Genomic DNA, 105,302 nt, shown 5'->3' with positions numbered 1-105,302 from the left:
AGTGTGGGGTTGGGGATTTAGCTCAGTGGTAGAGCGCTTGCCTAGAAAGCGCAAGGCCAGGGTTCGGTCCCCAGCTCCGGAAAAAAAAAAAAAAAGAACCAAAAAAAAAAAAAAAAGAGAGAGAGAGAGAGAGAATAAGTGTGCGTGTGTGTCTGTGTTAGTGGTGCTGTGGTGTCTAACATAAGGTAGTCCCTGACTTGAGGGCTTGGGCATTCTTCTGGAAGGCCTGTCTCTATGAGGAGAGGATGCCCCACTGTAGCATCCCTCACAACATCCTTCAAATACTGAGGCTGGAACTCAAAGTTTGCGCATGCTAGGCAAAGGCTCTCCAACCGACACATCACCCCAGTCCTTTTTGGTTTGTTTGTTTGTTTGCCTTTTTCGTTTTCGAGGCAGAGTTTCTCTGTGTAGCCCTGGCTGTCCTGGAACTTAGTCTGCAGACCAGGTTGGCCTCAAACTCAGAGATCTCCTTTTCCTCTGGAGTGCTGGGATTAAAGGGGTGCACCACCCGGCTCCTTTTTGTATTTTTTTTATTTTGAAACTAAATTGCACATGATGGCCATGAACTCCTGTAGTGCAGGCAGACCTTGAATTTGCCATTCTCCTACCTCAGTATCTGAGTAGCTGGGACTGCTGCCCCTCATAAACGGCCCAATTAAGATGTTATCACCTGGGGCTGGGGATTTAGCTCAGTGGTAGAGCGCTCACCTAGGAGCGAGGCCCTGGGTTCGGTCCCCAGCTCCGGGGGGGGGGGGGGAGATGTTATCACCTTTACCCGGGGTGTGTGTGGCCCTGACTTGCCTTTATCACTTTGGCCATTGCTTCAGTGATGACCTGACCCTGCCCACTGCCCTCTCCTACTTCCCCCAGAAGGTAAGGGTGGCAGGGCCACAAAAGAACCCAGAGGAAGTTACGTTCCCATCATGGCCAGAACCTGGTATGTAGGACACCCTCCTCCCACACCTGCTGTCAGTACCACACCCACACATTTCACCAAGAGATAGGTATCACTCTCAGACGAGCATTTCCCAATCAGCCCTTGTCGGTCCAGCCTGTCCTGGAGTCCCACTGAAATCTAACCTGAATTTCCCTGCCCCGTCCTGCTGAGCGGCAGTTAGAGCTACTGATAGATTCCAGGCAAGTCTGTGAACACACAATGGCTGCCTGTCACACAGGGCCTGGCTTCCTTTCATCCCTGTTGGGCAAGGAGGCTATGGTTGGCATGGTAACCTTCCCTGTACAAGTTGCAGCTTTCAAGGATGTCTTTCGATTCCACCAGGGACACAGCTCCTTCTGTGGGCCACAGAGTGACATGTAGCTGTGTCATCCAGGTCTCCCTGGTAGCAGGAAGGAAGAACTGGTTCCCAGGGAGCCAGAGACTCGAGGGAGATGCAGATTGGATCTCCTTCCTATGTCAGGCCTCATCCACCCAGAGAAACCAGTTCTGAAGCCTTTTCGGGATGTCACTTGTGGCTGGTAAACATCTCACCACACAGCCCGGCACCTAGCAAACTGAGCCACACTTAACATCTTCCGTCACTGTAGAATAAAAGGGATAAAAGTCACAAAGCCTCCTGAATTCAGTGGTTTTTCTCCTCAAATATCTGTGGAATAAATATGAATATTAACTCTGTCCTACATTTTGATCTCCCATACACTGTTTCAACTAATTCCCCGCTTGGTTCCATGAGATCTTTGTATACTTGTTTTAGAAAAGGGGGGAGGGGTGTTAGAATTCGGGCAAACATCTTAAAAAGTGTGACCAAAAATCATACGGTTCTAGCACCTGCTTTAGGACTTTGGCCTTCAGAGCTGCTGCAGAAAGTCTTCCCTGGGAGGTTCTTTCTCATGCTCCATTCTGTCTGCTTTCGCTCCTCTATTATTTTTAATTTGTATTTGCTTCTGTGCTTGGAGCAAGCCAACCTTCCCCCAAAGCGTTATCTCTCAAGGGATTGCTCAAGAAAGAATGGCGGGCCCCAGCATCTCTCTCTGGCCTGAATGTTCCTGTGTGGCCCTTTTTGGCTCCAAAGCAGCCCCAGCAGCCTCAAGCCAGCTGTCTCGTCATGGAGTTTTCCCAGCAGAGGGCAAGCCGAGGGAAAGTGGTTCCCAGCTGCCAGCTCCATCTAGGCAAAATCACATTAGAGCCAGCCCGGCTTCCCTCGGTCCCTCCAGAGAGCAGTCAGCTCCCCCGCAAAAGGGAGGGGAAGATAGACGCAGAGAAATGAGGAAACTTCCACTTCTCTCGCTGGCTGGGGAGAATTTGGCGTCAAGTGCTACCACTGTATGTGGGAAGATTGATGTGGATCCTCACGGGATTTCACAAGTCTCTAAAATGAACCCTGGGCAGAGCTCGGCAGCAGGTCCTGGGTGGAAGGGTGGGGAGGCTGCTCTCAGGAAGCAGCCCCCCCCCTTCTCCTCCTCCTTCCCTCTCCTGCCCTTTTCCTGATGTCATTCAACTGTCAGTATGTCTTCCTCCAAAAGTGACAAGCCTGCTCCTGTGCCTGAGAACCCGAGTTTGATCCCCAGAACTCTCCTGACAGAACTGGTTCCCATAAGTTGATCTGCCTATGTACACTGAGGTACACCTGCCCACACTAAATAAAATAAATAAATAAATGTAACTTTTCAAACTTTTTAAGATTAGGCTCAGGGGTGGGGGTGTTGCATGGTGTAAGAGAACTTAGTTTTCTGTGCAGGTCTCAGGGAATATGCCTGCCATCAACTAATCCAGAAGTGTCAGAGTAAAGGGTTAGAATTCAGATTTGCAACTCTGTATCTGCGTGTGACCACTCTGCCTTACTACCTCCTGATCTAATAAGGCTTCCCCACCTCCCCTTGAGGCACCTGCTTGGAAAGGCTGAGACCACAACAATCTGTTTATGGTGTTTATCACATCGATACATAGCTAGCCAGCAAACACTTGGCTTCACTCAGAAGGACCACCAGAATCCTTACTGAACACGTGAGCCTGAAGGGGAAAGGGAAGACCTTGGGTCTTAAGAGGTGCCTTCAGCTGGCCTCTCTTCTGCATCTAGTCACTGATTCCTGAGGCAGGAAGGAGGGTTCCATTACCTCGGCCACCCTTGAGAGTTCCCTGAGAGACAAGATGTCTAAACTGAACAGAGGTGTTTCTTGGGGGAGGATGGAAAGCCTGGTGGGTTTAGTCAGACAGACAAGCTACCATCCCTGCTAGTTAACACACCTTTCTCTCTGCCACAGGTCTCCAGTGGATTGGCTCCCAGAACTCTTTGCAGCAGCCTGTGGGGGTGGGAAACACTTGAAACTCTGAGTCAGAGGAAAGGTTCCACTCTTCTGAAACAGAGAGCCAAGGATGCTGAGTCTGTGGAGAGCCTGGAAAGAGAGGGGAGCACAGAACTTCCTTCCTGGCTGACTCTTGTTTAGTTTTTAAACACATTTTATTGCATTGTGGGTAACGCGTGTTCACTGCAGACAATGCAGGTATCGGAAATAAGTTTCATTAATGTTTCTCTATTAAAAAAACAAACAAGCAAACAAAAACAAAACATACCAAAAACTCTCAGGGCTGGAGAGATGGCTCAGCGGTTAAGAGCACTGACTGCTCTTCCAGAGATCCTGAGTTCAAATCCCAGCAACCACATGGTGGCCCATAACCATCTGTAATGAAATACAACACCCTCATATTCATATACATTAAACACACAAACACATAATTAATAAAAATGCTTTTAAAAATTCTCTCATTTATTCACAAAAGATGTCCAGCTTAGACTCCACGCCCACTCACCCACCTGAGTCCGGCTTTTGGGACCCCAGTCCTAGGTCTTTTCTAGTGCAGAATAAGGTGTTTAAGGTGTACTTGGAAAGAATGGTTGTGGAGCCTGAGAGGTTGGAAAGAAGGAGGCTTTAGCAGAGAAACAGAAGATGCAGAAGGATGGAGAAAAGAAAGGAGGACTTGTTCTTTCCTTTCTCTTTTAAGATTTTTTTTTTTTTTTGGTTCTTTTTTTCGGAGCTGGGGACCGAACCCAGGGCCTTGCGCTTCCTAGGTAAGCGCTCTACCACTGAGCTAAATCCCCAGCCCCAAGATTTTATTTTTAATTAAGTGTGTGCATGTATGTGTTTAATTAAGTGTCTGTATGTATATGTGTGTATTCAAGGCCAGATGCCCACACATGGGCAGAGATGTGAGATCCTGCTATAGCTGGAGTTACAGTGGTTGTGAGCCACCTGATGTGGGTGCTGGGAACCAAATTCAGGTTCTCTGCAAAGGAGCTGTTGAGACATCTCAAGGAGGAGGAGTTTTTTGCTTCAGGTGTTAAGCAGCTACGCTTTCATTCCCCCATACTTTTTTTTTTTTTTTTTTTGAAAACAGGTTTAGCCCAGCATGGTGACACTTGCCTGCATTTGGAGGCAGAAGCAAGCAGATCTTTGTGAATTCAAGGCCAGTCTGGTCTACAGAGCAAGTCCCAGGACAGCCAGGACTACAGAAAAATGCTGTCTCAGAAAATCAAAATCAAAACAAAACAAAAAAAAAAAAAAAACAGGTTTATGGAGTCCACTACAGGAGATGGTAAGCTGAGGAACAACCAGAATTCTACCAACAACAGCCCATAACTTTTTATTTCCCCATGAAGAGCCTTGACCATTTAAGCACCTAAAAGTTATCGCTATTTGATAAATTAAAAAAAAAAGTCAGATATTTGTCTTCCTGAGGATCATCCGGCTTGCTTGTAATCCAAACACTTGAGATGCTGAGGCAGGAGAATCAGGAATTCAAGGCTAACTTCGGCTAAACAAGTCCAAAGCCAGCCTGGGCTATAGGATACCCTGTCCTGTCTTTAAAAGAAGTAAGATGCAGAGGACCCCGGAGGAACTCAAAGGGGGTGCACATGATCAGATTCCACCGTGTGCAATTAACCCAATTCTCAAAGAACAAATGAAAATATACTCACACGCTAAGTATAAGAGAAAGTCAGGAATGTTTCAAAAGCATTCAGTTTACCTTTTTCTCACATCTATGATTCAGTCTAGAAAAATCTCGACCAATTAATGCAAATGAAGCGGTAGAATTACAAACATCATTGCAACACCTAATGAGATCATGGTTAGACAGGAATCGTCAATAATGCGAAGGCAGCAACTGCGCCTGGGCGACTGAGGTGGAGTATCACTGCAGTCCCGATGTTTAAGACCAGACGATGCAACACAGGAAGAGCCAACCTTCAAAACAAAACAGGCGCAGGGGCGGAGGGGAGGTTCCTATAACCGGAGAGCAGAAGGGCTCCTTATATCTCTATGGTATGGTGAGGCTTGAACCCAACAACTGTAACAGCAGGCAGCCAGCAAGGGAACTGGAAGCATGTGCTCGTGAGAAAGCGTGGACACGCTGTTCACAGTGCCAGCATTATTCAAGGCAGCCCGAGGCGCAACAAGGCAAATGCCCACCAACCGGCAACCGGATAAATCCACGCCGCAGGGTCATTTACCGGAGTGTTGTTACTCACGCACGCGAAGGAACTGAAGTACAGATGGATGCTACGACGTGAGTGTGCCTTAAACATCTCACGATAAGTAAACAAAGCCAGACACAAAAGATGACATGCTAGATGATTCCTCTTGTAGGAAATCCCCCCAGAGCGAGGAAATCTAGAGAGACCGAAAGCGAGGTTAGCCGTTGGCAGGTGCTGGCAGGCGATAAGCAATGAGTGACAGCTAACTGGTACAAGGCTTCATCCGGGAATTAGATAAGAGCAATGACTTTACAACACTGGGAATGTTCTGAAAACCATTAGAGTGGTGTTCTTTATTTACACAGTTTAGGCTTTTTTTTTTTTTTTTTTTTTTTTTTTTTTTTTTTTTTTTGAGACAGTCTCTTATAGCATAGACGGGCCTTGAACTCACTATTGAATATGTCCTTGAACTTCTCAGCCCATTCTACTCCCAAGGGCCAGGTTCTGACAGGTGTGCATGGCCACACATGGTTTATGCATCACTCAGACCAACTCAGGACTTCCTGTGCTCGCAAGCAGGCGCTCTGCCAAGTCCGCTCATCAGCAGCCTCCAATAGGACAATTCAAACTGAAACGTGCCTGCAAAGTTAATAGCTCTTGTTGCTCCTGCGGACAACGTGGGTTAAGTACTCAGCACCCAAACGATGGCTTACAACAACCTGTAACCCCAGGTCCAGGAGGTCTGATACTATCTACTGACATGAGCACCAAGCACACATGGTACATAGACATACAGACATACATACAGGTAAACACTCACACAGAAAGAAAATAAATAAACTCTTTACAAAAATGTTTTATGAATTATTTTGGATTTTTTGGGGGAATCTTTTTTATTTTAATACACATGACAATATTTTACACCAATAGTCAGTTATATAGTATAAATTTACAATCAGGAGAAATGTCAAAAAATTTTATTTTGTAATATTTAGGAATTATATCTAGGAAATTAAAGAGGGCTTGGTAAGAACGGAGAAGAAATGGAAAGTGTGTACCCCTTATGCTGCTCCACAAAGCATGTAGCATCACCTAGAAATTGAGTCCGACCCAGCCTTTGGTCTTGCAGCCAGTTCGTAGGGAAGTTATGAGATTAAAAGACAGATGAGGCAAAAATTAGGAACAAAGGCAGTCTGTCAAATTCTAAAAATGGGAAATTCTTTCACCATGTGTTAAAATATCAGTACTTCAAAACGTTGACAAAGGCGTCCACTGAGGCATTTACTGATTGGAATTATGTAATGTGTAGGATTTGCTTCAGTGGGGGTCTTGTGGATGAGGAGAGGGAAGGGGTGCTAGGAAACTGAGGCTGGCTGTGAACTGGCTTAAACCGCTTGATACACAGAGATGGATTTATTATGGTGTTCCCTCCTGCTCCTGGGAATATTTGGAAATTTCCATATTAAAAAGTAGGAAGTTTGGGCTGACGTGAAGCATTTGGTGTTTCTATCCCCAGCACTAAGGAGAACTGTGTGTGTGTGTGTGTGTGTGTGTCTGTCTGTCTGTCTGTCTATCTGTCTGTGTATGTGTCCATGTTTCTGTGTGTGTTATGAATCTTGACCTATCCATGAAATCAGAGTGATATCATATACATAGATATTCTTCTTGTTTTTGTTTTGTTTTATTTTTGTTTTTGTTTTTTTAAATAAATTCTACTTATTCTGCCTTCTACATATGTTTTTTTAAGATTTATTTATTTATTTCAAGTATATGAGTACACTGTAGCTGTCTTCAGACACACCAGAAGAGGGCATTGGATCCCATTACAGATGGTTGTGAGCCACCATGTGGTTGCTGGGAACTGAACTCAGGACCTCTGGAAGAGCAGTCAGTGCTCTTAACCGCTGAGCCATCTTTCCAGCCCCTATTTTTGTTTTGAGACAGGGTCTATATACCCTGGCTGTCCTGGAACTCATTCTGTAGACCAGGCTGACTTCTAACTCACAGAGATCCTCCTGCCTCTGCCTCCAGAGTGCTGGGATAAAAGGCATGTGCCTGACTTGTTAGATATACAATTGTTCTAACTTAGAGAAAATTAAGTTAAAGCTGAGTAACTCCGTCAAAGTGACACTTAATTCACTGAAACTTAATATTAAAAGGGCTGAAAAAGGCAGACCTGGGGACTGTCCTGGTTCGTTTTTTATCAACTGTATACAAGGCAGACCTATTTGCAAAAAGGAACTTCAATTGGGAAAATGGCTCCATCAGATTGACCTGAAGGGAAATCTACAGAGCATTTTCTTGATGAATGATTGACGTGGGAGGTCCCAGCACAGTGTGATGGTGTCACCCCTGGGCAGAGGTTCCTGAATGCCTTAAGACAGCTGGCCGAGCAAGTCAGAAGAAGCAAGCCAGTGAACTTCCATGGCCTCTGCTTCAGTTCTTGCCTCCAAGTTCCTGTCTTTAGCTACTGCCCTGACTTCTCTGGAAATGGACTACAGGCAGTAAGATGAAATAGTCCTCCCCTGTTGCTTTCCGTCATGGTGTTTTGTCATAGCGATAGAAAGCAAACTAAGGTCTGCGCCCATACCACCCTGAACGCGCCCGATCTCGTCTGATCTCGGAAGCTAAGCAGGGTTGGGCCTGGTTAGTACTTGGATGGGAGACCGCCTGGGAATACCGGGTGCTGGGTGCTGTAGGCTTTAAAAGAAAAGAAAAGAAAAAAAAGGGGGGGGGAGGGTTGGGGATTTAGCTCAGTGGTAGAGCGCTTACCTAGCAAGCGCAAGGCCCTGGGTTCGGTCCCCAACTCCGAAAAAAAAGAAAAGAAAAAAAAAAAAGAAAGAAAGAAAGAAAGAAAGCTAAAACAGTGGCTCCCACTGAAATCCGAGCACTTGAGACACTAAGGCGGGAGGACTCTTGTGTGTTTAGGACCAGTTGGCTGGCCTGGAACTCATAACATAAAAGGCATGCATGAAACCTGAAGTGATTAGCCTAAATTATTGTCATTACTGTAATAGTCGGGCCAAGGCGGGCACTTGAGCTCTTCTGAGAAGGCCAAAAGCACGCAGCCTTTCACACCAAGTGCCTGCTCCCAGTTGGCCATTAGGCCATCGCTGAAGGCTCCTCCAAATGTGGCCCCAACCTGCTTTTCCAGCCGCATTCCCTGCCCCTCCTCTTGTTTCTTGGCCACACTGCCATTCACTTACTGGTTTCCGAACACCACAGTCTAAGGCACCTCTGCTGTGTGCTTACTGTTCCCCCGGCCTGGAACCTTCTCCTGCAACTTGCCAGGCTTCCTTCTCCACCCTGTTTCTGCATCCCTCCTGAACAGGGTTAGTCACTCCTTGTCCTGTATACACCTTCTGTGTACATACCATCTGGTAATTATTTCTTACCAAATGTCCCCCCCACCCAAGTCTGCATCTTCTTCCCAGACCACTTGTTCCGTTTCTGTTTCTGTGCTCCAGGTTGGGCATGAAACTGGTATCTGCTACATGTTTGGGAATAGACTTTGATCGAAGAGCTAAAAGAGCCAACAGATTCTAGATGGCCCGGTACTCTCAGGATTGTCACATTTGGGATCTTTCTTTAACAACCACTAAACTAGGGTGTGCTGAAGCCATCAGTCTGACCTGTGAATCACTGAGACCACCAACTCAGAAAGTACAGAGAGGGCTTCTGACCTTCTGACCTGGTGTTACACCTGACATGGCTGGAAGTGAGGATGGAAACATGATTCAGCAGCTGGCAAGGCCTCACCAGTTTTCTAAGGACTAGGTGAAGAAGGACTAGTGACATTCAACAGGCACCCTTACCCACTGAGCCACCTTGCCAGTCCCTGAACAAGATTTGTAATAACTGCCCTGTAGACAACCATAGACAATAGCAATTTATTCCACCTGTCACCTGCTGGATTTTTATGTGCATTTTCCTCCACTACAAATAATACTATGACTAACGGCATTCCGGAAGAACTGCTAAGAGAAAGGGCATGAGCTTTAAGTATCCCTTTATGTATCCCTGGCTGTCCTAGAACTCACTCTGTAGGCCAAGCTGGCCTCGAACACAGAGATATGCCTGCCTCCAAATGCTGGGATTAAAGGTGTGTGCCACCTCTGCCCAGCTAAGGTTTCTTTCTTTCTTTCTTTCTTTCTTTCTTTCTTCCTTCCTTCCTTCCTTCCTTCCTTCCCTCCTTTTTCACTTTCACGTATGTGGAAAGGGTAGGATACTGTCATAGTAACTGTTCTATTGCTGTGAAAGACATCACAATCAAGGCAATTCATAAAGGAAGCATTACATTGGGGGCTTGGGCTTATAATTTCAGAGCTTAGCCCACCATCATCATAGCAGGGAGCATGGCGGGATGCAGGTATGGCACTGGAGCAATAGCTAAGAGCTAGATCTAACTGGTAAGCATGTGACAGAAAGAGCATGAGACTGAGCCTGACGTGAGCTTTTAAAACCTCAAAGCCAATGACATTCCTCCTCAGGCAAGGCCACACTGTGTGTCTGTGTCTGTGTCTGTGTCTGTGTCTGTGTCTGTGTCTGTGTCTGTGTCTGTGTCTGTGTGTGAGAGAGAGAGACAGAGACAGAGACAGAGAGACAGAGACATGGATAGAGAGACAGAGAAAGACAGAAAGAGAGACTATGCACTATGTCACCATGTAGCTGAGCCAACCCAGACCAGAGTTTTCTCTCTCTCTCTCTCTCTCTCTCTCTCTCTCTCTCTCTCTCTCTCTCTCTTCCCCCACCCACTTACCTCAGTCTTCTAAGTGCTAGGCTGGGATTATAGGCATGTACCACCAACCTCAGCCCTATTATATTTTATAATACAAAAAGTAATGTCTTGTTCTTTTTTTTTTTTTTTTTTCCGGAGCTGGGGACCGAACCCAGGGCCTTGCGCTTGCTAGGCAAGCGCTCTACCGCTGAGCTAAATCCCCAATCCCGTCTTGTTCTGTTTTTGCAATATTCTCACTCTATCCTGGGTTGACTCAGAACTCATTACAGAGTCCCACATGGCCTTGATTTTGAGTGCTGAGATTACAAGTATGAGACAGCATGCCCAGATGATGCTATCTTTTTAAGAAGAAAGTTAAATTATTTAACCCATTAAAGCAAGTGGGGAAATTGAAACCTATGGATGGATGTCACAGGATTTAATGTTTTGATCCAAAAAGGCTAACCGTGGGACCTGAGGTGGTTTTGAGCAGAACTAAGATACACCTGAGAAGAAAGTTCTAGAACCTTAACTATTGATTAGCAGAAAACAAAATGTGACTCTGAAGAGAGGGAAAGATGGCTCTGAGGAAACAATTTTAAAAACCATCTCAAATCTGAGGTGACGAAGCCTCTGAAGTATGCAGTGGGACCGGAAGCAGCCACCATCACTAATTATTCTTTTTTAATTTGATGTGTGTGTGTGTGTGTGTGTGTGTGTGTGTGTGTGTGTGTGTGTGTGTGATGCCACAGTCTGCATGTAGAACTCAGATTGGTTGATTGATTTGATTTGATGTGTATGGGGATTTGTTCTGTGTACTACATGAATACCTGGGGTCCACAGAGACCAAAACAGGGTCTCTGATGCCCTGGGATGGGAGCTATGGACACTTGTGGCCCCCCATGTGGGTGCTGGGAACGAAGCCTGAGACCCCTGCTAGTGCAGCCTGTTCTCTGAACCGCCGAGCACAGGTCGGCTGGCTGGATGCAGACCTTAGGTTGTATATACTCATCCTGGAATGGCACAGAAATGTGATAACTAGCTAGTGACTGGGAAAAGAATTCTAGAAAATGCACACAGTATAGAAGTGCCTCTCAAGTCCAGGCTCCTGGGCCACTTCCTGGGTCATCGTGCTGGTCTGAATGGTGTTACTCCACAGGCTCATACTTGAGTGTTGTGTCAGCAGCTGGTGGAAATGAGCATCTCTTTGGGAAGGATCAGTAGGTGTGGCCCTAGTAGAGGTTGTGTGTCACTGGAGTGAACTTTTAAAAGCCCAACAGAAGCCCAGAAGGTCAAGAGAATGAATGGGGGGCTGGGGATTTAGCTCAGTGGTAGAGCGCTTACCTAGGAAGCACAAGGCCCTGGGTTCGGTCCCCAGCTCCGAAAAAAAGAACCAAAAAAAAAAAAAAAAAGAAAAGAAAGAAAGAAGAAAGAAGAAAAGAGAATGAATGGGAATATGCAGCTATGGGGGTTGGGGGAGGAGGACCTCTAGAAAGTCCCAGAGATCTGGGATGTGAGAGGCTCCCAGGATTCAATGTGGGTGACCTTAGTTGAAATACTCAACAGTGGGGAGAAGGAACCTGAAGAGACCACCTCCAGTAGACAGACAGGGTCTCCAGGAGAAAGATGGGGTCATCAACCCACCTTAAAATTTTTTGACCCAGTATTGCTCCTGTCTAAAAAAAAATGCAGGGATGAAATGAAGCAGAGATTGAAGGAAAGGCCATCCAGTGACGGGCCCAACTTGGGATCCATTCCACAGGCAGGCACCAAACCCTGACGCTATTACTGAGGCCATGTTGTGCATGCAGACAAGAGCCTAGCATGACTGTCCTCTGAGAGGCTCTACCAGCAGCTGACTGAGACAGATACAGATACTTATAGCCAAGCACTGGACCTCCATGGAAGGGTTAGGGGAAGGATTGAAGGAGCTGAAGGGGACTGCAACCACATAGGAAGAACAACTAACCCAGACCCCTGGGAGCACAGAGAAACTAAGTCACCAACCAAAGAGCATCCATGGGCTGGTGTGGGGCCCCTGGCACATCTGTAGCAGAGGACTGCCTTGTCTGCCTCAGTGGGAGAAGATGCACTCCTGTAGAGAATTGATGTCCCAGAAAAGGGGCGTGGGGGAGTGTGAAGTGGGGGTGGGTAGGTGGGTGGGGGAGCACCCTCACAGAGGCAAAGGGGATGGGGGATGAAGAACTCTTGGAGGGGGGGAATGGGAAGAGGGCAACATTTGGAGTGTAAATAAACAAAACAATTTATAAAAGAAAATAGAGGCAAAATTAATTAATTAAAAGTCCATCAGATGTGAGCTCAGCTACTGCTCCAGCACCATGCCTGACTGCCTGCTCCATGCTCCCCATAATGATGATCGGGGACTCACCCTCTGAAACTGTAAAGCCCCCAAATAAATGCTTTCTTTAATATGCTGCCTTGGTCATGGTGTCCTATCACAGCAATAGAAAATTAAATAAGACAATCATCTAATCCTTAGCTTTTTCCTCTTTAGAAATAGGAATGTTTCATGGATCTTTGGTCCACACTCTGCCGTGTAATTTTTCCTCCATGCAGAACATTTCCAAGGACTTCTGCGTACTTGCTGAACTGGCTAGATGATGACTATAAACCTTGCTTAGCCCAGACATCTCATTACCAGGAAGATATAAACCAATGGGAGTAAGTGTGGAATTCAGCAATAAAAATGAAGAGGTTGGTGCTGTCTACTCTAGGAAAGGTCAAAAGAAAAAATACTTTAGGAGGCCAAATCCTGACCCTGTGATCATAGGAAGGGATGGAAGGGAGGAGCTTGAGAGTTTGAGGGAGATTCTGGATTAAAAGGGACGCATCTCCCCAAGCATTTGTAGTCGAATGTACACTGGTTTCCTTCACTGTGGTTCCAAAGGAGCCAATCCAAATTCATCCTTAGACAAGAGGATAAACACACCGTGGTATAGTCATGTAGAAGAATACTACGCAGCAGGGAAAAGGAAGTCAGATTGGTACCTCCGACACGAATGACTCAAAATAATGATGCAGGTTCAGAAAGCAGCTCAGAAATTGCGTCCTGCGAGCATGAGGCCTTGAGCTCCCGCCTTAGCACCACAAAGTGAAACTTAAAAATAAATTAAATGATAATGCTAATATAAGAAGCATGTACTGAATAACTCTAGAAAATACCAACTGATTGACAGCAGCAGAAAGAGAACTACAGTGGTTGCCTGAGAAGCAAAGGTAGCCAAGGGTCATGAGGAACCTTTGGAAGGGGATGAACATGCTTATCACCTTGTGGTGACAGTCTTGCCCGTGTACATATATGTTGGCACTCATTAAACGCAGCACCTTGTGCATTGTGGTCAAGCACTCTATGGCTGAGCTACATCCTCCAGCTCTAAATTATAGCATATAGCCTTCCGAACAGCCCTATGGAGGCAGGCAGAAGTGGGACACACTTTTAACCCCAGCACTCTGGAGGCAGAGGCAGGTGGATATCTGACTTAGAGGTCAGCCTGGTCTACAGAACAAGTTCCCAGGAAGGCCAGGGCTACACAGAGAGACCCCGTCTCAAACAAAACAAAACAAACAAAAAGAAATCATATGGAAACCTACTACTTCTGTAGATGCTTTCTAAGTGTGTGTAAGGAATTTAAACAGTCACCATATATAGGGGAGACTATGCCCCTATTAAACATCTTAAGCCAAAGAAAGCCAAGAATGGGTGATATCTTGTTCAGTTGTTATCTCATTGACTACCTCCCCACAAAAAAAAAAAAACAAAAACAAAAACAAAAACAAAACAAAAAACGAAAAACCGTATACTGTTCCCAAGGCTGTTGACTACTCTTCATAGCCTGTTGACAGGGCCTATTGTTGAAGACATCACTTACTTATGTCATCAAACATGGAGAAACTTCTGGTGCCCAGTTGGAAACTTCACCCCCTACTGACTAGTAGGTGCTAGACGGCACTCTTCATACTTACTACCAGGGAAGAAAAGTAATCATAAATTAACCCAGATACAAACTCCGCAATCTGCGACAGGGACCAGCCTGACAGACACGCTGGCGCAATATTGGCACAAAGGTCATGAGAAAAACCAACCACTTCTTGATCGGATTTACATTACAGTCCACTGTGTGAGGTGGAACCCACACCCGATGCTGCAAAAGTGGTCGAGAGCCTGAGCTAGGGGGAAACTTACTACTACTGTTCTGCTAAAGAATACGCATTTGTTCCTTTGACATAGCGCTAACCTTACAGATTGGTGCGTCACTCTGCCCTCCTCAGAGATGCTCCTCCTTGCGGTAGACGGAATTGACAGAGACCCACAACTAGACAATGACAAGAGACACTGGAACAGTCAGCCCTAAACGAGATGTCAAACCCTCCCGTCAAGGCTCAGGGGTCTGTGAAGGAGAGGAGGCCGAAAGATTAAAGGAGCCAGAGGTGGTGGCTGCCTCCAAGACAGGAGCGTCTTCCAGACACAACAGGGCTGATGCCCACGTGAACATGCAGAGACCGACAGCACACACAAGACCTGCACAGGCTCAAACCAGACAAAGCTTCGGCTCTGAGAGAGGGGAGAGGTGAACACAAAGTTCCACTCGTAACCGAGGGAGAAGCTATTTGCAAGTGGCAGCTGCAGGGAAAGGAAAATCAATATTTTCCAATGGAGACTCCCTGTGTTTATCATCCACACTCCAGGGCAGGGCACTTTTCCACCCCCACACATTTTGTTTTGGTTTGGTATTTTTAATTTATTGAATTTTTTTTAAGTTTATGTGTTTTGGTTTCGTATTTTGTTGGTCGTTATTTCCCCTGGTTTTTGTTTGTTGCTCTTGTTTGCTTTCAGAGACATTAGAAAGAGATAGAAAACATGAACTTTGGTGCGTACGATATGGGGAAAATTTGTGAGGAGTTGGTGGAAAGAGGACATTATATAAAACTTTTTAATCAAACATTAAAAATATACATTTAGGGGGTTGGGGATTTAGCTCAGTGGTAGAGCGCTTACCTAGGAAGCGCAAGGCCCTGGGTTCGGTCCCCAGCTCCGAAAAAAAGAACCAAAAAAAAAAAAAAAACATTTATATATATATATATATATCACTGTATAAATACATGTGCCATTTATTATTTATCAGCTATATTTCAATAAAGTTGTCATAAGTTTGTTGTTTTTTTTTTTCTTTTTTTTCAGAGCTGGGGACTGAACTCAGGGCCTTGCGCTTGCTAGGCAAGCGCTCTACCACTGAGCTAAATCCCCAACCCCTAAGTTTGTTGGTTTTTTGAGGCAGGGTCTGGCTATTTAGCCTTTGCTGGCCTGGTCACTATATAGACTGGGCTGGCTTCAAACTCAGAGATCTGTCTGCCTTTGCCTCCTAGGTGTTGAGATCCAAGTCCATGTACCTTCAAGCCTACTTGAATGGTTTCTAAAAACTCCTTGATGGGTTGGGGATTTAGCTCAGTGGTAGAGCGCTTGCCTAGCAAGTGCAAGGCCCTGGGTTCCGTCCTCAGCTCCGGAAAAAAAAAAAATTGAAAAAAAAAAAAAGAAAGAAAAACTCCTTGATGACAGCCAGAGCTACAAACCTCATACAAAACAGAACAGAACAAGCTTTAGTACTAGCCAGATGTGGTTGCTCACATCTGTAACCTGGACACTTGGGAAGTGGGTTAAGAGGGTTGCCCTGAATGTATGGCCAGCATGGTCTGCATAGTAAAATCCAGGCTAGGCAGACCTTGTCTCAAAATAATTAATCAATTGAAACATACATGGGAAAACTAAGGCCACTGAGATGGCTCAATGGGTAAAAGTTTGCCGTTAAGCCTGACAGCCTGAGTCAGTCCCAGAACCCACAGTAAAAGAAAAAAGCCATCCTTTAAAAGCTGGCCTCTGGGGATTAGGGATTTAGCTCAGTGGTAGAGCGCTTGCCCAGGAAGCACAAGGCCCTGGGTTCGGTCCCCAGCTCCGGAAAAAAAAAAAAGAACCAAAAAAAAAAAAAAAAAACAAGCTGGCCTCTGACCACACATGCACACTCTCACGTACTCGTACATACACAATCACTGATAACAAATAAAATGTAGAAAAATGTATAAATTAACAAAATCAGACCTCTCTAGTACTGAGGAGACCGAGTCTAGTGGAGAGAGCCCACAACCAGAAAAAAACGAGATAGCCTCATCAGGCCCGCGCCATCTTCCGCAGTCACGTGATCATCTCACCAAAACTTAATCAGAAAGGGTTCCCCTGAGTCTCCTGACTGGGAAAGGGAGACTGGGGGAAGAAACCAGCTCAAACATGGGTCTGATTTGCTGTAAGCGTGAATTGTTTTATGGATCTGTTTTGTTTGCATGTGTGTCTGAGCACCGCATGCATGCCTGGACAAAAAACCTGTGTCTGGTTCCCTGGGATTAGAGCTGTGGTTGGCTGTGGTATGCGGTGTGGATGCTGAATCGTGCCGGGGTCCTCTGTGAGAACAAGTGCTCTTAACTGCAGAACCATCTCTCTAGTCCCTGAATGCAAAAAACCTTACTAGCGTTTGCTGCATGAACTTTTCTGGCAGTGACCTGAACACGTGGCTACTCGCCCACATAGGGCGCTGGCGACAGATCAAAGTAACGGTCCCACAAAGTCCAGCTTTGTGAGCCAATGAGTTCACTGGAGTTACTTGCAGGAATATGGGTAAGGGGTTACTTACAGGAACTTGAGTGGCTCAAAGCCTACCCCTGGCGTGGGTCAGGCTTCATGAGAACTGTGTCCCTGTATCTGCCGGCACAACGTGTAGGCAGCTGGCGGGTCAGACTGTCCTCTGAACTCTAGTATGATGGGAGCTGGCCTCCTCTTCCTAGCTTTTGTTTACGCGTCTATAACCTTAGGGCGGGGCCTTGTGAGGCTTGGGAGTTTGCTTCAGCATTCTCAAACCTGGGAAGCTTGTTGACTTTCCTGAATCTAGGACCTCCTTCCTCCCTCCAGGAAGGAATGTTTCAATTGGAGGAAATCACCACACCATGGTATCCAAAGGTTTCTGGATAAAATGTTGAAATCGAATGGTTTTGACATCTGATTCTTTGAGAATCAATCTCAATCACTTTCCTTAGGACACTGCGGTCTCCATTTGCAGGAGAGGTCTTGCCCCCGCTCTCAAACGGTACTCATGTTAGCATGTTAGCACGAAGCTAGGAGAACACTCAGGGTGGGGATGGGGACCTGGCAGAAAATACCCACCCTATGCTATTCTGACCTGATTCCATTTCTTTTGTGAGTCAGGAGAGGTAGAAGGAAGCTTACAGAGAAAAACTGAACATGACAGGGAGGCCAACTTCTTTCCTTCTGAGTGGAACCTTTCCAAATGCATGGGGCTGAACATTCCTGAAATTCAAGAGGAAAAGGTCTATTGAGAACTTCAAGGGAGCCAGGCCGTGGTGGTACACACCTTTAGACCCAGCACTAGCAGAGGCGGGAGGATTTCTTTGAGTTCGAGACCAGCCTGGACAGCTAGAGAAACCCTGCCTTGAAAAGGGCCCAGAGGACCCCTGGAAGGCCAGGGTGTTTCACCTCAGATCTACATGTTTCTCTCCCTTTACTTGTTTCTTTCATGCTGTGGTCATAGTCTTTCTCACATTTCTGAGAGGCTAAACAATATCCCCAGGTAGCATTCCATTGTTCAACACTCTTTCCCAATGTCAGCTTTTACTGGGGTCACAGCTTTTATCAGCACTGTCCTGAGTCTTTGGTTGCAGATGTCCCTCCTAGGAGAAAGCGATGACATTAATACTGCCATCATTCTGGCTGCTGCTTCTGGAACCCAGGTTTTGTGCATGTTGTGGAAGAGCCCTGTGGAGGAGCCCCATCTACAGACCCTGCCCACACACCTCTGTTCTTGGTCTATAAAACAGGGCAGTTTTTTGAGTGGTGCCCTATTTCAATCATACAAAAGAACTTGAGTTTGGAGTGTTAGAATTTAACAAAACCTTGGTGCCAAGACTGGTAAAAATTGGCTAGCAACCTTGGCAGAACTTCTCAGCCAGCCATCTGCCCAGGAATGGCCTTGTTATCAAGGACAGTACCAAAAGCCACCCCGGATGCAAGACAGCAATGGGACTCTCTGGGAAAGAAGGCCAGTTACTTCATCCTAGAGCTCGCAAGCTCCACTGTACAGGGACTGTCTTTGCTTCTTCCTTCCCACACAACTGGACTTCCGATGCACTTTGTTTCTTGGGAATTGGGGTGAGGAAGGCTAAGGAATGCATAGCAGGTACAGACCTGTGTTCCTGAGCACAGAGGGAGATGGAGGAGGGTGGGCGGGGCTAGGAAGAGGTCTGCCAACACAAATGTCCTATGGGGACTTGGCAGTTTTGCCAGGAGGTTGGCAGGGATGTGCCCTTGCCTAGAAAAGGTGCCTGGTTCCCCTGCTCGGGGCTGAGGAATCTGGAGTCATGAGAAAGGGCAGGGAAGGTCTAGAATGTAAAAGAACTAAGTGGATGCCTAGAGACTCCTGGAATTTCCCAAGACAGAGGCGGCAAGGGTTGAGAACCCGAACGGCCCTCAGAGGAAAGGGAGTGGGCGGAGGCGAGCTTACCCTAAGTCCAGTTAGTTTCTGATGCCCATACTAGGTAGAAGGAATAGCCTGGTGTCTGGGGTCAAAGGGTGACTGGGGAACCAAGGCTTGAGAATTACAACACACCAAATTCACTCTACCGTCTACCCAGAGGTAATTGGTATCTGATCAATTCACAGAAGACTTAAGGCACATTATGGTGGCAGGGAAGCACTTGTACAGTACTCCATTCTAGTGATAACTCCACACTATTGGCCGCCACCTTCCCTGTCTTGGCACATCACAGTTATTGAGGTCCACTCTTACTTAGGCATCAGTTTCACTTTCTCACCTTTTGTATGTCCCCAGCTGGATTGGGTGAGTGTCTGTGTGCTTCCCAAGAGGGCCGCATGCTTGCCTTTATTGTGCAACATACCATTATGCTGAGATTTTTGGCTCAACGTCTCCATCTCTCCAAACATCTGCAATCCTGGAGCAGGAACTGTTCTTGCTCTGTCATGGCCAGGTCAAAGGTTCTGAGGAGACAGATGCTCACATATCCGCAAGGATCAAGCAGGGAGTAGGCCCTTAGGCACCGGGGTCAAGAGAGCCTCGTACTGTGCATCTCCTGCCCAGTGGGAACACACTTTGCCACCTTCCTACCCACTCTGCCCTGTCTCCCAGGAAGCTGCCAAGAATGGCCGTTCCAACTGGCAAAGGGATGCGCTCCTTCCTGAAAGGATTCTTGGCTGGACAACTAGCCCTTGTTTCTAAGTTGCTGAGCACATTCGAGGAGGGAAAAGTTGAGTCAGCCTTAGCCTTGTAACTGTTTCCCAAACCTGTGTTGTCTACCTCTTATCTCCCACAAGCAAGTCTGGCAGGGAGCAGATTTCTCCAATCCTGGGTAGAGGTAAGGGGCTGGATCGGCTACTGCCTCTGGCCACATGGCCTTTGGCTCCAGCTCATCAACAAAGCTATAGTTCACCAGCCTGAAGCAGAACAAATGCAGGCCCAGGCCCGATATGAAGGGGAAGGCGTGCTTAACATGTGCACGGCCAGTTCCCAGAACCAACACTCATAAGTAAGGACCCAGTCTGAAAAACCCTTCAGCCCCCCTTTTAGGCAGGAACGGCTACTGCATAGTCGTCCCCACGCCCCACCAGCTTAGGAGAAACAGAACCAGTTAGTTTCTTTATTTTCCTTTTAATTTTTCTGAAGGATACACACCACATATCCCATGGGCAGTAAAGCGCATTCAATGTGTTTATAAGCCAAACAAGTCACTTTGTTTAAGCAAACACAAGTACGAAGTAAAATAAAACCACAAAATAATGAACTTCATGTTCATAGCATACAAAAGTCACCGCCTACTCAGTAGGTAACCGCAGCATTCCAACTCCCGAACATGGATAAATCTACATTTTCAGTTAAAAAAATAGACTTTTGAGAGTTCAGATTTTTGTTTTAAATTTTTTCTTCTTACATTCTGGAGAACCAAAGCTCAGCTCAGCCCTCTTCCTCATCGTGCTCTAAAGCCTCCCCTGAAACATCACTCCTACCCCCTTAAGGCTAGAGGTGAGCGTGTCCCCTCACGATTGCACATGTCCAGCCATCGGCAAGGTGTGTCACACAAAGGCACCAAGACGTGAAACTTTTGAAACCAAAGGGACGGGCAAAAAAAAAATTTTTTTTTCAAAAACAACAAAAAACCCAACCAAACAAACCGTATTTTGTCACATGTGAGAGTTACAGTCGAGCAGTATTTACAAAATTAACGGAACAACACTCTGACACATGCTCCAGTTAATACCTAGGACTGCTGCTTCAAAAAAAAAAAAAAGTTTCAAACCTAATGTCACAGCAGGATCATCACAAAATAGAGGATCACCATTGGTTTGCTTGGCTTTGCTCCCCCTCCCCCAAAGTGAGAATTTAACTCCAAATAGTACAATAGAGTATGCAAATTATCTTCACATCAAGAATACCCCAAGGAAAACAAAATCCATGGCACAGATGCTGTACAAAGATACAGGGCAGGGTTCTGAGGGCCCAGACCCATTTTTTTTTTTCAGCCAACTTGATGTTCTAGTGCTGAAGGGAGCAAGGGCCAGGCATGTGGTGGAGATGATGCTGAAATGGTTTATCCAATACCATGCAAATCAAGTCCTTTGGATAGAGGTGAAGAACTTGGACGTGGCTGTTTCAGGCAGCTGAAGTCAAAAGGACCGGGACTGGGGAGGGCAGGGACGCTAAGTGAAAGGGCTGGTGGCCAACGGGCCTTCTACTGACTAGAAGGACTTGGCTCTGAGATCTTCCATCTGACCTAAGAGGCAGCCCCTCTTGCGGGCCATTTCTTCCCTCCTGTCCTTTATTGTCTCTCGCGCTCCCCTCCCTTTGCTCTCTTTCATTCCCTTTAGCAAATTTCAATTGTCCTAGGAGAAAAGGTTGCTGTCATGTCTGAAAGACCCGTTGAGGTGCTGAAGGAGTTGCTGACCCCTGCAGACTGGAAGGTGCTGACCTGGGCAGGGAAAGCAGGTGGGACGGAGGCATAGGTGGTGGCCACCGAGGGCGATGGGAAGCCACTGTGTGCAGGAGACGGGTAGGTAGAGGAGCCCGGAGAGGAGTAAGAGGTGGGCACTGGGGATGGAAATGAGGTGGTGGCGGGGGATGGGTAGGAGGTAGCCACTGGGGATGGGTAGGAAGAGAGGGAAGAGGCAGCTGAGGAGGCCACGACACTTTTGTCTGCTTTCTTGTCCTTCTGTCTTAAGTGGATTTTGGTATGCCTCTTGCGTTCATCACTCCTGGCAAACTTTCTCCCACAAATGTCACAGGCAAAAGGCTTCTCGCCTGTGTGGGTGCGGATGTGGGTGGTAAGGTGGTCACTACGACTGAAATTACGCATGCAGATTCGACACTGGAAGGGCTTCTGGCCTGTATGGATGCGGATGTGGCGTGTAAGCTCATCCGAGCGAGAAAAGCGGCGATCGCAGGACTCAACAGGGCAAGCATACGGGCGTTCATGGGGGGGTGTCTTGCTGGGCCGGTTGGGGTACTTGCGCATGCGGCTGGGTTTGATGAGTTGGGACTGGTAGGTGTTATTAAGAGCCTTTAAGTCCTGGGAGCCCGACTGAGTGGCGAAGGCTTTGATAGTGGATAGTGGAGTGAGCGAAGGCTGCTGGGTACGGTTCTCCAGACCCTGGAAGGGCTTCTGGTCTGGGGTGCCCAGGCTCAGGTCTCCCTGTTGTTGTGGAAACAGATAGTCAGGGATCATGGGAACCTGGAAACCACCCTTGGTGGCAGGGTAGGCAGGAGGCGGGTACTGCAAGGCTGTGCCTGCAGAGCCAGGAAAGGCCTGGCTTTGGGGCTCAGGAAAAATGTCAGTGTTGGGAGTAGGAAAGGTGGGTGCAGCTGAGTAAATGGGACTGCTGTCGTTGGACGGCACGGCACAGCTCAGGGGTGGGCTCTGGGAGGCAGAGGAAGACGATGAAGCAGCTGGAGAAGGCGCTGAGGATGAAGAGGTTGGAGGGTTGGTCATGCTCACAAGGCCACTGACTAGGCTGAAAAGGGGTTCAGGCCACAAAGTGTTGCCACTGTTGGGTGCAGGCTCCAGGGAGAAGCGGCCAGTATAGGTGATGGGAGGCAACCGGGTAGTTTGGCTGGGATAACTTGTCTCCACCAGCGCCTTCTCGTTATTCAGAGCGATGTCAGAAAAGGACTCTGGCAGGAAAGAGAACAGAGAGGCCTGGTTACTGGAGAGCAATCACTGGACGATGAGAGCCGAAGCGGCCAGGCAAGAGGTCGCCCGGCTACCACTGACTCTCGATGTGGTTAATAATTGATAGCAGCAGATTGCAATGTTCCTGGACCTGCTCCAGTGGCAGAGCCCATTTCGACAGCTGACGCAAACAGAGAATCCCCCCTCTACTGCAGCTCTGAGAGCGCTCCGCAGCGAGGCTGCGCGGGTGAGGGAATCCCGCCAGCACCCTAGTGGCCACAGCTAATGCGCGCCCCTACCCTGGGCGGCGGGACATCCCTGGTGACAGATTTCAGCCCTTCCTTGGGAACAAGCTGCAAACAAGGCTCGCGACAACGCGCGCGCGCGGGGGAGGGGGCAACCCTGCTCATCAAAACAAACCCTCCCCCACTCCAGCCACCCACGCAACTTGAGTTCTCCATCCAAAACAAACGGTCTGCCCTCCGCGCACCCGCAAGGATGGAGGGTTGGGGGTGTCCCCAGACATCCCTCTAACACAAGTCCCTGGAGCTGTGTGGAATAGAGGGAAATCCCAATCCCGTCCCTAAGATCTAGATGCAGGTCCGTGCTGCAAAGGACTGGACGTTAGGGTAGTCACGAAGGGGGATTCAGCCTCGGCGCAGACCACCGCTTACCTGTGGTCAGGTGCTCGTAGGGTTGTTCGCTCGGCTCCCCTTGAGGATTGAAAGCGCTGCTGCCGCTGTTGCTGCCGCCCCCACCACCGCCCCCGCTGCTGCTGCTGCTGCTGCTGCTGCTGTTATTGCCGCCGCTGCCCTCTGGGGTTCCGGCAGCACCGAGGAACTGGGGAGCCCCGTTGCTCAGCAGCATCATCTCCTCCAGTTTGGGGTAGTTGTCCATGGTGGGTGAGTGAGGAAAGGAGCCGAACGGGTCAGAGATCTGCAGCGGAGACATCAATTGCATCTCGGCCTTGGCCGCTGCCATCCCGGACGTGCGAGCTGGAGAGCTGATGTTGGGTGGTGGGCGCAGCCCGGGGCCGAAGCTACTGAGGGCACACTCGCCGGATGTTGGCCGGGTTACATGCGGGGTGCAGGGGCACACTGCGGGGAGTGTAGGTGGGCCCCCAGGCTGGCGGTGGCCGCGGCCCGTGGTGGACGCAGGGCTGCCGCGGAGGCTGGGGCAGGGGCCGATCTTGCGGCGGCGGAAGCTGGCGGCGGCGGCGAATCGCGGCGGCGGCTCCCCAAGTTCTGCGCGCTGGGATCTCTCGCGACTCCCCGAATCGGCCTCTATTTCAAGGGTCTGAAACAGCACGGGCCCGCCTCCGCCGTGACGTACATGGCCATATATGGGAAGCAGGAAGCCCTAATATGGAAGGACCGACCGGGAGGACCCGGAGTGACGTGAAGACCTCCCATCCAAGAGCGGTGGGCGCTTCCACCCTGCGACCGGCTCCGGCACCCTGAGCGCTCAGGCTCCTGGAAAGCCTAGTATTGGAACAGCGGCAGTGGCCTCCCGGGCTAGGCTCCTGGAGTTCCCAGCTTGCCCCCGCCCCAACCCCCGTTCGCCCCTCCTCCCAGAGCCGGAAGCGGCAGGGCCATATTGGGCCACTCCATATAAGGCGCTGCCCAAATAAGGTCTGTTCCGGCGGGGGATCCTTCCTGCTCCTTATATGGTGTTTCCGGGTCGGCGCACCCACCCTCCCCCTCCTTGGTTCCCAACCCGGAGCCTGAACGCGCGCGGGAGTCGGGGACGCCCGCGTAGGGAGGGCGCCAGGCGCGTAGAGCTGAGCGCTCCGCGGCTCCGACGGCCCCCGGGTGCGAGCTGGGCTGGGGAAGCCCAGGCCCGGCGCGGGGGCGAGGGCGAGTCAGGCCGGGGTTCTACAGCCGTCATCCTGGGCTCGCCCGCCCACCTCGGGGACCGTGGGAGCGAGCCTGCGGAGAGGAGGAGCGGCTGGGCGGGCTGGGGCAGAGGCCGCCCAGGAGAGGCGGGGCCCTGACCCGAGCCTCTATTAATGACAGGGTCACTTTCCAGGTGTCACCGGGAAAACTGAGGCCAAGACTTTTGGCTACTAGTTCTTGGGACACTGCCTAGCGAGCAGTCGGGCGCATACTCGGCCACCAGTCAGTAGGTTGCGGGTGTTAGAGTCTGGGGCTCCCAGTGCGCCACCCAGAATCGAAAGACTATTCCCTCCGCCCTGCGGTTGAGGAACCCACCTTTGGGGACCTGGATTGCGGAACCCTGATTGCCCTAGGACAGTCCTGAGTCCCCGCCAGGCTCTGTTGGTTCTTGTGATGGTTGGGCACTTCCTGGCTTTCATCCAGTCCAGGGACTGGTCGGGCGGACCCTGCCCTGTCCTAAAGAGGGGGACTTTGCTTTGGCCAGTCTGGTGACCCCAGGCTTGCGATGCGGAGGGCGCGCTTACAGCTCGGTGCTGCCCTCTGGAGGTCTCGGGTTGTATTCCGGGGGCCCCAGGCGCGGCGGGCTCTTCCGTCGCCTCCACGTCCCCCCTCCCTTTCTGGGCTGGGCGCGGAGCCAGGCCAGGAGAGCCTTAGACGCAGTGAGGGAGAACTGAGCAGGCGCGGCGGCCTGGGCCTTCCCCGCAGTCCCGAGGGAACCGCCACTGCCAAGGCGCCCCGAATTCAGGGTAACACTTCCTTCACAGAGCCAGGCCAAGGGCAGGGAACGGAGCTGGGGTGGGGTGGGGTGATGGCGGAGCGATCCCGCTAGTCTCCCGGGACCCTGACGCAAGCAGTGAATGAAACCCTATCTCGGAAGCAACCCAAAGGGAGAAGGGATTCCAGGAAGGGAAGGCTCTTGTTTCCAACTTTGAATCCGAGGAAGGTGCTGTTATTTTAATTTAATTTTTTATTTAAAAAGTAAGCAAATAGTGCCCTGTGGAAGGAGAGTGAGAGACAGAAAAAGGAAGATCAGGGTCGTCAGAGTTAGCGGGGGTGGGGGGGTGGGGGAGGGGGGCTGGGAGGAAGATTTCTCTTGTGCTTCCCTCCCCCCCTCCACCACCCTTTTATTTAAAAAGGAGAAAAGAAAAAAGCTTAAAGGAATCCAGAAATGAACCAGGGTTCCCTTATATTTGAGTTCAGCATTCTAAGTTCTTTGAGTGTTACTAATTTAGGAGATATTAATGTGCCTTTCCATAGCCCCCTAGCCAGGACAGGCAGGGCCAGGTGCTTCCTGTGTGAGAATGCCCATTTGCCACTCTGGTGGATTCTCTACCAAACCTTCTGTGTCTCACCTACTGTACTTGACAACTAAGGCTACTGTCACCTGTTTTAATGAGGAAGGGTCCTTAGTTCAGATGGACATTTACAAAGCCTGTTACCTGTGACTACCAAATGCAGAGTTTGTGTTGCAGTTACTAAGCACTGACTAAACAAGGTGGGGGTATCGATACTTTTGCCCACCCAACCTCCACTCAGCCTTCAAGAAAACCCAAATGGGGCTGGGAAACTCAGCTGACAGCTTTGTGAACCATCCCTGTGTTGGTAATACCAATACTTAGGAAGTTCAGGTAAGAGGTTCAAGGCCATCCTTGGCCACTTAGCACTTTTGAAGGCAGCCTGGGCTATGTGAAATACCATCCTTTTTAAAAAGAGAAAAGGAAACAACAAACTCCAAAACAACAAAAAGGTTGGGGTTGGGGATTTAGCTCAGTGGTAGAGCGCTTGCCTAGCAAGCACAGGGCCCTGGGTTCAGTCCCCAGCTCCGAAAAAAAAAGTTGTGCAGAGAGAGACAGCAACCCAGCTCTAACACAAAAGACACTGTCCCTAACAGCCCATCCGTATCCCTTTAAAAAGAAAATCATTCTTTTCTGTGTATAAGAGTTTATGTGTATGCATGTGCCCATGGAGTCTAAAAGCAGGCATCAGATCTCCTGAATCTGTGCTTACAGAAGGTTGTGAGGCTTTCTGTGGTTGCTGGGAACCAAACCAGGGTCCTCTCTGCAGGGCAGCCTGTGCTCTTAACCACTAAGCCACCTGTCTCCCCAGCCCTAATCTGTATCCTACTCCGTTGCAGTAGAACATTTTTTCTTTTGCCTAGAGCAGAACATTTTCTTTCCTTTTTAAAATTTATTTATTTTATGAATATGAGTACACTGTAGCTGTCTTCAGACACACCAGAAAAGGGCATACAGATCCCATTACAGATGGTTGTGAGCCACCATGTGGTTGCTGGGAATTGAACTCAGGACCTCTGGAAGAGCAGATGGCTCTAACTGCTGAGCCATCTCTCCAGCTTGAGTAGAGCATTTTCAGCCTCGATGCACAGCGGAATCACCTGTCGCGATCTGGCCCAGAGAACTGTTACGGAGCAATAGACTCATGGACGCAAAAAAAGCAACTCAGTCAAGGGTCCTTGTCCTAGCCCTATATGCCTTTCTTAGACTCTGAAAGACCAGCACCATGCCTCCTCATTGGGGGTTGGTCTGGTGATGCTATGTATTCAACTGCTGAATTCTGTACCCCAAGATCTGGTTGCTCAAGAGGAGCCCGACCCCAGCTTTTGTCGTGCAAATCTTGCTCCCCAATTTAAAACTATTTGACAAAGTTGCTGATGGCCTTTACTGGGTAGAGTAAAGGTAGGCTGGGCTTCAGAGGTCGGGAGGTGTGAGGGGTCTGCAGGTAGGGAACACAGGTAAGAGGAGGGAGAAGCAGGGCGTGGCCGATGATGAGGATCCAGCACAGACAGGACCACTGATAGGCAAGTGACTTGGGGAATGCAGAATAGTTTAGGGGTAATTGCCCCGTAACTGCTAAAGTGGTTCAAATAAATCCATAGGTCTCTGTCTCAATTACTGGGGGCTGGCCAGGTCCTATTAAGAACTAATAGAGTTATTAATATCATATTCATACCCCTGTGCCAGGATGAAGAAGCTGCCCCATGAATCTAAGGCATCCATGAACTCAGTGCACAAAGTCCACTTGAGGTACCTGAGGTGTCTGCGTGCGTGCATCGTCTGTGTACCCAGCACCTGTTATTTTTTAATATTCCTCAGTTAGCAATTTCTTTCGAGGCGCTACCGTCACTCCTGATGTTGTGGGGAAGATAACCCCACCCTAAAACCTAAGTGTAGATCTGTAACCCAGGCCTGGCCATCCATATAGGACCCTCTGAGCTAGGAGCATTCTGTTTCCTGTAGTGACTACTTTGGGGTGGGCACATGACCCAAACCAAGTCAATAAAGACTACTTCTGGGACTTCCTCTTGAGCTCTTGAGAAAGTTCCAAAGCCACTGGAGCGTGATCCCGGTGTCTGCTTTGCTCTCAGGATTGGCGATTGAAGCCAGTGGAAGGAAATCAGAGAAGAGAGATTTTCATACCCAGAGTTGGCTTTGGGATTCAGTCTGGGCTCCTCATTTATGCAAGTCAGTGGCTCCGCTTCTCAGCCTTCCTGTTACTGGTGACACAAGAGATTCCGATTAGCACCCCCTTCTCAACCAAGTTCCACGCTTCTGTGAGGAGCTGCTGTGGTCAGGTCTATGGTGGAGGTTCCCCACCCCCTCTAAGGAGCTCACTGTTGGGTAGAAACGAGCCTGGATTGTTTTTTATAAGCAAATTAAGAACAAGAAGAAAGCAGTCCCTTAGCTGCCTATGGCGGTGGCGGCAGCAGTGGCAGCAGGGGAGTTACCAGGCCAAAGGTACTGAGAGGAGCTTAAACATGATTCTAGCACCTGGCACAATTCAGGTTACTAGCCTGGACTACTTAAGACTGTCTCAGAAAAGCAAAACAAGACTTTAAAAGGAGAAGGAGGGTCCAAGGAGTTAGGTCGACAGACAATGGGAAGATTGGAGGAGGAAGAACATGGAGGACTGCACTTTGCAGTGAGAGTGAGGGTCTTCTGGCCTCCACTGGCAGTTGGGTGGCCTGAAGGACCCACATCTAACCTGCTGGTGAAAATGACACTGGGGAATGAGAACACGGCCCGAGGTAGAGAGGCTGGCCACCACAAATACAGAAAGGTTTATTTTACCAAATAAATGTTTTTCTTTTTTCTCTTGTTTGTTTTTGTTTGTTTGTTTTTAGGAAGGGTCTCACGTATCATCAATGCTGGCTGAAAACTTGTGATCCTCCAGTCCCACACAGCCTTCTTAGTATTAGCTGAATCTACTCTTAAAAAAAACATTTGGGTGAGTATGCTGGTTCACATGGTTAGTCCCAGCATGGAGGAGACAGGTCTCTGAGTGTGAGCCCAGCCTGGTCTGCACACTGAGCTCCAGACCAGCCAGAGCAATGGTGGGGTAGTGAGAACCAACCCCCCTCTTTCTGTCTATCCCTCTCAAAATACTAATACTAATAATAATAGTAATAATAATAGTAATAGTAGTAATTAATAAGAAGCTGGGACAGAAAGAGCACCGTGAGTTGTGGGCCAGCCTGGGCTTCAGAATTCAGACTGTTTCAAACAAACAAAAACTCATTCTGCATAGAAGGTGGCTCAGGGCAGGGGGGCAATCCTCGGGAAGAGAGACAACCTAGCAAAGAGCTCAGGAGGAACAGGGGAAGGGACATGATTGGTCCAAAACCTCAAGCTAAGATATAGGCCAAGAATGCCCAGTGCTTAACTGCGCCCAGCCATCTGTCCACTGTAGTTCTTTGCTTGGCTTCATGGGTCATAGACAAAAAGGCCTATTTTTTTTTAAAGATTTATTTATTTATTATATGTAAGTACACTGTAGCTGTCTTCAGACACACCAGAAGAGGGCATCGGATCTCTTTACAGATGGTTGTGAGCCACCATGTGGTTGCTGGGAATTGAACTCATGACCTCTGGAAGAGCAGTCGGGGGCTCTTAACCACTGAGCCATCTCTCCAGCCCCAACAAAAAGGCCTCTTGACCCTGCCCAGTCTCCTTGGTATAAGCTACCGGAAGGCAGATTCTGCCCAGCCAGGAACAGTGAAGGCCTGCCACACTCTTAGAGAGGGGTGTATTGCTGGCCCGACTTCTCAGCGGCAAGTCTTGGAGCATCTGAGCTGTCCCCACCCTTAGCAGATCTGTCCTATAGCTGATGGCACATCGTCAGGGGGACGATGATGACACTGGGGAAAATTGGTTCCTGAGGCCTACAAAAGGCAGACTTCATGGGTCTGCAGGGATGCTGGGCCCCAAGGAATCCTCACGGATGATCTGAGAGTCTAGAATCTTGTGGGCCAGGTGACAAATGCCAGAAGTAAGGAGGAGGCAGAGGAGAGGGAGAACCGCTACTGAGTCGCCACTAGAGAGCAAGGGCAATGGGCCATCTTGACTCTACTTAACCTGAGGCCAGGCGAGCTGCAGCGCCCAGAGGAAAGCAAGCCCCCTTTCCATCCATCACCACTTCCTCCTCCCAGAGCTAGGTTGCGTCAGCACCCACATGTGCTGCTCAGGCTGTGGTTTGCTGCTTCTGTGGCTAGCCTAGAGCTCAGGAAGTGACTCTCTCTTGGGTTCTGTCTGGGTTGCCCGTCACACTTTCCGATGGCTGAGGGGCCCCAACGGAAACCTAGACAACTTGGCCTGGAATGCTTCTGGGTACAACTTTGCTCCCAACCCGTGGAGGGCTCTGAGAGATGAGAAGAGGCCACACATGAGGTGGGAAAGAAGTTGGGGACAAATAGGGAGTCTTGGGAAAAGATAGGTTCCTGAGAGAGGATTATCCTAGAGTGTGGAGGTGCAAAACCACCCCCTCTTTGATAACACTGAGACCTAGGCTAGGTGGGGAGGGCCACACAGAATGGTGCTGATGCCTGAAGCAGATCGAATAGTGGTCTGAGAGGGTCTCTTATGGTCTGAGGTAGTGTAGCTCAGTGGTACTTTCCTAGTATGTTTGACACCACAGGTTAAATGCCCACCAACACACACACACACACACACACCTATACACACACACCCCTACACACACACCTACACACACACCAACACACACACCTATACACACACACACCTACACACACACACCAACACACACACCTACACACACACCTACACACACACCTACACACACACACCAACACACCTACACACACACCAACACACACACACACCAACACATACACACACCTACACACACACCTACACACACACACCTACACACACACACACACACACACACACACACCATTCATCCAGGCCTTGTAGAAGAAAGGAGACCATGGGGAATTTGGCACTGGGTACAGGTTGCCTAAGGCAGTTGTGGTCTGGGTGGCTTGAATGAAAGTCCTCAGAGCCCTACAGAGAGTTGAGCCAGTCAGAGTTAGGTTAGGCTTAAAATGGAAGCAGCCCAGGCACACGGAGTTGAAGGAGGTGCTACAGTCTACCTTCGGGAGGTCTGTAAAGGGAGGAGGCAGCTGACTAGACAGACTGTCAGGCTCTTTCCTGCTGAGGGTTGCCCTGCAGAGGCTGAGAAAGAGGCTGCAGTCCTTGGACCTCCGATCTTCACTGTACAGCCCTCTCCTGGATCAGAAGCTGCGAGGACACTGGGCTCAGAGGACAACCCATCCTGTGGTGTTGTCTCTGCTCTCCCCACCCCCAGCTGTGTGTGCAGCAAAGCCCGCTGCAGAAATCTCTGGAAGCTCCCTGGGCAGGAGAGGGAGGGGAATGTTACATAAGAGCCTGAGTGATGCGCAGGAAGGGGAAAGCAGCCTTTAGATTCAAAAAGCAGTGTTTCTACCCAGCCCAGAAAGGCAGGAATAGAAACGGGTTATTTCTGGCCCCTCACCACCGCCCAGCGCCAGGCTGCTCAGCTCCTTGGTGGGTAAGCTTGCATTCTGCAGACCTGCCAGGAGGGGAAAGGAAGGAGGAGCAGGCACCTTCTGGGGTTACCTGATTCAGAAATGTCCCCGGCTACCCCACTCTAAAAAACCCGAGAATGCAAAAAAGCGGTAGTGTCAGGGTGCTGGCTTCCTCCGGCATTTCTTAATCTCTGGAAGCGTTTCTTTTCCCACGCTCACCCCCTCCCAGCACACATTTACTCGGTGACAGGTTTTGGGCTCAGTGCTTCTAAGCCTCTGCCCATCCTCACAATGCCTTATGAGGTGGGTCTTTTTCTCAGCCTCATTTCATTGATGAGGAACAATGCACAGAGAGGGCAGATAACTTGTTCAAGGTCACAGAGCTGGAGAGAAGTGGAACCAGGATTCAATTCAAAATGGTCCAGCTTTAGAACCCTTTGCCTAAACCTTGGCTTGTCTCATGATCATATTCTCTGGGATCTCTAGCTTTTTCTATGCAGTTCTTGGGTAAGTCAGAAATAGAAGACAGACAGACAAACAGATCACTTCTATTCATGTCATATTTACTGACCAAACATCTCTGCTCTATGATATAAAAAGAGCAAGGAGACTCCTCCTACCCTGCTGTTGCTGCTTCTGCACAGCCCAGAGGAGACAGATATGCAAAGAAGGAAGAGCAAGCCGGATGTGGTGGCCCAGGCCTACAATCCTAGCACTTGGGAGGTCTAGACAGGAGGGTCAGGAGCTCAAGGTCACCCTCAACTACATAGGGAATTTAAAGGTAGTCTGGAAAACTCAGAAATCAGTTTCCCTCCAATCCAGGTGCAGAAGGGCCTCACGGTAGTGCAATACACATGCCTTGACATCCACATGCCTTGGGACATCCAGCTTTCTTTTGCTGACTCAAAATTATAAAAGAATGAAAAGAGAAAAGAACCATGGAGGCACTATGACATCATCTCTCACGGGGAAACACAGCTAGTCCTTGATCGAACACCCTAGCCAGTCAGAGAGCCAGGTTGCCATTTATAAAAACCACAAGAAACAGAAGGATGTGATGACACCCATCCAAAATCCCAGTGCTAGGGGGGCAGAGGCCAGAGGGTCTGTCATTGTGTGGGTTGATGTCATTATGTGGGAAGGCAGGTACAGGACAGAGCAAGATCTGTCATTGGATGAGATGGAAGGATGGGTGGGAGAAAAGTTTTAGAAAAGAGAGAGGGGCTGGAGTGAGAGAAGGAGCTGGAAGAACATGGCGGCAGATGTTAAGATTCTTCTCTGCACATAGATATGGATTATTATGACTATTTTTAAGGGATGGGTGTGTGCAGGATTTTGTACTGTGGAGATGGGCAAATTATATCTTATCAATTGGATCAGAGGTTATTGTGTGGTGTGCCCTTTCACGTGGTGACTTAACTGAGTCCACAGGAAGAGAGCCTTGATAGGTGGTCTCTGTATGAAACTGATGTGGCAGTGACCCGCCTTGGAACTAGATGGATTGCTGCTGGGCTCAGAGAGCAGCCATCGGCAGTGTGAGATGGGATGGAGCTTCGCAGGTGAAACGCTCTGCTGACTGAGATGAAAATATCCCGCAGATGCCATGTGGCCCTACATACGATGCTGGCTCTAGCCTGGGATAAATGAAACTTTTTTTTTTTTTACCGCAACAAGGGTCAACCACAAATTGGAGAGCAGCTTGATTTACAAAGTGAGACCCTGTGCCAAAAACAAAGCAAAACATTTAAAATAAACAAAGAAAAGAAACGGCTCATAAGCACAAGGGGCTGGGTGCGAGTCCAAGGCTTGAGTCCAAGGCCTGGACTGGGCGTCTGTATGTGTGTACATCTGTACGTCTGTATGTCTGTATGAGGCTGCTGTTTCTGGGGTTCCCACAGGCAATATCCACTCCAAGGCCAAAAGACATCGCAGAAAATGGATAACCAAAGTCCTGAGAGCCAGTTTAACTCATAGGACTATCTACTCTTCTTGGCATGGTGACAATATGATGACTGGGACACTGGGTAGATGGAGCCTGCCCTTTTCCTTTCTCCAGCCATTCTCCAATCTGCTGCCTCCATATGGGAGTGCAGACTCCCTGTGTCCTCAAGATGAGCTGCACAGGGAAGTGGTGCCTCACAACAGGAGAAGAGGTGGTCACACTGACAAGCTGCTGTCCTTAGAGGAGGGAGGGCTCTGCCTTACTCTGCACAGACAGCGTTGCTGTTGCAGAGGGGGTCTCTGGAACTTAAAGGACTCAGTTTCCCTCCAATGCAGGGACAGAGGGACAGCATGGTAGCATGCATGCCTTGAAGTCGACATTGGACTCAGGGTAAAATGTTTACTTAAATAGAATACATGAGGTCCTGTAATTATTAATGCTGTCAAAAAATTGATTGTCTGGGAAGCAGAGGCAAGCAGATCTTTGTAAGTTCAAGTCCAGTCTGGTCCACATAGTGAGTTCTAGGACAGCCAGGGCTGTGTAGAGAGACCCTGTCTCAAAAAAAGCTGTGAGAAAATACTGTGTACTTAAATTTTACCATCTAAGCCTCTTTATTTATGTATAATCCAGGGAATTAATTACATTCCATATCAACTATCCACTTTCAGAATTGCTGAATCCTTCCAGACAGAAAGTCTATACCTGTTAAACAATGACTCTGTCCCCTTCTCCCACCCCTGTGGCCTCTCTCTATTAACTCCCTTTGGAGTTTCATGTAAGGCTAGCACACACCGTATAGTCTTTGGTGTCTGATTTATTTCTCTTGGCATGATGTTCTCATGAACTGGTGTTTTTCCCTTTCTTTTATGTTTTTCCAGACAGGGCTTGTGTGTGTGTGTGTGTGTGTGTGTGTGTGTGTGTGTGTGTGTGTGTGTGTGGCTTTGCAGTGCGTGGATTAAAGGCATGTACCACTACACCTGGCTACCACGACTCTTCCTATTGTAACATTCCCATGACTGAATTATGCACCAAGTCAAGCATATTTTGCATTTTGTGTGCGTTATCTTAACATGGGTGAAGGGTGATTTCCATTTAAATATTTGTTTATGTGCATTGGTGTTTTGTTTGCATGAATGTCTGTGTGAGGAGATCCGGTCCCCTGTTAACTGGAGTTACAGACAGCTGTGAGCTGCCGTGTGGTTGCTGGGAATTGAACCCTGTCCTCTGGAAGGGGAGTCAGTGCTCTTAACCAATGAGCCACCTCTCTAGGCCCTAAATATTATTTTATTTTATGTGTGTGAATGATTTGCCTGCATGTATGTCCTTGTACCTTGTATGTGTGTCGTACCTGTGGAGGTCAGAAGAGAACATCTCAGATGCCTGGAGGTGGAATTTCAAATAGCTCTGAAGCACCATGCGAGTGGTAAGAATTGAACTGGCAACCCCTACAAGAACAGCAGGTGCTTTTGAGCACTGAGCTCTCTCTCTAGATCCCCATTTTCTGACTACAGTGAATAAAGCTGCAGAAAAGATTGGCAAGCATTGTGGATGTAGAATTTTAATTATTTTATCCTGTGGCGGTAGCCAGTCGCACGAGCATGCACCTCCCTGGACAGCAATCGCACGAGCGTGCGTCTCCCTGGACAGGCTTTGTGATACTGAGGTTTGGTTTTCTCGACACCGTCTCACTACACAGCTCGGCCTAGACTTGCGCACATGATACTCCTGCTTCTAACGGCTGAGCACCGTCACAGGTGTGCACTGCCACACACGCTGTTCTTTCTCGAGAGCCTTTGTACAAAGCCTGCTCCCCAAGCCGTGTCCACATACAGCTGTGTGGGCTGGCGTAGGACAGGACTTGGGTCTGTCAGTGGCAGGGTGACTCTCTTTAGGAGTGAGTTGACAAGGCCCGGTGTGTCCTTCCCCTGGGCCTGGGCTCAGTATGTTTCTCACTATCTCCGAGCCCAGCCCCAGCCTGCTTTCCCTGGTAACATCCATGCTGTCTCACTTTTTCTCTCCTAGGCTAAATATGGAGTGTGAAACTGCTCTTCTTCCCAATTTAGCATCTGAATTAAAGCGAGAACTGGATGTGGCTGGTTTGCTGACTCCCATCTGTGTGTGAGAAAGGGCTCCCAGTCTGATGGGGGAGTGGACTGGGAAACAGGCACTAAGGGCATGGGCTGATGATAACAGCAGGTGTGTGGCAGGACAGGTGTGATGGGACCTGGAGAGGACACCTGGCAGCTCGTAGGTGACAATACCGCCTAAGCTGAGACGTGTGTCCCTGTAGGACTGGCCCAGTGGTGTGAGAGCCAAGACACTTGGGCAGAAGGAAGCGTCAGGCAATGATTTGAGTTCTGCTGAGTACAAAGCCAGGAGCATGGGGCATGAGTTGGTCCAAGAGCTTCCTCAGTCTCCAATTCTCCTCTCTCTTCCTCTTTTTACCCTCCATGCTGGAGAATAAAGCAGGCGAGAGTGAGCTGGGCCAGAGACGTCTGATCACATGATCACTTTTGCTGTGTTTGCCTGTGTTGTTTTGTTGTTAGTGTCCTGTGAGGCCCTGCCTGGCAAGGGACACATGTAGACTCACATCCCTACAAGAACAACATGTTCTCTTAGGCACCGAGGTCTCTCTCTAGACCCTTATGTGTCCTGGAGCTTGGAGTGACTGCGTCTAGTTCCTGAGGGCTGTCATTACAGGTGATTTCTCCCATGCCCCGCACATGACCACCTTCTGCTTAAGCCACGCAGAAAGTGGACCCGGCAGCCCCACAGTGGGCAGGAGGAGGAGCTGGAGGGCATCATGGGAAATCAGTTAGGAAGGGTCTTTGCTTTAGCCACACCGTCCTTCTCAGGAGGGGAGGAGCTAAGCCATTTTTCTCACATCTCTTCCTTGTACTGGTTGACACTGAGTCATGATTTTGGTTCAGAGTGGATCGGGTGGAAATCTTGGCCAAAGAAAACCCTTTGTTGGTAATGTGAAAAGGCTATCTGAAGGGACATGGCCCTGCCAGACACAGCTAAGGGATGCTGGTGTAAAACGCTCCATCAATATTTCAAACAACATTATTAATTGATCACTTATCTGGGACAAAAGGAGAAGGTAGCTCATCAGGGATACGGACCTGCCGGGGTGAGTTTGGGCAAGAGGTCAGAGAAAGGTAGGCCATTGAGGAAGATTCTCTACCTTGCCAGCCCCTGCAAGAATTCCTGGGGATTCGGGGGTGGGGGTTGGGGTTTTGTTCTCTCTTCCAACTCCACACTATTCTCGATGAACAGATAGGAAAAGTCTGTAAAGTTAGGGAAGCCTGGAGCAGGCCTGAGCTGCCACTGGGGCCAGGTCCAGGGGTGTATCAACTCTAGGACATCTTTCCCCACGACCCCAGTTCTGCCCCCTCATCCCATCCCCAAACCCACTTTAGTAGATGTCTCTTAGATGCTACTTTGGAAGCCCAGGTTAGGTCCCCCCTGAAGGAAGCCTGGCATTTTCCCTGCAGATTCCTTCCCAGACAAAAACAGATTCTCTGAAATCTGTGAGGTGCACACAGACTGGGCTCGAACAGAGATTACCGGAGAACCTACAGCTATCCTTTCTACCCTCAAAATGTTTTCCCCCTTTAGTCTCTCATTCCAGGGAGTATGAGGCATTCTGGTCTCCAGGCGGTGAGTGAGCCATTGGAGCGATTGTGCTCTGCTAGAGGATAGAATTCACATCGGGAGGGAGCTGCGCCACCTAGTGGGCCTTTCAACGTCTTGCAAGTAGAGCTCGCACAGCCGCCACCTCCAAGACCCAAATGGAAACCGCTGTCCAGCTCTCAGGACTGCCTCCAGATGACCTTTTCTTCCTCAAGCTAGGCATGAGAGCTCGAACCAAAAGAAATCAACTATGGCGTTTGGGACGGAAACGGTCATGCACCAGCTGAGGTTTAAGTTAGTAGGAAAGCCAGCAAGGGTTTTGGACTCGGAAACAGGTTGTTCCTGTCATCCAGAATGCTGCAGATACAGGGACCACTGTTTAGGGTCCTCCCTCCGATCTCTATTAGCTTTCCAGCAGGCTGAGCAAGGCTGAACTTAGCTCTGCTAATCACGGTAGATCTGGCACAGGCTAGAGGGAGCTGCTGGCTTTCCTCTGACGTCAGGGCCTGGAAATCCCATTTTAAGCAGGTTCTTGGGAGGTTGGAACACCCACAAAAAGGGAGGAGAAGCCAGATGAAGCAGCTTCAGGCCTGAGGCCATTATAGTCTGGAACACAGGCCTGGAGCGTTGCCTAATATACTCAGGAGAACTGGGCACGTGACATGGCACTAAACCCTCTTCCTAAAGCTAATAATACTTCTCAAAGGGCCCTGAGAACCCCTTTAGTGCCCTCCACCTAGCTCTAACAGAGGTCTTTTCCCTCTAGTCAGAGAAGATCTGAGGCAGAGGAGAGAGGTGAACCTAGGGTCTGAGTGAACAGCACCGGCCAACCTTCTAAAAGGTTTGCAGTCATTCTCTTTGTCACCCTCCTTCTCTCCTCTCCTCCCATGTACCACAGGGGGCAGACCCTGTGCCTAGAGTTCTGGAAGCCTGAATGTTTCCATGGCAACAGAACAAGGAGCTTGGAAGTCTGAACATACTCCTTTTGACACAAAAAACCCCGATGTATGTGTAGAGAATGTCCGTTCAGAATCTGGTAGTGGTCTCCTAGCCACAAGTGCAGGCGAATGTGCGTGTGTGTGTGTGTGTGTGTGTGTGTGTGTGTGTGTGTGTATTACATAGAACATGGAATGCCTAAGTTGTTTGACTGGCTCTATGATAAGTGCTAACATAGTACTACAGCATTTTACTTCCTGGGAATCTTAAGGAAAGAATGAGTCTCTTCCTCTCCTTTTCAATTAAAATAGCCAAATTCCTCAAGGGCTGTGCTGGCTAGACTTTATGTCCGCTTGACATAGGCTAGATTTCCTGAGAAGAGGAAATCTTCAGGAATTGTCTCCTCCAGATAGGCAAGCCTGTAGTTCCCTAATTGTTGACAGACCTGGGTGAGCTCAGCTCCTGTGGCCAGTGATGCTCTGGGAAGCACTGCAGTATCCCCTCTTAGAGGCAGAAATGGACGGAACAACCCACACGGAGCAAGCCAGCGAGCGGTGCTCCTCCATGGCCTCCGCCTCCAGACTCCTGCCTTGGGTTCTGTACCTTCCCTCAGTGATGGAGTATGACCGGAGCTGCATGATGAAACAAACCCTTTCCTCCCCCGTGTCTTTTGCTCATGGTGTTCATCTGCAAGGAATGCCTTCAGAGGGCTGCCTGACTAGAGGACTCCAGGGTGGGCAAAGGATCCTTGTATATTTTACATATTTTTATATTACAGATTTTATATATTTATTCATGTATATATCTATTTCTGAGACAGGGTTTCCCTGTGTAGCCCTGGCTGTCCTGGAACTCACTCTGTAGACCAGGCTGGCCTTAAACTCAGATCTGCCTGCCTCTGCCTTCTGTGTTGGGATTAAAGGCATTCTTTTTTTTTTTTAAGATTTATTTATTTATTTTATGTATATGAGCACATTGTAGCTGTCTTCAGACACACCAGAAGAGGGCATCGGATCCGATTACAGATGGTTGTGAGCCACCATGTGGTTGCTGGGAATTGAACTCAGGACCTCTGGAAGAGCAGTCAGTGCTCTTAACCGTTGAGCCACCTCTCCAGCCCGATTAAAGGCATTCTTGCTTCACCACCCAAAAGTGGTCTCTTCTAACCTCACATCTCAGTTCTGGAAGTTCTGATAGTTTGGCTCCAGTGTGGTAGGTATACTTGCCCTGATGCAGGGAGGGAGTCTATTGTACCTGGGAAATGCCCACCTTAGGGACTGGAGCCTAGGCTGCTGCTTCCCTCACTTCCACATTTTCCTGAGATGTTGCTGTTTCTCTGCTCCCTTTCCCCTCTCTGCTGCGCTGTCATCCGAGACTCCTCCTCCTGGGTTCCGGCCCTCCAGAGCCACCTCCCCAAAGAGCCTATATGTCTCACAGACTCCTCTTCTCCCAGCACTTCTCGGGTTCCAGAACACCTCTGGTTCTAGGCTTTGGTGTCCTGTCTCATTCAAACCTTCCTCGAGTCTTCTCTCTCCCCACCACTCCAGCAGTCCTGTTCACTAGCCTCCTACCCCACCCCACCCCCTGGGCATCTAACTGGGATCCCATCCCTAAAATTTATGTCTGACAATTTCCGTGGGCTACTAAAGGAGGTCTTGGGACATAATTCTGGGGTGTAAAACAACTTGTGGGGGTGAGGACCTTTAAACAATTCTTCCCAGATAGATCAAGTCTGGGTTCCATCTGGCTCTTTTCTGTCCTCCCCAAGGCTAGCTTTTGCTTCCCACATATTGGCTTGGTCAAGAACAACACAGAGGCCACAATAAAGGAGGTGTCAGAGCTTCGTTTATTGGCTCATCCAGTGCCAAGGTCCAGTGGGCACCATGAAATTGGGAGCCTCAGCTCCTGCATTTCTTTCCCTTCACAGGTTCCACTTGGCCCCATTGAGGCTGGCAGAACCGGGGCCAGGGGTTGGTTCTGACAGGGGTTTGCTTGGCACAGGAAGGGGACCCCGTGGCAAGGTGGGATGGGTCCCCTTTACAGGAGAGGAAAGAAGCCAGCTTGGCAGGGCCTCTGCAGTGGAGCCTAGGAGTAGAGGAGTCCAACCTGTGGGCATGAATGTGTGAAAGGGATCAAGGGTGGAAGGGTAGGGAGAGGCCCCTTGGAGCCTCTTTCTGTCAAAGGCTTGAGTCCTGAGGTTCAGAGACCAACATGGGTGGGTAAAGAGGAAGAAAGACCAGGGCTGAAGTAGGGAGGAGGCGACCCCTTACACCCAACCTTCCCAGCACGCACAGCCTCGGAATCTCACCTCTTTTGTAGAATGCACAGCCCTACCAGCTGCAGTACTGGCAAGGCCATGCTGGATATTGAAAACTCGTGTCTCCACTCAGAGCTGTGCCCTCGAAAACACCCTCCTCCCAGACCCACTCCTCCCAGACCCGCTCCGTTTCTTCCCCTTCTCAAGGCCCCCTCCCTGGTCTTTCTAAATGGTGACCACTACTCCCATTCAAAGGAGAGAGGCGGGGGACAGGTCAGGCCTCAGAGAAGGGATGGCCATGGTCAGCAAGGCACTGGATGGGCAGGGCGGGACTAGAGCAGCAAGAGCAGTGCTGGCCACAGAGCCTCCACCTCAAGGGCTTAGTCATCACGTCTGTCCTCAATCTCCTCTTTGCCAAGTCCCCTCCAGAGGAGTGTTCATGGGATGGGGGTACTGGAAACAGCCATCTAGGGGTTTGCGGGTCTGAAACACTTGGGGCTAGTGGCCCACTGTCAGAGGGGCCAGGGCTGCAGCTCTTCTCAGTGCTTGTTTTGTCCTACAGATGGAGGGGTAGGGTAAGCTGAAGTTCTCAAGCTGAGTCACCCCCTCCAGGACTCTTCTTCTTGGGCCTGGTCTTGAGCGTTTTGGAAGCCGGTGGCTATGTAGAGAGGACAACGGGGCTCAGTTTGTTCCCACTGTTATCGTCCCTGCCTCCCCAGGCCACGGCCTGTATTCTCACCTCAGCTTTGGGTACTTTCTTGATGGGTTTGGTCCTCTTGGGTGCCTTGTCTCCCAGGTCATCTTCTGAGGTCTCTGTCCGGGGATCTGCCTGGCTCGAGCTTGACCTTAGACTCAGGGCGGGCTCATCTCCTGGTGTCAGGGGAGGAAGAGAGAATAAGGGCCCAGGGGTCCCTCTAGTCTTTAACTCTGGCCTCCTCCCCAAAGCCCAGGGCCCACTATTACCTAAGTCCTCAATAGTGTCCAGGAGACCCACAGGGCCGGGTTGGAGGCGGCCATCCGGCCCCTGAAGCGGTAAGGCATCCTCGTCTCGAATGAGAGTCAGGTCCTGCATGCTGAAACTCCGGAGCTTTTCTGACAGCACCCCCTGGCCCTAGGGTCGCCACCACGCACCAAGAGAGCAGGAGGAAGGGGCGGGGTGGAGACAGAGGTTACCATGGTGTGGGGACAAGACATGAGATGAACAGGGTGGGGCCTGGGAGTTTGGGCCCATCCCCATCTCACCTTGGCAGCAGCTGTGACGGCAGCATTGGCAGCCAGGTTCAGGCCCCTCTTGCCCACCCTCATCATGGTCTCATAGCTCTTGTCTCGGGCTTGCGTGATGTATTCGTCGATTTCCTAGGGGGACAAGAGACCAAGAGGCGAGGCTGCAGGCAAGTTACCTCTGCTCACAACTGAGCAAAGACACTGCCCGCCCCAGGGGGCTAGGCTCTGCCAGGTTACTGCAGGCCACCCATAGGAAGTATTTGTGTGAGGGGCTGTGTATGCTGGGCCAGGCTGGGAAGAGTTGAAGGGGCAAACCTTTTCCTTGTTGGACAGTGTTGGATGCACGAACTTGCGGTAGAGAACGCTGGAGCCCTTGGTGTACGGGGACAGCAGCCATATCACAAAAGCAATCTTGAGCTCAAAGTAGAAGGGGAACCTGTTGGGCGGACAGAGGTAAGCGCAGAGCTTGAGAAGGAAGGATTGAGCAACATAAACCCTGGACAGCTCCCACCCCTTAGTGGTCTGGGGCCATGTGGTTTCCAGGAGGGTAGGGGGTGGGGGCTAGGAACGCTAAACTGAGACTCAGGTAGAAAGTAAGAAGCGACCCCATTTGGGGTCCATGCCTACAATCCCACTGTGGGAGCCTGATCACAGATTTGTGCCCACTCTAGGCTACCTAATACCATATCTCAAAACACCACAGAACAAGCATGGAGTGCATCTCTGAATTTCAGGTGCCCGGGAAGTAGAAGCAGGAGGATCAGGAGTTCAAAGTCATCTTCAGCTACACAAGGAGTTCAGGGCCAGCCTGGGGAGCACAAGACACTTTTAAAAAACAAAACAAAGCAGAAGGGGATCCCAGGAGGAATTCCCAAGCAAGCAGCTCCCCTTGTCCCATCAAGTCCTAGCACTTCTTCCTTCCAACTCCTCTGGGCTGAGATCCAAATCCAAGGTAACCTTCTAGGTTCCCACCCTCCTTCCATGGAAAGCACCAGGATAAAGTCTGGGTCTTGATCCTGCCGCCATAATGCCCCTCACTCAGTTCCACCCAGTATTGGCCTCAGACATGCCGGGCAGGCTTGCTCCCGTTGTTATCCCTGGTCTGTGGACATTTTATTTTTCACTGAGTTGCTTAGGCAGGTCTTGAACTTGTAATCCTCCTCCCTGGGCCAAGAGGCTGTGTTCACTACTGTGCACAACCCGTGGCATAAACTATCATGCTTGGTTTGTGTGTGTGCTTGCTTGTGCATGTGTGCGTCTGTGTACGTGTGCAGTGTGTTCGTGAGTACAGAGGCCAGAGGCCAGAGGTCAGCCCTGGGGATTCTTGTCTCTCTGCCACGGAGCTAGCAATCCCCAGTAGGTCAGCTGGCTCTGCTTGCCACCGATGGGATCACAAGTGCGCGCCATCATGTTTTCTGAACGTGGTCTCTGGGGACTGAGGTTGAGGAGGCCTCATGCTTGCACAGCCAGTGCTCTACCCGCCCAGCCATCTCTCTGGGCCTTTGATATTGTCTAGTTAAAATATTTTCTTCAAATCAGGCATGGTAGCGCATGACGTTAGTACTTCCCAGAGGCAGGTGGATCTCTGAGTTCCAGACAGCCAGGGCTACACAGAAAACCCGTCTTGAAAAACCAAATAAGATAATTTCTTTTTCCCTTCAGATGTAGTCTGTGTTGGTCACCCTAGCCTTGGCCTTCTGGAGTCAGCAGCAGGCAGGCGGCTCCTCTGACTACACCCCATTTCCCACAGGACCTCATGCTGGGGCCACAACCTTTCTCACCTTCCACATCCTCCCGAAGCCCTCATCAAAGGGCTCCTCTTCACCCTATTTTTTGTTTTGTTTTGTTTTTTAATTTATTTTATGTATGTGAGTACACTGTAGCTGTCCTCAGGCACACCAGAAGAGGGCGCCAGATCCCATTACAATCATGATGGCTGTGAGCTACCATGTGGTTGCCGGGAATTGAACTCAGGACCTCTGGAAGAGCAGTCGGTGCTCTTAACCACTGAGCCACCTGTCCAGCCTTCATCCCATCTTTTAACAAATCTCTGAATTGCTTCTCTTTTAAAAATTACAGAGCCAACACGAGGGCTTTATCTCCAAGAGAAATGATATTTTATCTCCCAATGTTTAAATTCTTGTATCTCTCATTTAAAAAAAATATCATTTGAAGTCAAGGACAATTTTATTGGAGCTTTAAAGAAAAACAAAGACAAACAATTCCCGGGGAGGCAAGCTTTAAACTCAGAGGCTTCCTGGAAGAAAAGAATGGGAGAGAGAAGGAAGAAGGCCGCCCTACCTCAACCAATATAGAGGGCAGACACATGACTCACAAGCTGTCACACAGTGGAGAAAGAGTAAGAAAACCCAAAATGTTGGGGACGCCTAAGTATTAAGGAATGTATGTTTGGAAAAGAGGTGACTCAGTGGTTAAGAGCACTGGCTGCTTTTGCAGAGGACCTGGGTTCAGTTCCCAGCACCCACATAACAGCTCACAACTCTAGCTCCAAGGGATCCGATAGCTTCTTCTGACACCAGGCACGAGGGGTGCAGACATACATGGAGGCAAAACACCCATGAACAGAAAATAAGGGTCTGGTTTGGTTTTAAAATAAATAGTTGGGTTGTGGTGTACTATACACCTGCAGGGGAGGCTGAGGCAGGAGGATGATTGCAATTTTAAAGCCAACATGGGCTATATATTGGGTTCCATGCCAACCCAGCCAGGGATATACAGTGAAACTCTAGCTGGGAAAAAAAGAAAGAAAAAAAGAAAGAAGAGAGAAGAAAAAGAAAATTATGTTTTCCTGAATTCATAAAAGGCAAGCAGACTCAGAAAGGTGCATGGCTGGCTGTGGCCAGTAAGCTACTGCCTCTTTTAAAAACCTTAATCATACATATAATGTGTGTGTGTGTGTATGTTTGTGTGTGGTATGTGGGGTGTGTGTGTATGTGTGTGTGTGGTGTGGTGTGTGTGTGTGTGGTATGTGGGGTGTGTGTGTGTGTGTGGTGTGGTGTGTGTGTTTGTGTGTGGTATGTGGGGTGTGTGTGTATGTGTGTGTGTGGTGTGGTGTGTGTGTGGTATGTGGGGTGTGTATGTGTGTGTGTGGTGTGGTGTGTGTGTTTGTGTGTGGTATGTGGGGTGTGTGTGTATGTGTGTGTGTGGTGTGGTGTGTGTGTGTGGTATGTGGGGTGTGTGTGTGTGTGGTATGTGGGGTGTGTGTGTATGTTTGTGTGTGGTGTGGTGTGTGTGTGTGTGTGTGGTGTGGTGTGTGTGTTTGTGTGTGGTATGTGGGGTGTGTATGTGTGTGTGTGGTGTGGTGTGTGTGTGGTATGTGGGGTGTGTGTGTGTGTGTGTGGTGTGGTGTGTGTGTTTGTGTGTGGTATGTGAGGTGTGTGTGTGTATGTGTGTGTGGTGTGGTGTGTGTGTGTGGTATGTGGGGTGTGTGTGTGTGTGTGGTGTGGTGTGTGTGTTTGTGTGTGGTATGTGGGGTGTGTGTGTATGTGTGTGTGGGGTGTGTGTATGTTTGTGTGTGTATGTGTGTGTGGTGTGGTGTGTGTGTGTGGTATGTGGGGTGTGTGTGGTATGTGGTGTGGTGTGTGTGTTTGTGTGTGGTATGTGGGGTGTGTGTGTGTATGTGTGTGTGGTGTGGTGTGTGTGTGTGTGGTATGTGGGGTGTGTGTGTGTGGTGTGGTGTGTGTGTGTGTGTGGTATGTGGGGTGTGTGTGTGTGTGTGTGGTGTGTGTGTGTGGTATGTGGGGTGTGTGTATGTTTGTGTGTGGTATGTGGGGTGTGTGTGTGTGGTGTGGTGTGTGTGTTTGTGTGTGGTATGTGGGGTGTGTGTGTGTGTGTGTGTGTGTGTGTGGTGTGGTGTGTGTGTGTGGTATGTGGGGTGTGTGTGTGTGTGGTGTGGTGTGTGTGTTTGTGTGTGGTATGTGGGGTGTGTGTGTGTGTGTGTGGTGTGGTGTGTGTGTGTGTGGTATGTGGGGTGTGTTGTGTGTGTGTGTGTGGTGTGGTGTGTATGTGTGTGTGTGGTATGTGGGGTGTGTGTGTGTGTGTGTGTGTGTGTGTGTTGGATGCATCTGTGGGAGGCAGAAAAGAGTATCTGGAGCTGATTCCCTCCTTCCCCTCTTACACAGCTTCCAGGGGTCAAACTCCGGTCAGCAGGCTTTGAGCTGACGCAGCAAGGGCTTTGTGACTAAACCATCTTGTTGCCCTCTGCTCTGAGATTACCTAGCCCAGGCTGGCCTCAAAACTGCAATGATACTCCTACCTTATTGTCCCTGGGCCTGGGATTACCTGTAATTCAAATCCCAATATACTTTACTCTCCGAGAGGTATTTGCTCACCCAGCCAACCTTTCTGAGCAGATTCAGACATAGTCCCCATTCCTGTAACGCTCGTATACTTTAGGCCTATCTGTGCCTGCAGTACCTCGGGAATACAAGCATTCAGTGTCAACACAACTGAACTACATGTTTGTTCCACAAACGGGGGAGAAGGTTTAGGGACTGGTGACCTGTCTACTGTCACAATAAGGACTTGAGAGCACACTCACACTCATTCACTCAGTTCCCCTGTGGCGCTGTGCCTGTCACCAGAAAGAAATGTGGCAGGCTCCATGTTGTTGGTCGTTTGAAGCAGGAGAGAGAGTTCTGAAACTCGATACACGGTACTGCCTGCGCCTGCGCTCCAGGTACTGCCTGCCCTGATTCCTATGTCTGTTCTTAGGGGCCAGCATCAGTGTGAAGAGATGAGCTGAGGGACTACTGGGAGTTGGGGTGACTCTAGCCTGGGTCCAAATCTTCTGCCTATCTGTCTGGCTCGGGAAAGGAAGCGATCTGGGCCCTGCAATGCAAGGAGGGGCCGTTGTTCCTCACCAGGACAGTATTATATCCGTAAGTGTCTCCGCTGTGGTGAAGAAGGCGAAGACTATCCAGTACATCATCCATTTTACCTGAGGGACAAACGGTGGCATTAGACAGGGCTCAGGGCTGAGGAGCCACCAACACCCAAAGTCCCCAGTCTGCCAGCCCCTCAGCAGGGCCAGTGAGGAAGACAGGACCCCGTAGCACTGTCTGCTCCATGAGAAGTCCACGTGCCAGTCATGCCAGGCCAGGCTGGGGATAGGGAACATCCCAGAAGCTCTTGCCCAGGGCATTCTGGATAGTGGCCTAAAGCCACACTCCACTCCCAGCTGGGATACATATATGTATCTCACCCCTCACATGTTTGTTACCCGGGGCGGTCATACACTCACATATTCCTTCACGTTTTTCGTCTTCACGGCCTTGTAGGAAGAATAGGCTGGGTACAGGGTGCCAAAGATGAGCCTAGGGAGGCAGGCATGGTTACTGGGCCAGTCTTCCTCCCAGTTCTGTGCCATCCCCTGGGTGCTAAGGAGCAAGGGACGGATCTCCAAAGCATCGGTTGTCTGAGGAGCTCTGGTCAAGGATTAAAGTCAAGCCTTTGGAGACACACACATGCGGGGGGCGGAGCCTCAGCCAGTCTGGGTGGGACCCTCTCTCTGTCCTTTGTTCATTCCCTTAGCCCCTGATGTAGAAGACCCAGAGGCTGGAGGATCCCAAGTGATCCCTCCAGTCAGGACCCCTGGCTATTCCACGGGCTTGTCATGAGAGTTGAGGGCTGGTCACTGACATATCTTCCTTCTTGGCCTAATGCCTATTCAACCCATCTGTTCACACTCTCCACCTGCTTGTCTCAGAGCGAGGCTGGGTAGGACCAGGAGGTCCCCAAGGGAACCTCACGTCACCGAACAGGGCACCCAACCTGGCAGTCAGAGAACTACTGTGGTCCTGGGACTAGAGGGGACAGGCATGGGAGGCTCTGGAAGACACAGAAGATTTCTAACTCCAATGTCAACATGGTCCAGGGGCAGGTGCAGAAGACCTGGGCGTAAGACCCTATCTGAACATCACTCTACAGATTACAGAAAGGATGCAGGTGAGGGAGGGTCATGTATGCTCTAGGGAGTTTGCCCAGACCAGAAAAGTAGCCACCCTTGAATGCTACATGGAGAGATAAGGCCTCTAGCGGGTGGGAAGAGGAAACCCCAGTGGGTTGAGAGGAAACCAGGACACAAGCATGAGACAACACTCAATGGAAAGACGGGTGGGGCTCCTGGGATGCCAGTCCTGACGGAGGCTGAGGGGTAGAGCCCTAAAGTAGACGAAGGGCTGGCCCTGAAGCCAGTACCTTCAAGTGTGGGTGCTGCTTTGCCAAGGAAGGGCATTCACTGCCTGTGCGGACGCTGGATAGTGGGGTTGAATCCACAAGGCCAAATCCAGGCTTGTGTGTGTTTGTGGGAGGGAGGTATTTGTTCCTGTATCTGGGGGAGATGCCAGGTCCACAGCTCCACAATGTGACTGTTACAATGTGCCTGGAATCAAGGCCACCAAATGTTCTCCCAGTGGCTTTCGAAATCCGAGGCAGCTATGCATCCATCCAGTTACCTCCCCACTTTTGTCTTCCCAGCATGTCGGCTTCTATGCCCAGCCTTCCTTCCTGGATGCCTTAGGACAGGTGTCCTTCTCCTATCACTAGTCAGAATCAGGAGGAAGGCCTGAGAGCTTTGGGGAGGCCCTAGGGAATGCATAGTGGATCTGAGCTCCGGAATGATGAGGCCCCTGTCATATTCCCCACTCTTAATTTCTTTCTGGAGGGAAAGTGCTCCTCCAGCCTAAATCTGCTCGGTGGGGGAGGGGATGTGCCCGCCTCCCCTTATAAATCAGTAGCTTCTCAGCCTCTAGGAGGGGGGAGGGCGCAGGAACAAGGCAATTAAGAATAAACGGGTTTTAAAAATAATATGGGTGAGGTTCCTGGGAAACCAGGCCTGCCATGCTCTTCTTCCATCTTCGGTCCCACATCTCTGTGTCTGGGGACACCACTTAGGGACCCTGGGTTAAACCAATCCAGGCTTGAATACCGCGCCCTCCATCACCAGCCCCCTCATCCCCCACCCGGGCGAGCCCCGCCGCAGCCTCTGCACTCACACCACCAGGCGAGAGATGATCCAGGACACCATGGCGGGGCGGGACCCAGCCCGGGTGAGGATGCAGCTGCCCGAGGCCGGCGGCTGAGGCAGCAGGAGCTGCTGTTAGCAGCGGCAGCCGCCGTGGGGTCAGCGGAGCGCGGAGTTGCCGCCGTTAAAGGGGAGGTCCCTGCCGCAGCGGCGGACCGTGGGCGGTGGCGCCTCTTAAAGGGGAGGCCGCGGTGTCGGCGCGCCCCCCCAGCACCTGCTGTGCCTGGGCATGCGCCTTCACCCTCCGTGCCCAGCCTTCCTCTAAATCGCTTGTTCACTTTCCTTGAGCTTCAAGCTGGAGGCTGGAGTCCCGGCGGGTTCCCTTTTGGTTCCATCCTTTGACATCAGCTTGGGCCCACCTCCCGCCCTGCCCACATCAGGTTGAAGGTTAAATATCCCACGAGGAGTAATGGTTGCTTTGTTGCTTAACTGTGGGCCGTGCCCCTGTGCTTAGAGCTTCGCGTGTTTCATTGAATCTTCACAACTACCCTATAAGGCAGAAGTTATAATTATCCTCATAGTGAAGACGGGGTTTATTGGTTTCACTACCATGCTGATGGCCGCAAAACCATACTTAGGCTACATCCTCCAAATACCAACTGTCAAATTCTCCTCCCCGTTATAGGCTACTTAAGGACGTCCACCTGGACGCCTGAGGCCAGGTTCGGCTGGCACCTGTCCCCTCCAGTCCTCATCAAAAACTGCTAATTCCCAGTTTAACCGGATGGTTTGATCTGACTTCCGGTGGTAAATTGTGTGTGTGTGTGTGTGTGTGTGTGTGTGTGTGTGTGTGTGTGTGTGTGTGTAGAGTTTAGGGAGATGTGAAGTTTTAATTCATATGGGGGGTTAGGAGAGAGGAGTGGGTCTCAAGTCAGTGGGTCTCAAGTCCAGAGACCTCAGTTCCACCCCATCAGCAAACACCACTGGTAGTGGATGTCCTAATTCTGAAGACATTTATATCCAGAATGTAGGCTAGGCTGCCTCCTGATTTTCAAAGCAGCCACATTGCGAAGCATCCCTCCTCCACTGTCCTCCTTCTCTGTCCCATTTTAAAGCTGCTGTATCCTGGGCCTTCGTGTCGAGATCTAATCCTTTTGGCGACCACACTGTTAACCTGTTCTACTCAGGCTGAAAGGACATGCTCTGAGTTCTGTATTTCAGAGAGTTATGATCGTATTCAAACCTAGCATCCTTGAAAAGCACCAATGGTCTGTTTCTAGCCTGGTAACTATCTTTCCAGGATCAAATGCTTTGGCAGGTGTTTTCAAACAGATTTCGGAGAAGCAGCCTCTATGACCCTCCCACTCTCCTTTACAGTCTCCTTCCCAGAAGGCCTCTTTAAACCAGAATGTAGTCTGTACTCACCCAGCAAGAACACTTTAATTTTGCTTAATAAACAAAACCCCAACTGGGTCTTTCCGCCATTTCTAAAGCAACCTAGGGCCGCACACTGTAAGGCAGGAACTGCGGTTCCCACAACCTCGCCTGGAGCTCTGCAGCCAGGCTGTACATTGAGGCGCTTTTCTCTCATCCCACACCTACCCACGAGGACTCCAGTCCCTCCATTTGTTCACTGTGGGAAAACCCCTCTATCCACTCACCAGCTCACAGGGTTCTGTCCCTACTGTCTGTCTTCCTCCCAACGGAGCACCATTCAAACAGTAATGACCGGATGCAGGGCAGTAGGAAAACCTGAGATCAACTCCTACCTCCCACCCATGTGTGGTCAGGTTGGTACAGAAAGAATTTTGTCTACTCCAAATAGATTTGTTAAATTTTTAATAAGAACATGGAAATCCCAATCAGCCCTTCAATAAAATTAAAATACAGAAAGTGAAATTAAAAGTATTCTACAATAAATGACTTTTATTTAAAAAAAGGAAAGAAAGAAACTGTGAACATATAAACAAGGCTGCAGGGTAGCACACCTGGAAAGAGACACATTTCCCAATGTACCTGTGGGCCAAGGAATTCCATCATTTCCAAGTAAATTCTTAATAAAAACTTCACTGAGTTGGAAAGTTTTGCTGAAAATATTCTAGACAAAACTCCGAAAAAAACAAAAGCAAAACTTCTTTATATTGGAAATCAAACTTCCCACCCCATTTGGACACATATCAGGAGTTCCAAGGGAACGCTGGTAGCCGGTGACTCAGCTCCCAGGGTCAGCAGTGCACGCGCAGGGAACACTCCGAAGCTCAGACATGACGCAGTTCTTTCTCAGATGACTGCCCCTCAAGATAAGACTGAGAAGGATGGGAAGAAACTAAAAGAATTCTAATAAAAAAGCCAATTCTTTTAAATTACGCTTTGGCTGATTTTGTGCTATAAGGGGCAGCTGATTTCTAAAAATCATATTTCTTTTCAAAGAGTTTTATCGAAAGGAAGACTAAATGTAATGTGCCTTTCCTCATAGTCCAGGAAAACAACTGTGTTATTTCAAAAGTTCTAAAAATATCTACTTTCATGAAATAGTAACTATTTCACTACAAACCTATTTTTCACTAAATACACATGTTTCCTAATCCTGGAGCCTCCTGGGAAAAGCAGTGGCTCTCTCTCCCTGGGTCCTGAAGACTCCAGTGTTCAGGGAGAGTACGGGAAGGGCTACACCCCCATCTCCTAGGATGGGCCAGGTCAGAGGTCATGTGTGGAGACACTGCCAGGCTTCCACCAGGCACATTAAGTCATCACCTTACTTTACCAGTTATGACTTCCTCTGCCTCCAAACACATTCTTAGTTAGCTAGGCACAAGAGGAACAGAAAAGGAAGGTGTGCCCACATTCCTGGTTTCCACGGTCTCAAACCAGGAGAATGTGCAGGAGAGCCCAGCGATGTTCAAGCAACCTGGATTCCCAAAAGGCCACCGGATGGGAATGTGGCACCCTCGGCTTCGAGTCTGAAACTGTGTGTGTGAACAGTGCGACTTTCTTGTGTCAACCTTCAGTGTTGAGGCAGCATAGAAAGAGTGGCTGGAGAGTTTGTAATACTGACCACACTGGCTGGGGGAAGGGCCTCTGCTCCTGCAGAAAGCCCCGCCGTTCCCTGGTAAGTGTTGTGAGAGGCCTGCTTGACAGGAGAGCCGGAAGTTCCCCATGCTTTAGGACCTTGCCAGTTTGGATTCGTGGGCCTTGAGAGTGCCGACAGCGTCTTTCACTGCATGGTATATGATGTTCTTCACCTGGAGAGCAATCCGCACAGTCAGCTCACAGCAGCGCACAGACGCACAGCTAAGTCCGACCACTAAAGCTTATTGAAAAGCTATGGGGGACACCGCAGCTATAGCTGTGTGCTTCCTAAGTCAAGCCCCACAATGAATTACCAGTCATGCAGGATGTGAAATCCTCCCTCATGAAGGAATGAGTTGGGAAAGAAGTCATTGGGAAGACTACACAGCCATTACCCCTGTGCTCACTGGGTGCTGGACGGTGTTACTAAGGTATTATGTGGAGTATTAGTTAATCTTTGCCATGATCATGGAGTACATTTTACCATGAGTCTTCTTTACAGACAAGACTGAGAAAATCAAGTTCCAGAGAATGGAAGCTGGGCATGGTGGCACATGTCTATAATCCCGAAGGCTGATGCCGACCTGGGATAGACCCTGGCTCAAGACCTCAGAGCAACACTCAGTGGAGTGGGTGGCTGAGAATGGGCTTTCTCACTACTGTGTGAAGGGTGATCTTCCCTTCCACCTCGTGGGTTCTAGTGACTAGATCCATCTTGCCAGCTCCTCCTCCCCCCTTTTAAAAACAGGGTCTTACTACTTAGCCAAGGCTGGCCTCTACACTCTCTACGATCCTTCTGACTTAGTTCCTCAAGTAGTGGGATTTCCAGAATGCGCCACCAGGTCCAGAGCTTATGTGCTTTTTCTAATTTATCTAAAAGAAACATAGTTTTCATGTGATGTTCTACGACATGTTGAAAGACACATCAAAACAGACAGCTAAAGACACCTGGTAGAAGGACTGACCAGAAGACCGTTTTCTAGGGAGGGACACTGGTGCTTTACTAAGCTGCTGTTGTGGACCGGATGTGCCTATGTGCACTGCATTTATACATATGACACTTACTTCACAAAACACAGGAGGCTTTGTGATGGCATCCAAGATGCCTTACACTTCTACTGGCCCCTTATTAACAAAAACACACTGGGTACCATCAGATTTGTGCTAGGGAAAGTTGTCAACGAGACAAAGCTTAATTCAGCTCACATTCTAGCAGGGGTAGCAACAAACAAGTCAAAGAATACGGCATGTCAGATGGTGAAGTTGTTACAGATAAGAACAAGTGACCAAAGGGACCTGGAGCATCAGCAGAGGTGATGTTTTTCGAGACAGGGTTTCTCTGTGTAGCCCTGGCTATCTTGAAACTTACTCTGTATGCCAGGCTGGCCTCAAACTCAGAGAGATCCCTGCCTCTGCCTCGCAGGTGCTGGGATTAAAGGTGTGCGCATGAGTTCTTAACCTCTGGGCCATCTCTGTAGCCCAGACACTATAAAAGGGAATGAAGGGGTGAAGAGCTGGCACAGTGTTAAGAGCACTGGCTACTTTTCCAAAGGACCTGGGTTCAATTCCCATCACCCACAGGACAGCTCATAACTGTCTGTAACTCCAGCTCCAGGGGATCTGGCACCCTCATACATACATACATACATACATACATACATACATACAAAGCAGGCAGAATGCAATACTCATGAAATACAAATTAATCCATCATTTACAAAAAGAGCAAAGAGACGGTCTGCAGTTGAGAGCTGCAGAGGCAGGGATGAAACACGTCTGCTCACACTGCTTCCGTTAATGTGATTCTACTGTGTCTATCTGCACCAATCTGCAGACTAACGAGCAACCTGTCTGAGGCCCTACAGAGGACCAAGTTCAAGTCTCATGACCACCAGAAGATCCACTTGTCAACGCATGGCTTCACCAAGTTTAGTGCAGATGGATCTGGGGAAGTGGGGTGAAAGCTGAGATGCTGCTCACCCCCAAAGGCTGTAAGGCCCCAGCTATGGTCCCTAGACAAGTGCAGGGATTGCCACCCATGGAGCCCTCCACTGTAATGAGGATGAGTACCTTATCCTATCAGTGATGCTTACTAAAACATCATATCCAATTAAAAACAAGGACTCTGACTAAGCTGTGCCTGCCAGCACAGGCAGGTTCAAGCTGCTCCTGAAGCTGACGTAGGAGGGTCACAAGTCAGCTTGAGCCACAGAACTACAAAGCCAGTCTGGATAACTTAAGAGCCTGTCTTGAACTCAGTCTGACGTAGCTCCATTGTAGAATGCCTGTCTACCATGTACACAGCTGCACGCTTGGGCCCCGCACTGCTACAGACAAGTTCAAAGGACAGGTACCTTTTCTCAACTGCAACCTTCTACAGCATTGTCCCTGACCAGGAGTAAGTCTACTCAGTTATCAACATGGAACCCAAGGAGAGAGAAACGGCATCACTACACTGGACATGGGATGGGGAGACCCCACACATAAACAACACTCAAGGAGCCCAGGTTGGCCTGCCCTGCTTCAGCTGGGCATCAACTAAGGTGAACAGAGGAGCCGGAAATAGGAGAGTCAGGGGTTCAAGGACAGACACCGAGACATTTGTTTCAAAACCAAAGTAACACACCAAACTCAAAACCCCCCACAAGTGAAATGGCTTGGTATCTCTTCCTGAAAGGAAGCCTTTAGATGGTCAGTTTCCCAGAGTCCCTTCTCTACCAGAAAACACCCTGTAAGGAGACTGTGATGTACGCTCTATGAGCATCAGACAGAGGGGACATAACGTACCTGTAGCTTATCTTCATGATTCGTGTGAGTGTTGGAGAGATGCCTGAATTCCTGAGTCAGGCGGAAACAGTGCTTCACGTGCTCTGGAGAGACAAAGTCTTCCGCTACCTTTATGCAACTATATAGATTGTGAACCTGGGATCAGAAAATGTAGATATTAGATGCAGCAACTCATAAAAATGCCCACCAGAGTAAAGCAGACACAATCTGCCTTTTTTTTTTTTTTTTTTTGGGTGAGACTTGTTATATCTCCCATAATGGCTTTTAACTCCTAGGTTTAAGCAATCCTACAGTACATGCCACTACATTATGTTAATAATAGAAAAACATTATGTGTATAAAATTAAAAATATGGGCTAGTGGGGCTGGAGAGATGGCTCAGTGGTTAAGAACACTGCTCTTCCAGAGGTCCTGACTTCCTTCCCCAGCAACCACATGGTGGCTCACAGCCATCTGTGATGAGATCTGCTGCCCCCTTCTGGCATAAGGCAGACATGCAGGCAGAACACTATATACATACTAAACCTTTAAAAAGAGGGAGGGGCTGGTAAAATGGAGTTGGCTTGGCAGGTATAAATGCGTGCCCCCAAGCCTGGTAGTCTGACTTTGATACGCACTTGATACACAGAACCCAATGGTGGAGGAGATCATCCAACTACCATAAGTTGCCATCGTACTACCATACAGACAGACAGACAGACACACACATACACATTTTAAAAGGCTGGGTGTGACACACACACCTTTACTCCCAGTATTAACAAGGCAGAAATAGGCCATCTCTATGAATTTGAGAGGCTTGCCTGGTCTCAAAAAAAAAAAATTGAGATTGGATCCTGACGTTTATAGCTGAACTAGAAAAGGGAAACATCGACGTCCACGGAGCAGAGGAGCCAGTCTTGACTGCACAGCCCACCTGGTGTGGAGCTCCAGCAGGTATGAAGACAGCATCACCCAGGAATTGCACAATGGCCCAGCCTTGCACACCATACTCTTCGAAGAGTCGCTTTCGAAGGATCTGGTCCAGATACCAACTTTGGTCATGAATGGGGTCATGATCTGGAGGATTCTCCTGACCTTGCTCTTCTCCAACCTGCAGTCATGTACAACATCCAAACACGGAAGAATTAAGAGAGCAGCCCTTCCGTACCCAGTTGCTACAGTTTCACTTACACAGGCTACTGTGCTCTAAACACACTACATAGAAAAGTCCAGAAAGGACTTTTAAAAGTGTGTGGTGCTATTACGGTAGTGTAAAAGACTCATACTGTCCAGCTCCACCTTATGCTAAGTATCATCCTGACCTAGGGCAGCTGTCCTCAGGCCCAGGCTCTTAGTCACCTAACAGCTATTCCAGTAAAGAGGGCTACCAAAGTTTCAAAGAGCATGTGTTCAAGTACCCTTTATGTCATAGTGGCTCCAGAGGACCAAGCTTGGTGGCAAACCACAAGCTTCACGAGCCAGATGACATGGGACACACTGGGCGGGCGGGATGCTGAAGAAGGTGGAGGCAGATCACAAAAGCGAGGACGACCTGCGCTCTCTGTAGCTGGGCACTTGTAGTGTAGACAACTTTAATCCCAGCACTTGTGAGGTAGAAGCAGGTGACTCTGAGTTCAAGGCCAGCCTGCTCTACAGAGTGAGTTCTAGGACAGCCAGGGCTACACAGAGAAACCCCACTTCAAAAAAACCAAAACTAAACAAAACCCCCAAAAACCTTTCTTTTTTTTGGTCTGTATGTTTGGTACATTGCAGTGCCATTGCTGTTGATCTCTTACTGTACCTTACTATGTTAAAATTGACTACCGGGCTGGAGAGATGGCTCAGCGGTTAAGAGCACTGACTGCTCTTCCTGAGGTCCTGAGTTCAAATCCCAGCAACCACATGGTGGCTCACAACCATCTGTAATGGGACCTGATGCCCTCTTCTGGTGTGTCTGAAGATAGCTACAGTGTACTTACATATAAATAAATAAACTTTTTTTTTAATTGACTACCAGTATGCGTGTATGGAAAAAATAGAGATAGGGTACCTACTAGGGGCCATAGAATATATTATCCTCTAAACACACAAAGAATATGAGTATCTTCTTTTTTTTTTTTTTTGTTCTTTTTTTTTTTCGGAGCTGGGGACCAAACCCAGGGCCTTGCGCTTCCTAGGTAAGCGCTCTACCACTGAGCTAAATCCCCAGCCCCTATGAGTATCTTCTTTATTCTGTTGAACATGTGTGAGCTCAGGACCCTTGGGCATTCTGCAAAGAGGTTTCTTGGCCAATCAGTCCTTTCTTTTTCTTTTCTCAGTGCTGAAGACTGAACCCAGAGCCATACATGCTAGATAAGCACTCGACACCTTTCACTCGTCTTACTCTTTTTTTTTTTTTCTTTTTTCTTTTTTCTGGAGCTGGGGACCGAACCCAGGGCCTTGGGCTTCCTAGGCAAGCGCTCTACCACTGAGCTAAATCCCCAACCCCATCTTACTCATTTTTTGTTTCTTTCCAAACAAATGACCGAGAACGTTCACGTGGTTGTGGGAACCAAGGCTGGGCCCCCTGCAAGAGCACGAATGCCCTGTTTCTCCATCATCATGCCCTGGCTTTTTTGGAGATGGTCGGTCTCTAACTATGATCTTCCTGACACAAGCTGCCAAGTGCTAGAATCATAGGTGTGCACGACCATGCCTTGTGCGCCTAGGTCTTTACTACTAACAGACTCGATATCAAAGACCAGCCCAGAAGGCATACCTTCCGGAGCAGCTCTCGGATCTTCTCGGCATCCTTTGCTGCATAAATGTGCCATAGAGCCCCTGGCTTCTCTTTGCCGTCATGAATCCTCTGCTTGGTCACCTCATCGGCATCTCCCTCGTCAATCGTTCTGAGAACTTCTGAAAAGAACAAAGCGTTGCTGTCTGTAACTAGTCTGCCCAGCACCTCCAGGTTGGAAACAAAAAGTCTAATTAAAACAAGTGGTCTTCATCCTTCTCTGTCTGTAGTAAGAACATAAACAATCAAGAGTCAAAACTTTCTAGGCTCGGTGGAACACACTCTGAATCCCACACCTGAGGCAGAGACAGGCAAATCTCTGTGAGGAGTTTGAGCTCAGCCTGCTCTACATATGAAGTTTTACAGAGAGACTTTTTAAATCACACCTTTTATTGGGGCTGGTGAGATGGCTCAGCAGGTAAAGGCTCTTGCTGCCATGTTTGATGACTTTAGTTCCAGGGACCCACACAGTAGAAGGAAAGAACCAATAGGGTCTTAATATGTAGCCTTGGCTGGTCAGGCTCTCTCTCAGTAGGCCAGGCTGGCCCTAAACTGTCAGAGATCCACCTGTCTGTACCTCTGCCTCCTGAGTATGAATGTTAGAACTTAAATGTGTGCAGGAACACTCCTGGCTTCTTATGGGAATCAAACTTCAGTTTTCCTGCGTGCTTAACAAATGCTTTACCAACTGAACTTTGTGTGTGGTCTCTGTGAGGACGACCTGGTTCTATCACGTGTCCCTCTATGGCTGTTACAAGGAACTAGTCCAGAAGAGTCAGTCTTTTCTTAATTTTTAAAAAATTATTTCTACTTCATTATGTGTGTGGACCTACATGAGCTCGTGTGCACCACATGCATGATAGTGCCTGGGGAGGCCAAAGGGCATCAAATTCCTTAGAGCTGAAATCATAGAAGGCTGTAAGCCTCTTTCTGTGTGTTCTGGGAACTTAACCCCAGTCATCTGCAGAGGTTGTGCCGTGGCTCAGTCCTCTCTGCCCTCTGTTTGCCAGGCTATGTACTTTGTAGAAAAGGAGAACATTTTCCCAGGCAGTGATTTGCTTAAAGATTCAAAGCAGCACTCCACTAAACGTCAGTCCCTTTGCCTAACAATCTCCTCCAGATGCCAACCACACATGAAACTGGGAAGAAGGAACTTAAGAAAAATCCACTAGTGGAATATAAAGAGTAAGAAAGAAAAAGAAGTCGTCATTGTGTCTTAGAGGCCTGGGGAGGCAGCCAGTTGCTACACTTCTTTTTTTTTTTTTTTTTTGGCTCTTTTTTTCGGAGCTGGGGACCGAGTTGCTACACTTCTTAAAGCTAGCCACACTACAGCGATTTTTCTAGCAAGCATACCTTCATCGTGAGCACCCTCCCCGATAGGGATCCCAACATACACCATCACATTGACAGCATCAGACACATCTAAATGAAGATTCGTTGTACCAACTCTTCTGTCTTCTGCTGTTATCAAACCTAAAGTTGAGAGGAAAATATGAAAGCTAAAGGCAGGTATTCCAAAGGACCCACACCAACCCTGAGAGCACTCCAGCATGCTCTGAAGTAGGTGTCACCGAGAGGGAGGGATGTGTGTTCATCAGGAAGTCAGCTCAGGGACAGAAGACTTGGTTAATATGCTCAGGCCCTGGGGCAGAGGAGGAGGCATGGCTGGGGAGGGAAAAGCTAAAGCAGTTTACAGCTATCTAATTCCTAGCCTTGTCCACATATCATCGACATTCACCAAGCCGCTCCTTGAAAAGGACCCCACTCTTCAAATTCAAAATAGACAGGCATTAGGGACAATCAGACAGAACTCAACTTCCACAGTATTTTAGGTCATTTTTTAACTTAACAGAGCATAGGCCTGAACTTGGTAAAGCTAAAGAATACATCTGCTTGAGTAGAATTTGAGAACAAACTATTTCTAATAGATACACAAGCTTATGAATGTCACACAAATCAGTCCTGACGGAGGAAAGTGAGTATGATTTTCTCCAGCACCTATCACCTGCCCCCAACCAGCTCTCCATATAAAACGAGGACACTGTCTTTTCCCTCATACCATAGGCGTTGTACATCTTGGGGCCCAGATCAGGCCTTACAAAGTAGCTGGGTAGCCGAGAAGCCAGATTGAGCCTGCCATCTCGTTTGGTGTATTCTGGCAGAGGAAGATTCTCCATCAGATCTTCAAACCTAAGAAAGGGCAAGAAAGATGACTCAGCTTACTATGGGGAGAAGAGCGAGCTAGAGTTCACTTCTCTCTGACTGTTGTGCTAGATTCACCCGGCACAAGCCTCTGAGGACAGCTCTACATGAAATCACCTTGTAGGCATCATGTCCCGAAAATCTTCCCCAGGGGGCCAGTCTTTGAGTTTGAGCACCATTGGCTGCCCATCTTCTGACCGTAGTCTCTCTAGAAGACAGACAGCATTCTCATAAACCACTTCTGCTTAATCTTCTAGGTGTCAAGTGTCAATGCAACCTCTTATTTCCTAATGGACCAGGTAAGGCGAGCCTTGTTTCTCCACCCACGGCTGTTATTGCGTTTCACAGTTCTCGCTCCTTTCCTTAGAGCACTAGACCTCATACAGCCTAAGTCCTCCATGAAGTGCAGGCTGCTCTGGGATGACAGGAGTGTCATGCAGCTTTATGCAGCTGCTGTCAAAGACAGAAGGTTCCTCCCTCCATAGGGAAATGGGTTGTTATTTCAGGGACAGGACTACACTCTGTCTCCGCTTAACCAGAGAACCAAGCTACTTACTGCATATAATCTCAAAGCCATCCCAGAAATCTCGAACTTTAACATCGGAAATTATAGCACAGTTCCTGCAGTTCACCAGGTCCACATCCTGGTCTCCAAATTCCTGGCTAAAGGCTTCTGGCTTCCAGAGTTCAGACTTGAGCTTTTTATGTACCCCTGAAACTAGCACTGGCTGTGGAAACAAAGACAACACAATCAGAACCATCTCTACAGCACTACAACCCCATGAAAACCTGCTGTCTTCTCCAGTTCATAATCTCTAGCTAGGAGAAGGGAATCTGCCTCTACTCTGCTTTTATACTGTGTTCTTACTCTGGGGACAGCCACTAAATTTCTTTTTTTTTTGTGTGTGTGTATTCTCTGTGTAACAGAGCCCTAGCTATCTTAGACTTACTTTGTAGACCTGGCTGGCCTTTAACTCCCAGAGATCTGTCTGCCTCTGCCTCCCAAGCACTGGAATGGAAAAATCTTACTTGGTATCTACAGTATTTTGAGGTGAGGAGACAGCTGGCAAATGCTGAGAATTCTTCCTCACAATACAAATGCAAACGACGAAACTCCCCTGAGCTCCTCCTTCCTCAAGCTAAAGCATAAAGCTCACAGAGCACCCTCACAGCATCACATCCACTAACACTCAGGTACTTACCTCGAACCATTATTCCAGCTCACACCTTTACCCTATCAAGCCCTACACTCAGGGATTCTCCCCCAAAGGTGTCACCAACAGCAGCTCAACCCCCAAGAACTGTGCCCTCACAAATACAAAGCCCAGCCTGGTTTTAAAGAGCAAAGTCAAGGTGAAACAACGAGGATATCTCCGAACCATTTACTATGTATGTCCCCCTAGCAAATGATCTTCCACTTGGACCTGCAATTAATTATCTTAGCCACAGTGACTTCCAGGCAAACAGTAGGCAACAAAACAAAACAAAACAAAACAAAACACCCAACCCACCTTAGTTTTGCTTACCTGGCCTTGTTTCCAACATTCTCGGAAGATCTTCCAATTGTTTTTGTTGCTGGGGTCATGGAGACACAGAAGCCTCCCATCACAGAGCCAGGAATGAGAAGTGTGGGGGTCTAGCACGTTCAACCCCATCACCATCTCCTTCACTTCCTTCTGGGTATCTGTCAAGTTGCAGGACCGCTTTGAAGAATCTGAGGTTTTCTTGTTTTCTACCACCGAGGCAATGATGTGGTCCAGAAAGTTGGGTAGGCTGGCTTTGCTCTTTGCTCCCTTCACAGACAAACCCTCAGGTAAGCTTGACTTAAGCACCACAAGAACATTACAAAAAGAACTGTCTCACAGTTATTTTCCCAAGTTCTAATCTATCTGATTAAATCTGATAAAAATTAACGTCTTCTGTAATTGCAGAAAGACAAAAAAATTATTAATTTTTAGTATAGTAAATTCCTTAACCTTTGGATTTTCTTGCCAAATGTGTACACAGGAAAACTACATCCAGTCAACATCTCGGAGATGACACCCAGGAAATAATGCTGGGCCAGTTAGATAGCTCAGCAGGTAAGAAGATACTTGCAGGGCTGGAGAGATGGCTCAGCGGTTAAGAGCACCCGACTGCTCTTCCAGAGGTCCTGAGTTCAATTCCCAGCAACCACATGGTGGCTCACAACCATCTGTAAGGAGACCCGATGCCCTCTTCTGGTGTGTCTGAAGACAGCTACAGTGTACTTATATATAATAAATGAATAAATAAATCTTTAAAAAAAAAAAAAAAAAAAGAAGATACTTGCTGCCAAGTCTGATAGCCTGCATTTGATTCCTACCTACTCCATGGAAGGAGAGAACTAATCCCCATACTGTGACACCCGCACTGCCCCCACCCCCCACGTAATAAATGGTGATCTGCACAGAGAAGGGAGACCTGAAAGACAGTGTCTTTGCATGCATGTTGTTCCTGTACCACGTGCATGCCTGACAGCCTCAAATCCCCTAAAACTGAGGTTACAGAGCTCGTGAGCTGCCATGCGGACACTAGGAAGTGACCCAGGCCCTCTGCAGGCAGTGTTCTTAACCCCTGAGCCATCTCTCTAGCCCCTCCACTCGCTGTTTCTATTCTCTTTAACTTTTTTTTTTTTCCGGAGCTGGGGACCGAACCCAGGGCCTTGCGCTCGCTAGGCAAGTACTCTAACGCTGAGCTAAATCTCCAACCCCCTCTTTAACTTTTGTACTCTGAGAATTCACACATTACATCAATGCTTACTAAAAATGACTACTGCACACTGTAACACAGAGATATGTACTGGTGAATAAGACATCTTTGGTATGGGCAAGAGAAACAGAGCAGATTACAATTAAGTGCTATGAAATCAATTCTGTGTGGAAGATGAGGGTCCCATAAACCCAGGTGTGCTGGCACAGGCATGTGCTCTCAGAATTTGGGAATCAGAGACAGGAGGATCATGAGTTCAATGTCATCCAAAGCTACACATTAAGTTGAGGCTAGTGTGGCCCACATGAGACCGTGTCTCACAGAACTGAGGTGTAACCTACGACAGAAGCCCCCTGAGTGACTTGTTCCATTTAAGAGGGGCATCAGTGATGAAGCAAGCCTGTGGACACACGGGGAGGATCTAGGAGCAAGAAACAAATATGAGACCCACAAGGGAAGCTGTATTCAAGGGCCACAAAAAGGTGTGTGTAGCTGGAATGTCTATGAGGGGAAAAGGCCAGAGAGAGGAAGGAAAGAGGGAAAGATGGACCAAGGAGGATGATGGCTGCACCTGACGATCATGAGTAGATCTGAAGATGGAACAGAAGAACTTACTGACAAGTTATATATGAAATGTAAGAGGGGAATGGCAAAGGATTCGAACTTGTGGACTGACTAGTCCTATGATACAGAACCACTGACAAAGGGAAGAACACCAAGAGAGAGCAGGTACACAGGTAGAAGACCAGAGCTGTCCTGGACGTTTTAAAGACTTGAATCCAACAAAGCACTCTATGAATGCACTGCTCAGCTTACAAAAACCTAGTGTTTGCAAGGAAATCAAATGAATCAATGTAATAACCTTTCTGCTGAAGGCCAAAAAGGAATGTTTCCATTTTTACTGACTTCCTTAAAATGTGTGTGTGTGTGTGTGTGTGTGTGTGTATGTGTGTGGAGGGAGAGGAGGAGGGAGAGGGAGGGAGGAGCGTGTGACAGGTCTGTATGAACGTGTGCTTTTCTATGGTACCACATAGAAGTGAGAGAACAACTTCAGGAGTAGGTAAGCTCACTTCTTCCACCTGGGGCCCTGAAGACTGAACTTAGGTCATCACACTGAGCCTCAATTTTTACTGACTTCAAAAATGGTACCCAAGGCTCACAACTTAAGATGACCTCAAACAATCCAAGAACCCAATGTTAAAGATTTGTTAGCTTGACCATGCAACCAGGAGTCTCTCACTCGATCATCTCTATCTGTGATGGTTTTGTCATAAAACAAAACCAAACACCAAAGGCTAGAGCTGTCGAAAGGACACTTACTGCTGAGGATGAAGAGAAAACAGGGGGGAAGGGTATGCCTGTGTCCAGAGGGGTTTGAGGAAGCTTTCCGGGCCCGGAGTGAAGGAGGTCTCGAAGACTGGAGCCTTCCGTCTTGCTGTTGGAGGCAGTGGGGCCCAGCAGCAGGCTGTTAAAAAGCTTTGGAGTCAGCGGAGAGCCCTTCGCAGTGGAGTTGAGTGAGTCCAGCCCAAAGGGCGAGTGGGACTCTTTACTGAGCACCGACCTCAGCGACCCTGCATCTGCGAGAGCACAACAGACAGCATTGGACAGGAGCAGCAGACACCAACCCTGTCAACACGGCGGGGTGGAAAGGGGAGAAAGACCTTCCACAGTGCCGGCCTCCAAACTATGTGGGATTAGTAGGTGTTCAGGCTGAGAAGCTCTGTACACAGGTTTTAGGGACACAAAGAAAATTCTCCATTTTTTACTTCTTGCCTATATTTGGATCACAAAATTTCTTTTTTCTCATCTACCTTTTATCTTCTAAGACAGTTTAAGTGGGTCTCAAGACCTCTTGGACTGGAATAATTTGTGATACTTGTTAAAAAACGGAGATCAGTCTTTATCTCAAGAAATTCTAACTAATGGTTCTCAGTGGGATTAAAGAAAAATAATTCCCATGTGGTTCTCAGGCCCATTTAAAATGGCTTCTCTTTTCAAGCCCAGATGAGACCCTCTTCAAAATAAAATTGCTATTCTAAGTCTAGCTGTCAACTCTGGCTGCAGAAACAACCCAGGAGGAAGCTCACTCAAAACTGTTTCAATTCTGACCAAGAAGCTAGGGAAGGACCCAGCAATACTCCACCTTCTTAAAAAAAAAAAAATCAACCAAATAGCCAAAACACCAAACGCCCTGGAAACAAACCCCTGATTGTACGTTATCAACCAGAGAAAGCAGGCAGCACCTCTCTGAGCGCACGGTAGTGTGTCAGCTTGAACAGCCGCTTGCAGACTTACCCAACACCCTTTCCACAGCTGGGCACAGGTCAGCTCACCTTTTGTTTCTTCTTTAGCCTTCTGAGTTGCTAAATCCGCCAGCCAATGCAGAGCGGAGGAAGGGGGGGCTGTGTCAGGGCACGGGGGCCTGATGGCTTTTAGTTCACTATTGCTATTTGACGCGGAGCCTTCTGCTTTCAGGGGCTCCTCAGCTCTGCTGTCAGCGCCAGCACCTTTGGGAGCTTGCTCCGGCTCTGGGTTTGTGGTCGCCACAGTCCCGCCTCCGCTTGAGAAGGTAGTTTCGTTTCCAGAAGAGGCACTAGGGGTTATACTGGGAAGCTAAAGCATGGAAGGTTAGGGAGTGAGGAGGACTGCAGAGGGCAAGCCTAGGCAGAGAGCACTGACCATGACTACTGTACAGGTCTAGGAAGAATAACCTGGAGCTGTTTCCATGTTATTTCATGCCTTCTGTGATCCACAGACATTTATTAAATCTACAATGTGCAAGCCATTTATGAAAATCAGGTAAACAAGACTTAGAATTTACAATTTAAAGAATGTCTTAGACTGTTCTACGACAGGAAACTAGTGATTGAAGTTAATCCACAGGGCTGGACAGTCGATTCATTGGTTAAGAGAACTGCCTGCTCTTCCTGAAATCTTGAGTTCAATTTTCAGCACCCACAACCGCCTATGATGGGACATCAGCACACCGATGCTACTGAGGACACAATCTCCAGAGCTCTCCGCACCCACACTTGGGTTTCTAGTAATCAACCCAGGCTAGTGGTGCCAGGAGGTTCAAATGGAAGCTGTGGACCGTGGGCTCTTAATGTTTCCGTTTTGCTTTTGAGATGCGGTCTTGATATGCTGCACAGAGAGGCCTCAAAACTAACAATTCTTTCACCTCGGAATCCTGAGTAGTTCAGACTAATTTTCATTTTAATTGGTACACGGGTAACAGGTCCTAATGGCATTTTTCTACATACTTAATTGTGGTTGGGATTCCCCCACCATTCCTGCACTTTTACCTTTCTACCTCAGTGTTACCCCTTCTGGGAATAATTCTCAAATAAAATAAAAATTTAAAAAGAACCCAGAATAGAAGAAGGAAGAGGAGGAAGAGGAGAAGAAAGAAAGACAGACAGAAAGAAAGACAGACAGAAAGACAGACAGACAGACAGAAAGGCAGCCTGCCTCTCTTAGTTGTGACCCACACATCTTACCTGTGATATCCCATTGGTGACAGCAGGTCTCAAAACGGATTTGCTTTGCCGACTTATACAAGGGCAGTTTGCTTTAATTCCCCACTTTCCCCGGGCAGCGTGTACCATGTCTCCGATATTATAAAGCGCTAAGGAGAGGAGACAGTAAGCACCATTGGAACATTTGTCTGTTTTGAGACCAGGACCCCTGGGCCCAGGTTGCCTTTGAAGTCCTGAGGAAGACTTGGTGCAGAAAGCTGGGATTGTGACAAACATGTGCAGCTACTCCTCCCCTCTGGTAGGCTAGTGCTGTCTTCATGGATTCAAGGGTTTGGTTATGCTGAGCTGGATATCCCCATCCCAGGAAGCTGAGAACTGAACCCAGGGCCTTGCACTGAGCTACATCTCCAACCTCTTAGCCAGATATTTTTATTATTGTTTTCATGACCTGGAATTTACTCTGAGAACCCACTGCAGCCTCCTACCTCAGGTCCCCAGCACTGGCCAGGCAGCTTTGAAACACCAATGCAGTTCTCAGTGGGGTTTTAAACATACACCTCTAACATTATTATTATTATTATGATTGAGACATGTTTCTCTGTGTAACCCTGGCTGTCCAGAACTCACTCTACAGAACGGGCTGCCTTTGAACTGAGAGATCCTCCTGCCTCTGCCTCCTGAGTGCTGGGATTGAAAGTGTGCACCACCACACCTGGCAAAACACATTTTGTTTGTTTTGATATTACTTTACTTGAATGCCCACACACACATGTGCATGGCTGCCCTTGAAGACCAAAGAAGGAATTGGATGTCCTGGAACCAGAGTTACAGGTGACTGTGATTTTCCTGTGAGTGACTGGAGCTGAACCTAGACCTTCGGAGAGAGCGGCAAGTGTTCTAGCGATATTTTATGAGCCTAAAACCAGAAGTCTTTCCTAATGTCCGGAGTGATTGGCTTATCATGGTCACCTTCCCTGAACCAAACACACACACACCATCCCCCAAACACACAGCCCCCTCTCCCCAGTAAACCAATACACTGAGGCTAGGGATGTGGTTCTGTGGTAGAAGTGTTGACCTGCTGTGTAAAAGGCTGAGAATGTAATACTCAGCACTACAAAATCAAAACAGACACACGACACTTTCTCACCCACTCTCAAAACAGGAGTTTCTTTACCTGTGCCAGGGATGATCTGTGTGGGCATGAGGTTCTCTGGTTCATGGGACTGCCCCTTTGCACACTTCAGCCAGGAGAAGACCTCCTCATCGCCCATCTCTTCTGTCTCTGAAACAGAAATTAATTTCTGATTTTATGGGGTCACCATCTTTCAGTGAGTCAAAGTTTTAGAGCCTCAAAGTCCAATTTTTTCATGGCCAAAGAAAGCAAAAGCTTACTTAAAAACTGAAACTACGATCTGTTCTACTGCTTTATATTATAAAAAACAAACCAACAATCTAAAGGAGATTCTTCATGTTTCTCCAAATCAACCATGACAAGAACAACCCTATCCCTCTGCAAACTTCAGCTCTTGGCACTTGATATCCTTCCGTCTCTCCTGGCCAGCATTGTTTTTGTTTTGTGCTGTACTGGACAGATTTTCCTTGTATGGCCAGCTGGCCTCAGACTTGCTAAGTAGCCAAAGACAGTTCTTAACTCTGGATCCTCCTGCTTTCTCCTCCTGAGGGTCCGGACTATAGGTGTTTGCTGCCAGATGTAAAGTGTGTTGGTGAATGAGTGCTGTATGTGTACGGGTGCCCGCCATGGTCAGAAGAAGGCACCGGTCTCTTGAGTCTAAAGTTAAAGGTGGCTGTGAGCGTCAGATATGGATGCTGGGAAGGAACTGCCTCTGCAGTAAGTCCTCTCCCCAGCCCCATGCTCTGACTTCTTAGGAAGTGCTCTGGGCTTAGCAGTACTAATGGTTAACTTGTCATAGTCTGTCTCCAGCCATTACATTACCCTCCATATTGGGTGTGTCACATGTCATCATCCCTGCTACTTTTAGGCATTTTCTCATTTGTCATTTTGAGTTATTGGTCAACTCTGCCTTTTTCTCTTTTCCTTTATTCTTGACTTTGTTGACTGAATGCAGAGTTCTGTCAATATATATCTGGATACTGTTTTGTTTGTTGTTTTTAAATCCTTTGAACTCTGTTAAACTAATTAGTGCAAGAGTCAGCAATCAGGGTGAGTCTTCTAAAGCTTGCTTTACAATTCTTGATAGCAGTTCTAGAGATCTGATCTTATATGCACAGGTCCTCTGCCTGTATGTGTGTATGCGGACCATCTGTGTGCCTAGTGCTAATGGAGGCCAGAGAGGGTGTGAGATCTCCTGAAACCGGAGTCACAGACAGTTCTTACGGACAGACATATGGTTACAGACACCCAGATGGGCACTGCGAATGAAACCTAGGTCACCCACTGAGCCATCTCTCCAGTCTCCAATTAAAGACTTTAACACTCAATCCCATGACACAGAAGTGATCCTTCTGGACTCTAACAAACATCTCTTTCTGTTGTTTTTATTTTTATTGAAACACTATCTTTTTATATCGTCCTAGAACTTGCTATGTAGAGGAGGCTGGCCTTTAACTCATGAAGATCCACTTGTGTTTGCTTCCTAAGTTTTGGAAGGCCAAGCATCTCTTTACAATTGTGATTCTGACACTAGGCATGCGGGTGCACACCCCCTAGTACTCAGGAGGCAGAGCAGGCAGAGTTCTGTGACTTTAAGGACAGCCTTGGTCTACAGAGTAAGGCCCGGAGCAGCCAGGGCTGACAGAGAAACCCTATCTTGTGGGGAGAGGGAGGGAAGAAAAAAAGAAAGATTTTTTTTTTCTAAAATTATGAATTCTGAAAATTACTTGCTGGGCTGGAGAGATGGCTCAGTGGTTAAGAGCACTGACTGCTCTTCCAGAGGTCCTGAGTTCACTTCCCAGCAACCACATGGTGGCTCACAACCATCTGTAATGGGATCTGATGCCCTCTTCTGGTGTCTGAAGACAGCTACAGTGTACTCATATTTATAATAAATAAATAAATCTTTTTTTTTTTTTTTTTAAAAAGGAAAATTACTTGCCAATAATCCTCTGAAGATCAGTTTTGGGCCTCAGGGAGTTTGAGCTGACGCTCATGTAGATCTGTGACACAGAAAACCTGGGACTCTGCATAGTCTCTGCTGCGCCACGTGTGCGGCCCTTCGCTTTACCCAGGCATTCTACCTGACTGTCTGTCTGTCTTAGCCCAGTGGGGCTGCCAAGCTAATTTGGTCTCCTCTGTGCCACAGTTAGAAGCACTAACAGGCCACTGTAGAAACCAGATTGTTTCTTCCCATTTCTCAGAGGTCACAGTCCTATGTTGCCTGCTGCAAAATCTGGAAAATTAGTTTTAAATGCTGTTTCTTTCTGTTTATGGCAGAAAAGCAATTTCTATAGTGCCAGGGTAAAAAGGCCCACTGTTAACTGTATGCCATGCTTAGGTGTCAGTCCTGTGTGAGCCCTTCAGATATAGTTCATCAAATTACCTGCAACAATGTTAATGCTAATAATATATTTTTCTTTTATAGAAAAAGGAACTGAGGCTTGTAGTGATTAAGTCACTGGCCTAAGATACCACTGTTGGTTTATGATGTGGGTACAGCTTTTCAAGTTCTAATTGCTTAAGCTTAGCTTATTTATACCCACACCCACCAGGCCAAGAAACAAAACAAAACCCAAACGAACAAAAAATAAAAAACATCTACGGGCCCTGCTGACACCACCATAACACCAGATCAGGTATGGTGATAGAAACCCAAGATCTCTATGTTCAGAGTGCTCAGGAGGTACAGAAAGGAAGATGGAGATTTTGACACTAGCATTGCCTATGAAGGGAGGCCATTTTAACAAAAACCAAAAGCACTACCAAACAACACAGATACCTGTTATATTGGATCTCTGAAGGATGAAAGATGAGGGGGATTCCTAACCTAAGCTAGAACCAAGGGAAGCAAATAATTTAAATATGTGTCTTTAAAAAGAGGAAAACAGACGGACAATATCCTAAAAAGATATGGCTGTAGCTGGGTTTATAACTGTAAGGCCCTTTGGAGAATACTCTGAAGTTCCTCAAAAGACCTTTATTTAGCCAGGGAAGGTGACCAAGACTGGCAAACTGACTGCGTAGCTGAGGCTAGTGCTAATCTCTGTATCCTCCTCCTCTACCTTCCAAGTGCTGGGATTACAAATGTTTATCTGCTACACCTGGCTTGACCCAGAAATTGTCCTCCTCGGTATAGAACCAAGGGAGAAGAACAAGCATCCAGCCACACAAACACTACATACAGTGGCAGTATCCATACAGCCAAAATGAATATAATCCAGATTATACAAAATATACATAAAATAGAGCATCACTAGACAGTAGGAGACATCAAAGGCTCTGCACTGTTATAGACAAACCTGAGACAACTTTTATCTGCTTGCTGTTTTGAGACAAATCTCTATAGAGCCATGGCTGTCCTAGAACTTACTATGTAGATCAGGCTGGCCTTGAACTCACAGAGACCCTTCTGCCTCTAGCCTCAAGTGCTAGGATTAAAGGCATGTGTCATCATACCCAGGCAGACTTTCTTTTGTGGCTTCTGAGAGCACTGTAGTCATTCCTCTTAGGGTTTCTCTGTGTAGCTGTGGCTGTCTTAGAACTTACTCTGTAGACCAGGTTGGCCTTGAGCTCACAGAGGGCCACTTGCCTGTGTCTCTGAGTATATGGATTGAAGGCATGTGTCACCATGCCTGACTTTGCTCACAACTATCTGTAGCTCCAGCTCCAGGGAAAGCCATACCTTCTTCTGTAAACCCTGTGCTCACCTGTGCACATATTCCCACAGACAGACACAGTAAAGTAATTAAAAATAAAAACCAATCTTTAATAAAAAAATGTTATGTGTCTATAAAAGTTATGACAAAGACAAGTGAAGCTAGCAGCTGATTCACCTGCCATGTTTAGAATTACCTGAGAGACAGGATTACTTACCACTCCTTGGACGGCTTTTCCTGAGCCGGTAACAGTCAAGGCAGACCCCAAATCCGCATTTTCGACAAACCCAATGGATGTTGAAGAGCGTCGTCTCACACACATCGCACATTTCCCGCACTCCACGCACCGCTCGCTTCCATGCCACTTTCTCTGGGGAGAGAAGAACACTCTTGGTAGTGACAACTGTGACCAACAGCATGAAACCCATTTTATTGACTGTTACTCATGCATGGCATTTGTCCATAGATAAAAATTTTAAAAATAAAACAAGTGTGTGTTTCTACAATTGTAAGAGAAACAGATGTATGGAACACTGAGTGTTCTTAGGGGGTAGAACAGTAATAAGACTCCTAGTGTCATCAAGAAATTAATGCTATATGTTATCAACTGAGAAAAAACATTTCAGTTAGGTTGTAATTCCTACATTTTGAAGATGGAGGCAGGAAAAGGTCAGTCTTAGATATATAAGGACTCTGAGACCCTAATCTCAAAAAATAACCCAGACAGTATAAAGTCTTTGACAGAAAAAAAAGAGACTTTTTCTCTTGAAATGTAAAGTATACATTCACAGTACAGTTCCCTTAGTGTGGAAACTGTATGGAGTATATCTGTATTGCCTCAGTAACAATGAGGACTCTAGGTGAGAAACTAAGTCTTAAACAGCACCATGTCTCTCAGTGAACCATAGGACACTGGCACTGCCGTGAATTTGTTCAAAGCAAACTGAGAACAGCTCAGCCCCACACGGCAGATGTGTGATGACGGACACACGGCACAATGAGGAGGAGATTCTGTTCACTACTTGTCAGATGGACAGAATGGCACGTGCTGGGACAGTGCATCGCTTACAGGATGCTACAAAGACAAATCTCAGTCCTGATTCATCCACAGCAGATGCCTTTCTTCCCAACCTTGCTTTAAGGAAAAGGAAATCAAGACTGCAAGAGAGGAGCAGCTGGGAGCAGTGAAGGGCGCCTTACGGTGTGGCTCCACCATCATCATGGCCTCTTTCTCAGACATTACAAGCTGGCAGAACTGGTCCCCAACATTGGCCAAGATGTATTTTGAGGTTTCTAGGTCTATTCCTTCTGCTAGGGAGGAAGAGGGGATCCACAAGTTCATGGCATCCGGGTCACTCTGCTGGGGGCTCAGAAATCCCTCCACACGGAGTACCCCCTTTCGAGTGAAGACCAACCTAAGACAAAAAAAGGACACAAGTCAAATACAACCATCCCTTGGGGTATGAGGGAAATGGCTAGAGGCCACACCTCCTACCCATTTCCCACATCCCTATCAAAATCTGGGGCAGATCAAGTCCCTCATAGACTATGATACTATAATTATACTACACATTTTTACATTTTTTTTTTTGGTTCTTTTTTTCGGAGCTGGGGACCGAACCCAGGGCCTCGCGCTTCCTAGGTAAGCGCTCTACCACTGAGCTAAATCCCCAGCCCCTTACATGTTCTTTTAAGTCATCAGTAGGTTACTTATAGCAGTTAATACAATGCAAACATAATATTTATATATTTCCTGTAATACTTAAACAGTCTTGACACTGTACTGACTAAGGACTTGGGAGGAAGAGGTAAAGGGATGGACCAGACAGTGCGATGGTTCAGTGGGTAAAGGGACGTCCTACTGCACGTGATAACCTGAGTTTCATTCCCAGTGAACTCCTCTAAGTTATTCTGTCTGCCAAATGCTGAGTGCACATGTGCATAGGCACATAGACCTCAGAGGTCAGGAAAGGCATCAGATCCCCTGGACTGCCATGTGTATGCTAAGAATCAAACATGGGTCCTCTATAAGAGCAGTCAGTACTTATCCATTGAGCCATCTCTCCAGCCCCCAAACCCATAAATAAATAAGTGTAAAAAACAGAAATGAGAAAAATAAACATCCAGAGACTCCATCTCAAAACCAAGCAGCAACAAATAAAACATAGACCCTTCATGAATTCTCTGCCCTTTCCCACCCTAGTCTACCAACTCTGGTTCCATCAGCAACAGTGCAACCTTGAGGATGAGCTTGTTCTTACAGATGCCTCAGTGCACACACCTTTAACACCAATACTTGGGAGGCAGAGGGAGGTGAGTTCAGAGCCAGCCAGGGATACACAGTAAGACCCTCTTCTCAACAACCCACCCACCCACCCACCCACCCACACAGAGAGCAGCAGATCCCCTGGCACTGGAGTTAGAGAGCTGTGAGGCTCCTAACAAGTGTGTTAGGAACCAAACTGGGGTTCTCTCCGAAAGAACTGCAGTCTCTCAAGAGCCACTGTTCTAGCCCCTTGACATCATTTTTTTTTTTTTAAAAAACTTCTTTCTCTTTAAACCGTGTGAGCTAAAATTTGTTTCCTTTGCTTCTGAATCCAGAGGAAGGGAGGGGGCATGTATGTGTCAGGGGAGGGGGTAGTTGACACAATTAGTGGCCTAATAAATATTTGCCAAATAAAGAAATTGAGGTCAAACCAATAAAAAAATTTGGGTTTCTTTACTTGATCTTAGTTTTAAAAGCTGAGAAGTAACTGGATTTCTTTATTCAACAAGATTCTTTTTTTTCTTCTTTACAAGTAGAGATTCTTTTTTTAAAAATTTATTTATTTTATTTATATGTTAGTACACTGTCGTTCTCTTCAGACACTTCAGAAGAGAGCATCTCATTACAGATGGTTGTGAGCCACCATGTGGTTGCTGGGAATTGAACTCATGACCTCTGGAAGAGCAGTCAGTGCTCTTAACCGCTGAGCCATCTCTCCAGCCCACAAGTAAAGATTCTTAATCAAGTGTGGTGACAAACCATGTAATCCCAGCACTTGGGAGGGCTGTGGCAGGAGTGTTTGAGTCCACTAGTTCAAGGCCACACTGGCAATACAAATCAGATGCTGCCCCCAAATCAAACCAAGAGAGAAACAAAGGAGGGAAGAGAAGGTTCGCACTCTGTCCTATTCCCACTGCCTACCCCTCAGCTTACTCTAGTACTGAGGAAATGGAGGTGGTCAGGTGATCCACAAAAGGAACTGAGTTTTCCTTATACAACTTTAAATGGAATCAGACTTGAGAATAACCCAGGGGCAGCACAGGGCTACAGGTAAAACTGTTCAACTTACATTTTCTAAAGACAAAGCCACAGGCCACTTCACAATCCAACTGACTACTCTGACAGTCTCAAAACAGACTCTAAAGAGCAAAGGTTAGGGAAAGTAAGAGAGGTGGCAGGACACATCTGTGGATCCAGAGAGCGCGTGCACTGCAGTCACTTAAAGCCAATGAGAACTGGGAGCTGGGGGACAGAGGATGCAGTACCTCCGGAAGTGGAAGAAGCGGCAGGCTACAGTGGAGTCGTCCTGCTCCTGCTCCTTGAACTTGCGGTACCTCTCCAGGCGGCACTCTCGGCACTTGTGCAGGTGAGGCGCCACGTTGATGCAGGAGCCATCCTGCAGGAAGGGCTCTCCAGACTGCTTCAGCTTCCTCACTTTACTCACGTCCTTCAGCACTGACTGGCCAACTGTGGGGAGGAAGGGAGGAGAGAGGGCCTTCACCAGAGGTATGAATCAGGTTCAGCATGACTAGACATACACCCTGACCTGAGCATTTCTCTTTGGGCTACTTGGAAAGGTACCTAGAAGAGTGCATGAGGAGAAAAGGCTTCAGATGGGGACGCAAGCCATGGAGAACTTGTATCAAGTAATCAAGTATCCTCAAGTCTATCAGAGCCTGAAGGAAAGAGCTGCTTTTATCACTAGACTCTGAGTGATGTCCTATCACAGTGCTGAGCTAGGGTATGTCTTGGGGAAGGACAAATAGAGGCTGTGAATCTCTGCTTCATCCAATCTACCAAAGGTTGCTATGGGAACAGTGACTATTTCTACCTATCTCCCTAAAGTAAATTTAAAGACGGTCTAGTCTTTAAATGAGAACGGAATGGGATTCTAAAAGAACTTAGTTCCTGATGTTTAAAGAAAAGTTAATGAGATCAAATTTTTTCTTTGTGGCCAGACAACCCTTATAGAGGCAACACAGAAGCAACACTGCCCAGAACCAGGTCCAAGGAGGGTATGGTGTCATTCTAGAGATTAAGACTTTTCCATCCCAACATTTGATGTCAGTGGTGCCCATCGACGGTCCCTGCGGGATCACCTTTCAGGGGAGCAGTCCGGGGCCGGCCCTTAGGGGCCTGCTTCCCTTTGCCCTTGCCCAGCAGCAGCTCGGCGCTGCGTCCCCCATCGGGGCCTAGCTTCCCCATCAGGTGCTCTGGAGGCCCCTTCAGGCCACTCTTGGCCTGCAGCTGCTCCTCCGAGTCGCTCAGATCTGACAGGTCACTGTTGGTGCTGGAGTCCGAATCCTGTCTGCAAGCCAAGCTGCGCTCATCCAATGAGAACCTTTTGACAGCTTCAAAAGGAGCTTTGTTCTCCTGGGCAAACTCTGCTGGGGAGGACAGAAAGCTGCCTGCGTGCCTGCCAAAGACGGTACTGAATGTTTTGAGGAGAGGATTGTCCTGCTGGCCAGGCCCCACAGTTGGCCTCTCTTCTGTGGGACTGGAGGAGAGAGTAGGCATCTCAATAGGTTGGGTGAGGCTGCTGGTGGGTGAGCTGGAGCGCCCATTCCCCATGGCAGAGAGGCTTGGGCCCCCAGTGCTGAGAGCTGAGCCCAGAACACCAGATACCAGTTTGGAGGAGTCCGTTGTAATAAAGAGGGGTTTTTTCTTTGCTAAAGATGCAGAGTCTGCAGAGGAGTGGGACTCGGGCCAGCTGGGTGTTGCCTTTGAGGTGACCGTGGTAGCAGAGGAAGAGCTACCTGATGCCTGAGACGCAAAGCTGCTGAAAGGGCTGTGTTCCACTTTCTCCACAAACGCCAGGAAAGGGTTAGAAGGTTCTTCTCGGGACAGTTTAGGGGGCTGTAAAAATAGATTTTCATGATTCTCTGGGGTGCGGGTGTTCAGGAGACTCCGCGGGAAGGCTGGAGTAAGGGTGGGCATGGACTCTGCAGGCACTTTTCGGTCCACAGAGCTGCCAGCCTTGGGACCTGGCTTAGTATCTGCTCCAAGAACAGGTCTGCCTTTACCCAGGCCTGAGCTCAGGCTTTCCAGGCTCTGTCTGAACGAGTCCCTGCTGGAGGAGTCATCGGCCACGCCCTCTGAACCCGAGGTGAAGTAGTTACTGCTGGGCAAGTTTTGGGACATGCATTGAAAAAACAAGTTCTTGGAGAGGTCTGAGTCTTTCTGAGACTCCGATGCAGAGCTGCGGCTGAGAGAGAAGCCCAGAGGCTTGTTTTCTGTGGCTAAAACTCCATTGGACTGGCTCCGTCCACTTCCAAAAGTCAATGGTTGTGACAAACTTGAGAGAGACACTCCAAATCCAGAAGAGGCCAGACTAGAACTCCTTGAACTCTGGAAGGAAGGAAGATTTTAGCTTCAGTTAGTGATGCTAGCTACAACCCAATCACCTTTCTTTATCACAGATATCACATTTCTCTAAGCCACAAATTTTCCGCTCCTATATTTCATGAACCTGCTCTTATGACTGGATTTCACCAGCTCTGGTAGGGAGACAACTAGCCACAGACTACAGAAGTCATCTTTACTTTAGAAAGGTGAGCCAGAGAGAGCAGGATGTCGTCTAATCTGCTGCTTACTTGGTTATTATCTACTTCATCGGAAGGCAGGATCGGAAGGACGCTGGGGTGTGTGGGTGTCACTACAAGTCTTGGGCACACAGCAGTTGGAAAGAGCTGCCATTAAGGAACGGGTTCTTTGTTGTGTGAACAGACCTCGGTAACAGGCATCTACTTCCTTGATGCTATTACAGAAAGGTGTTGCTTTTCCTTGAGTTTGGAGACAAGGTCTCGCATAGCCCAGGCTGGTTTCCAACTCCCTGTGTAGTCCAGAAGGACCTTGAACTTCAGCTGCTCCTGCTCTACTTCCCAGAAGCTGAGGTTACAGGACAGGCGCACGCTTACATGTCAACTTTATGAGGTAATGTGTGTTCCAGGCAAGCACTCTACCAACAAGCTACATTCTCTTTTATTTAGTTAAGCTGCTGTAAACAGCCCATGTTACAGTTACTTCACTTTCTTACAACTCCCTGTACATTAATGAAAAGAATTTTATTAATTTGAAATTTCATAACGTAGATCTTTTTTAAAAATCAGACCCCTAATGTCATGTTTATGTCAGTTAATCAGTTAATTTTGAGACAGGGTCTATGGACCCCTGGCTGGCCTTGAACTCACAGAGATCCTCTGTGTCTGCGCCCTCCTAATGCTGGGATTTACAGTCTGCCCTGCTCATGTCAACTTAAGTTGAACAGATGCTTCAACTGTGCTACTCTTCAACTAACAATGACCCTAAAGATACTAAATTACCCGAGGCTACTTAGTGAGCCCTCTTGTAATAATCAGCCTCTATTAAGGCTTCCCAAATAAAATTGTACATTGAAATATTTGCCAAACACAAATTTTTAGGACAACAAATTGGAATGAAAGAAACCTTTTGCTATTTCTTCCTTTACTTTGAAAAGGCTTAACTTCTGTATGTGAATGACTTTAGGATATTTTCATGTGCATTAGGCACCTAGACCCAATATATCTGTAAACAGATATACTCATAGGAACCCTTTTTTATTATAGGCTTAATTTTGTAATCCTAGCACCTAGCTTGCAAATCATGTATTATTAAGAAGAGGATACTATACCTCCAAAATACTGAAGAGAAAAATTATCCCATAACTGAAATCTGGTGTATTCTTTTGGTATGGGGGAAATCTCTGGAACTAATAAGAGTCCCAGCCTTATAACACTGTGAATGTACTAACCACCAGAGAACTAAACATTTTCATAGTTACAGTGGCAAATTTTAGCACAGAAATCTAAAATACAAATATGGATTGTTTCCAACTGACATTGCTTCCCAGACCACTTTCGGACATTTCAGAGTTAAAAGTTCATTTCTTCCCACTAACTCCACAGCACTGACACCCCCACCGCCCATGCATGAAAGAGAGCAGGCCTACAGCATTGGCTCTCCTGTTGTTTTACTAGTGATATCTGCACGACTGTAAGGAACTCCACCTCAGTAGCTCGTCCTTCACTACTAATGCAAATAGCACACGAGTGAGAAGTAATTTGGCTGCTCTTTTATTTCCCTTCAAGTAACTAAATTCTAAATCCTTTCTTTATAAGAAAGTGACGAAAACTGTTGCAACTCATTTGTTAGAAGTTTCTTGATGACTACTTCTCTATTTCAGATTAAGCATAATAAGGGGAACATTTATGGCTGTACTTTGTTAATTTATAACATGCTTGATAATTCCTCCAACCTATTTGACTTTTTGGAGAGGTGAAGAGATGGGTGGGGGTGATGAGGGATTGTACCTACAAGAACTGTGAACATATTAGGCAAATATTCTACCAAGAAACGATGTCCCCAGCTCTCTAACCCACATCACTCACATTTATCCAGCTTTTCTACTCCAAGAATAGAAGCTACAGACATCACTTATGCAGCACATAAAACTTGGTTTGTTTGTACGCTCATTTACACTCACACTGCTTTTGACAGTGTTAATTTTAAACAACTCAGGTACTATGAAGATGTATCTGCACTAGAAATCACTAGAGCCACCTGGTTGCTTTCCTAATATTAGCTACCTAACAGGAAAGCCATAAACTGCATTACTTTTATAGGCCTTCTCTTCTGCCTGTACATGTCATCTCCCTCCCTATTCCTGAATACTAAGGATTAATAAATTACATTTGGTAGGAAAGGAAAGAAGTCAGATAAAGTCAAGTGCTTCCCACTGAGCGTCGCTCTCAACCGATTGTCATTTTTATCTGCTATTCCTGTACTTGAAATGATTCCACTTTATTTAGTATGTGAGCTCCTCCTGCAAACAGGGTTTTGTTTTGTTTTTAAAAAGACAGGGTCTCATGTAGCCCAGGCTGGCCTCAAACTTTTTTTTAAAGAATAATTTATTTTATATATTTAAGTACATTGTAGCTATCTTCAGACACACCAGAAGATCCCATTACAGATGGTTGTGAGCCACCATGTGGTTGCTGGGAATTGAACTCAGGACCTCTGGAAGAGCAGTCAGTGCTCTAAACCACTGAGCCATCTCTCCAGCCCTCAAATTCTTTAAGTAGCTGAGAATAACCCCTCTAACCTCTCCCTCCACACTGCTGTGACTATAGGTATACACACACCTCCATGTCTGGTCCTCATATACATTACACAGTACTTTCTGTACACAAAGTTTTGTTTAGGCTTCTTTTGTTTTGTAACAAAGTCTTAAATCTGCAGGCTAAGTTGTCTCAAACTCCTGCTTCAATGAACTCTTCACTCAGTTTCTGTATCAGCTGAGACTACAAGACACCATATTCAACTTTTATATTTTTAAAAAAAGATTGATTTACTTGTATGCCCATGAGTATGAGTGTTTTGCTTGCATGCATGTCAGTGTATCACATGTTTAGGCCTGCAGAGGAAGGTGTCAGATCCCCCGAACCAGACAGAATTAAAGTCAGTTGTAAGCTCCCATGTAGGTGCTGGGGATTGGAGCCAGGGCTCTAACTGCTGAGCCGTCTCCCCAGCTCCCAGGCTTTATATGTTTATAAGGTCAAGGGTTATTTCACATTCTAACACGAGTTAACAGCCTGTTTGAAAGAAAATGTGACTTAACACTTTGGTGATCAAACTTGGTTGATTAATTTTTATATTGTCCATTTCAGCAAAAAAAAGTATGTGTATCATAAATTAAGTATACAGTAAACTTGATGCTATTACGACTAATTGTACCAAACTTTATAGTACTGCTCTTTAAAAGAACAAAATTAGCAAGAAAAAACTATAGCCATGTCAAATGATTAGAAGCAGGCTACCCACGAGGAAAACTATCACAGAAAATGAACTGAGAACAGCAATGGCAGGTGGGACACACAACCTTGCTTTGGTGTTCACTGTCATCAACACTGTAGACTCATTAACTCTGCCTCTCAGACTGCTAGCTGGAGGCTCGACTACAAACAGCTGAAAAAGAAGAGCCCCATCAGATCTTTTTCATATCTCATTAAACTGAACAGTCTACTGGTTTTTAATTAGCTAAACTGTCAGGTGACTTTTAAGAGCTGATAGTTATTAAAAAATACACATTTGCCAAAATGAGCACGAATGGCCCAGAGAGAGCACGATTTAGGTCTGTATCAGAAACCTTCCTTCCTGGGGCATTTTTCAATGATCAGCAATGAAGGAGAGTGGAAGTTAACCCAAATCTGCAGTCTGCCCTGGAGCAACTCACCTCTCCTGAGGCCTGCGACCAGCTGCCTTTCTGTTTTTCCGGCCCAGTCCCTGATGCAAGGCCAGTGTCTGAGATCCTCACCGTGGTTGGGGTGGAGCTGGTGGTAGTGACTACAGCTGCTGAAGCCACCATGCCCTGGCTAACTTGTTCCAGTGTTTTTCCTGCCTCTTTGTTTTCAGCTCCACCTACCTCTGGGGCCAAAGGTGTCTGACCTGTGGCTGAAGCATATGGAGTGAAAGGCACAGGCCTGTCCCCACCCACAGGCTCATCCTGCACCACCAGAGTTCTGCCGTTTTCTTTGGTGTATGTGGCAAAGCGAATGCTGCGGTTAATCTGGGGAGCAAATGTAGACGGCGGCTGCTTGGCTCTTTGTTCCAGCCCTGGCTCTCCACTGGCATTACCTCCTTTCCAGGGCCCTCGGCTTGCCTCACCTCCATCACTCCCATTACTGTCTACTTCACCCCTGTCTCCTTTTAATTTCTTTGTAGCAGGGTCACACCCAGAGTCCGAAGCACTTTTCCTCCTCCGGCCATCTCTCCCCTCTATGCTCTCTCTCTTCTTCTTTCCTTTGGAAGATTTTACTGCTTTTATGGTACCCCCCTACAAAACAAAATTCAAAAAAGGTTTATTGTAAGGGATCTTCCATCCTGTGAAAACATTAGCGATTAATGCTTTCCCATCCTAGAAGCATACGGAGCAGGCACAGCTCTGATGCCGCTCGCTATAAGACAGGGACAGCTCGGTCTCCCAGTGGCTTCCTTCATATACACCACATTCAAGAGCACAGTGGCTGGAGCTTCCTTGCCTTGGCAAGCCCTCACACAGAAGACGCACTACTGCACAGGACTTGATGTTGTTGTTGTTGAGTTTCAAAACTCATGGAATTTCTGCTCCAAAACAAATTGTCAGAGCTGGGTTGGGAGTGCATTTTTAATTCCATTTATGTGTCTGCCACATGAATGCAGGTACCTTCAGAGGAACAGGAGCCCTTAGTGATGGAGTTACAGACACCTGGAAATGGCCTAATATGAGTTCTAAAAGAGCATCCCTCCAAACATCTTTTCAGGGCCAGGATATTGGTGGTAATAGCTGGAGAGAAGACTCAAGGAAGAGCACTGGCTACTTTTGACTCCCAGAATCCACATGGCGGCTTCAACCATCTGTAACTCCACTTGAAGGGATCTGACACCCTCTCCTCACATCCAAGGGCACCAGGCATGTTCAAGTGTACCAGGCACGTTCAAATGCATAGACATACATGCAGACAAAACATCTATCCACAGAAAAGAAACTTTCAAAAGTTAAAATTTGTTTATTTATACTTATTCTGAGATGGGGGTCTCACTACGTCACCCCGACAGCCTACAAGTCTCTATGAAGACCTCAGGTTAACCTCAGACTCAAGTGCCTGCCTCTGCCCACCAGTGCTGGGATTACACGGGTACAACATCTTATCTGCTTTGATACAAGTTTGCATTCCAAGTTCTGAAATACGTGAGTCACTCCTAGAAATATGTGAATGGTGACCAAAGGAAATGAACCTGATTGAGTGTGAGCACCTTATAAACACTGTAAGACTCCGTTGATTTCCAGACCTTACTTCAAACCATCAGTCACAATGAGAAAAAAATAACAGATCAACACAGGCCCAAACCACAAATCTCCCTGCTGGTATTTCATACTGCCAAAGACATCTTGTGATTTTAGAAGCCAGAACTAAGAAGATAGCAGGTTTTAGGCTGATTCAGAAACACCGAAAGTATTGAGGTGGTAATAGCCTAAGTGTGTCATGATGAATATTTGCCATTTAATAAATCTACCCTCAATATTTATAGAGCCATATCTATACTGTGATCACTATATTTGGTATGTCAACTTTTTAAATATTTAAAAATTTCTTAGAGCTATGTAGAGTGGTGCATGCCTTTAATCCCAGCAGAAGCAAGAAGAATCTCTCAGTTGGAGGCCACCCTGCTCTACTGAGTGAGTTTCAGGACAGCAAGGTCTACACAGAGAAATCATCTTGAAAAATAAAACAAACAACATAAAAACAAAATAAATTTTCTTCTTGCTAATTTCTCTATTTTTTTTTTTTTTTTGCTGACTTAATTTTTTCCTCCTTTTATTTCCTTGTAAAACTCATTTTCTAAAAAAAAAAAGATTGGTTTATTTTATACACACTGCATGTATACCCAAGTTTATGTATATACCACGTCCATGCACACGCCTGTGGAGGCCAGAAGGGGGAATCTGACCCCTGGAGCTGGAGTTAGAAGGGATCTAACTGGTGGTTAGAAGTCAGCAAGTAGGTGCTGGGAACTGAACCTAGGGCCTCACAAGACCACCGTGCTCTTGGCCAGGCACTATCGCTCCAGCTCAAGATTTACTTCTATCTCACCCACACTTCTGGTAATATTACCCAAGTTTCCCGAAACAAGTAACAGGTATAAATAAATAATAACATACTCATTATGACTAAGTAGCTATCGTATTCTGGTAATATTATCTAAAATATTATCTAAGTTTCCCAAATCTTTTATTCAAGAATTGGAAACACTTTGTTGAACATTGTTTTTATTTTATCCTCATTTAAAACTATTCTGCAAGTTTTCAGTCTAAATGCAGATGAATGTTCACTGAGATATAGTCTTTCATGTTCAATCATCCACACACTTTCTCATCCTCAGTCAGATAGGAGGGGACTGATCTTGGATGTCTAAAGGGTATTATAAAACTTGGCACAATATCAATAATAATTGTACGTTAGTCAAGACTATAGTCACACCGTGACAAAGCCAAAAAGAACCAATATATTCAGCTAAAAAACACAGATCCAGTTTCTAACACACCTGGCTCAGATCAGTTTTCTACCACTCCCTAAACAACTAATGTGTGTCCTATTATGCTGAGCTACTCAGATGTGAGCAGACAGACAGCATAGCGCAGTGAGAACTATACATGCTCTCCCGTTTTTATCTAACCAACATAGCAGTGCCAACTAAGTTCTTAAGAAAACAAATCAAATCTAGAAAGAACAAAAGGAGAGCTCAACACATTGCTAAAGCAATGGGCATCCTCAGTCATGCACAGACAGTAAGGACGTATCCTATTCACAGTAATATAACTAAAGGACTATTCAATCTAATCTGGTGCCTTCCTTTCCTTCTGACCTTGTTTCAACAAGAATGACTCCACAGCAGTGCATGGTGGCATAAACCTTTAAGCCCAACACTTGAGAGACAGAAGCAGGCAATCTCAGAGTTTGAAGCCAGTCCAATCTACATAGGGTAGGTACCAGACACACACAGATCGTGTCTCAGTAGAGACAGACAGACTGCTTACTTACCCAGCAAGATGGAGAGTGTAACATCTACAGAAGGGTTACTATTCTAAGGACTATGAATGTGTTAAGTAGACCACGCTGGCCTTGAATCCCTGACACAGCTCGGTGTCAGCGTGCTCAGACTATTTCAGTTCACTGTCGTGTCTAGCTAGCTCAGATTTTTAACACAAACTTTTTAAAAATGATTTATTTATTTTATATGAATACACTATAGCTGTTTTCAGACACACCAGAAAAGAGCATCAGATCCCATTACAGATGGTTGTGAGCCACCATGTGGTGTTGGGATTTGAACTCAGGACCTCTGGAAGAGCAGTCAGTGCTCTTAACCATCTCTCCAGCCGCAACATAAAATTTTTTTGTTTGTTACGATAATTTTGAAGGAACCAAGAGTTAGCCTGGTTCATAGTAATAAACAAACCACTGTGTATAGAGTACTGAACCGGGCATTTGTTTGATTTGATCTCACTACAAAATATAGAATTTCCAACTACCTTGGAGCTCAATGGGACCTGACTGGGGTTCAGAAAGACATAGCTTTTCCTTTATTTCCTATTATTAGCATTGTTCATTCCAGTTTTAACTATCTATTAAACTTGTCCTGGGATAATATAAGAAAGAGACTGTAGCTTTAATTAAAAGGGCTTGCTTAAACTAGGTCTCTTTCATAAGACATGTCCTCTCTCTCTCTTTTTTAAAGATTTATTTATTTATTTTATGTATATAACTGCACTGTCCTTGACACACCAGAAAAAGGCATCAGATCCAATTACAGATGGTTGTGAGCCACCATGTGGTTGCTGGGAATTGAACTCATGACCTTTGAAAGAGCAGCCAGTGCTCTCAACTACTGAGCCATCTCTCCAGCCTGACATATCCTCTCTTAACTAGACAGAATGGCAGAGCTCAACAGCTTAACGGTATCCATGGAAAACACAGATACAAGAAACCCACATAACAAAATAATAATACAAGCTCATGAATCTACGTAGACTCTATTACTATACCTCACTCTGTGGTGTCGAATTATCCATCAGCATCACATGGATGAGTCTGGGATCTACTGACTTGATCTCACCAGTCTATGTAGCAAGAAAGCAGAACACATGAAAAATAGGAAAAAAAGATTATTTAATTAATACCTTGACAACCAAAATATAATATTAGATATGTTCCTTAACAACACAGGTATTTATTTATTTTTAATTCCCTACAAGATGGAAACTTCCTAAGAAGAGTGATCTCCAATAACAGCACCGGAAACATCCAGAAGAGTGCAAACATTAGTATTTGCTAAGTTAATGAAGTAAAGAACTAACTGAGTTTAAGATCTAAGTGTATCTTTTGAGAAACATTCATTTACATTTCTATAGCTCTAAGCTAACAATCATTAAAAGAGATACTCAACTATTAAAGAAAAAATAACTTTAGGAGTGGGACAATGTGATCTAAGTACAAATTTATTGTATTTTCTTTGACCTAGCAACTTCACACTAAGGAACTGACTTACTTTTCATTATGTGCACATCTGTTTGTGTGTACATTAGTACAAATGGCCAGCAGAGAACGTGGGGTCCTTGTAACTGAGCTACAATTAGCTGTGAGCCACCTAAACAGGTGCCAGGCACCAAACTCAAGCACCGAGTGCTCTTTGCGGCTGAGGCGTCTTTCCTCCTCCCAACACCAAGGAGTTCATTCTTATAACAATCACATTCAAAAAATGTATTGTGCCTATGTACTATATCATACTAATCACTAATGTATAACTTATACAACTAATATAAATAACAATATACCATGGACATTGAAAAGGAAAACATGAGATTGATGTCCCCACTGTGGGAGTGGGTCCTTGGGGGAATGGTACACATAGGTATAATACTTGAAATTAAAAAAAAAAGTCTGTAGTGGGGACTGGAGCAAAGGAACAGCTCTGTGGGTAAGGACTGTTTCTCTTTCAGAGCAAAGGACCTGGGCTAACACTGGGTTTCCCCACTGCCCACATGGTAAATCATAACTGCCTGGAACTTCAGTTCAAGAACTCCTACTCTCTGCTGGCCTCTGTGGGCACAGCAGGCACACTGTGTCCACACATACATAATTTTTGCTCTTTTTTTCTCTTTAAGATCCAACTGCCTAAGCTTTTCGTGAACCAGTCTAACTCCATCTCAAGGATGAATGCCATTTTGTTATAAGGTCAGAAAAAGGTTATTTAGGTTTGCTGCAAAATTTCAGCTTGATTGTGTTTTAACCTGTTTCTGGAATTTGGCATGCTCCTCACCCTACAGAGTTGACTCTGATAATCTGGAACCTGCTCTGCTAAGTAATTTTGAAATCTTCAGCCAAGGTTCTACATAACCAAAACTCCTCTGGAAATTCCCGAATCCTTGGAAACCTCAAAGCCTTGCACTTTGTGGGGCTATATAAAACCCTAACTTCTCCTATGCTCAATGCTATCTGTTCAACCTCTCACTTTAGGGAGATAGCCCTGTGTGACCCAAAAAAAAAAAAAAAAAAAAAAAAAAAGAAAGAAAGAAAGAAAGAAAGAAAGAAAGAAAGAAAGGAAAAAGGAAGGCTGCATAATTTTTTTTTTTCCAGAGCTGAGGACCGAACCCAGGGCTTGTGCTTGTCAAGCAAGTGCTCTACCACTGAGCTAAATCCCCAACCCCTTGACCAAAGAATTTGGGCAGTGGCCTTTAACCTCATTCGGTGGGATTAGCACTTTCAGAGCGCTGGCCCACATGTATGCACAGGCACACTCAGCTTACAAGCACTTTCAAAGACACTATCCCAAAGCTATGAAATCAATGGGGTTTTTGCATGTTTACCTCTAACTCAGCAATGAAGGAAACAGGAGGAAGTAGAATCCGGTCTTCCTGTGGGTCCTATGCTGAGGTAGTTATGTTCTCTGTCACTTTTAGTTATGCCTCTTACAGAATAAGTTATGCCTCACCTCACTTATAGACACTTCCATGAGCCGGCTGATTGAGTCCTGGCGGCTCACAACACCGCAGAGCCATGCCTCTTCTCCTTCTGGTTGGTAGACCTTGACTCTGTGGCCCTGAACACTATAGGGACCTAAAGGAGAGACCAATCAGAGCTGAATGTTTCGGGCTGAGCTCTAGTCCCTAACCCGAGATAAAAAGTTGGCATTGTCTGTGCAGAACTGAAGGGAGCAACTCTAGTTTTCCATACTTAGCATAAAAATAAAACACATTTTTTCTAATAAGTTTTATAAACTTCTATTTCTAAAGAATCTCCCAAGCCCAACTTTTTCTCAATCTTAAAAAAAAAAATTCTGAAAGGCCAGCCTAAACTTCAAAGCAAAGCAAAGCAAACCAGGCCACTAGACTGAATGTGCTATTAGGTAAAATGGCCATGGGAATGTAAGTGATCATTCATGATCTGCCACCTCCACTTGCGTATCTTTGGGGGGAAAGTTCAATTGATGCTGAAATGACTGGACCCAGGACTCTGTGCATTTTACAGACGCACCCACTTTATTACTGACGACTTCTAGCACATACCTCCCCCTTTCTTCTGCCATTAATGTACAATAGGCCTATGAACAGATTGCTTTATGAAAACACTTTGTTGGTATTAGCAAGCTTGTAGCTCTTGAAAACTTTGCATATGGTTAGTATAAATACCGCTTTCTCTAAAGGCAGTAACCTTGTAAACAGAGCTGAACATTCTGTTTAGTATGTGGTTAACTCCTTGATAAACACTTAAGAAAACACAACAAAACTTTTTGTTGTGAAATGCAGAAAGAGGAGCCGGGGTGCTGTATTTGTTGACTCTATTAACTAGTGGAAAACTGAGTAACTTCATAAGATGAATCCTCTATCCAGTGGGAGAAAGTCACATAGTAGAATTCCTAGGGTCTGAGTAAGAGCCTAATTTTTTTCAATTGGTTCTAGAACTATAGCTAACTACAGATAATCAAAAGTTTCCTCAAAAAAAAAGAAGCCCAGAGGAAATACTTAAAGTTGCACAGTGCTGTAGTCCACCAGCACTAACCACCCACCTGATCTGGAGTCCAAGGACAGAAAACCACTTGTTCTTACCTCGGCTGAAAATCTCTTGTAGTTTTTGGTCACTGACCAAAGCATTAACTGTTTCTCTTAATGCAGCATGTTCTAAAAGAATCTGGTTTTGAACATCTGTTCCCATCTGGTAGAAATAAAAGCAAACACCTGAATATTAAAACGAATGGTAATAAAACTTAACTAGATGAGAAAAATCATACACTAAAAAGCTCTTTAACACACACACGCACACATGCATACACAGGCGCGTGTGCACGCGTGCGCAGCATAGAGATAAATAACGTAAGGATTCTTCTTGATAAGAATAACAAAGAAGGGGTTGGGGATTTGGCTCAGTGGTAAGCCCTGGGTTCGGTCCCCAGCTCCAAAAAAAAGAATAACAAAGAACATAGTTTAGGAAATATTGGTCTCTCGGGGGCTGGAGAGATGGCTCAGCGGTTAAGAGCACCCGACTGCTCTTCCTGAGGTCATGAGTTCAATTCCCAGCAACCACATGATGGCTCACAACCATCTGTAAAGAGATCTGATGCCCTCTTCTGGTGTATCTGAAGACAGCTACAGTGTACTTATATATAATAAATGAATAAATAAAAAAAAAAAAAAAAAAAAAAAGGAAATATTGGTCTCTCAATGCAAGAGTAAAATTGGGGGCTCAGTGGTCAAGAGCACTGACTGCTCTTCCAGAGGTCCTGAGTTCAATTCCCAGCAACCACATGGTGGCTCACAACCATCTGTAATGGGATCTGGTGCCCTCTTCTGGTGTCTGAAGACAGCAACTATGTACTTACATAAGAAAGAGTAAAATCTTTACAGTTTTAAACTTTCAGATAGCCCTTACGACAAGCATGTGCATGCAGTGCCCTCGGGGGTCAGAGGATGATATCAGATCCTCTGGAACTGGAGTCACTTCATGCTGTGAGAACTAGACGTCACTCTTTCCTACTCACCTGCCACTAAAGTGAATGGAAGCCCACTAGGGTCCAGCTATATGAGCTATATCAAAAGCCATCTTAGAGAAGCCTCTTTTCTATTGTGTATGCATATTTATTTTGTATGTTTGTACAAATGTGTGCAGGTTCCCTAGAGGCTGGCCAGAAGAGTGCACTTGTTCCCTTGTAGCTGGGGAACAGGCAGAAGCCTGAGGATGGACTTGATAGGAGCCAAAGGCAAGGTCTCCGGGAGAGCAACAAATACTCTTCAACTGCTGAAGCTCAGAAGCCATTTTTTTTTTCCTGAAGAAACCCTCAGAATCATGGTAGTTTTAAGTCCTGGGTGGCTTTAGAGTGTGTGGGGGAATATGTAGAAGAAAAAAAGAAGCTCCAGTCACTGAATGTACTTTTAAAGAAGCAGAAAACTTCAAAATGCACAAGGTGATTTATTAAACGAAGCAAAGCAATGCTAAAAGAAGAGAGTAAGCCCCATATGTGAATCAACAAGGAAGTTGCAGGAGGTAATCATGAGCCCAGGATTAGGTAGAGACAAGTACCTGGAACAAATGCAACCCATTCGCGTCTGACATGAAGCGAAGCTCTCGATCCACAAGGTATTCAACCGGCACCACAGATCCCAAACCCAGTTTATCCACTAGGGGGGTGAAAGTCTGTGAAGCACAATGACAGGACACTGATTAGAACTTGGAGATAAGTTGACAACTCAGTCTTTAGCTTCAGAGAAAGCACCCATCACTACTCTCTTCTCATCCCAATGGACAGACAAGCTCAAGAACAAGTCCTTGTGAACATTTTCAATGTAGCCTCTGCTCTCAAATGACCACAAGGAGCAAACCATAGGACAGTTTGTTCAATATTTTGGTTTGTTTGATTTTTGGGTCAGATCTCACCCTACAGATCAGGCCAGGATGGAACTGGAAGCAATCCTCCTTCCTCAGCCACCCAAATGCTGAAATCAGTGGTCTGAGCCACTACGAGTGGCCTTAGTGCTCTTGTGTCTAAAAAGGACGTGTGTAATAAATTGCCGCAAGGGACCTGACTAATCCTGCTGGGCTTGCTTCCTAAACTAAACTGTAAAAGTCTAGAGTGAGCAAGGTAGTAAAGGTGCGCTAGCCCACACCCATCCATAATCCTGGCACTTGGGAGGCAGAGGCAGGGAGATCTCTGAGTTCAAGACTAGCCTGGACTACAGAGTGAGTTCCAGGACAGCCAGGGCTACACAGAGAAACCCTGTCTAGAAAAACAAAACAAACAGCTTTTCTTCCAGAACTCAGAAAGAAAAGATCTGTTGAATTTTTGCGTTGGTAACTTTAGAAATAAAATCTGTTAAGGACACAGCCTGTAGATTTCACAATTTCTGAAGAGTAGTTATGAGTTTATATGAACACATAAGAAAAAAAGGTCAGAATCTTCCTATCCAGTAACAGTGATCCAGTCACTGCGTAGCAGGATATAGCTCCATGGTAGAGCCCTAGCCTAGTATGAAAATGGCCCCAGGAGGTCCGAGACTTGATACCCAACACCATAAAAACAAAGAAAATAGAACAACAAGAACAACAACAACAAGCCTTTTTGCAGATAAGAGACATGGCTCAATGAGAGGGTGCTTGCCTAATGTGTACAGTTGTGGGTTTAATCACCAGCACCTGTACTCCAACCCTGGAAGGCAGAAGCAGAGTAAGTTCAAGGCAAGCATGGAGTACAGAGATTTGGAAGCCAATCTGGAGAAAAGATCTCATCTACAACCCATCCAATAAAAGAGACAAGTAAAGATAAAATTAAAGCTACTTACCAGGGCTGGCCACTGTGCAACTGGGACTCGGGTGCCCTGCAGAAGGACCGGGTCCTTCCGGGGAGCCCAAACAAGTGAACCTTCCAGCAGAAGTGCAAGCACTTCTTCAGCATGAACCTTCACCCAGGCGTGCTGCTTCCAGTTACAGCCATCAAATTCTACAAAGATCTGCGGAAGTATTAAAGCCAGTTCAAATATCACATCTTATAATACATAAAAACAATTTTTCTGAGGTGCTTCGGACTAAGAAAATTTCTATAAACTTATTTCTAAGGTCATTTTTTTTATTGATATTTCTTTACTTAAATGATTAAAACAAAACAATGTATTTGGAGTATATGCCACAGGGTGCATGCATGTGGAGGTCAGAGGACAACCTGTGGAGATGCTCTCCTTCCACTGTGGGTCCCAGAGATAGAATCCAGGCTTGGAGGCCAGTGTCATTACCTGACATTTCACTGTGGCTTTTATTACACTCATTTACTTATTTTGCATGTATGTACAAGTGCCAGAATATCACATGGAGGGCAACTTGTAGAAATCACTTCTCTCCCTCCACAACGTGGATCACAGGAGACAGAGCTCAGGTCAACAGGCTTGACACAAGTGTGTTTTATCAGCTGAGCCACCTGACTGCTCCAACGTTTCCTTTTTTTAAAAAAAAAATTATTTTATGTATATGAATGAGTACACTGTAGCTATCTTCAGACACACCAGAAGAGGACACCAGATCCTATTATACATATGAGCCACCATGTGGTTGCTGGGAATTGAACTCAGGACCTCTGGAAGAGCAGTCCTGAAGTGGTCCTGAAGCTGAGCCATCCCTCCAGCCCCCAAATGTTTCCTTTTGTCAGACATGGTCTCAAATACCCCACACTGACTTCTGTTAGAATATGTGTGTTGTGGTTTGCCCTGGAGTTATCTGTATTTTGATGCTAATTCCACTCCCCCAAGTACAGCGGCCTAGTCATACTGTAGACTCAGGTGACTTCACCAGAACCTTCTCCCCATTGAATTTGTAAAGTACAGGTGAGGGCAGGTACAGGATAGGAGGCCTGTCATTGGAGGAAAAGGAAGGATGGGAGGGAGAGAAGTTTGAAGGAAGAGGAGACTGGAAGGGAAAAGAGGAGAGAGGAGGGAGTAGAGAAGGCGTGGCAGGACAATGGAGGCTGACCTAAAGATTCCGCTCTGTGTATTTACAGGTTGTCATTAATGTTAAGGGATGGATGGTACCCGGCTTGGTATGTTTAAGTGGGCAATTATATCTTATCAATTGGGTCAAAGATTATTGTCTTGTGTGTTCTTTTATGTGACGGTTTGAGTGTAGGAAAGTGTGTGGCGGCTGGAGACACCGGGCCACCTCGGAGTTGGGATATCTTGGGGCACTGTGGGCAAAGTAAGCGGGATAAAAGACACAAAACAAATACTTTTTAAAATTTTTTTATATTTTTACAACAACATATATGCACATGTTGTCCGCCACTCCTGGTTTTTTGTAGCACAGGGGTCCAACTCAGCTTTATGCATGCTAGGTGGAAAAATCATCATAAACTAACAAATGAGAGCTGGAAAGATGTTCAGTGGTTAAGAAGTCATACAGGGCTGGAGAAATTGCTCAATGGTTAGAGCACTGACTGCTCTTCCAGAGGTCCTGAGTTCAATTCCCAGCATCCACATCATAGTAGCTTACAACCATCTGTAATGGGATCCAATGCCCTCTTCTGGTGTGTCTGCAGACAGCTACAGTGTACTCATATACATACATACATACATACATACATACATACATACATACATAAAATGAAAGAAAGAAAGAAAAAAAAGAAACTCTCCCAGAGAACCTGGGTTCAGCTCCTAGTGCTGGGTTCACCTCCAGTTTCTAGGGACCTGGCACCCCCTCTCAATACACATGTGGTACATATACATACAAAAAGGTAAGCACTCATACAAATAAAAATAAAATGAACCTTAAAAAAAAATTCTGGGTATGGTGGTGCACTTAAAACCCAAAACTTTGCAGTCAGAGGTAGGTAGGTGTGAGGCCAGTTTGAAATACAAAGTGAGATCTCATCCTCCAAAACAAAAAACTCCAACCATGAAAGAAGATAAAGAATCAATGGTGGTTTACATTCGCTTCAGTAACCTTAAATCCCAATTCTAGAAATTCAAAATCAACAACAGTAAGGGATGGTGAGGGGGTCAGTGGGTAAAGGATGCTTGGTGAAGCATGTTTGACCTGCAGGGACATACTGGGTACTAGGAGAGAATCAATTCCAGCAAACTGTCCTCTGACCTCCACATAGGCATTTTGGCATACACACAAATCTTACCCCATACACAAATAAATGTCTTTAATCTTAGCACTTTGGAGACAGAAACAAGTGGATCTCCAAATTGGATTCCAGCCTGCTCTACATAGCAAGTTCCACACTAGCTAGCCAGGAATACAAACTGAGACATGTCTTAAGCCAAACAAACAATCTAAAATAAAATTTAAAAAATACTTCAATTCTGATTAACACTGGTAATAATTTGACTTCATGTCTGTCATGTAATCATCAGTTTTGATTCTGGCAGTCTCCCAGAAACTCTTTTACTATAACTGATAAGATTGTAGCCTGGAGGTGGTGACTGTTGGTGGCACACACCTCTAATCCCAGAACTCTGGAGGCAGAGACAGGAGGATCTCTGAGTTTGTGGCCAGCCTTGAGGACAGAATGAGTTCTAAGACAGCTAGGGCTACACAGAAAAACCGTGTCTTGAAATCATCAAAAACAAAACAAAAGAACAACAAACAAACAAACAAACAAAAAACACCAACAGAGAGGGGGTAGTGGGGAAGGAAAGAAAGGAGAAAATTGTGTTGTTCTTTTATTCACTAACTTGCCAGGTCCAAGAATATCAAAGTGTAAGATATCCAAGAGTGGGTGACAGGATGGTAAGCCTTAGTTCTGTAAGGGCAGCACTAGAGACCAGTGACACTGCGCTAGACGGGACAAGGCATCTGTCCAGCCTACAACAGTTTCACCCAACAACTATAGTTCAAAGACGAGGGAGGACGATGCCAACTGCTCCACAGAGACAAGCCGCATCCGTCCACTGACAAAGACTTTCTAGCTGGTAATATCACAGAGAAGCACCAAAGATCCACTGTTCTGGAGAAAGGGGGACGGCAAAAGCATGGCACAGAGGAATGAAGACAAAATGGAATCTGTCCTTAACTGACAGTTCCTTTTTTCTAAGATGTATTTCTCTCATTCTTAATTGTACTCGTGTGAGTACAGGCACACGGGAAGACAGAAGAGCTGGAGTGGTAGGCAGCTGTGGGGGACACCAAGCTTGGATCCACTCCCAGCGCAGTGCATGATTTCTACTGCTGAGCCATTTCTCTCACTATTTTTATGTGCCTACCTACCTACCTAACCTAACCTAACCTACCTACCTAACCTACCTACCTAACCTAACCTACCTACCTACCTACCCTACCTACCTAACCTATCTAACCTACCTACATAACCTACCTAACCTACGTACCTAACTAACTACCTAACCTACCTAACCTACCTACCTACCCTAACCTACCTAACCTACCCTACCTAACCTATCTACCTACCTAACCTACCTACCTACCTAACCTACCTACCTAACCTAACCTACATACCTAACCTACCTACCTAACTAACCTAACCTACCCAACTATCCTAACCTACCTAACTAACCTAGCCTATCTTTGGTTTTTTGAGATGGGGTCTCTCTATGCAGCCCTCCCTGGTTGGCCTCTGAGCGTTAGGATTAAAGGTGTGCATCCCCACCACCTCCCAGCGTGCCCCACCTCTTTTTATTTTCCATCTGTGTATCTTACCTGAATATGTCTGCACACCACGTGTATGTCTGGTACCACAGAGGCCTAAAGAGGGCAGCAGCTCCTCTGGAACTGACATCACGAATGGCTGATTCCCAACATGACTGTTGGGAATTGAATCTTGGTCCTCAGTGCTCTTAACCACTGAGCCATCTCTACAGAAAGCCCCACTCCCCTTTTATGATTTTCTTTAAATTTAATTTATTCATTTATTATATATAAGTACACTGTAGCTGTCTTCAGATACACCAGAAGAGGGCATCAGATCTCTTTACAGATGGTTGTGAGCCACCATGTGGTTGCTGGGAATTGAACTCAGGACCTCTGGAAGAGCAGTCAGCAGTCAGTGCTCCTAACTGCTGAGCCATCTCTCCAGTCCTTTTTTGTTTTTGTTTTTTTTTTTTTAAATAAGATTTTACTTTTTAAAAAAATGGGTGCCTTGGGGGTTGGGGATTTAGCTCAGTGGTAGAGCACTTGCCTAGCAAGCGCAAAGCCCTGGGTTCGGTCCCCAGCTCCGAAAAAAAGAAAAGAAAAAAAAAAGGGTGCCTTAAAAAAAAGGAAGTGTCTTAGTAGGATGTGGTGTCATCCCAGCAGTTGAAGGCAGGAGCTGGATGGTCTCTTTGAAAAGGCCAGCCTGATCAATCTACATACAGATCAGCTTCTGAGACAGCCAGGAATATTGCTCACAGAAACTGTCTGGAAAACAAAACAAAAACCAGGCAAACAAAGAGTAGGGGATGGTAGATGGGGTGTGAATGCAGCTCCCCTGGAGCTGAGCTTACTATACTCAGCTGTGAACAGCCAGTGTGGGCACCGAGAATGAACTCTGGTCCTCTGCAAGAGCAGCAAGTGCTCAACAGTGCACTGAGCAGTCAGTCTCTCCAGATCTCACTTTCTGTTTCGTTTTTTCCTTTTGGGGCTATAGAGATGGCTCAGTGGCTTTAAAACACTGTTTGCACGTCCAAAAAAACACTGGTTGCACTTCCAGAGGACCTAAGTTTAATTCCCAGCAACCACATGTCAGCTCACAATTGTTTGTAACTCCAGTACCAGAGGAATCTGACACCCTCACACATACATACAATGCAGGCAAAACACCAAAGCACATAAAATAAAAATAAAGTAAAAATCATAACGTGTGTATGTGCAAGTTCCTTGAGTGCAAGTGCGTGCCTACAGAGGATATCTAATCCCCTAGAGCAAGAGCATTTGATTGTGAGCCACCTGGTGTGGGAGCTAGGAACAGAACTCAGGTCCAAAACAAGAGGCTCTTTTTTTTTTTTTTTTTGGTTCTTTTTTTTGGAGCTGGGAACCGAACCCAGGGCCTTGCGCTTCCTAGGCAAGCGCTCTACCACTGAGCTAAATCCCCAACCCCGAACAAGAGGCTCTTAACCACTGAGCCATCTCTCCAGCCCCCTTTTTAGTTTTTTTCAGAGAGGGTTTTTCTGTGTAGCCCTGGCTATCTACTAACTGTAGACCAGGCAGGTCTTTAAGATATCTGCCGGGGTTGGGGATTTAGCTCAGTGGTAGAGCGCTTGCCTAGCAAGCGCAAGGCCCTGGGTTCGGTCCCCATCTCCGGAAAAAAAAAAAAGAACCAAAAAAAAAAAAAAAAAGATATCTGCCAGCCCCTGCCTCCGGTGTACTGAAAACTGGGCATCACCATACCCAGCTTAGCTTCCCTCATTTCTTCTAATGTACACTTGCATGTCTTTACCAAGTTATCAGTAGTTGTTATCAGCTGCTGAAAACTACTACACCCTCTCCTGTGTCATTTGCATTTGTTTTGAGACAAGGCCCCATGTGGCCTAGTTGTCTTAACCTTGGCCTTAACCTCACTACTTACTTGAGGCAGGCTTTATACATTATCTTCCTGAATCCGACCTTCTGAGTGCTGGGTTGCAGGTCTGAGTGCCAGCACATTCAGCTGTATGTTTGCTTATGTTTTATTCTTCTTTATCCATTTTTCATTTTAATATTTTATCTTTTGATGGATGCATTATTCTATTTAGTCATCCTTTTTGTTTTTACTTCCCAGCTAAGAAGTCCCTAGATGATTCTAAGGGTAGGTTGCTTGTTTTACAGAACTTCAAAGAACCATCATTCTCCTACTTTTAAAGTTAGCAAGGGAGATATCACAAAATAAATTTTGAAAAGACAATGCTACCTGGTAAAATAAATTCAGTTTACAATGAATCTTATAATTAGATGACTAAAATACAACAGATCCTGTGAAGTGTTACAGAGGAGGTATACCAGAGTTGTGGTACACTCACTTAATCCCAGCATTTGGGAGGCAGAGGCAGGTGAATTCAAGGCTAGCCTAGTCTACGAACAGCCAGACTAAACAGTGAAACCCTTTCTCAAAACAAAACAAAACAGTCACTAACTAAGTCAATCTGAGTTTTAGAAAGTGGTATCTACTTTCAGACTACTGTGAAACTCTCAAGACATGGGGATAAAAGAAAGTTGCAGATTATTTGAAGGCAGGTAGATACAAGTATGAGTGGGACAGAGTGGGTTCACATGACTTTTTTTATTTGTTCTGATATTTCATCCATGTATATAATACAGCCTAACTCCTCTCCCCAGACTTACTCTCCTAACCATCCCTATCACACCACACCACACCCCCCCCAGCAGTGTTTTCCAGATTCATGACTTTTGTGACCCTTTCATTTTAACCAGGGCCAGCCCTGTGACCTCTGGATTGGAACTATCTGGTGGAGCCTGGTGGGGTCACCAGTGGGTATACAATTGAAAGCCTAAGACTTTCAGCAGCCAACAACTAACAAAGAGTGTGTGTGGTCTATAAGCCTAAGCCCCTCATCCCTTTGCACCTGACTTCCGGTACAGACCAGAGCAAGTATCTGAGGCCTTGCCCTGGACCTTGTTACTTCACAACACTTCCCCCACTCTGTGCTTGCTTGGTTCCCCCAGTTCAGAGGGGAGTGGATAAACACATGTCTAGGGATGGACATCACCCTTATTCTCAGCACCTTGTGCAGCCATGAGTTTGTACATTCCCAGCAGTTCATTAGAGTGGTTTCTCCGACTAAGGCTGAGACAAGTAGTTATGGGTAGAAGACATAATTGTCGTCAGATTTTTTTTTCTCTTCAATGAGTGTGTTCACTTATTTACATAACCAATTTTTAAGGGAAAATTAAATTTGGCTTAGCCTTAAAAGATAAAACTTTTAAGGGAGTGAACTATAGGAAAGAAGATGAAAAAAATCAGTGAGACTATATGAATGTAAAGTATACTTGAGAATACTAGAGATAAGAATAAAAAGATAGGATGAGGGTGGGAGAAATGGCACAGTGGTTAGGAGTGTGTACTGCTCTTCCAGAGGACATGAGTTCAAATCCCAGCAAGTTGCTGGGTGGCTCACAACCATCTGTAATGAGATCTGCTGCCCTCTTCTGGTGTGTCTGAAGACAGCTACAATGTTCTTATACATAATAAATAAATCTTAAGGGAAAAAAAGAAAAACTGGGTTGATGATTTCAGAGGGTAAAGGAAATAAAACATTAATTGCTAAGATTCCTGAATTTCTCCTTCTAAATATGAATTATATACAATTTTACAAAACTGTAGGATCTGTGGACAGCTAAAGTGGGTGATGAAACAAGTCTACAGACTGCTATTTTTAAGTAAGTATTTTCTCTTTATAGTTTCTTTGAATTTTCAAGAGATATTTTTCATTCCCATCTAATACTGAGTATATTAAATGTAAGGTATTTGGGTGTAACAGGGATAATCTGAATAAAAATTCAAACATGTACAACATTCTGAGAAGCTGTGAAATCAAAGTTGGGTAAGGATCTGCACCCCAGCTCTCCCATGTCTTTACCTCAGCCTCTTTGACTCATTTCCCTTTGCCTATAAATAGAAAGAATAAGGGCCTCAAGGGATTGCCTTGGGATTAACCCTCATTCCCTAAGCAAGTTTGTATTACTTACTGGTCATGGTATAAATTGGGATTAGTTTTAAAAAAGCAAATGTTTATTTTATTTTTTGAGGCAGGGTCAAGTAGCCCTGGGTGGCCTTCAACTCCATCTGCAGCTAATAACGCCTTTAAGTGTCTGCTCCTCTAGCCTCTAGCCCCCTAGTTCTGGGAGCACTGGAGCATGCCACACCTATGTGGGGTTGAGGATGGAGCCCAGGGCTTCATGATGCCAGGCAATCACTCTATCAGTTTTAGCTACATCCCTAGTCCCAGAAAGTTCTGTTGCATGCAAGGTCAATATGTGGATAGTGAACTCACTAGCAGTGAGAGCTGACTGAACTTGAAATGACCCTTTTGGAGAAGCCAAGAGGAACAAAACAAAACTGGGCACGCCTTTAACCCCAGCACTTGGGAGGCAGAGGCAGGCGGATTTCTGAGATTTTTAAGCCAGTCTGGTATTTGGAGTTTCAGCCAGTCAAGTCTACATACAAAGACAATGTCTCAAAAGAGAGAAAAAAGAGAGAAGGGGAGGGCACATCAGAACCAGAAAGAAAAGGAAAATTTAAGCCCAGACTGGGCATACGGGTGCTTATCTGTGATCCCAATATCAGGAAGCCGGAGGGGAAGGCTGTTCAGGGGTCATCTGGGCTACATACCAAGGCTATCTCAAAAAGGAACAGGATTAAAGCACTGGGAGACAAAAGCATTAGGGAAAGAGAAAACCACAGAATGAGGGCTGCTTTCTATAAACATCTGTAAGACACACCCAGTCTTCCTGGTCTATTCTTCCCAAGGCAAAGATCCTTCTTATTGAGCAGATGAGGAGTCTCATCTCTATAGATATACCCTCTACTGTAAATTAATAACCCTGCATATGGATTTTCAAATCAGTCTCCAGAGAGTTTGGTTAGTGAGTCAGTCCCCTAGAGCCTCATTACCCATCACATCTCTAAAAATATGGAGCTTAAGGTCTTGGAAAACTCAGAGGCCACACCACGTGAGTCACAACTAACAATCAGGAAGGTTTTACCCATTTGCAGAACAAGAGTAAAGTAAAGAACACTTTAGCAGAGGGCATGATGGGCTTAGAAGGGCTTAAAAGTCACCAAAGTGTCAGAGGCAGTGGGAACTGAGGAGTGAATAACAGGTGTTAGTTAGGTGTGCTCAGACCTTAAAGCCAGTGTTAAATCACCAACAACAGAAAGAGTTTCTCATTTCCCATTCTGGGTCTATTTGTGAATGGAAAACTAAACCAGCAGAACAGCTAGAAGAATATAGAGTGCATACAAGTGGCCAGCAGACAAAGAGTTAATGACATGAATCTCTGATAAACAAAAAAACAAGAAAGATCTAGCTTGGTACCACACACCTATAACACCAGGCCAAGACCAGCCCAGGCTCTGACTGTAAAAACAAAAGCAAAACCTAGCCAGGCAGGCACAGGTCGGTTGAAGCAGGTCAGCTCCAGGCCAGCTGAGACTTGGTGAGAGAGTCTAGAAGGAGCCCACCCCACCCCACACAAGTGCACAAAGGGAGGGAAGCTGTGATGCTGTGCTAAGGGGGATGAGATGGTCGCTGCAAGGAGGGGGCAGGCTCGCTCTAAACTCTAAAAAATGGAGTGCAGAGAAGGCAGAACACACCTGGTATCTATCCCAGCACCTGGGATGCTAAGGAAAGGGCTTCTCAGATTCCAGGATACCCTGGGCAGCCTGGTAAGATCCTTGGCAGTCTTCTTTTGTGGGCCTACAGTGCACTATAGTTCTGACTGGCCTGAATTCTCCCTCCTCCGGCCTGGAGCAATTCACCACTACACCACACCAGGCAAAAGAAATGTTCTTTAAAAATGAACAAGGGTAAAAAAAATGAACAAGGGTGCTGGAGAGATGGCTCAGCATTTAAGGCCACTGACTGCTTCTGAGTTCAATTCCCAGCAACCACATGGTGGCTCACAACCTTCTGTAATGGGATTTGATGCCCTCTTCTGGTGTATCTGAAGGCAGGAACAGTGTACTCAACACATAAGGTAAATTAAAAAAAAAATTCTAAAAAGAGAAAAGGGGTCATTTAGAAGAAATATATTAAAAAAAAAACCAAGAGTGGTGGTCCCAGAACTCAAGGCAGCGGAATCTTTGAGCTCTAGCATGGTCTACACAATCAAGTTACATCCTGAATCCTTGTCCAAAAAAAGAGTAGATCTGGAGTTAACATGATAGGCATTCTTAAAGGGGACCCAACTAAACAGTCTATATTCTTATTAAATGAGAAGAACCTTGTTGCACTTAAAGCTACACTCCAAAATGTTGGGAAATAGAGGCACGAATCTCCTCACCCAGTTTATCTAAAACTCTCTAATCTAGGTGTGGTGGCCACACCTGTATTCAGAATATTTACAAGGCTAAGGCAGGAGGATCTCTAACTTCAAAACCAGCCTCATCTACATATCAAGTTCCAGACCAAGGATGAAAAACAGTAGGGGGTGGGAAAGATGAATACACTTTCAAGCCCCAAGGACGACTCGCAGATAGGAATCACAAGGAACTAGCCAGAACGAGGCTAGACTATGTATCACAAAGGGATTACTTAGAGCAATTCTTACCCTGAAACAGGAAAGATTAAAAATTAAAACATTGGGTTGGGGATTTAGCTCAGGGGTAGAGCACTTGCCTAGCAAGCCCAAGGCCCTGGGTTCGGTCCCCAGCTCCGAAAAAAAGAAAAAAGAAAAAAAAAATTAAAACATTAAGGCAGACACACTTTCCAATGCTACCTTTACAGCACCATTTAACCCCACAGTGCTGTGGCAATAAAGCTTTAGCTAATAAAAATGGTGATGCCACAACTCATTAGTAGGAAAAAAGGGTAGACTGCCTATTTTATATCCAATGAAAAAAATATCAGGTGAATGGCAGATCCAAAGATTAACAGAAGCAGGGAGTACTGGAGAATGACTTTAATACTAACTAGCACTTAAGTTCACCAGCCTGGTTTACCTAATGAGTTCCAAGCATACCACTGAAACATGGGGGGAATGTCTCAAAAAAGAAAATGAGGGGAAAAAAGATTAAAATGAAAATATTAAGAATAATTGTAAAATCTTAAGGGTTAGAAAGTTCTTTCTAAGCAAGACAGTGTGTGTGTATGTGTGTGTGTGTGTGTGTGTGTGTGTGTGTGTGAGTGTGAGAGAGAGAGAGACAGACAGACGACAGACACTGAGTGGGGGAGGGAGAGAAAAATGGAGAGAGGGAAAGAGAGGTGGGTGGGGTGGGGAGCCAGGTGGTGGTGGCACAAGCCTTTAACCCCAGTATAAACTAAGGAGGCAGAAAGAGGTAGATCTCTGTGTTCGAGGCCAGTCTGGTCTACAGAGTTCCAGAACAGCCAGGGCTACACAGAGAAACCGGTCTCAAAACAAAACAAAACAAAACAAAACAAAACAAAAAAAACCAAACAAACAAAAAAAAAAAACAAAAAAAACCCCCAACCTAACCAATATACTAGAAGGGTTAATAACAATATGAAGAGAAAAACACAGCTCATTTGTCAAGTAAGGGAAAGATGTATAAATAGGACAGAAGCAAAGAGATGAAACACATCCAGAAAGAGACCAGCAGTCATGAAAACGTTAGATACTGTTTCTCACTGCCTAGACTGGCAACAACAATAGACTGATGATGTCTTTGACAGAGAAGGAAAGTAAGACCTCCACCACTGTTGGTGACTGGAAAACATCCATGCATTACTTAATAAAAGTACACACATTGCACCTGACAATCTCACTCTTGGATGCCTATAATCACAAAAGAAACCTGGATCACAAAACTAAATCACAAGAATATACAAAAGACATGTTAGAATATTCCCTATTCCTCCAGAAAAAACAAAGACAAAAAAATTAAATAAAGTGGATTCTACCAAGAGAAATAAGAATAAATCAGTAAATAATGGCACACCCATTCTGTGAAGTATGAAGTAATTATTAAAAATGATAAAGATTTGGGAGTGTTTGCCTAGCATGTGTAAATCCCCTGGGAGGGTTGAGAATTGGGAAGAGTTTACAATATATATAGCTATTATGTCCATGATATATAATGTTCAACTAAATAAAGCAGGGCTGGAGAGGCAGCTTAGTGGCTAGGACCACTGGCTGCTCTTGCAAAGGACCCCGTTCTGTTTCCAGTACCCACATGGTGGCCCACAGCTGTCTATAATTACAGTTCCAGAAGATCGTGCACCCTCTTCTGACCTCAGGCACCAGGCCTGCACTGCTGTATATGTACATATGCAGGCAAAGACACTCATTTAAAGAAAGTAAAATAGGCTTGTTTGGTTTTAGAGCTGCTGGCAAATACTGTGTATTGAGCCAGCGTCTGTTTAAATGTGTGCAGAGAATAATTTCCCAGGTGTGCACCCACCCCAGTGTCAGTCTCTACAGCAGGACTTGTGCACAGAGACACCCCCTCCCAACTGATCCAACCCTATTTTTGTCCTCATTTTTTTTTTTGTAAGTAGAAGTTATTTTTTATAGGAAAAAAAATCATATTCTTCCTTGGTAAGTTGAAGCTGGCAGGGTGAAAATACACTGCTCTCAGGGCTACAACTGACATTCTGTAAATAGTTTTACTATCATAACCAAGAGAACAATCCATGGTATTTTTGTCTATGTGTCTATTACCCCTATATATGTAATAATCTCAAAAGACTCTGGGACTTACATGGACCAATAGTGACTTAGGAACTCAAATTGTACAACTAGATTAGAAAATAAAATAAATGCAAAAATTCAATAATCTTGCAACATAACTTAAAAAACAAAACACATATTTTGAAAGACAAAGTCAACAGTCTGAAAAAGGGGAAAATTGCATTTGTATCCGGCTAAAAATCAGTAGCTGCTTGTCAAAGGGAAGCTCACTGGAGAAGACACCCACTCTTAAGACCCTCAAGAACAAAATTTCCAAGAAATGGAGTATTGATTTTCTTTTTTTTTTCACATCACTTCTTAAAGCAGCATACGACATTAATAATGAAATTAAAAAAAAACAGGTTCATTAAATGTATAACTAGTATACTCTTAAATATTTCTGGGTCAACAAGTATTTAGAAAGAGGGTATTAATGGAGCCTAAAATTGAGCAATGTGTTTTCAATCACTTGAGAAACTCATTCATCCAACCCTCAATTACTCATCCTTAACAGGGGGCGCCCTGCTATGCATTACTCAAAACTAAGCACGCCTGAAAACCTCTTAAACATGACTGAAAGAAAATCTGCCCAATCACCGGCCAGCAGCTGGCAAACTCCACCCTTGAGTACAGGAAGAACACTTTTGATTGGAAGACAGTTGTGTTTACTACAATGTGGTGCAAATTGGAAAGGTCCACATGCCCAGAGTCCAAGGCATTCTCGTCAATGAAAACGGAAAACAGGCCGGCAAATTCAGATCCCTCGCTAGTCACTGCCATTAAAAGAACCTCAGAACAGTTCTGCAAGATGGCTTTAAAAAAACCTTAAAGGCCCAGACTTTTGTTGTGACTTTTCTTATATATGTGCCTGGATAAAAGTACAGGGCAAGAACAAATGTACCCAACCCGAAGTTACCTTTACTTCTGTACTCACATTGCATCATACAAGACCTCAATACATTTCCCAAGAACCCCTGCAAGTTTTTAAAGGGTTAGGGAAGACCCACTTCCTACTGGTCAAGAGGTAAACTTATTGAGAACTTAGCCCTAGTAGGTGTCCAACACTATGTGAACTTCAAAACCCTCTGCCCTCAGGGAGACCAACACCACCAAAGTGAATGGGTAGCCATTTCAGGTGCATAGCTCATTAGCTCAACTCATCTGATAGTGGAAACATGGAAACAACTATTCAAAGAATTGGGAAGTAACTCCCAGTCTAGAAGCTGGAATGACAAAGCCTCAGGTCAGAGTATGCTCATATGGGTGGATCTGAAGGGTTTGCTCTGGAGGGTGAATTTGTTAATCTGAAAGAAACCGCCTTGATCTGAACACAAGGGCAAAGTAATTTGGAGTCAAACTCCATTTTACTACATCCTGAACCCCTTATATCTGCGGCATCTTTTAAAAAATTCACTTCACTAAAGCTTCATAAATACCCTTAACAGGCCTTCGTCATACACCCCGGAGAATGAGCCAAGAAAGTCAATTGAAGCAGGGGAGGTAAACTTGATCCAGGGAACAAGTCGTAAAACAAACACCCCAAAGACTGCTGATCAGACAGTCCAGAGAAACCAGCAGCACGCAACTACATTAATCCTAAATCTCACAAAATACGTTTCTGTTTAGTGAATAAAATGTCTACTGAATTCAGTTCATCAAGAATATTCACTTTCTGCTTACTGATCTATAGATAATCCCAAAACACCCTTCCCGCCCTGTTTTTCATAGCTCTATTTCACCAGAGAAGCTAGAGCCGCTATCAGAATGAGGAGAACATAAGAGGCCTGGCAAAATTCAAAGGTAGCATTTTGCCGCCACATTAACAACAACAACAAAAAGCTCAGGACCTCGAATGCTAGTTAACTTCTTACCGAGCAACTTTCACCACAAAATATAACGAGGCAAGCGTCCAAACCCTAATACAAAGTTTCAAAGCAAAAGCTCTCAAGGTTAGTTAGGGGAGTAACCAAGTTAGAAGCCAAAAGCACCACTCAGCAGCCTCATTAGGCTAGCACAGACCTCAAACTTAGCAAAAAGCTAAAACTGCAGCTCCTGTTACCTCGAAGCGCCAAAGAAAAGGGCGTTCGAAATCAGACCACAGAACTGGTCTTTCTGGGGATCGTCAGGCCGAGCACTGCTCCAACAAGAAGGAAGTAAGTGCCAGATTAGAAAAAAAAGAGCCCCGAGCAGCTTTAACTGCAGCCTCAGTGCCTCCCGCAACTGCCCACATTCCGGCCGCTCTGAGAGCTCCAGGAGGAGGGGAACCCGGAGCGAGTCCCCCAAGACGGCCTGGGGATCACAGTCCGCGTCTTCTAGCCGAATTTTGAGGGACCCGGGAACCCAGGGTTCGAGAGCCTGCTCCGAGGGCGTGTAGGGGGTGGGGGGGTTCGCGGAGCAGGGTCGCCCAGGAGGCGGGGCCTGCCGGCTAGAAGCAGCAGCAGCAGCTCTTCGCACCCCGGCCGCCCCCCAGGAGAAACTGGGGCGCGCACCCCGACGCGGAAGCAACGCCGGCCAGAGCCCGAATGCCCGGGCGCCCAGGTGCCGGCGGGGGGCGCTCAGGAGAGCCGGGGGCGCGGAACTGGGTCACCCCCGCCTCACCACCCCCTCACAAAGGCCCCCGGGGAGGCCGCCCACAGGCCCCGCAGCCCCGGCCTCGCGTGCCCGCCTCGGCCGCCACTCACCGCTAGGTCCTGGGGCACCGCCCCGCTCATGGCCCGCACCGTGCCGGCCCTCCAGGCCCGAGTGCGCAGCGCAGGCCCAGGATCTCCGCTCACCGCCGCCGCCGCCGTGGGGGCCGAGGCCGAAGCTGAGGCCGTAGGGTCCGCGAACAGAAGCAACAGCCGCTTGCCCACCGGGGAGGCCGCCGCGTCCGCCATCGCCAGGGCCGGACGGACCCGCGCTCCCGCCCGCCGCCTCCCACCACCTCCGCCGCCAAGCGCCCGATCCACCCGCAAGGCCTCCCTCCGCACCACCCGCGGCCGCCGCTCCCCCCCACCCCCCCCAACAGCCACCACCAACCACCGGCGCCGCGCAGCGCCCCCCGTGGCCGGGAGCGGAGGCACAGCCAGGGCGGCGCACAGCGCCCCCAGCGCTCCGGAGCTGGGGAGCAGCTCTCAGCCCCTCGCAGCGCTCCGCCCTAACCTCCCCGGGGCCTGCAGTGCCCCCTGCGATCCGGAGGGGAATTGCAATTTCCGCTGGGGGGCGGGAAGGTGGGCGGGTTCTCATCGCCCTTCCCTCCAGTCCCACCA

At 46.8% G+C, this 105,302-nt stretch overlaps 3 protein-coding genes, 2 long non-coding RNA genes and 1 pseudogene across 14 annotated transcripts; 2 read left to right on the top strand and 4 right to left on the bottom strand.

The window, feature by feature from the left end:
• Positions 1-513: 513 nt before the first annotated feature.
• On the bottom strand, positions 514-5,612 carry LOC147999722 (uncharacterized). Of its 2 annotated transcripts, none has more exons than XR_015642855.1 (4): positions 4,982-5,612; positions 3,530-3,636; positions 3,203-3,351; positions 514-1,539 (listed from the first exon to the last, which is right to left on the bottom strand). It is a non-coding gene; the product is annotated as an uncharacterized LOC147999722 (long non-coding RNA). The 2 variants fall into 2 exon arrangements; XR_015642856.1 differs by lacking the exon at positions 4,982-5,612 and adding an exon at positions 3,771-3,883.
• Positions 5,613-8,005: 2,393 nt separating this feature from the next.
• Positions 8,006-8,124, top strand: LOC120098340 (5S ribosomal RNA; annotated as a pseudogene).
• An 11,737-nt stretch (positions 8,125-19,861) lies between these two features.
• Egr1 (early growth response 1) lies at positions 19,862-23,661 on the bottom strand. The gene is made up of 2 exons (NM_012551.3): positions 23,073-23,661; positions 19,862-22,400 (listed from the first exon to the last, which is right to left on the bottom strand). The coding sequence occupies exons 1-2, from the start codon at positions 23,377-23,379 to the stop codon at positions 21,097-21,099; spliced, it is 1,611 nt and encodes a 536-aa protein (NP_036683.2). The 5' UTR covers positions 23,380-23,661; the 3' UTR covers positions 19,862-21,096.
• Positions 23,662-39,458: 15,797 nt separating this feature from the next.
• On the bottom strand, positions 39,459-48,305 carry Reep2 (receptor accessory protein 2). 6 transcript variants are annotated; one of them, XM_087593505.1, is made up of 8 exons: positions 48,128-48,305; positions 46,375-46,581; positions 45,995-46,071; positions 41,427-41,547; positions 41,130-41,243; positions 40,851-40,998; positions 40,627-40,757; positions 39,459-40,545 (listed from the first exon to the last, which is right to left on the bottom strand). In XM_087593505.1, exons 2-8 carry the CDS (start codon positions 46,498-46,500, stop codon positions 40,477-40,479), a joined length of 786 nt encoding a protein of 261 aa, XP_087449631.1. In that variant the 5' UTR covers positions 46,501-46,581; positions 48,128-48,305; the 3' UTR covers positions 39,459-40,476. The 6 variants fall into 6 exon arrangements, with proteins under 6 accessions (XP_087449631.1, XP_087449632.1, XP_087449629.1 ...); XM_087593506.1 differs by having other exon boundaries at positions 40,851-40,992; XM_087593503.1 differs by having other exon boundaries at positions 46,375-46,558.
• A 1,613-nt stretch (positions 48,306-49,918) lies between these two features.
• Kdm3b (lysine demethylase 3B) lies at positions 49,919-105,056 on the bottom strand. Of its 4 annotated transcripts, none has more exons than XM_087593509.1 (24): positions 104,736-105,056; positions 89,568-89,735; positions 88,312-88,425; positions 86,844-86,949; positions 85,730-85,854; positions 83,784-83,858; positions 79,865-80,033; positions 74,281-75,529; positions 73,447-73,648; positions 71,116-71,330; positions 70,133-70,285; positions 66,299-66,406; positions 65,143-65,270; positions 63,976-64,255; positions 62,963-63,219; positions 60,439-60,705; positions 59,469-59,640; positions 59,030-59,120; positions 58,770-58,900; positions 58,064-58,183; positions 56,693-56,832; positions 54,869-55,045; positions 53,953-54,087; positions 49,919-51,338 (listed from the first exon to the last, which is right to left on the bottom strand). In XM_087593509.1, the coding sequence occupies exons 7-24, from the start codon at positions 79,877-79,879 to the stop codon at positions 51,258-51,260; spliced, it is 3,921 nt and encodes a 1,306-aa protein (XP_087449635.1). In that variant the 5' UTR covers positions 79,880-80,033; positions 83,784-83,858; positions 85,730-85,854; positions 86,844-86,949; positions 88,312-88,425; positions 89,568-89,735; positions 104,736-105,056; the 3' UTR covers positions 49,919-51,257. The 4 variants fall into 4 exon arrangements, with proteins under 4 accessions (XP_087449635.1, XP_087449636.1, NP_001414398.1 ...); XM_087593510.1 differs by having other exon boundaries at positions 79,933-80,033; NM_001427469.1 differs by having other exon boundaries at positions 79,434-80,033; positions 104,736-105,035.
• On the top strand, positions 54,184-56,891 carry LOC147999721 (uncharacterized). The gene is made up of 2 exons (XR_015642854.1): positions 54,184-56,034; positions 56,154-56,891. It is a non-coding gene; the product is annotated as an uncharacterized LOC147999721 (long non-coding RNA).
• Positions 105,057-105,302: the final 246 nt, after the last annotated feature.

The sequence above is a fragment of the Rattus norvegicus genome, chromosome 18 (assembly GCF_021556685.1).
Source record: "Rattus norvegicus strain SHRSP/BbbUtx chromosome 18, alternate assembly SHRSP_T2T, whole genome shotgun sequence".
NCBI classification, from domain to species: Eukaryota; Metazoa; Chordata; class Mammalia; order Rodentia; family Muridae; genus Rattus; species Rattus norvegicus.
Note: the sequence above shows the minus strand (reverse complement) of the source record. Positions and strands in the feature narration are given on the sequence as shown.

What these genes read in the sequence shown, in the direction of transcription:
- Egr1 (NM_012551.3), bottom strand. Translation starts at nt 23,379, where the DNA reads ATGGCAGCGGCCAAGGCCGAGATGCAATTGATGTCTCCGCTGCAGATC. An exon ending in CTACGAGCACCTGACCACAG is followed by an intron (nt 22,401 to 23,072) that starts GTAAGCGGTGGT and finishes CTTTCCTGCCAG; the next exon opens with AGTCCTTTTCTGACATCGCT.
- Reep2 (XM_087593503.1), bottom strand. Translation starts at nt 48,159, where the DNA reads ATGGTGTCCTGGATCATCTCTCGCCTGGTGGT. An exon ending in ATCATCTCTCGCCTGGTGGT is followed by an intron (nt 46,559 to 48,127) that starts GTGAGTGCAGAG and finishes ATCCTTGACCAG; the next exon opens with AGCTCCTCAGACAACCGATG. An exon ending in ACGGATATAATACTGTCCTG is followed by an intron (nt 41,548 to 45,994) that starts GTGAGGAACAAC and finishes TCCGCCCAACAG; the next exon opens with GTTCCCCTTCTACTTTGAGC.
- Kdm3b (NM_001427469.1), bottom strand. Translation starts at nt 104,930, where the DNA reads ATGGCGGACGCGGCGGCCTCCCCGGTGGGCAAGCGGCTGTTGCTTCTG. An exon ending in CGCTTCTTCCACTTCCGGAG is followed by an intron (nt 71,331 to 73,446) that starts GTACTGCATCCT and finishes TTTTTGTCTTAG; the next exon opens with GTTGGTCTTCACTCGAAAGG. An exon ending in TGGCTTTGAGATTATATGCA is followed by an intron (nt 59,121 to 59,468) that starts GTAAGTAGCTTG and finishes TCTGTCTTCTAG; the next exon opens with AGAGACTACGGTCAGAAGAT.